This window comes from Schistocerca gregaria, chromosome 2, assembly GCF_023897955.1.
Source record: "Schistocerca gregaria isolate iqSchGreg1 chromosome 2, iqSchGreg1.2, whole genome shotgun sequence".
Classification (NCBI taxonomy): Eukaryota; Metazoa; Arthropoda; class Insecta; order Orthoptera; family Acrididae; genus Schistocerca; species Schistocerca gregaria.
Genome location: NC_064921.1, coordinates 8,574,764 through 8,718,942, shown reverse-complemented (window position 1 = coordinate 8,718,942; position 144,179 = coordinate 8,574,764).

The following is a 144,179-nucleotide window of genomic DNA, read 5'->3' as shown; positions in this document are numbered from 1 at the left end:
GTACTCAATCCCGATGCAATTTCTGTGTTTCATCAACACACTGATAGTCCACAGATTACACAAAGCCTCGAGATGTGCATCGGAAACAACTACTGGTCTTCCAGGGAACGATCAAAGCGTAGACTGTTAGAGACATTACTCCCATATAGGAAAGTGCGCATGGTGACTGTTGTATTCAATCCCGATGCAATATCTGTGTTTCATCAACACTATGATAGTCCACAGATTACAGAATGCCTCCAGATATGCATCAGAAACTACTACTGGCTTCCAGATAACGATCAAAGCGTAGACTGTTTGAGACATTATTCCCATGGAGGAAAGTGCGCATGGTGAATGTTGTACTCAATCCCGATGCAATTTCTGTGTTTCATCAACACACTGATAGTCCACAGATTACAGAAAGCCTCGAGATGTGCATCGGAAACACATACTGGTCTTCCAGGGAGCGATCAAAGCGTAGACTGTTAGAGACATTACTCCCATATAGGAAAGTGCGCATGGTGACTGTTGTATTCAATCCCGATGCAATTTCTGTGTTTCATCAACACTCTGATAGTCTACAGATTACAGAATGCCACCAGATGTGCATCGGAAACTACTACTGGTCTTCCAGGGAACGATCAAAGCGTAGACAGTTTAAGAGTTACCCCATGGAGGAAAGATGGCATGGTGTCTGTTGTATTCAATCCCGCTGCAATATCTGTGTTTCATCAACACTCTGATAGTCCACATATTACAGATTGCCTCCAGATGTGCTTCGGAAACTACTACTGGTCTTCCAGGGAACGATCAAAGCGTAGACTGTTTGAGACATTACTTTTATGGAGGAAAGTGCGCATGGTGACTGTTGTTTTCAATCCCGATGCAATTTCTGTGTTTCATCAACACTATGATAGTCCACAGATTACAGAATGCCTCCAGATATGCATCACAAACTACTACTGGCTTCCAGCTAACGATCAAAGCGTAGACTTTTTGAGACATTATTCCCAAGGAGGAAAGTGCGCATGGTGAATGTTGTACTCAATCCCGATGCAATTTCTGTGTTTCATCAACACTCTGATAGTCCACAGATTACAGAAAGCCTCGAGATGTGCATCGGAAACTACTACTGGTCTTCCAGGGAACGATCAAAACGTAGACTGTTAGAGACATTACTCCCATGGAGGAAAGTGCGCATGGTGACCGTTGTATTCAATCCCGATGCAATTTCTGTGTTTCATCAACACTCAAATAGTCGACAGATTACAGAATGCCACCAGATGTGCATCGGAAACTACTACTGGTCTTCCAGGGGACGATCAAAGCGTAAAGACTTTGAGACATTACTCCCATTGTGAAAAGTGCGCATGGTGACTGTTGTATTCAATCCCGATGCAATTTCTGTGTTTCAACAACAGTCTGATTCTCCACACATTACAGAATTCCTCCAGATGTGCTTCGGAAACTACTTCTGGTCTTCCAGGGAACGATCAAAGCGTAGACTGTTTGAGACATTACTCCCACGGAGGAAAGTTCAATTGGTGACTGTTGTATTCAATCCCGATGCAATTTCTGTGTTTCATCAACACTCTGATAGTCTACAGATTACAGAATGCCACCAGATGTGCATCGGAAACTACTACTGGTCTTCCAGGGAACGATCAAAGCGTAGACTGTTTGAGAGTTACCCCATGGAGGAAAGAGGGCATGGTGTCTCTTGTATTCAATCCCGCTGCAATATCTGTGTTTCATCAACACTCTGATAGTCCACAGATTACAGATTGCCTCCAGATGTTCTTCGGAAACTACTACTGGTCTGCCAGGGAACGATCAAAGCGTAGACTGTTTCAGACATTACTTTTATGGAGGAAAGTGCGCATGGTGACTGTTGTATTCAATCCCGATGCAATTTCTGTGTTTCATCAACGCTATGATAGTCCACACATTACAGAACGCCTCCAGATATGCATCAGAAACTACTACTGGCTTCTAGCTAACGATAAAAGCGTAGACTGTTTGAGACATTATTCCCATAGAGGAAAGTGCGCATGGTGAATGTTGTACTCAATCCCGATGCAATTTCTGTGTTTCATCAACACACTGATAGTCCACAGATTACACAAAGCCTCGAGATGTGCATTGGAAACAACTACTGGTCTTCCAGGGAACGATCAAAGCGTAGACTGTTAGAGACATTACTCCCATATAGGAAAGTGCGCATGGTGACTGTTGTATTCAATCCCGATGCAATTTCTGTGTTTCATCAACACTCAAATAGTCGACAGATTACAGAATGCCACCAGATGTGCATCGGAAACTACTACTGTTCTTCCAGGGGACGATCAAAGCGTAAAGACTTTGAGACATTACTCCCATTGTGAAAGGTGCGCATGGTGACTGTTGTATTCAATCCCGATGCAATTTCTGTGTTTCATTAACAGTCTGATAGTCCACAGATTACAGAATGCCTCAAGATGAGCATCGGGAACCACTACTGGTCTTCCAGGGAACGATCAAAGCATAGACTGTTTGAGACATTACTCCCATGGAGGAACGTTCTCATGGTGACTGTTGTATTCAATCCCGATGCAATTTCTGTGTTTCATCAGCACTCTGATAGTCCACAGATTGCAGAACGCCTGCAGATGTGCATAGGAAACTACTACTGGTCTTCCAGGGAAAGATCAAATCGTAGACTGTTAGAGACATTACTTCCATGGAGGAAAGTGCACATGGTGCCTGTTGTATTCAATTCCGATGCAATTTTTGTGTTTCATCAACACTCTGATAGTCCACAGATTACAGAATGCCACCAGATGTGCATCGGAAACTACTACTGGTGTTCCAGGGAACGATCAAAGCGTAGTCAGTTTGAGACATACCTCCCGTGGAGGAAAGTGCGCATGGTGACTGTTGTATACAATCCCGATGCAATTTCTGTGTTTCATCAACACTCTGACAGTCCACTGATTACAGAATGCCTCCAGATGTGCATCGGAACTACTTCTGGTCTTCCAGGGAACGATCAAAGCGTAGACTGTTTGAGACATGACTCAGACGGAGGAAAGTGCACTTCAGGACTGTAGTCAATGCCGATGCAATTTCTGTGTTTTATCAACAGTCTGATAGACCACAGATTACAGAATGCCTCCAGATGTGCATCGGAAACTACTGCTGGTCTTCCAGGGAACGATCAAAGCGTAGACTGTTTGAGACATTACTCCCATGGAGGAAAGTGCGCATGGTGACCGTTGTATTCAATCCCGATGCAATTTCTGTGTTTCATCAACACTCAAATAGTCGACAGATTACAGAATGCCATCAGATGTGCAACGCAAACTACTACTGGTCTTCCAGGGGACGATCAAAGCGTAAAGACTTTGAGACATTACTCCCATTGTGAAAGGTGCGCATGGTGACTGTTGTATTCAATCCCGATGCAATTTCTGTGTTTCGACAACATTCTGATTCTCCACAGATTACAGAATTCCTCCAGATGTGCTTCGGAAACTACTACTGGTCTTCCAGGGAACGATCAAAGCGTAGACTGTTTGAGACATTACTCCCACGGATGAAAGTTCACTTGGTGACTGTTGTATTCAATCCCGATGCAATTTCTGTGTTTCATCAACACTCTGATAGTCTACAGATTACAGATTGCCACCAGATGTGCATCGGAAACTACTACTTGTCTTCCAGGGAACGATCAAAGCGTAGACTGTTTGAGACATTACTCCCGTGGAGGAAAGTGCTCATGGTGACTGGGTATTCAATCCAGATGCAATTATTGTGTTTCATCAACACTTTTGAAGGTCCACAGATTACAGAATGCTTCCATATGTGCATCGGAAACTACTACTGGTCTTCAAGGGAACGATCTAAGCGTAGACTGTTTGAGAATTATCACCATGGAGGAAAGTGCGCATGGTGACTGTTGTATTCAATCCCGATGCAATTTCTGTGTTTCATCAACACTCTGATAGTCCACAGATAACACATTGCCTCCAGATGTGCATCGGAAACTACTACTGGTCTTCCAGGGAACGATCAAAGCGTAGACTGTTGGAGACATTACTCCCATGGAGGAAAGTGCGCATGGTGACTGTTGTATTCAATCCCGATGCAATTTCAGTGTTTCATTAACACTCTGATAGTCCACAGATTACAGAATGCCTCAAGATGAGCATCGGAAACTACTACTGGTCATCCAGGGAACGATCAAAGCATAGACTGTTTGAGACATTACTCCCATGGAGGAACGTTCTCATGGTGACTGTTGTATTCAATCCCGATGCAATTTCTGTGTTTCATTAACACTCTGATAGTCCACAGATTACAGAATGCCTCAAGATGAGCATCGGAAACTACAACTGGTCTTCCAGGGAACGATCAAAGCGTAGACTGTTTGAGACATTACTCCCACGGATGAAAGTTCACTTGGTGACTGTTGTATTCAATCCCGATGCAATTTCTGTGTTTCATCAACACTCTGATAGTCTACAGATTACAGAATGCCACCAGATGTGCATCGGAAACTACTACTGGTCTTCCAGAGAACGATCAAAGCGTAGACTGTTTGAGACATTACTCCCGTGGAGGAAAGTGCTCATGGTGACTGGGTATTCAATCCAGATGCAATTATTGTGTTTCATCAACACTTTTGAAGGTCCGCAGATTACAGAATGCCTCCATATGTGCATCGGAAACTACTACTTGTCTTCCAGGGAACGATCAAAGCGTAGACTGTTTAAGACACTGTTAATTTGGAGGAAAGTGCGCATGGTGACTGTTATATTCAATTCCGATGCAATTTCTGCGGTTCATCAACACTCAGATAGACCACGGATTACAGAATGCTTCCAGATGTGCATCGGAAACTACTACTGGTCTTCAAGGGAACGATCTAAGCGTAGACTGTTTGAGAATTATCACCATGGAGGAAAGTGCGCATGGTGACTGTTGTATTCAATCCCGATGCAATTTCTGTGTTTCATCAACACTCTGATAGTCCACAGGTTACAGATTGCCTCCAGATGTGCATCGGAAACTACTACTGGTCTTCCAGGGAACGATCAAAGCGTAGACTGTTGGAGACATTACTCCCATGGAGGAAAGTGCGCATGGTGACTGTTGTATTCAATCCCGATGCAATTTCTGTGTTTCATTAACACTCTGATAGTCCACAGATTACAGAATGCCTCAAGATGAGCATCGGAAACTACTACTGGTCTTCCAGGGAACGATCAATGCGTAGACTGTTTGAGACATTACTCCCATGGAGGAAAGTGCGCATGGTGACCGTTGTATTCAATCCCGATGCAATTTCTGTGTTTCATCAACACTCTGATAGTCCACAGATTGCAGAATGCCACCAGATGGGCATCGGAAACTGCTACTGGTCTTCGAGGGAACGATCAAAGCGTAGACTGTTTGAGACATTACCTCCACGGAGGAAAGTGCGCGTGGTGACTGTTGTATTAAATCCCGACGCAATTTCTGTGTTTCATCAACACTCAGATAGTCCACAGATTACAGAATGCCTCCAGATGTGCATCGCAAACTACTACTGGTCTTCCAGGGAACGATCAAAGCGTAGACTGTTCGAGACATTACTCCCAAGGTGGAAAGTGCGCATGGTGACTTTTGTATTCAGTCCCGAAGCAATTTCTGTGTTTCAATACACACTTTGAAGGTCCAAAGATTGCAGAATGCCTCCAGATGTGCATCGGAAACTACTACTGGCCTTCCAGGGAACGATCAAAGCGTAGACTGTTTGAGAATTACCCCCATGGGGGAAAATGCGCATGGTGACTGTTGTATTCAATCCCGATGCAACTTCTGTGTTTCATCAACACTCTGATAGTCCACAGATTTCACATTGCCACCAGATGTGCATCGGAATCTACTACTGGTCTTCCAGGGAACGATCAAAGCGTAGACTGTTTGAGACACTGTTCCCTTGGAGGAAAGTGCGCATGGTGACTGTTGTATTGAATTCCGATGCCATTTCTGTGTTTCATCAACACTCTGATAGTCCACAGATTACAGATTGCCTCCAGATGAGCATCGGAAACTACTACTGGTCTTCAAGGGAACGATCAAAGCGTAGACTGTTTGTGACATTACTTCCATGGAGGAAAGTGCGCATGACGACTGTTGTATTTAATCCCGATGCAATTTATGTGTTTCATCAACACTCTGATAGTCCACAGATTACAGAATGCCTCCAGATGAGCATCGGTAACTACTACTGGTCTTCCAGGGAACGATCAAAGCGTAGACTGTTTGAGACACTGCTCCCTTGGAGGAAAGTGCGCATGGTGACTGTTATATTCAATTCCGATGCAATTTCTGTGGTTCATCAACACTCAGATAGTCCACAGATTACAGAATGCCTCCAGATGTGCTGCGGAAACTACTACTGGTCTTCCAGGGAACGATCAAAGCGTAGACAGTTTGAGACATTACTCCCATGGAGGAAAGTGCGCATGGTGACTGTTGTATTTAATCCCGATGCAATTTCTGTGTTTTATCAACACTCTGATAGTCCACAGATAACAGATTGCCTCCAGATGTGCATCGGAAACTACTACTGGTCTTCCAGGGAACGATCAAAGCGTAGACTGTTGGAGACATTACTCCCATGGAGGAAAGTGCGCATGGTGACTGTTGTATTCAATCCCGATGCAATTTCTGTGTTTCATTAACACTCTGATAGTCCACAGATTACAGAATGCCTCAAGATGAGCATCGGAAACTACTACTGGTCTTCCAGGGAACGATCAAAGCGTAGACTGTTTGAGACATTAATCCCATGGAGGAAAGTGCGCATGGTGACCGTTGTATTCAAACCCGATGCAATTTCTGTGTTTCATCAACACTCTGATAGTCCACAGATTGCAGAATGCCACCAGATGGGCATCGGAAACTACTACTGGTCTTCGAGGGAACGATCAAAGAGTAGACTGTTTGAGACATTACTTCCATGGAGGAAAGTGCGCATGGTGACTGTTGTATTAAATCCCGACGCAATTTCTGTGTTTCATCAACACTCTGATAGTCCACAGGTAACAGATTGCTTTCAGATGTGCTTCGGAAACTACTACTGGTCTTCCAGGGAACGATCAAAGCGTAGACTGTTTGAGACATTACTCCCATGGTGGAAAGTGCGCATGGTGACTTTTGTATTCAGTCCCGAAGCAATTTCTGTGTTTCAATACACACTTTGAAGGTCCAAAGATTGCAGAATGCCTCAGATGTGCATCGGAAACTACTACTGGCCTTCCAGCGAACGATCAAAGCGTAGACTGTTTGAGAATTACCCCCATGGAGGAAAATGCGCATGGTGACTGTTGTATTCAATCCCGATGCAACTTCTGTGTTTCATCAACACTCTGATAGTCCACAGATTACAGATTGCCTCCAGATGAGCATCGGAAACTACTACTGGTCTTCAAGGGAACGATCAAAGCGTAGACTGTTTGAGACATTACTTCCATGGAGAAAAGTGCGCATGGTGACTGTTGTATTCAATCCCGACGCAATTTCTGTGTTTCATCAACACTCAGATAGTTCACAGATTACAGAATGCCTCCAGATGTTCATCGGAAACTACTACTGGTCTTCCAGGGAATGAACAAAGCGTAGACTGTTACAGACATTACTGCCATGGAGGAAAGTGCGCATGATGACTGTTGTATTTAATCCCGAAGCAATTTATGTGTTTCATCAACACTCTGATAGTCCACAGATTACCGAATGCCTCCAGATGAGCATCGGTAACTACTACTGGTCTTCCAGGGAACGATCAAAGCGTAGACTGTTTAAGACACTGCTCCCTTGGAGGAAAGTGCGCATGGTGACTGTTATATTCAATTCCGATGCAATTTCTGTGGTTCATCAACACTCAGATAGTCCACAGATTACAGAATGCCTCCAGATGTGCTGCGGAAACTACTACTGGTCTTCCAGGGAACGATCAAAGCGTAGACAGTTTGAGACATTACTCCCATGGAGGAAAGTGCGCATGGTGACTGTTGTATTTAATCCCGATGCAATTTCTGTGTTTCATCAACACTCTGATTCTCCACAGATTACAGAATTCCTCCAGATGTGCTTCGGAAACTACTACTGGTCTTCCAGGGAACGATCAAAGCGTAGACTGTTTGAGACATTAATCCCATGGAGGAAAGTGCGCATGGTGACCGTTGTATTCAAACCCGATGCAATTTCTGTGTTTCATCAACACTCTGATAGTCCACAGATTGCAGAATGCCACCAGATGGGCATCGGAAACTACTACTGGTCTTCGAGGGAACGAACAAAGAGTAGACTGTTTGAGGCATTACTTCCATGGAGGAAAGTGCGCATGGTGACTGTTGTATTAAATCCCGACGCAATTTCTGTGTTTCATCAACACTCTGATAGTCCACAGGTAACAGATTGCTCTCAGATGTGCTTCGGAAACTACTACTGGTCTTCCAGGGAACGATCAAAGCGTAGACTGTTTGAGACATTACTCCCATGGTGGAAAGTGCGCATGGTGACTTTTGTATTCAGTCCCGAAGCAATTTCTGTGTTTCAATACACACTTTGAAGGTCCAAAGATTGCAGAATGCCTCAGATGTGCATCGGAAAGTACTACTGGTCTTCAAGGGAACGATCAAAGCGTAGACTGTTTGAGACATTACTTCCATGGAGAAAAGTGCGCATGGTGACTGTTGTATTAAATCCCGACGCAATTTCTGTGTTTCATCAACACTCTGATAGTCCACAGGTAACAGATTGCTTTCAGATGTGCTTCGGAAACTACTACTGGCCTTCCAGGGAACGATCAAAGCGTAGACTGTTTGAGAATTACCCCCATGGAGGAAAATGCGCATGGTGACTGTTGTATTCAATCCCGATGCAACTTCTGTGTTTCATCAACACTCTGATAGTCCACAGATTACAGATTGCCTCCAGATGAGCATCGGAAACTACTACTGGTCTTCAAGGGAACGATCAAAGCGTAGACTGTTGAGACATTACTTCCATGGAGAAAAGTGCGCATGGTGACCGTTGTATTCAATCCCGATGCAATTTCTGTGTTTCATCAACACTCTGATAGTTTACAGATTACAGAATGCCACCAGATGTGCATCGGAAACTACTACTGGTCTTCCAGGGAACGATCAAAGCGTAGACTGTTTGAGACATTACTCCCGTGGAGGAAAGTGCTCATGGTGACTGGGTATTCAATCCAGATGCAATTATTGTGTTTCATCAACACTTTTGAAGGTCCACAGATTACAGAATGCCTCCATATGTGCATCGGAAACTACTACTGGTCTTCCAGGGAACGATCAAAGCGTAGACTGTTGGAGACATTACTCCCATGGAGGAAAGTGCGCATGGTGACTGTTGTATTCAATCCCGAGGCAATTTCTGTGTTTCAATCCACACTTTGAATGTCCAGAGATTACAGAATGCCTAAAGATGTGCATCGGAAACTACTACAGGTCTTCCAGGATACGATCAAAGCGTAGACTGTTTGTGAATTACCCCATGGAGGAAAGAGGGCATGGTGTCTGTTGTATTCAATCCCGCTGCAATATCTGTGTTTCATCAACACTCTGATAGTCCACAAATTACAGATTGCCTCCAGATGTGCTTCGGAAACTACTACTGGTCTTCCAGGGAACGATCAAAGCGTAGACTGTTTCAGACATTACTTTTATGGAGGAAAGTGCGCATGGTGACTGTTGTATTCAATCCCGATGAAATTTCTGTGTTTCATCAACACTATGATAGTCCACAGATTACAGAATGCCTCCAGATATGCATCAGAAACTACTACTGGCTTCCAGCTAACGATCAAAGCGTACATTGTTTGAGACATTATTCCCATGGAGGAAAGTGCGCATGGTGAATGTTGTACTCAATCCCGATGCAATTTCTGTGTTTCATCAACACTCTGATAGTCCACAGATTACAGAAAGCCTCGAGATGTGCATCGGAAACTACTACTGGTCTTCCAGGGAATGATCAAAGTGTAGACTGTTAGAGACATTACTCCCATGGAGGAAAGTGCGCATGGTGACTGTTGTATTCAATCCCGATGCAATTTCTGTGTTTCATCAACACTTAAATAGTCGACAGATTGCAGAATTTCACCACATGTGCATCGGAAACTACTACTGGTCTTCCAGGGGACGATCAAATCGTAAAGACTTTGAGACATTACTCCCATTGTGAAAGGTGCGCATGGTGACTGTTGTATTCTATCCCGATGCAATTTCTGCGTTTCAACAACAGTCTGATTCTCCACAGATTACAGAATTCCTCCAGATGTGCTTTGGAAACTACTACTGGTCTTCCAGGGAACGATCAAAGCGTAGACTGTTTGAGACATTACTCCCTAGGAGGAAAGTTCACTTGGTGACTGTTGTATTCAATCCCGATGCAATTTCTATGTTTCATCAACACTCTGATAGTCTACAGATTACAGAATGCCACCAGATGTGCATCGGAAACTACTACTGGTCTTCCAGGGAACGATCAAAGTGTAGACTGTTTGAGACATTACTCCCGTGGAGGAAAGTGCTCATGGTGACTGGGTATTCAATCCAGATGCAATTATTGTGTTTCATCAACACTTTTGAAGGTCCACAGATTACAGAATGCCTCCATATGTGCATCGGAAACTACTACTGGTCTTCCAGGGAACGATCAAAGCGTAGACTGTTTGAGACAATGCTAATTTGGAGGAAAGTGCGCATGGTGACTGTTATATTCAATTCCGATGCAATTTCTGTGGTTCATCAACACTCAGATAGTCCACAGATTACAGAATGCCTCCAGATGTGCATCGCAAACTACTACTGGTCTTCCAGGGAACGATCAAAGCGTAGACTGTTCGAGACATTACTCCCAAGGTGGAAAGTGCGCATGGTGACTTCTGTATTCAGTCCCGAAGCAATTTCTGTGTTTCAATACACACTTTGAAGGTCCAAAGATTGCAGAATGCCTCCAGATGTGCATCGGAAACTACTACTGGCCTTCCAGGGAACGATCAAAGCGTAGACTGTTTGAGAATTACCCCCATGGGGGAAAATGCGCATGGTGACTGTTGTATTCAATCCCGATGCAACTTCTGTGTTTCATCAACACTCTGATAGTCCACAGATTTCACATTGCCACCAGATGTGCATCGGAATCTACTACTGGTCTTCCAGGGAACGATCAAAGCGTAGACTGTTTGAGACACTGTTCCCTTGGAGGAAAGTGCGCATGGTGACTGTTGTATTGAATTCCGATGCCATTTCTGTGTTTCATCAACACTCTGATAGTCCACAGATTACAGATTGCCTCCAGATGAGCATCGGAAACTACTACTGGTCTTCAAGGGAACGATCAAAGCGTAGACTGTTTGTGACATTACTTCCATGGAGGAAAGTGCGCATGACGACTGTTGTATTTAATCCCGATGCAATTTATGTGTTTCATCAACACTCTGATAGTCCACAGATTACAGAATGCCTCCAGATGAGCATCGGTAACTACTACTGGTCTTCCAGGGAACGATCAAAGCGTAGACTGTTTGAGACACTGCTCCCTTGGAGGAAAGTGCGCATGGTGACTGTTATATTCAATTCCGATGCAATTTCTGTGGTTCATCAACACTCAGATAGTCCACAGATTACAGAATGCCTCCAGATGTGCTGCGGAAACTACTACTGGTCTTCCAGGGAACGATCAAAGCGTAGACAGTTTGAGACATTACTCCCATGGAGGAAAGTGCGCATGGTGACTGTTGTATTTAATCCCGATGCAATTTCTGTGTTTTATCAACACTCTGATAGTCCACAGATAACAGATTGCCTCCAGATGTGCATCGGAAACTACTACTGGTCTTCCAGGGAACGATCAAAGCGTAGACTGTTGGAGACATTACTCCCATGGAGGAAAGTGCGCATGGTGACTGTTGTATTCAATCCCGATGCAATTTCTGTGTTTCATTAACACTCTGATAGTCCACAGGTTACAGAATGCCTCAAGATGAGCATCGGAAACTACTACTGGTCTTTCAGGGAACGATCAAAGCGTAGACTGTTTGAGACATTAATCCCATGGAGGAAAGTGCGCATGGTGACCGTTGTATTCAAACCCGATGCAATTTCTGTGTTTCATCAACACTCTGATAGTCCACAGATTGCAGAATGCCACCAGATGGGCATCGGAAACTACTACTGGTCCTCGAGGGAACGATCAAAGAGTAGACTGTTTGAGACATTACTTCCATGGAGGAAAGTGCGCATGGTGACTGTTGTATTAAATCCCGACGCAATTTCTGTGTTTCATCAACACTCTGATAGTCCACAGGTAACAGATTGCTTTCAGATGTGCTTCGGAAACTACTACTGGTCTTCCAGGGAACGATCAAAGCGTAGACTGTTTGAGACATTACTCCCATGGTGGAAAGTGCGCATGGTGACTTTTGTATTCAGTCCCGAAGCAATTTCTGTGTTTCAATACACACTTTGAAGGTCCAAAGATTGCAGAATGCCTCAGATGTGCATCGGAAACTACTACTGGCCTTCCAGCGAACGATCAAAGCGTAGACTGTTTGAGAATTACAACCATGGAGGAAAATGCGCATGGTGACTGTTGTATTCAATCCCGATGCAACTTCTGTGTTTCATCAACACTCTGATAGTCCACAGATTACAGATTGCCTCCAGATGAGCATCGGAAACTACTACTGGTCTTCAAGGGAACGATCAAAGCGTAGACTGTTTGAGACATTACTTCCATGGAGAAAAGTGCGCATGGTGACTGTTGTATTCAATCCCGACGCAATTTCTGTGTTTCATCAACACTCAGATAGTTCACAGATTACAGAATGCCTCCAGATGTTCATCGGAAACTACTACTGGTCTTCCAGGGAATGAACAAAGCGTAGACTGTTACAGACATTACTGCCATGGAGGAAAGTGCGCATGATGACTGTTGTATTTAATCCCGAAGCAATTTATGTGTTTCATCAACACTCTGATAGTCCACAGATTACCGAATGCCTCCAGATGAGCATCGGTAACTACTACTGGTCTTCCAGGGAACGATCAAAGCGTAGACTGTTTAAGACACTGCTCCCTTGGAGGAAAGTGCGCATGGTGACTGTTATATTCAATTCCGATGCAATTTCTGTGGTTCATCAACACTCAGATAGTCCACAGATTACAGAATGCCTCCAGATGTGCTGCGGAAACTACTACTGGTCTTCCAGGGAACGATCAAAGCGTAGACAGTTTGAGACATTACTCCCATGGAGGAAAGTGCGCATGGTGACTGTTGTATTTAATCCCGATGCAATTTCTGTGTTTCATCAACACTCTGATTCTCCACAGATTACAGAATTCCTCCAGATGTGCTTCGGAAACTACTACTGGTCTTCCAGGGAACGATCAAAGCGTAGACTGTTTGAGACATTAATCCCATGGAGGAAAGTGCGCATGGTGACCGTTGTATTCAAACCCGATGCAATTTCTGTGTTTCATCAACACTCTGATAGTCCACAGATTGCAGAATGCCACCAGATGGGCATCGGAAACTACTACTGGTCTTCGAGGGAACGAACAAAGAGTAGACTGTTTGAGACATTACTTCCATGGAGGAAAGTGCGCATGGTGACTGTTGTATTAAATCCCGACGCAATTTCTGTGTTTCATCAACACTCTGATAGTCCACAGGTAACAGATTGCTTTCAGATGTGCTTCGGAAACTACTACTGGTCTTCCAGGGAACGATCAAAGCGTAGACTGTTTGAGACATTACTCCCATGGTGGAAAGTGCGCATGGTGACTTTTGTATTCAGTCCCGAAGCAATTTCTGTGTTTCAATACACACTTTGAAGGTCCAAAGATTGCAGAATGCCTCAGATGTGCATCGGAAAGTACTACTGGTCTTCAAGGGAACGATCAAAGCGTAGACTGTTTGAGACATTACTTCCATGGAGAAAAGTGCGCATGGTGACTGTTGTATTAAATCCCGACGCAATTTCTGTGTTTCATCAACACTCTGATAGTCCACAGGTAACAGATTGCTTTCAGATGTGCTTCGGAAACTACTACTGGCCTTCCAGGGAACGATCAAAGCGTAGACTGTTTGAGAATTACCCCCATGGAGGAAAATGCGCATGGTGACTGTTGTATTCAATCCCGATGCAACTTCTGTGTTTCATCAACACTCTGATAGTCCACAGATTACAGATTGCCTCCAGATGAGCATCGGAAACTACTACTGGTCTTCAAGGGAACGATCAAAGCGTAGACTGTTTGAGACATTACTTCCATGGAGAAAAGTGCGCATGGTGACCGTTGTATTCAATCCCGATGCAATTTCTGTGTTTCATCAACACTCTGATAGTTTACAGATTACAGAATGCCACCAGATGTGCATCGGAAACTACTACTGGTCTTCCAGGGAACGATCAAAGCGTAGACTGTTTGAGACATTACTCCCGTGGAGGAAAGTGCTCATGGTGACTGGGTATTCAATCCAGATGCAATTATTGTGTTTCATCAACACTTTTGAAGGTCCACAGATTACAGAATGCCTCCATATGTGCATCGGAAACTACTACTGGTCTTCCAGGGAACGATCAAAGCGTAGACTGTTGGAGACATTACTCCCATGGAGGAAAGTGCGCATGGTGACTGTTGTATTCAATCCCGAGGCAATTTCTGTGTTTCAATCCACACTTTGAATGTCCAGAGATTACAGAATGCCTCCAGATGTGCATCGGAAACTACTACAGGTCTTCCAGGGAACGATCAAAGCGTAGACTGTTTGTGAATTACCCCATGGAGGAAAGAGGGCATGGTGTCTGTTGTATTCAATCCCGCTGCAATATCTGTGTTTCATCAACACTCTGATAGTCCACAAATTACAGATTGCCTCCAGATGTGCTTCGGAAACTACTACTGGTCTTCCAGGGAACGATCAAAGCGTAGACTGTTTCAGACATTACTTTTATGGAGGAAAGTGCGCATGGTGACTGTTGTATTCAATCCCGATGAAATTTCTGTGTTTCATCAACACTATGATAGTCCACAGATTACAGAATGCCTCCAGATATGCATCAGAAACTACTACTGGCTTCCAGCTAACGATCAAAGCGTACATTGTTTGAGACATTATTCCCATGGAGGAAAGTGCGCATGGTGAATGTTGTACTCAATCCCGATGCAATTTCTGTGTTTCATCAACACTCTGATAGTCCACAGATTACAGAAAGCCTCGAGATGTGCATCGGAAACTACTACTGGTCTTCCAGGGAACGATCAAAGTGTAGACTGTTAGAGACATTACTCCCATGGAGGAAAGTGCGCATGGTGACTGTTGTATTCAATCCCGATGCAATTTCTGTGTTTCATCAACACTCAAATAGTCGACAGATTGCAGAATTTCACCAGATGTGCATCGGAAACTACTACTGGTCTTCCAGGGGACGATCAAATCGTAAAGACTTTGAGACATTACTCCCATTGTGAAAGGTGCGCATGGTGACTGTTGTATTCTATCCCGATGCAATTTCTGCGTTTCAACAACAGTCTGATTCTCCACAGATTACAGAATTCCTCCAGATGTGCTTTGGAAACTACTACTGGTCTTCCAGGGAACGATCAAAGCGTAGACTGTTTGAGACATTACTCCCTAGGAGGAAAGTTCACTTGGTGACTGTTGTATTCAATCCCGATGCAATTTCTATGTTTCATCAACACTCTGATAGTCTACAGATTACAGAATGCCACCAGATGTGCATCGGAAACTACTACTGGTCTTCCAGGGAACGATCAAAGCGTAGACTGTTTGAGACATTACTCCCGTGGAGGAAAGTGCTCATGGTGACTGGGTATTCAATCCAGATGCAATTATTGTGTTTCATCAACACTTTTGAAGGTCCACAGATTACAGAATGCCTCCATATGTGCATCGGAAACTACTACTGGTCTTCCAGGGAACGATCAAAGCGTAGACTGTTTGAGACAATGCTAATTTGGAGGAAAGTGCGCATGGTGACTGTTATATTCAATTCCGATGCAATTTCTGTGGTTCATCAACACTCAGATAGTCCACAGATTACAGAATGCTTCCAGATGTGCATCGGAAACTACTACTGGTCTTCAAGGGAACGATCAAAGCGTAGACTGTTTGAGAATTATCCCCATGGAGGTAAGTGCACATGGTGACTGTTGTATTCAATCCCGATGCAATTTCTGTGTTTCATCAACACTCTGATAGTCCACAGATAACAGATTGCCTCCAGATGTGCATCGGAAACTACTACTGGTCTTCCAGGGAACGATCAAAGCGTAGACTGTTGGAGACATTACTCCCATGGAGGAAAGTGCGCATGGTGACTGTTGTATTCAATCCCGATGCAATTTCTGTGTTTCAATCCACACTTTGAAGGTCCAGAGATTACAGAATGCCTCCAGATGTGCATCGGAAACTACCACAGGTCTTCCAGGGAACGATCAAAGCGTAGACTGTTTGAGAATTACCCCATGGAGGAAAGAGGGCATGGTGTCTGTTGTATTCAATCCCGCTGCAATATCTGTGTTTCATCAACCCTCTGATAGTCCACAGATTACATATTGCCTCCAGATGTGCTTCGGAAACTACTACTGGTCTTCCAGGGAACGATCAAAGCGTAGACTGTTTGAGACATTACTTTTATGGAGGAAAGTGCGCATGGTGACTGTTGTATTCAATCCCGATGCAATTTATGTGTTTCATCAACACTATGATAGTCCACAGATTACAGAATGCCACCAGATATGCATCAGAAACTACTACTGGCTTCCAGCTAACGATCAAATCGTAGACTGTTTGAGACATTATTCCCATGGAGGTAAGTGCGCATGGTGACTGTTGTACTCAATCCCGATGCAATTTCTGTGTTTCATCAACACTCTGATAGTCCACAGATTACAGAAAGCCTCGAGATGTGCATCGGAAACTACTACTGGTCTTCCAGGGAACGATCAAAGCGTAGACTGTTTGAGACACTGTTCCCTTGGAGGAAAGTGCGCATGGTGACTGTTGTATTGAATTCCGATGCCATTTCTGTGTTTCATCAACACTCTGATAGTCCACAGATTGCAGAATGCCACCAGATGGGCATCGGAAACTACTACTGGTCTTCGAGGGTACGATCAAAGAGTAGACTGTTTGAGACATTACTTCCATGGAGGAAAGTGCGCATGGTGACTGTTGTATTAAATCCCGACGCAATTTCTGTGTTTCATCAACACTCTGATAGTCCACAGGTAACAGATTGCTTTCAGATGTGCTTCGGAAACTACTACTGGTCTTCCAGGGAACGATCAAAGCGTAGACTGTTTGAGACATTACTCCCATGGTGGAAAGTGCGCATGGTGACTTTTGTATTCAGTCCCGAAGCAATTTCTGTGTTTCAATACACACTTTGAAGGTCCAAAGATTGCAGAATGCCTCAGATGTGCATCGGAAACAACTACTGGCCTTCCAGGGAACGATCAAAGCGTAGACTGTTTGAGAATTACCCCCATGGAGGAAAATGCGCATGGTGACTGTTGTATTCAATCCCGATGCAACTTCTGTGTTTCATCAACACTCTGATAGTCCACAGATTTCAGATTGCCACCAGATGTGCATCGGAAACTACTACTGGTCTTCCAGGGAACGATCAAAGCGTAGACTGTTTGAGACACTGTTCCCTTAGAGGAAAGTGCGCATGGTGACTGTTGTATTGAATTCCGATGCCATTTCTGTGTTTCATCAACACTCTGATAGTCCACAGATTACAGATTGCCTCCAGATGAGCATCGGAAACTACTACTGGTCTTCAAGGGAACGATCAAAGCGTAGACTGTTTGAGACATTACTTCCATGGAGAAAAGTGCGCATGGTGACTGTTGTATTCAATCCCGACGCAATTTCTGTGTTTCATCAACACTCAGATAGTTCACAGATTACAGAATGCCTCCAGATGTTCATCTGAAACTACTACTGGTCTTCCAGGGAATGAACAAAGCGTAGACTGTTACAGACATTACTGCCATGGAGGAAAGTGCGCATGATGACTGTTGTATTTAATCCCGAAGCAATTTATGTGTTTCATCAACACTCTGATAGTCCACAGATTACCGAATGCCTCCAGATGAGCATCGGTAACTACTACTGGTCTTCCAGGGAACGATCAAAGCGTAGACTGTTTAAGACACTGCTCCCTTGGAGGAAAGTGCGCATGGTGACTGTTATATTCAATTCCGATGCAATTTCTGTGGTTCATCAACACTCAGATAGTCCACAGATTACAGAATGCCTCCAGATGTGCTGCGGAAACTACTACTGGTCTTCCAGGGAACGATCAAAGCGTAGACAGTTTGAGACATTACTCCCATGGAGGAAAGTGCGCATGGTGACTGTTGTATTTAATCCCGATGCAATTTCTGTGTTTCATCAACACTCTGATTCTCCACAGATAACAGAATTCCTCCAGATGTGCTTCGGAAACTACTACTGGTCTTCCAGGGAACGATCAAAGCGTAGACTGTTTGAGAATTACCCCCATGGAGGAAACTGCGCATGGTGACTGTTGTATTCAATCCCGATGCAACTTCTGTGTTTCATCAACACTCTGATAGTCCACAGATTTCAGATTGCCACCAGATGTGCATCGGAAACTACTACTGGTCTTCCAGGGAACGATCAAAGCGTAGACTGTTTGAGACACTGTTCCCTTGGAGGAAAGTGCGCATGGTGACTGTTGTATTGAATTCCGATGCCATTTCTGTGTTTCATCAACTCTCTGATAGTCCACAGATTACAGATTGCCTCCAGATGAGCATCGGAAACTACTACTGGTCTTCAAGGGAACGATCAAAGCGTAGACTGTTTGAGACATTACTTCCATGGAGAAAAGTGCGCATGGTGACCGTTGTATTCAATCCCGATGCAATTTCTGTGTTTCATCAACACTCTGATAGTCCACAGATTGCAGAATGCCACCAGATGTGCATCGGAAACTCTTACTGGTCCTCCAGGGAACGATCAAAGCGTAGACTGTTTGAGACATTACTCCGGTGGAGGAAAGTGCGCATGGTGACTGGGTATTCATTCCAGATGCAATAATTGTGTTTCATCAACACTTTGAACGTGAACAGATTACAGAATGCCACCATATGTGCATCGGAAACTACTACTGGTCTTCCAGGGAAGGATCAAAGCGTAGACTGTTTGAGACACTGCTCCCTTGGAGGAAAGTGCGCATGGTGACTGTTATATTCAATTCCGATGCAATTTCTGTGGTTCATCAACACTCAGATAGTCCACAGATTACAGAATGCTTCCAGTTGTGCATCGGAAACTACTACTGGTCTTCAAGGGAACGATCAAAGCGTAGACTGTTTGAGAATTACCCCATGGAGGAAAGAGGGCATGGTGTCTGTTGTATTCAATCCCGCTGCAATATCTGTGTTTCATCAACACTCTGATAGTCCACAGATTACAGATTGCCTCCAGATGTGCTTCGGAAACTACTACTGGTCTTCCAGGGAACGAACAAAGCGTAGACTGTTTGAGACATTACTTTTATGGAGGAAAGTGCGCATCGTGACTGTTGTATTCAATCCCGATGCATTTTCTGTGTTTCATCAACACCATGATAGTCCACAGATTACAGAATGCCTCCAGATATGCATCAGAAACTACTACTGGCTTCCAGCTAACGATCAAAGCGTAGACTGTTTGAGACATTACTCCCATGGAGAAAGTGCGCATGGTGAATGTTGTACTCAATCCCGATGCAATTTCTGTGTTTCATCAACACTCTGATAGTCCACAGATTACAGAAAGCCTCGAGATGTGCATCGGAAACTACTACTGGTCTTCCAGGGAACGATCAAAGCGTAGACTGTTAGAGACATTACTCCCATGGAGGAAAGTGCGCATGGTGACTGTTGTATTCAATCCCGATGCAATTTCTGTGTTTCATCAACACTCAAATAGTCGACAGATTACAGAATGCCACCAGATGTACATTGGAAACTACTACTGGTCTTCCAGGGGACGATCAAAGCGTAAAGACTTTGAGACATTACTCCCATTGTGAAAGGTGCGCATGGTGACTGTTGTATTCAATCCCGATGCAATATCTGTGTTTCAACAACAGTCTGATTCTCCAAAGATTACAGAATTCCTCCAGATGTGCTTCGGAAACTACTACTGGTCTTCCACGGAACGATCATAGCGTAGACTGTTTGAGACATTACTCCCACGGAGGAAAGTTCACTTGGTGACTGTTGTATTCAATCCCGATGCAATTTCTGTGTTTCATCAACACTCTGATAGTTTACAGATTACAGAATGCCACCAGATGTGCATCGGAAACTACTACTGGTCTTCCAGGGAACGATCAAAGCGTAGACTGTTTGAGACATTACTCCCGTGGAGGAAAGTGCTCATGGTGACTGGGTATTCAATCCAGATGCAATTATTGTGTTTCATCAACACTTTTGAAGGTCCACAGATTACAGAATGCCTCCATATGTGCATCGGAAACTACTACTGGTCTTACAGGGAACGATCAAAGCGTAGACTGTTGGAGACATTACTCCCATGGAGGAAAGTGCGCATGGTGACTGTTGTATTCAATCCCGAGGCAATTTCTGTGTTTCAATCCACACTTTGAATGTCCAGAGATTACAGAATGCCTCCAGATGTGCATCGGAAACTGCTACAGGTCTTCCAGGGAACGATCAAAGCGTAGACTGTTTGTGAATTACCCCATGGAGGAAAGAGGGCATGGTGTCTGTTGTATTCAATCCCGCTGCAATATCTGTGTTTCATCAACACTCTGATAGTCCACAGATTACAGATTGCCTCCAGATGTGCTTCGGAAACTACTACTGGTCTTCCAGGGAACGATCAAAGCGTAGACTGTTTCAGACATTACTTTTATGGAGGATAGTGCGCATGGTGACTGTTGTATTCAATCCCGATGAAATTTCTGTGTTTCATCAACACTATGATAGTCCACAGATTACAGAATGCCTCCAGATATGCATCAGAAACTACTACTGGCTTCCAGCTAACGATCAAAGCGTACATTGTTTGAGACATTATTCTCATGGAGGAAAGTGCGCATGGTGAATGTTGTACTCAATCCCGATGCAATTTCTGTGTTTCATCAACACTCTGATAGTCCACAGATTACAGAAAGCCTCGAGATGTGCATCGGAAACTACTACTGGTCTTCCAGGGAACGATCAAAGTGTAGACTGTTAGAGACATTACTCCCATGGAGGAAAGTGCGCATGGTGACTGTTGTATTCAATCCCGATGCAATTTCTGTGTTTCATCAACACTCAAATAGTCGACAGATTGCAGAATTTCACCAGATGTGCATCGGAAACTACTACTGGTCTTCCAGGGGACGATCAAATCGTAAAGACTTTGAGACATTACTCCCATTGTGAAAGGTGCGCATGGTGACTGTTGTATTCTATCCCGATGCAATTTCTGCGTTTCAACAACAGTCTGATTCTCCACAGATTACAGAATTCCTCCAGATGTGCTTTGGAAACTACTACTGGTCTTCCAGGGAACGATCAAAGCGTAGACTGTTTGAGACATTACTCCCTAGGAGGAAAGTTCACTTGGTGACTGTTGTATTCAATCCCGATGCAATTTCTATGTTTCATCAACACTCTGATAGTCTACAGATTACAGAATGCCACCAGATGTGCATCGGAAACTACTACTGGTCTTCCAGGGAACGATCAAAGCGTAGACTGTTTGAGACATTACTCCCGTGGAGGAAAGTGCTCATGGTGACTGGGTATTCAATCCAGATGCAATTATTGTGTTTCATCAACACTTTTGAAGGTCCACAGATTACAGAATGCCTCCATATGTGCATCGGAAACTACTACTGGTCTTCCAGGGAACGATCAAAGCGTAGACTGTTTGAGACAATGCTAATTTGGAGGAAAGTGCGCATGGTGACTGTTATATTCAATTCCGATGCAATTTCTGTGGTTCATCAACACTCAGATAGTCCACAGATTACAGAATGCTTCCAGATGTGCATCGGAAACTACTACTGGTCTTCCAGGGAATAATCAAATCGTAGACTGTTAGAGACATTACTACAATGGAGGAAAGTGCGAATGCTGACTGTTATATTCAATTCCGATGCAATTTCTGTGTTTCATCAACACTCAGATATTCCACAGATTACAGAATGATTCCAGATGTGCATCGGAAACTACTACTGGTCTTCAAGGGAACGATCAAAGCGTAGACTGTTTGAGAATTATCCCCATGGAGGTAAGTGCGCATGGTGACTGTTGTATTCAATCCCGATGCAATTTCTGTGTTTCATCAACACTCTGATAGTCCACAGATAACTGATTGCCTCCAGATGTGCATCGGAAACTACTACTGGTCTTCCAGGGAACGATCAAAGCGTAGACTGTTGGAGACATTACTCCCATGGAGGAAAGTGCGCATGGTGACTGTTGTATTCAATCCCGATGCAATTTCTGTGTTTCAATCCACACTTTGAAGGTCCAGAGATTACAGAATGCCTCCAGATGTGCATCGGAAACTACCACAGGTCTTCCAGGGAACGATCAAAGCGTAGACTGTTTGAGAATTACCCCATGGAGGAAAGAGGGCATGGTGTCTGTTGTATTCAATCCCGCTGCAATATCTGTGTTTCATCAACCCTCTGATAGTCCACAGATTACATATTGCCTCCAGATGTGCTTCGGAAACTACTACTGGTCTTCCAGGGAACGATCAAAGCGTAGACTGTTTGAGACATTACTTTTATGGAGGAAAGTGCGCGTGGTGACTGTTGTATTCAATCCCGATGCAATTTATGTGTTTCATCAACACTATGATAGTCCACAGATTACAGAATGCCACCAGATATGCATCAGAAACTACTACTGGCATCCAGCTAACGATCAAATCGTAGACTGTTTGAGACATTATTCCCATGGAGGTAAGTGCACATGGTGACTGTTGTACTCAATCCCGATGCAATTTCTGTGTTTCATCAACACTCTGATAGTCCACAGATTACAGAAAGCCTCGAGATGTGCATCGGAAACTACTACTGGTCTTCCAGGGAACGATCAAAGCGTAGACTGTTAGAGACATTTTTCCCATGGAGGAAAGTGCGCATGGTGACTGTTGTATTCAATCCCGATGCAATTTCTGTGTTTCATCAACACTCAAATAGTCGACAGATTACAGAATGCCAAAAGATGTGCATCGGAAACTACTACTGGTCTTCCAGGGGACGATCAAAGCGTAATGACTTTGAGACATTACTCCCATTGTGAAAGGTTCGCATGGTGACTGTTGTATTCAATCCCGATGTAATTTCTGTGTTTCAACAACAGTCTGATAGTCCACCGATTACAGAATGCCTCCAGATGTGCATCGGAAACTACTACTGGTCTTCCAGGGAACTATCAAAGCGTAGACTCTTTGAGACATTTTTCGCATGGAGGAAAGTGCGCATGGTGACTGTTGTATTCAATCCCGATGCAATTTCTGTGTTTCATCAACACTCTGATAGTCCACAGATTACAGAATGCCTGAAGATGTGCATCGGAAACAAACACTGGTCTTCCAGGGAACGATCAAAGCGTAGACTGTTTGAGACATTACTACCATGGAGGAAAGTGCGCATGGTGACTGTTGTATTCAATCCCGATGCAATTATTGTGTTTCATCAAAACTTTGAAGGTCCACAGATTACAGAATGCCTCCAGATGTGCATCGGAAACTACTACTGGTCTTCCAGGGAAGGATCAAATCGTAGACTGTTTGAGACACTGCTCCCTAGGAGGACAGTGTTCATGGTGACTGTTGTATTGAATCCCGATGTAATATCTGTCTTTCATCAACACTCTGATAGTCCACAGATTACAGAATGCCTCCAGATGTGCATCTGAAACTACTACTGGTCTTCTAGGGAACGATCAAAGCGTAGACTGTTTCAGGGTTACTCCCATGGAGGAAAGTGCGCATGGTGACAGTTATATTCAATTCCGATGCAATTTCTGTCTTTCATCAACACTCTGATAGTCCACAGATTACAGAATGCTTCCAGATGTGCATCGGAAACTACTACTGGTCTTCCAGGGAACGATCAAAGCGTAGACTGTTTGAGACATTACTTTTATGGAGGAAAGTGCGCATGGTGACTGTTGTATTCAATCCCGATGCAATTATTGTGTTTCATCAAAACTTTGAAGGTCCACAGATTACAGAATGCCTCCAGATGTGCTTCGGAAACTACTACTGGTCATCCAGGGAACGATCAAATCGTAGACTGTTTGAGACATTACTCCCACGGAGGAAAGTGCACTTGGTGACTGTAGTCTATATCGATGCAATTTCTGTGTTTCATCAACAGTCTGATAGTCCACAGATTACAGAATGCCTCCAGATGTGCATCGGAACCTACTGCTGGTCTTCCAGGGCACGATCAAAGCGTAGACTGTTTGAGACATTACTCTCATGGAGGTAAGTGCGCATGGTGACTGTTGTATTCAATCCCGATGCAATTTCTGTGTTTCATCAACAGTCTGATAGTCCACAGATTACAGAATGCCTCCAGATGTGCATCGGAAACTACTGCTGGTCTTCCAGGGAACGATCAAAGCGTAGACTGTTTGAGACCTTACTCCCATGGAGGAAAGTGCGCATGATGACTGTTGTATTCAATCCCGATGCAATTTCTGTGTTTCATCAACACTCTGATAGTCCACAGATTACAGAATGCCACCAGATGTGCATCGGAAGCTACTACGGGTCTTCCGGGGAATGATCAAAGCGTAGACTGTTTGAGACACTGTTCGCATGGAGGAAAGTGCGCATGGTGACTTTTGTATTAAATCCGATGCCATTTCTGTGTTCCATCAACACTCTGATAGTCCACAGATTACAGAATGCCTCCAGATGTGCATCGGTAAGTACTACTGTTCTTCCAGGGAACGATCAAAGCGTAGACTGTTTGAGACATTACTCCCATGGTGGAAAGTGCGCATGGTGACTTTTGTTTTCAATCCCGAGGCAATTTTTGTGTTTCAATACACACTTTGAAGGTCCACAGATTACAGAATGCCTCCAGATGTGCATCGGAAACTACTACTGGTCTTCCAGGGAACGATCAAAGCGTAGACTGTTTGAGAATTACCCCCATGGAGGAAAGTGCGCATGGTGACTGTTGTATTCAATCCCGATGCAATCTCTGTGTTTCATCAACACTCTGATAGTACACAGATTACAGAATGCCTCGAGATGTGCTTCGGAAACTACTACTGGTCTTCCAGGGAGCGATCAAAGCGTAGACTGTTTGAGACATTACTCCCATGGAGGAAAGTACGCATGGTGACTGTTGTATTAAATCCCGATGCAATTTCTGTGTTTCATCAACACTCTGATAGTCCACAGATTACAGAATGCCACAAGACCTGCATCGGAAACTACTACTGGTCTTCCAGTGAACGATCAAACCGTAGACTGTTAGAGACATTACTCCCATGGAGGAAAGTGCGCTTGGTGAATGTTGTATTCAATCCCGATGCAATTTCTGTGTTTCATCAACAGTCTGATAGTCCACAGATTATAGAATGCCTCCAGATGTGCATCGGAAACTACTTCTGGTCTTCCAGGGAGCGATCAAAGCGTAGACTGTTTGAGATATTACTCCCATGGAGGAAATGTGCATGGTGACTGTTGTATTCATTCCCGATGCAATTTCTGTGTTTCATCAACACTCTGATAGTCTACAGATTACAGAATGCATCCAGATGTGTATCGGAAACTACTACTGGTCTTCCAGGAAACGATCAAAGCGTAGACTGTTTGAGACATTACTCCCGTGGAGGAAAGAGCGCATGGTAACTGGGTATTCAATTCAGATGCAATTATTGTGTTTCATCAACACTTTGAAAGTCCACAGATAACAGAATGCCTCCATATGTGCATCGGAAACTACTACTGGTCTTCCAGGGAACGATCAAATCGTAGACTGTTTGAGACACTGCTCCCTTGGAGGAAAGTGCGCATGGTGACTTTTGTATTGAATCCGATGCCATTTCTGTGTTCCATCAACACTCTGATAGTCCACAGATTACAGAATGCCTCCAGATGTGCATCGGAAACCAATACTGGTCTTCAAGGGAACGATCAAAGCGTAGACTGTTTGAGACATTACTTCCATGGAGGAAAGTGCACATGGTGACTGTTATATTCAATTCCGATGCAATTTCTGGGTTTCATCAACACTCAGATAGTCCACAGATTACAGAATGCATCCAGATATGCATCGGTAACTACTACTGGTCTTCCAGGGAATAATCAAAGCGTAGACTCTTAGAGACATTACTACAATGGAGGAAAGTGCGAATGCTGACTGTTATATTCAATTCTGATGCAATTTCTGTGTTTCATCAACACTCAGATAGTCCACAGATTACAGAATGCTTCCAGATGTGCATCGGAAACTACTACTGGTCTTCCAGGGAACGATCAAAGCGTAGACTGTTTGTGAATTACCCCATGGAGGAAAGAGGGCATGGTGTCTGTTGTATTCAATCCCGCTGCAATATCTGTGTTTCATCAACACTCTGATAGTCCACAGATTACAGATTGCCTCCAGATGTGCTTCGGAAACTACTACTGGTCTTCCAGGGAACGATCAAAGCGTAGACTGTTTCAGACATTACTTTTATGGAGGATAGTGCGCATGGTGACTGTTGTATTCAATCCCGATGAAATTTCTGTGTTTCATCAACACTATGATAGTCCACAGATTACAGAATGCCTCCAGATATGCATCAGAAACTACTACTGGCTTCCAGCTAACGATCAAAGCGTACATTGTTTGAGACATTATTCCCATGGAGGAAAGTGCGCATGGTGAATGTTGTACTCAATCCCGATGCAATTTCTGTGTTTCATCAACACTCTGATAGTCCACAGATTACAGAAAGCCTCGAGATGTGCATCGGAAACTACTACTGGTCTTCCAGGGAACGATCAAAGTGTAGACTGTTTGAGACATTACTCCCTAGGAGGAAAGTTCACTTGGTGACTGTTGTATTCAATCCCGATGCAATTTCTATGTTTCATCAACACTCTGATAGTCTACAGATTACAGAATGCCACCAGATGTGCATCGGAAACTACTACTGGTCTTCCAGGGAACGATCAAAGCGTAGACTGTTTGAGACATTACTCCCGTGGAGGAAAGTGCTCATGGTGACTGGGTATTCAATCCAGATGCAATTATTGTGTTTCATCAACACTTTTGAAGGTCCACAGATTACAGAATGCCTCCATATGTGCATCGGAAACTACTACTGGTCTTCCAGGGAACGATCAAAGCGTAGACTGTTTGAGACAATGCTAATTTGGAGGAAAGTGCGCATGGTGACTGTTATATTCAATTCCGATGCAATTTCTGTGGTTCATCAACACTCAGATAGTCCACAGATTACAGAATGCTTCCAGATGTGCATCGGAAACTACTACTGGTCTTCCAGGGAATAATCAAATCGTAGACTGTTAGAGACATTACTACAATGGAGGAAAGTGCGAATGCTGACTGTTATATTCAATTCCGATGCAATTTCTGTGTTTCATCAACACTCAGATATTCCACAGATTACAGAATGACTCCAGATGTGCATCGGAAACTACTACTGGTCTTCAAGGGAACGATCAAAGCGTAGACTGTTTGAGAATTATCCCCATGGAGGTAAGTGCGCATGGTGACTGTTGTATTCAATCCCGATGCAATTTCTGTGTTTCATCAACACTCTGATAGTCCACAGATAACTGATTGCCTCCAGATGTGCATCGGAAACTACTACTGGTCTTCCAGGGAACGATCAAAGCGTAGACTGTTGGAGACATTACTCCCATGGAGGAAAGTGCGCATGGTGACTGTTGTATTCAATCCCGATGCAATTTCTGTGTTTCAATCCACACTTTGAAGGTCCAGAGATTACAGAATGCCTCCAGATGTGCATCGGAAACTACCACAGGTCTTCCAGGGAACGATCAAAGCGTAGACTGTTTGAGAATTACCCCATGGAGGAAAGAGGGCATGGTGTCTGTTGTATTCAATCCCGCTGCAATATCTGTGTTTCATCAACCCTCTGATAGTCCACAGATTACATATTGCCTCCAGATGTGCTTCGGAAACTACTACTGGTCTTCCAGGGAACGATCAAAGCGTAGACTGTTTGAGACATTACTTTTATGGAGGAAAGTGCGCGTGGTGACTGTTGTATTCAATCCCGATGCAATTTATGTGTTTCATCAACACTATGATAGTCCACAGATTACAGAATGCCACCAGATATGCATCAGAAACTACTACTGGCATCCAGCTAACGATCAAATCGTAGACTGTTTGAGACATTATTCCCATGGAGGTAAGTGCACATGGTGACTGTTGTACTCAATCCCGATGCAATTTCTGTGTTTCATCAACACTCTGATAGTCCACAGATTACAGAAAGCCTCGAGATGTGCATCGGAAACTACTACTGGTCTTCCAGGGAACGATCAAAGCGTAGACTGTTAGAGACATTTTTCCCATGGAGGAAAGTGCGCATGGTGACTGTTGTATTCAATCCCGATGCAATTTCTGTGTTTCATCAACACTCAAATAGTCGACAGATTACAGAATGCCAAAAGATGTGCATCGGAAACTACTACTGGTCTTCCAGGGGACAATCAAAGCGTAATGACTTTGAGACATTACTCCCATTGTGAAAGGTTCGCATGGTGACTGTTGTATTCAATCCCGATGTAATTTCTGTGTTTCAACAACAGTCTGATAGTCCACCGATTACAGAATGCCTCCAGATGTGCATCGGAAACTACTACTGGTCTTCCAGGGAACTATCAAAGCGTAGACTCTTTGAGACATTTTTCGCATGGAGGAAAGTGCGCATGGTGACTGTTGTATTCAATCCCGATGCAATTTCTGTGTTTCATCAACACTCTGATAGTCCACAGATTACAGAATGCCTGAAGATGTGCATCGGAAACAAACACTGGTCTTCCAGGGAACGATCAAAGCGTAGACTGTTTGAGACATTACTACCATGGAGGAAAGTGCGCATGGTGACTGTTGTATTCAATCCCGATGCAATTATTGTGTTTCATCAAAACTTTGAAGGTCCACAGATTACAGAATGCCTCCAGATGTGCATCGGAAACAACTACTGGTCTTCCTGGGAAGGATCAAATCGTAGACTGTTTGAGACACTGCTCCCTAGGAGGACAGTGTTCATGGTGACTGTTGTATTGAATCCCGATGTAATATCTGTCTTTCATCAACACTCTGATAGTCCACAGATTACAGAATGCCTCCAGATGTGCATCTGAAACTACTACTGGTCTTCTAGGGAACGATCAAAGCGTAGACTGTTTCAGGGTTACTCCCATGGAGGAAAGTGCGCATGGTGACAGTTATATTCAATTCCGATGCAATTTCTGTCTTTCATCAACACTCTGATAGTCCACAGATTACAGAATGCTTCCATATGTGCATCGGAAACTACTACTGGTCTTCCAGGGAACGATCAAAGCGTAGACTGTTGGAGACATTACTCCCATGGAGGAAAGTGCGCATGGTGACTGTTGTATTCAATCCCGAGGCAATTTCTGTGTTTCAATCCACACTTTGAATGTCCAGAGATTACAGAATGCCTCCAGATGTGCATCGGAAACTGCTACAGGTCTTCCAGGGAACGATCAAAGCGTAGACTGTTTGTGAATTACCCCATGGAGGAAAGAGGGCATGGTGTCTGTTGTATTCAATCCCGCTGCAATATCTGTGTTTCATCAACACTCTGATAGTCCACAAATTACAGATTGCCTCCAGATGTGCTTCGGAAACTACTACTGGTCTTCCAGGGAACGATCAAAGCGTAGACTGTTTCAGACATTACTTTTATGGAGGATAGTGCGCATGGTGACTGTTGTATTCAATCCCGATGAAATTTCTGTGTTTCATCAACACTATGATAGTCCACAGATTACAGAATGCCTCCAGATATGCATCAGAAACTACTACTGGCTTCCAGCTAACGATCAAAGCGTACATTGTTTGAGACATTATTCCCATGGAGGAAAGTGCGCATGGTGAATGTTGTACTCAATCCCGATGCAATTTCTGTGTTTCATCAACACTCTGATAGTCCACAGATTACAGAAAGCCTCGAGATGTGCATCGGAAACTACTACTGGTCTTCCAGGGAACGATCAAAGTGTAGACTGTTAGAGACATTACTCCCATGGAGGAAAGTGCGCATGGTGACTGTTGTATTCAATCCCGATGCAATTTCTGTGTTTCATCAACACTCAAATAGTCGACAGATTGCAGAATTTCACCAGATGTGCATCGGAAACTACTACTGGTCTTCCAGGGGACGATCAAATCGTAAAGACTTTGAGACATTACTCCCATTGTGAAAGGTGCGCATGGTGACTGTTGTATTCTATCCCGATGCAATTTCTGCGTTTCAACAACAGTCTGATTCTCCACAGATTACAGAATTCCTCCAGATGTGCTTTGGAAACTACTACTGGTCTTCCAGGGAACGATCAAAGCGTAGACTGTTTGAGACATTACTCCCTAGGAGGAAAGTTCACTTGGTGACTGTTGTATTCAATCCCGATGCAATTTCTATGTTTCATCAACACTCTGATAGTCTACAGATTACAGAATGCCACCAGATGTGCATCGGAAACTACTACTGGTCTTCCAGGGAACGATCAAAGCGTAGACTGTTTGAGACATTACTCCCGTGGAGGAAAGTGCTCATGGTGACTGGGTATTCAATCCAGATGCAATTATTGTGTTTCATCAACACTTTTGAAGGTCCACAGATTACAGAATGCCTCCATATGTGCATCGGAAACTACTACTGGTCTTCCAGGGAACGATCAAAGCGTAGACTGTTTGAGACAATGCTAATTTGGAGGAAAGTGCGCATGGTGACTGTTATATTCAATTCCGATGCAATTTCTGTGGTTCATCAACACTCAGATAGTCCACAGATTACAGAATGCTTCCAGATGTGCATCGGAAACTACTACTGGTCTTCCAGGGAATAATCAAATCGTAGACTGTTAGAGACATTACTACAATGGAGGAAAGTGCGAATGCTGACTGTTATATTCAATTCCGATGCAATTTCTGTGTTTCATCAACACTCAGATATTCCACAGATTACAGAATGATTCCAGATGTGCATCGGAAACTACTACTGGTCTTCAAGGGAACGATCAAAGCGTAGACTGTTTGAGAATTATCCCCATGGAGGTAAGTGCGCATGGTGACTGTTGTATTCAATCCCGATGCAATTTCTGTGTTTCATCAACACTCTGATAGTCCACAGATAACTGATTGCCTCCAGATGTGCATCGGAAACTACTACTGGTCTTCCAGGGAACGATCAAAGCGTAGACTGTTGGAGACATTACTCCCATGGAGGAAAGTGCGCATGGTGACTGTTGTATTCAATCCCGATGCAATTTCTGTGTTTCAATCCACACTTTGAAGGTCCAGAGATTACAGAATGCCTCCAGATGTGCATCGGAAACTACCACAGGTCTTCCAGGGAACGATCAAAGCGTAGACTGTTTGAGAATTACCCCATGGAGGAAAGAGGGCATGGTGTCTGTTGTATTCAATCCCGCTGCAATATCTGTGTTTCATCAACCCTCTGATAGTCCACAGATTACATATTGCCTCCAGATGTGCTTCGGAAACTACTACTGGTCTTCCAGGGAACGATCAAAGCGTAGACTGTTTGAGACATTACTTTTATGGAGGAAAGTGCGCGTGGTGACTGTTGTATTCAATCCCGATGCAATTTATGTGTTTCATCAACACTATGATAGTCCACAGATTACAGAATGCCACCAGATATGCATCAGAAACTACTACTGGCATCCAGCTAACGATCAAATCGTAGACTGTTTGAGACATTATTCCCATGGAGGTAAGTGCACATGGTGACTGTTGTACTCAATCCCGATGCAATTTCTGTGTTTCATCAACACTCTGATAGTCCACAGATTACAGAAAGCCTCGAGATGTGCATCGGAAACTACTACTGGTCTTCCAGGGAACGATCAAAGCGTAGACTGTTAGAGACATTTTTCCCATGGAGGAAAGTGCGCATGGTGACTGTTGTATTCAATCCCGATGCAATTTCTGTGTTTCATCAACACTCAAATAGTCGACAGATTACAGAATGCCAAAAGATGTGCATCGGAAACTACTACTGGTCTTCCAGGGGACGATCAAAGCGTAATGACTTTGAGACATTACTCCCATTGTGAAAGGTTCGCATGGTGACTGTTGTATTCAATCCCGATGTAATTTCTGTGTTTCAACAACAGTCTGATAGTCCACCGATTACAGAATGCCTCCAGATGTGCATCGGAAACTACTACTGGTCTTCCAGGGAACTATCAAAGCGTAGACTCTTTGAGACATTTTTCGCATGGAGGAAAGTGCGCATGGTGACTGTTGTATTCAATCCCGATGCAATTTCTGTGTTTCATCAACACTCTGATAGTCCACAGATTACAGAATGCCTGAAGATGTGCATCGGAAACAAACACTGGTCTTCCAGGGAACGATCAAAGCGTAGACTGTTTGAGACATTACTACCATGGAGGAAAGTGCGCATGGTGAATGTTGTATTCAATCCCGATGCAATTATTGTGTTTCATCAAAACTTTGAAGGTCCACAGATTACAGAATGCCTCCAGATGTGCATCGGAAACTACTACTGGTCTTCCAGGGAAGGATCAAATCGTAGACTGTTTGAGACACTGCTCCCTAGGAGGACAGTGTTCATGGTGACTGTTGTATTGAATCCCGATGTAATATCTGTCTTTCATCAACACTCTGATAGTCCACAGATTACAGAATGCCTCCAGATGTGCATCTGAAACTACTACTGGTCTTCTAGGGAACGATCAAAGCGTAGACTGTTTCAGGGTTACTCCCATGGAGGAAAGTGCGCATGGTGACAGTTATATTCAATTCCGATGCAATTTCTGTCTTTCATCAACACTCTGATAGTCCACAGATTACAGAATGCTTCCAGATGTGCATCGGAAACTACTACTGGTCTTCCAGGGAACGATCAGAGCGTAGACTGTTTGAGACATTACTTTTATGGAGGAAAGTGCGCATGGTGACTGTTGTATTCAATCCCGATGCAATTATTGTGTTTCATCAAAACTTTGAAGGTCCACAGATTACAGAATGCCTCCAGATGTGCTTCGGAAACTACTACTGGTCTTCCAGGGAACGATCAAATCGTAGACTGTTTGAGACATTACTCCCACGGAGGAAAGTGCACTTGGTGACTGTAGTCTATATCGATGCAATTTCTGTGTTTCATCAACAGTCTGATAGTCCACAGATTACAGAATGCCTCCAGATGTGCATCGGAACCTACTGCTGGTCTTCCAGGGCACGATCAAAGCGTAGACTGTTTGAGACATTACTCTCATGGAGGTAAGTGCGCATGGTGACTGTTGTATTCAATCCCGATGCAATTTCTGTGTTTCATCAACAGTCTGATAGTCCACAGATTACAGAATGCCTCCAGATGTGCATCGGAAACTACTGCTGGTCTTCCAGGGAACGATCAAAGCGTAGACTGTTTGAGACCTTACTCCCATGGAGGAAAGTGCGCATGATGACTGTTGTATTCAATCCCGATGCAATTTCTGTGTTTCATCAACACTCTGATAGTCCACAGATTACAGAATGCCACCAGATGTGCATCGGAAGCTACTACGGGTCTTCCGGGGAATGATCAAAGCGTAGACTGTTTGAGACACTGTTCGCATGGAGGAAAGTGCGCATGGTGACTTTTGTATTAAATCCGATGCCATTTCTGTGTTCCATCAACACTCTGATAGTCCACAGATTACAGAATGCCTCCAGATGTGCATCGGTAAGTACTACTGTTCTTCCAGGGAACGATCAAAGCGTAGACTGTTTGAGACATTACTCCCATGGTGGAAAGTGCGCATGGTGACTTTTGTTTTCAATCCCGAGGCAATTTTTGTGTTTCAATACACACTTTGAAGGTCCACAGATTACAGAATGCCTCCAGATGTGCATCGGAAACTACTACTGGTCTTCCAGGGAACGATCAAAGCGTAGACTGTTTGAGAATTACCCCCATGGAGGAAAGTGCGCATGGTGACTGTTGTATTCAATCCCGATGCAATCTCTGTGTTTCATCAACACTCTGATAGTACACAGATTACAGAATGCCTCGAGATGTGCTTCGGAAACTACTACTGGTCTTCCAGGGAGCGATCAAAGCGTAGACTGTTTGAGACATTACTCCCATGGAGGAAAGTACGCATGGTGACTGTTGTATTAAATCCCGATGCAATTTCTGTGTTTCATCAACACTCTGATAGTCCACAGATTACAGAATGCCACAAGACCTGCATCGGAAACTACTACTGGTCTTCCAGTGAACGATCAAACCGTAGACTGTTAGAGACATTACTCCCATGGAGGAAAGTGCGCTTGGTGAATGTTGTATTCAATCCCGATGCAATTTCTGTGTTTCATCAACAGTCTGATAGTCCACAGATTATAGAATGCCTCCAGATGTGCATCGGAAACTACTTCTGGTCTTCCAGGGAGCGATCAAAGCGTAGACTGTTTGAGATATTACTCCCATGGAGGAAATGTGCATGGTGACTGTTGTATTCATTCCCGATGCAATTTCTGTGTTTCATCAACACTCTGATAGTCTACAGATTACAGAATGCATCCAGATGAGTATCGGAAACTACTACTGGTCTTCCAGGAAACGATCAAAGCGTAGACTGTTTGAGACATTACTCCCGTGGAGGAAAGAGCGCATGGTAACTGGGTATTCAATCCAGATGCAATTATTGTGTTTCATCAACACTTTGAAAGTCCACAGATAACAGAATGCCTCCATATGTGCATCGGAAACTACTACTGGTCTTCCAGGGAACGATCAAATCGTAGACTGTTTGAGACACTGCTCCCTTGGAGGAAAGTGCGCATGGTGACTTTTGTATTGAATCCGATGCCATTTCTGTGTTCCATCAACACTCTGATAGTCCACAGATTACAGAATGCCTCCAGATGTGCATCGGAAACCAATACTGGTCTTCAAGGGAACGATCAAAGCGTAGACTGTTTGAGACATTACTTCCATGGAGGAAAGTGCACATGGTGACTGTTATATTCAATTCCGATGCAATTTCTGGGTTTCATCAACACTCAGATAGTCCACAGATTACAGAATGCATCCAGATATGCATCGGTAACTACTACTGGTCTTCCAGGGAACAATCAAAGCGTAGACTCTTAGAGACATTACTACAATGGAGGAAAGTGCGAATGCTGACTGTTATATTCAATTCTGATGCAATTTCTGTGTTTCATCAACACTCAGATAGTCCACAGATTACAGAATGCTTCCAGATGTGCATCGGAAACTACTACTGGTCTTCCAGGGAATGATCAAAGCGTAGACTGTTTGAGACATTACTTTTATGGAAGAAAGTGTGCATGGTGACTGTTGTATTCAATCCCGATGCAATTTCTGTGTTTCATCACCACTCTGATAGTCCACAGATAACAGATTGCCTCCAGATGTGCATCGGAAACTACTACTGGTCTTCCTGGGAACGATCAAAGCGTAGACTGTTTGAGACGTTACTCCCATGGAGGAAAGTGCGCATGGTGCCTGTTGCATTCATTTCCGATGCAATGTCTGTGTTTCATCAACACTCTGATAGTCTACAGTTTACAGAATGCCACTAGATGTGCATCGGAAACTACTACTGGTCTCCCAGGGAACTATCAAAACGTAGACTGTTTGAGACATTATTCCCATGGAGGAAAGTGCGCATGGTGACAGTTGTATTAAATCCCGATGCAATTTCTGTGTTTCATCAACACTCTGATAGTCCACAGATTACAGAATGCTACGAGACCTGCATCGGAAACTACTACTGGTCTTCCAGTGAACGATCAAACCGTAGACTGTTTGAGACATTACTCCCATGGAGGAAAGTGCGCTTGGTGATTGTTGTATTCAATCCCGATGCAATTTCTGTGTTTCATCAACAGTCTGATAGTCCACAGATTATAGAATGCCTCCAGATGTGCATCGGAAACTACTTCTGGTCTTCCAGGGAGCGATCAAAGCGTGTAGACTTTGAGACATTACTCCCATTGTGAAAGGTGCGCATGGTGACTGTTGTATTCAATCCCGATGCAATTGCTGTGTTTCAACAACAGTCTGATAGTCCACCGATTACAGAGTGCCTCCAGATGTGCATCGGAAACTACTACTGGTCTTCCAGGGAACGATCAAAGCGTAGACTGTTTGAGACACTGCTCCCTTGGAGGAAAGTGCGCATGGTGACTGTTGTATTGAATCCCGATGCAATATCTGTCTTTCATCAACATTCTGATAATCCACAGATTACAGAATGCCTCCAGATGTGCATCGGAAACTACTACTGGTCTTCTAGGGAACGATCAAAGCGTAGACTGTTTTGGGGTTACTCCCATGGAGGAAAGTGCGCATGGTGGCAGTTATATTCAATAGCGATGCAATATCTGTGTTTCATCAACACTCAGATAGTCCACAGATTACAGAATGCTTCCAGATGTGCATCGGAAACTACTACTGGTCTTCCAGGGAATGATCAAAGCGTAGACTGTTTGAGACATTACTCCTGTGGAGGAAAGTGCGCATGGTGACTGGGTATTCAATCCGGATGCAATTTCTGTGTTTCATCAACACTCTGATATTCCACAGATTACAGAATGCCTCCAGATGTGCATCGGAAACTAACACTGGTCTTCCAGGGTAGGATCAAAGCGTAGACTGTTTGAGACATTACTCCCATGGAGGAAATGCGCATGGTGACTGTTGTATTCAATCCCGAAGCAATTTCTGTGTTTTATCAACACTCTGATAGTCTACAGATTACGGAATGCATCCAGATGTGCATCGGAAACTACTACTGGTCTTCCAGGAAACGATCAAAGCCTAGACTGTTTGAGACATTACTCCCGTGGAGGAAAGTGCGCATGGTGACTGGGTATTCAATCCAGATGCAATTATTGTGTTTCATCAACACTTTGAAGGTCCACAGATAACAGAATGCCTCCATATGTGCATCGGAAACTACTACTGGTCTTCCAGGGAACAATCAAAGCGTAGACTGTTTGAGACACTGCTCCCTTGGAGGAGAGTGCGCATGGTGCCTGTTGTATTGAATCCCGATGCAATATCTGTGTTTCGTCAACACTCTGATAGTCCACAGATTACAGAATGCCTCCAGATATGCATCGGAAACTACTACTGGTCTTCTAGGGAATAATCAAAGCGTAGACTGTTAGAGACATTACTACAATGGAGCAAAAGTGCGATGCTGACTGTTATATTCAATTCCGATGCAATTTCTGTGTTTCATCAACACTCAGATAGTCCACAGATTACAGAATGCATCCAGATATGCATCGGAAACTACTACTGGTCTTCCAGGGAATAATCAAAGCGTAGACTGTTAGAGACATTACTACAATGGAGGAAAGTGCGAATGCTGACTGTTATATTCAATTCCGATGCAATTTCTGAGTTTCATCAACACTCAGATAGTCCACAGATTACAGAATGCTTCCAGATGTGCATCGGAAACTACTACTGGTCTTCCAGGGAATGATAAAAGCGCAGACTGTTTGAGACATTACTTTTATGGAAGAAAGTGTGCATGGTGGCTGTTGTATTCAATCCCGATGCAATTTCTGTGTTTCATTAACACTCTGATAGTCCACAGATTACAGAATGCCTCCAGATGTGCATCGGTAACTACTACTGGTCTTCCAGGGAACGATCAAAGCGTAGACTGTTTGAGACATTACTCCCATGGAGGAAAGTGCGCATGGTGCCTGTTGTATTCAATCCTGAGGAGATATCTGTGTTTCAATCCACACTTTGAAGGTCCACAGATTACAGAATGATTCCAGATGTGCATCGGAAACTACTACTGGTCTTCAAGGGAACGATCAATGCGTAGACTGTTTGAGAATTATCCCCATGGAGGAAAGTGCGCATGGTGACTGTTGTATTCAATCCCGATCCAATTTCTGTGTTTCATCAACACTCTGATAGTCCACAGATAACAGATTGCCTCCAGATGTGCATCGGAAACTACTACTGGTCTTCTAGGGAACGATCAAAGCGTAGACTGTTGGAGACATTACTCCCATGGAGGAAAGTGCGCATGGTGACTGTTGTATTCAATCCCGAGGCAATTTCTGTGTTTCGATCCACATTTTGAAGGACCAGAGATTACAGAATGCCTCCAGATGTGCATCGGAAACTACTACTGGTCTTCCAGGGAACGATCAAAGCGTAGACTGTTTGAGAATTACCCCATGGAGGAAAGAGTGCATGGTGTCTGTTGTATTCAATCCCGCTGCAATATCTGTGTTTCATCAACACTCTGATAGTCCACAGATTACAGATTGCCTCCAGATGTGCTTCGGAAACTACTACTGGTCTTCCAGGGAACGATCAAAGCGTAGACTGCTTGAGACATAACTTTTATGGAGGAAAGTGCGCATGGTGACTGTTGTATTCAATCCCGATGCAATTTCTGTGTTTCATCAACACTATGATAGTCCACAGATTACAGAATGCCTCCAGATATGCATCGGAAACTACTACTGGTCTTCCAGGAAACGATCAAATCGTAGACTCTTTGAGACGTTACTCCCATGGAGGAAAGTGCGCATGGTGACTGTTGCATTCATTTCCGATGCAATGTCTGTGTTTCATCAACACTCTGATAGTCTACAGATTACAGAATGCCACGAGACCTGCATCGGAAACTACTACTGGTCTTCCAGTGAACGATCAAACCGTAGACTGTTTGAGACATTACTCCCATGGAGGAAAGTGCGCTTGGTGAATGTTGTATTCAATCCCGATGCAATTTCTGTGTTTCATCAACAGTCTGATAGTCCACAGATTATAGAATCTCTCCAGATGTGCATCGGAAACTACTTCTGGTCTTCCAGGGAGCGATCAAAGCGTAGACTGTTTGAGACATTACTCCCATGGAGGAAATGCGCATGGTGACTTTTGTATTCAATCCCGATGCAATTTCTGTGTTTCATCAACACTCTGATAGTCTACAGATAACAGAATGCATCCAGATGTGCATCGGAAACTACTACTGGTCTTCCAGGAAACGATCAAAGCGTAGACTGTTTGAGACATTACTCCCGTGGAGGAAAGTGCGCATTGTGACTGGTTATTCAATCCAGATGCAATTATTGTGTTTCATCAACACTTTGAAGGTCCACAGGTAACAGAATGCCTCCATATGTGCATCGGAAACTACTACTGGTCTTCCAGGGAACGATCAAAGCGTAGACTGTTTGAGACACTGCTCCCTTGGAGGAGAGTGCGCATGGTGACTGTTGTATTGAAACCCGATGCAATATCTGTGTTTCGTCAACACTCTGATAGTCCACAGATTACAGAATGCCTCCAGATATGCATCGGAAACTACTACTGGTCTTCTAGGGAATAATCAAAGCGTAGACTGTTAGAGACATTACTACAATGGAGGAAAGTGCGAATGCTGACTGTTATATTAAATTCCGATGCAATTTCTGTGTTTCATCAACACTCAGATAGTCCACAGATTACAGAATGCATAAAGATATGCATCGGAAACTACTACTGGTCTTCTAGGGAATAATCAAAGCGTAGACTGTTAGAGACATTACTACAATGGAGGAAAGTGCGAATGCTGACTGTTATATTCAATTCCGATGCAATTTCTGTGTTTCATCAACACTCAGATAGTCCACAGATTACAGAATGCTTCCAGATGTGCAACGGAAACTACTACTGGTCTTCCAGGGAATGATCAAAGCGCAGACTGTTTGAGACAATACTTTTATGGAAGCAAGTGTGCATGGTGACTGTTGTATTCAATCCCGATGCAATTTCTGTGTTTCATTAACACTCTGATAGTCCACAGATTACAGAATGCCTCCAGATGTGCATCGGTAACTACTACTGGTCTTCCAGGGAACGATCAAAGCGTGGACTGTTTGAGACATTACTCCCATGGAGGAAAGTGCGCATGGTGCCTGTTGTATCCAATCCCGAGGCAATTTCTGTGTTTCAATCCACTCTTTGAAGGTCCACAGATTACAGAATGATTGCAGATGTGCATCGTAAACTACTACTGGTCTTCAAGGGAACGATCAATGCGTAGACTGTTTGAGAATTATCCCCATGGAGGACAGTGCGCATGGTGACTGTTGTATTCAATCCCGATGCAATTTCTGTGTTTCAATCCACACTTTGAAGGACCAGAGATTACGGTATGCCTTCAGATGTGCATCGGAAACTACTACTGGTCTTCCAGGGAACGATCAAAGCGTAGACTGTTTGAGAATTACCCCATGGAGGAAAGAGGGCATGGTGTCTGTTGTATTCAATCCCGCTACAATATCTGTGTTTCATCAACACTCTGATAGTCCACAGATTACAGATTGCCTCCAGATGTGCTCCGGAAACTACTACTGGTCTTCCAGGGAACGATCAAAGCGTAGACTGTTTGAGACATTACTTTTATGGACGAAAGTGTGCATGGTTACTGTTGTATTCAATCCCGATGCAATTTCTGTGTTTCGTCAACACTATGATAGTCCACAGATTACAGAATGCCTCCAGATATGCATCGGAAACTAGTACTGGTCTACCAGGAAACGATCAAATCGTAGACTGTTTGAGACGTTACTCCCATGGAGGAAAGTGCGCATGGTGACTGTTGCATTCATTTCCGATGCAATGTCTGTGTTTCATCAACACTCTGATAGTCCACAGAATACAGAAAGCCTCGAGATGTGCCTCGGAAACTACTACTGGTCTTCCAGGGGACGATCAAAGCGTAAAGAATTTGAGACATTACTCCCATTGTGAAAGGTACGCATTGTGACTGTTGTATTCAATCCCGATGAAATTGCTGTGTTTCAACAACAGTCCGATTGTCCACCGATTACAGAATGCCTCCAGATGTGCATCGGAAACTACTACTGGTCTTCCAGGGAACGATCAGAGCGTAGACTGTTTGAGACATTACTCCCACGAAGGAAAGTGCGCTTGGTGAATGTTGTATTCAATCCCGATGCAATTTCTGTGTTTCATCAACAGTCTGATAGTCCACAGATTATAGAATGCCTCCAGATGTGCATCGGAAACTACTTCTGGTCTTCCAGGGAGCGATCAAAGCGTAGACTGTTTGAGACATTACTCCCATGGAGGAAATGCGCATGGTGACTGTTGTATTCAATCCCGATGCAATTTCTGTGTTTCATCAACACTCTGATAGTCTACAGATAACAGAATGCATCCAGATGTGCATCGGAAACTACTACTGGTCTTCCAGGAAACGATCAAAGCGTAGACTGTTTGAGACATTACTCCCGTGGAGGAAAGTGCGCATTGTGACTGGTTATTCAATCCAGATGCAATTATTGTGTTTCATCAACACTTTGAAGGTCCACAGGTAACAGAATGCCTCCATATGTGCATCGGAAACTACTACTGGTCTTCCAGGGAACGATCAAAGCGTAGACTGTTTGAGACACTGCTCCCTTGGAGGAGAGTGCGCATGGTGACTGTTGTATTGAAACCCGATGCAATATCTGTGTTTCGTCAACACTCTGATAGTCCACAGATTACAGAATGCCTCCAGATATGCATCGGAAACTACTACTGGTCTTCTAGGGAATAATCAAAGCGTAGACTGTTAGAGACATTACTACAATGGAGGAAAGTGCGAATGCTGACTGTTATATTAAATTCCGATGCAATTTCTGTGTTTCATCAACACTCAGATAGTCCACAGATTACAGAATGCATAAAGATATGCATCGGAAACTACTACTGGTCTTCTAGGGAATAATCAAAGCGTAGACTGTTAGAGACATTACTACAATGGAGGAAAGTGCGAATGCTGACTGTTATATTCAATTCCGATGCAATTTCTGTGTTTCATCAACACTCAGATAGTCCACAGATTACAGAATGCTTCCAGATGTGCAACGGAAACTACTACTGGTCTTCCAGGGAATGATCAAAGCGCAGACTGTTTGAGACAATATGGAAGCGTAGACAATATGGAAGCAAGTGTGCATGGTGACTGTTGTATTCAATCCCGATGCAATTTCTGTGTTTCATTTACACTCTGATAGTCCACAGATTACAGAATGCCTCCAGATGTGCATCGGTAACTACTACTGGTCTTCCAGGGAACGATCAAAGCGTGGACTGTTTGAGACATTACTCCCATGGAGGAAAGTGCGCATGGTGCCTGTTGTATCCAATCCCGAGGCAATTTCTGTGTTTCAATCCACACTTTGAAGGTCCACAGATTACAGAATGATTGCAGATGTGCATCGTAAACTACTACTGGTCTTCAAGGGAACGATCAATGCGTAGACTGTTTGAGAATTATCCCCATGGAGGACAGTGCGCATGGTGACTGTTGTATTCAATCCCGAGGCAATTTCTGTGTTTCAATCCACACTTTGAAGGACCAGAGATTACGGTATGCCTTCAGATGTGCATCGGAAACTACTACTGGTCTTCCAGGGAACGATCAAAGCGTAGACTGTTTGAGAATTACCCCATGGAGGAAAGAGGGCATGGTGTCTGTTGTATTCAATCCCGCTACAATATCTGTGTTTCATCAACACTCTGATAGTCCACAGATTACAGATTGCCTCCAGATGTGCTTCGGAAACTACTACTGGTCTTCCAGGGAACGATCAAAGCGTAGACTGTTTGAGACATTACTTTTATGGACGAAAGTGCGCATGGTTACTGTTGTATTCAATCCAGATGCAATTTCTGTGTTTCGTCAACACTATGATAGTCCACAGATTACAGAATGCCTCCAGATATGCATCGGAAACTAGTACTGGTCTACCAGGAAACGATCAAATCGTAGACTGTTTGAGACGTTACTCCCATGGAGGAAAGTGCGCATGGTGACTGTTGCATTCATTTCCGATGCAATGTCTGTGTTTCATCAACACTCTGATAGTCCACAGAATACAGAAAGCCTCGAGATGTGCCTCGGAAACTACTACTGGTCCTCCAGGGGACGATCAAAGCGTAAAGAATTTGAGACATTACTCCCATTGTGAAAGGTACGCATTGTGACTGTTGTATTCAATCCCGATGAAATTGCTGTGTTTCAACAACAGTCCGATTGTCCACCGATTACAGAATGCCTCCAGATGTGCATCGGAAACTACTACTGGTCTTCCAGGGAACGATCAGAGCGTAGACTGTTTGAGACATTACTCCCACGAAGGAAAGTGTGCATGGTGACTGTTGAATTCAATCCCGATGCAATATCTGTGTTTCATCAACACTCTGATAGTGTACAGATTACAGAATGCCACGAGACATGCATCGCAACTACTACTGGTCTTCCAGCGAACGATCAAAGCGTAGACTGTTTGAGACATTACTCCCACGGAGGAAGGTGCGCATGGTGACTGTTGTATTCAATCCCGATGTTATTTCGGTGTTTCATCAACTCTCTGATAGTCCACAGATTACAGAATGCCTCCAGATGTGCTTCGGAAACTACTACTGGTCTTCCAGGGAACGATTAAAGCGTAGACTGTTTGAGACATTACTCATACGGAGGTAAGTGCACTTGGTGACTGTAGTCAATCCCGATGCAATTTCTGTGTTTCATCAACAGTCTGATAGACCACAGATTACAGACTGCCTCCAGATGTGCATCGGAAACTACTGCTGGTCTTCCAGGGAACGATCAAAGCGTAGACTGTTTGAGACATTACTCCCATGGAGGTAAGTGCGCATGGTGACTGTTGTATTCAATCACGATGCAATTTCTGTGTTTCATCAACACTTTGAAGGTCCACAGATTACAGAATGCCTCCAGATGTGCATCGGAAACTACTACTGGTCTTCCAGGGAACGATCAAAGCGTAGACTGTTTGAGACACTGCTCCCTTGGAAGAAAGTGCGCATGGTGACTGTTGAATTCAATCCCGATGTTATTTCTGTGTTTCATCAACTCTCTGATAGTCCACAGATTACAGAATGCCTCCAGATGTGCTTCGGAAACTACTACTGGTCTTCCAGGGAACGATTAAAGCGTAGACTGTTTGAGACATTACTCATACGGAGGTAAGTGCACTTGGTGACTGTAGTCAATCCCGATGCAATTTCTGTGTTTCTTCAACACTCAGATAGTCCACAGATTACAGAATGCCTCCAGATGTGCATCGGAAACTAACACTGGTCTTCCAGGGAACGATCGAAGCGTAGACTCTTTGAGACATTACTACCATGGAGGAAAGTGCGCATGGTGACTGTAGTATTCAATCCCGATGCAATTACTGTGTTTCATTAACACTTTGAAGGTCCACAGATTACAGAATGACTCCAGATGTGCATCGGAAACTACTACTGGTCTTCCAGGGAACGATCAAAGCGTAGTCTGTTTGAGACACTGCTCCCTTTTAGGAAAGTGCGCATGGTGACTGTTATATTCAATTCCGATGCAATTTCTGTGTTTCATCAACACTCAGATAGTCCACAGATTACAGAATGCTTCCAGATGTGCATCGGAAACTACTACTGGTCTTCCAGGGAATGATCAAAGCGTAGACTGTTAGAGACATTACTCCCATGGAGGAAAGTGCGCATGGTGACTGTTGTATTCAATCCCGAGGCAATATCTGTGTTTCAATCCACACTTTGAATGTCCACAGATTACAGAATGATTCCAGATTTGCATCGGAAACTACTACTGGTCTTCCAGGGAACAATGAAAGCGTAGACTGTTTGAGAATAACCCTCATGGAGGAAAGTGCGCATGGTGACTGTTGTATTCAGTCCCGATGCAATTTCTGTGTTTCCTCAACACTCTGATAGCCCACAGACAACAGATTGCCTCCAGATGTGCTTCGGAAACTACTGCAGGTTTTCCAGGGAACGATCAAAGCGTAGACTGTTTGAGACATTACTCCCATGGAGGAAAGTGCGCATGGTGACTGTTGTACTCAATCCCAATGCAATTTCGGCGTTTCATCAGCACTCTGATAGTCCACAAATTACAGAAAGCCTCGAGATGTGCATCGGAAACTACCACTGGTCTTCCAGGGAATGATCAAAGCGTAGACTTTTAGAGACATTACTCCCATGGAGGAAAGAGCGCATGGTGACTGTTGTATTCAATCCCGATGCAATTTCTGTGTTTCATCAACACCCTGATAGTCTACAGATCACAAAATGCCACCAGATGTGCATCGGAAACTACTACTGGTCTCCTAGGAAACGACCAAAGCGTTGACTGTTTGAGACGTGGCTCCCATGGAGAAAAGTGCGCTTGGTGACTGTTGTATTCAATCCCGATGCAATATCTGTGTTTCATCAACATTGTGATAGTCTACAGATAACAGAATGCCTTCAGATGTGCTTTCGAAATTAATACTGGTCTTCCAGGGAACGATCAAAGCGTAGACTGTTTGAGACATTACTTTTACGTAGGAAAGTTCGCATGGTGACTGTTGTATTCAATCCCGATGCAATTTCTGTGTTTCATCAACACCCTGATAGTCCACACATTACAGAATGCCACCAGATGGGCATCGCAAACTACTACTGGTTTTCCAGGGAAAGGTCAAAGCGTAGACTGCTTGAGACATTACTCCCATGGAGGAAAGTGCGCATGGTTACCATTGTATTCAATACCGATGCAATTACTGTGTTTCATCAACACTCTGATAGTCCACAGATTACAGAATGACTCCAGATGTGCATCGGAAACTAATACTGGTCTTCCAGGGAACGATCAAAGCTTAGACTGTTTGAGACTTTACTCCCATGATGGAAAGTGCGCATGGTGACTGTTGTATTCAATCCCGATGCAATTTCTGTGTTTCATCAACACTCTGATAGTCCATAGGTAACAGATTGCTTCCAGATGTGCTTCGGAAACTACTACTGGTCTTCCAGGGAACGAACAAAGCGTACACTGTTAGAGACATTACTTCCATGGAGGAAAGTGCGCATAGTGACTGTTGTATTCAATCCCGAGGCAATTTCTGTATTTCAATCCACACTTTGAAGGTCCACAGATTACAGAATGATTCCAGATGAGCATCGGAAACTACTACTGGTCTTCCAGGGAACGATGAAAGCGTAGACTGTTTGAGAATTACCCCCATGGAGGAAAGTGCGCATGGTGACTGTTGTATTCAATCCCGATGCAATTTCTGTATTTCATCAACGCCCTGATAGTCCACAGATTACACAAAGCCTCGAGATGTGCATCGGAAACTACCACTGGTCTTCCAGGGAAAGATCAATGCGTAGACTATTAGAGACTTTACTCCCATGGAGGAAAGAGCGCATGGTGACTGTTGTATTCAATCCCTTTGCAGTTTCTGTGTTTCATCAACACTCTGATAGTCCACAGACAACAGATTGCCTGCAGATGTGCTTCGGAAACTACTACTGTTCTTCCAGGGAACGATCAAAGCGTACACTGTTTGAGACATTAGTCCCATGGAGGAAAGTGCGCATCTACATCTACATGACTACTCTGCAATTCACATTTAAGTGCTTGGCAGAGGGTTCATCGAACCACAATCATACTATCTCTCTACTATTCCACTCCCGAACAGCGAGCGGGAAAAACGAACACCTAAACCTTTCTGTTCGAGCTCTGATTTCTCTTATTTTATTTTGATGATCATTCCTACCTATGTAGGTTGGGCTCAACAAAATATTTTCGCATTCGGAAGAGAAAGTTGGTGACTGAAATTTCGTAAAAAGGTCTCGCCGCGACGAAAAACGTCTATGCTGTAATGACTTCCATCCCAACTCGTGTATCATATCTGCCACACTCTCTCCCCTATAACGCGATAATACAAAACGAGCTGCCCTTCTTTGCACCCTCTCCATGTCCTCCGTCAATCCCACCTGGTAAGGATCCCACACCGCGCAGCAATATTCTAACAGAGGACGAACGAGTGTAGTGTAAGCTGTCTCTTTAGTGGACTTGTTGCATCTTCTAAGTGTCCTGCCAATGAAACGCAACCTTTGGCTCGCCTTCCCGACAATATTATCTATGTGGTCCTTCCAACTGAAGTTGTTTGTAATTTTAACACCCAGGTACTTAGTTGAATTGACAGCCTTGAGAATTGTACTATTTATCGAGTAATCGAATTCCAACGGATTTCTTTTGGAACTCATGTGGATCATCTCACACTTTTCGTTATTTAGCGTCAACTGCCACCTGACACACCATACAGCAATCTTTTCTAAATCGCTTTGCAGCTGATACTGGTCTTCGGATGACCTTACTAGACGGTAAATTACAGCATCATCTGCGAACAACCTAAGAGAACTGCTCAGATTGTCACCCAGGTCATTTATATAGATCAGGAACAGTAGAGGTCCCAGGACGCTTCCCTGGGGAACACCTGATATCACTTCAGTTTTACTCGATGATTTGCCGTCTATTACTACGAACTGAGACCTTCCTGACAGGAAATCACGAATCCAGTCGCACAACTGAGACGATACCCCATAGCTCCGCAGCTTGATTAGAAGTCGCTTGTGAGGAACGGTGTCAAAAGCTTTCCGGAAATCTAGAAATACGGAATCAACTTGAGATCCCCTGTCGATAGCGGCCATTACTTCGTGCGAATAAAGAGCTAGCTGCGTTGCACAAGAGCGATGTTTTCTGAAGCCATGCTGATTACGTGTCAATAGATCGTTCCCTTCGAGGTGATTCGTAATGTTTGAATACAGTATATGCTCCAAAACCCTACTGCAAACCGACGTCAATGATATAGGTCTGTAGTTAAATGGATTACTCCTACTACCCTTCTTGAACACTGGTGCGACCTGCGCAATTTTCCAATCTGTAGGTACAGATCTATCGGTCAGCGAGCGGTTGTATATGAGTGCTAAGTAGGGAGCTATAGTATCAGCGTAATCTGAAAGGAACCTAATCGGTATACAATCTGCACCTGAAGACTTGCCCGTATCAAGCGATTTGAGTTGCTTCGCAACCCCTAAGGTATCTACTTCTAAGAAACTCATGCTAGCAGATGTTCGTGTTTCAAATTCTGGAATATTCCATTCGTCTTCCCTGGTGAAGGAATTTCGGAAAACTGCGTTCAATAACTCCGCTTTAGCGGCGCAGTCGTCGATAACAGTACCATCGGCACTGCGCAGCGAAGGTATTGACTGCGTCTTGCCGCTTGTGTACTTTACATACGACCAGAATTTCTTCGGATTTTCTACCAAATTTCGAGACAATGTTTCGTTGTGGAACCTATTAAAGGCATCTCGCATCGAAGTACGTGCCAAATTTCGCGCGTCTGTAAATTTTAGCCCATCTTCAGGATTTCGCGTTCTTCTGAACTTCGCATGCTTTTACCGTTGCCTCTGCAACAGCGTTCGGACCTTTTTTGTGTACCACGGGGGATCCGTTCCATCTCTTACCAATTTATGGGGTATGAATATCTCAATTGCTGTTGCTACTATATCTTTGAATTTGAGCCACATCTCGTCTACATTCGCATAGTCAGTTCGGAAGGAATGGAAATTGTCTTTCAGGAAGGCTTCTAGCGGTACTTTATCCGCTTTTTTAAATAAAATTATTTTGCGTTTGTTTCTGATGGATTTGGAAGAAATGGTATTGAGCCTAGCTACAATGACCTTGTGATCACTAATCCCTGTATCAGTCATGATGCTCTCTATCAGCTCTGGATTGTTTGTGGCCAAGAGGTCAAGTGTGTTTTCGCAACCATTTACAATTCGCGTGGGTTCGTGGACTAACTGCTCTAAATAATTTTCGGAGAATGCATTTAGGACAATCTCGGAAGACGTTTTGTGCCTACCACCGGTTTTGAACAAGTATTTTTGCCAACATACCGAGGGTAGGTTGAAGTCCCCACCAACTATAACCGTATGAGTGGGGTATTTATTTGTTACGAGACTCAAACTTTCTCTGAACTGTTCCGCAACTGTATCATCGGAGTCTGGGGGTCGGTAGAAGGAGCCAATTATTAACTTAATTCGGCTGTTAAGTATAACCTCCACCCACACCAATTCGCACAGAGTATCTACTTCGACTTCACTACAAGATAAACCACTACTGACAGACACCAACACTCCACCACCAATTCTGCCTAATCTATCTTTCCTGAACACCGTCTGAGACTTCGTAAAAATTTCTGCAGAACTTATTTCACGCTTTAGCCAGCTTTCTGTACCTATAACGATATCCGCTTCTGTGCTTTCTATTAGCGCTTGAAGCTCAGGGACTTTTCCAGCGCAACTACAACAGTTTACAACTATAATTCCGACTGTTCCTTGATCCAAGCACGTCCTGTAATTGCCAAGCACCCTTTGACATTGCAGCCCATCCCGCACTTTCCCGAGGCCTTCTAACCTAAAAAACCGCCCAGTCCACGCCACACAGCCTCCGCTACCCGTGTAGCCGCCAGCTGAGTGTAGTGAACTCCTGACCTATTCAGCGGAACCCGAAACCCCACCACCCTATGGCGCAAGTCAAGGAATCTGCAGCCAATACGGTCGCTAAACCGTCTGAGCCTCTGATTCAGACCCTCCACCCGGCTCTGCACCAAAGGTCCGCAGTCGGTTCTGTCAACGATGCTGCAGATGGTGAGCTCTGCCTTCATCTCGTAAGCAAGACCGGCAGCCTTCACCAAATCAGATAGCCGCTGGAATCCAGAGAGAATTTCCTCAGATCCAAAGCGACACACGTCATTAGTGCCGACATGTGCCACCACCTGCAGCTGGCTGCACCCTGTGCTCTTCATGGCATCCGGAAGGACCCTTTCCACATCAGGAATGACTCCTCCCGGAATGCACACGGAGTGCACACTGGATTTCTTCCCCTCCTTAGCCGCCATATCCCTAAGGGGCCCCATTACGCGCCTAACATTGGAGCTCCCAACTACCAGTAAGCCCAACCTCTGCGATTGCCCGGACCTTGAAGGCTGAGAATGATCCTCTGAAACAGGGCAGGCAGCTGCATCTGGCTCAGCCAGAGACAGTGCCTGAAACCGGTTTGTCAGACGCACCGGGGAGGCTTTCTGGTCAGCTTCCGGGGACGCCTTTCGCTGCCTGCCACGCCTTGGAACGACCTCCCAATCAACCACAGGCGAGGGCTCAGCTCCACTGCGGGCAGCAACCGGGGCAACCACAGCGGCAGACCGATCTGGGGACAGACGGGATGAGGTTGACATCCCCGTGATACCCGAGTCCGGCTCCCCACAGTGGTGCCCATTGGCAACAGCCTCAAGCTGCGCGACCGAAGTCAGCGCCGATTGCAGCTGTGAGCGAAGGGATGCCAAGTCAGCCCTCATCCGAACACAGCAATCGCAGTCCCTGTCCATTCTAATCGATGTTTAACAACAGTTACTGAAACACGAGTCGGTGCCTAGATAACGCAAGCGGAACACGCAAAGAATGTATCAACTAACCTGTACAAATGCCTAACGACTGCGCTACAATCTGCTGAATTTACGATTACAGTAACTAAAACTCGAAACTGCACCTCCTATACGAAACTCACACGCAATTTAAATAAGAATCTACGAAGTAAACACTAAAGCGCGATGCTACAACTGTCAAATACTATAATACGCCCGAAATATATGAATTAAACAATGCAAGTACCCAAAAACACGCAAAGAAATTAAACTATGTAACAAATAAGTAAGCTAGGGTTATACGACTTGCTGCTGCAGCTGCTTATCCAACGGCGGCAGGGAGCACACTGACTGGCCAACCGACTCTGGCCGTTCACAACAAAAACAGAAGACAGACGACTACGCGAATTTGCACTATTCAGGTACTAAGGCGCGATGCTACAACCCTCAAATACTATAATACGCCCGAAATATATGAATTAAACAATGCAAGTACCCAAAAACACGCAAAGAAATTAAACTATGTAACAAATAAGTAAGCTAGGGTTATACGACTTGCTGCTGCAGCTGCTTATCCAACGGCGGCAGGGAGCACACTGACTGGCCAACCGACTCTGGCCGTTCACAACAAAAACAGAAGACAGACGACTACGCGAATTTGCACTATTCAGGTACTAAGGCGCGATGCTACAACCCTCAAATACTATAATACGCCCGAAATATACGAATTAAACAATGCAAGTACCCAAAAACACGCAAAGAAATTAAACTATGTAACAAATAAAAAGCTAGGGTTATACGGCTTGCTGCTGCAGCTGCTTATCCAACGGCGGCAGGGAGCATGGTGTCTGTTATACTCAATCCCGATTCAATTTCTGTGTTTCATCAACACTCTGATAGTCCACAGGTAACAGATTGCTTCCAGATGTGCTTCGGAAACTACTACTGGTCTTCCAGGGAACGATCAAAGCGTAGACTGTTAGAGACATTACTCCCATGCAGGAAAGTGCGCATGGTGACTGTTGTACTCAATCCCGATGCAATTTCTGTGTTTCATCAACGCTCCGATAGTCCACAGATTACAGAAAGCCTCGAGATGTGCATCGGAAACTGCCACTGGTCTTCCAGGGAATGATCAATGCGTAGACTGTTAGAGACTTTACTCCCATGGAAGAAAGAGCGCATGGTGACTGTTGTATTCAATCCCTATGCAATTTCTGTGTTTCATCAACACTCTGATAGTCCACAGACAACAGATTGCCTCCAGATGTGCTTCGGAAACTACTACTGGTCTTCCAGAGAACGATCAAAGCGTAGACTGTTTGAGACATCAGTCCCATGGAGGAAAGTGCGCATGGTGACTGTTGTACTCAATCCAGATGCAATTTCTGTGTTTCATCAACACTCTGATAGTATACAGATAACAAAATGCCACCAGATGTGCATCGGAAACTACTACTGAACTCCCAGGAAACGATCAAAGCGTAGACTGTTTGAGACATTGCTCCCATGGAGGAAAGTGCGCATGGTGACTGTTGTATTCAATCCCGATGCAATTTCTGGGTTTCATCAACATTGTGATAGTCCACAGATAACAGAATGCCTTCAGATGTGCTTTCGAAACTACTACTGGTCTTCCAGGGAACGATCAAAGAGTAGACTGTTTGAGACATTAATTTTACGGAGGAAAGTGCGCATGGTAACAGTTGTAATCAATCCCGATGCAATTACTGTGTTTCATCAACACTCTGATAGTCCACAGATTACAGAGTGACTCCAGACGTGCATCGGATACTAATACTGGTCTTCCAGGGAACGATCAAAGCTTAGACTGTTTGAGACTTTACTCCCATGATGGAAAGAGCGCATGGTTACTGTTGTATTCAATCCCGATGCAATTTCTGTGTTTCATCAACACTCTGATAGTCCACAGGTAACAGATTGCTTCCAGATGTGCTTCGGAAACTACTACTGGTCTTCCAGGGAACGAACAAAGCGTACACTGTTAGAGACATTACTTCCATGGAGGAAAGTGCGCATAGTGACTGTTGTATTCAATCCCGAGGCAATTTCTGTGTTTCAATCCACACTTTGAAGGTCCACAGATTACAGAATGATTCCAGATGAGCATCGGAAACTACTACTGGTCTTCCAGGGAACGATGAAAGCGTAGACTGTTTGAGAATTACCCCCATGGAGGAAAGTGCGCATGGTGACTGTTGTATTCAATCCCGATGCAATTTCTGTATTTCATCAACGCTCTGATATTCCACAGATTACACAAAGCCTCGAGATGTGCATCGGAAACTACCACTGGTCTTCCAGGGAAAGATCAATGCGTAGACTATTAGAGACTTTACTCCCATGGAGGAAAGAGCGCATGGTGACTGTTGTATTCAATCCCTTTGCAATTTCTGTGTTTCATCAACACTCTGATAGTCCACAGACAACAGATTGCCTCCAGATGTGCTTCGGAAACTACTACTGTTCTTCCAGGGAACGATCAAAGCGTACACTGTTTGAGACATTAGTCCCATTGAGGAAAGTGCGCATGGTGTCTGTTGTACTCAATCCCGATGCAATTTCTGTGTTTCATCAACACTCTGATAGTCCACAGGTAACAGATTGCTTCCAGATGTGCTTCGGAAACTACTACTGGTCTTCCAGGGAACGATCAAAGCGTAGACTGTTAGAGACATTACTCCCATGCAGGAAAGTGGCATGGTGACTGTTGTACTCAATCCCGATGCAATTTCTGTGTTTCATCAACGCTCTGATAGTCCACAGATTACAGAAAGCCTCGAGATGTGCATCGGAAACTGCCACTGGTCTTCCAGGGAAAGATCAATGCGTAGACTGTTAGAGACTTTACTCCCATGGAGGAAAGAGCGCATGGTGACTGTTGTATTCAATCCCTATGCAATTTCTGTGTTTCATCAACACTCTGATAGTCCACAGACAACAGATTGCCTCCAGATGTGCTTCGGAAACTACTACTGGTCTTCCAGAGAACGATCAAAGCGTAGACTGTTTGAGACATCAGTCCCATGGAGGAAAGTGCGCATGGTGACTGTTGTACTCAATCCAGATGCAATTTCTGTGTTTCATCAACACTCTGATAGTATACAGATAACAAAATGCCACCAGATGTGCATCGGAAACTACTACTGAACTCCCAGGAAACGATCAAAGCGTAGACTGTTTGAGACATTGCTCCCATGGAGGAAAGTGCGCATGGTGACTGTTGTATTCAATCCCGATGCAATTTCTGTGTTTCATCAACATTGTGATAGTCCACAGATAACAGAATGCCTTCAGATGTGCTTTCGAAACTACTACTGGTCTTCCAGGGAACGATCAAAGAGTAGACTGTTTGAGACATTAATTTTACGGAGGAAAGTGCGCATGGTAACAGTTGTAATCAATCCCGATGCAATTTCTGTGTTTCATCAACACCCTGATTGTCCACAGATTCCAGAATGCCACCAGATGGGCATCGCAAACTACTACTGGTTTTCCAGGGAAAGATCAAATCGCAGACTGTTTGAGACATTACTCCCATGGAGGAAAGAGCGCATGGTGACTGTTGTATTCAATCCCGAGGCAATTTCTGTGTTTCATCAACACTCTGATAGTCTACAGATTACAGAATGCTACCAGATGTGCATCGGAAACTACTACTGGTCTTCCAGGGAACGATCAAAGCGTTGACCGTTTGAGACATTACTCCCGTGGAGGAAAGTGCGGTTGGTGACTGTTGTATTCAATCCCGATGCAATTTCTGTGTTTGATCAACACTCTGATAGTCCACAGATTACAGAAAGCCTCGAGATGTGCATCGGAAACTACTACTGGTCTTCCAGGGAACGATCAAAGCGTAGACTATTAGAGACATTACTCCCATTGAGGGAGGTGCGCATGGTGACTGTTGTATTCAATCCCGATGCAATTTCTGTGTTTCATCAAGAGTCTGATAGTCCACAGATTACAGAATGCCTCCAGATGTGCATCGGAATCTACTACTGATCTTCCATGGAACGATCAAAACGTAGACTGTTTGAGACATTACTCCCATGGAGGAAAGTGCGCATGGTGATTGTTGTATTCAATCCCGATGAATTTCTGTGTTTCACCAACACTCTAATAGTCCACAGATAACAGATTGCCTCCAGATGTGCATCGGAACCTAGTACTGGTCTTCCAGGGAGCGATCAAAGCATAGACTGTTTGGGACATTACTCCCATGGAGGAAACTGCGCATGGTGACTGTTGTATTCAATCCCGATGCAATTTCTGTGTTTCATTAACACTCTGATAGTCTACACATTGCAGAATGTAACCAGATGTGTATCGGAAACTACTACTGGTCTTCCAGGGAATGATCAAAGCGTAGATTGTTTGAGACATTACTCCCGTTGAGAAAAGTGCGCATGGTGACTGTTGTATTCAATCCCGATGCAATTTCTGTGTTTCATCAACACTCTGATAGCCCACAGATTACAGAATGCCTCCAGATGTGCATCGGAAACTACTACTGGTCTTCCAGGGAATGATCAAAGCGTATACTGTTTGAGACTTTACTTTTATGGAGGAAAGTGTGCATGGTGACTGTTGTATTCAATCCCTATGCCTTTTATGTGTTTCATCAACACTCTGATAGTCCACAGACAACAGATTGCCTCCAGATGTGCTTCGGAAACTTCTACTGGTCTTCCAGGGAACGATAAAAGTGTAGACTGTTTGAGACATTAGTTCCATGGAGGAAAGTGCGCATGGTCACTGTTGTACTCAATCCCAATGCAATTTCTGTGTTTCATCAACACTCTGATAGTATACAGATTACAAGATGCCACCAGATATGCATCGGAAACTACTACTGAAGTCCCAGGAAACGATCAAAGCGTAGACTGTTTGAGACATTGCTCCCGTGGAGGAAAGTGCGGTTGGTGACTGTTGTATTCAATCCCGATGCAATTTCTGTGTTTCATCAACATTGTGATAGTCCTCAGATAACAGAATGCTTTCAGATGTCCTTTCGAAACTACTACTGGTCTTCCAGGGAACGATCAAAGCGTAGACTGTTTGAGACATTACTTTTACGGAGGAAAGTGCGCATGGTGACAGTTGTATTCAATCCCGATGCAATTTCTGTGTTTCACCAACACCCTGATAGTCCACAGATTACAGAATGCCACCAGATGGGCATCGCAAACTACTACTGGTCTTCCAGGGAACGATCAAAGCGTAGACTATTAGAGACATTACTCCCATTGAGGAAGGTGCGCATGGTGACTGTTGTATTCAATCCCGATGCAATTTCTGTGTTTCATCAACACTCTGATAGTCCACAGATTACAGTATGCCTCCAAACGTGCATCGGAATCTACTACTGATCTTCCATGGAACGATCAAAACGTAGACTGTTTGAGACATTACTCCCATGGAGGAAAGTGCGCATGGTGATTGTTGTATTCAATCCCAATGAATTTCTGTGTTTCACCAACACTCTAGTAGTCCACAGGTTACAGAATGCCTCCAGATGTGCATCGGAAACTACTACTGGTCTTCCAGGGAACGATCAAAGCGTAGACTGTTTGAGACATAACTCCTATGGAGGAAACTTCGCATGGAGACTGTTGTATTTAATCCCGATGCAATTTCTGGGTTTCATCAACACTCTGATAGACCGCAGATTACATAAAGGATCCAGATGTGCATAGGAAACTACTACTGGACATCCAGGGAACGATCAAAGTGTAGACTATTAGAGACATTACTCCCATGGAGGAAAGTGCGCATTTTGACTGTTGTATCCAATCCCGATGCAATTTCTGTGTTTCATCAACACTCTGATATTCCACAGATAACAGATTGCCTCCAGATGTGCATCGGAAACTACTACTGGTCTTCCAGGGAACGATCAAAGCGTAGACTGTTGGAGACATTACTCCCATTGAGGAATGTGCGCATAGTGACTGTTGTATTCAATCCCGAGGCTATTTCTGTGTTTCAATCCACACATTAAAGGTCCAGAGATACCAAAATGCCTCCAGATGTGCATCGGAAACTACTACTGGTTTTCCAGGGAACGATCAAAGCGTAGACTGTTTGAGAATTACCCCATGGAGGAAAGTGGGCATGGTGTCTGTTGTATTCATTCCCGCTGCAATATCTGCGTTTCATCAACACTCTGACAGTCCACAGATTACAGATAGCCTCCAGATGTGCTTCGGAAACTACTACTGGTCTTCCAGGGAACGATCAAAGCGTAGACTGATAGAGACATTACTCCCATGGAGGAAAGTGCGCATGGTGACTGTTATATTCAATTCCGATGCAATTTCTGTGTTTCATCAACACTCAGATAGTCCACAGATTACAGAATGCTTCCAGATGTGCATCGGAAACTACTACTGGTCTTCCAGGGAGTGATCAAAGCGTATAGTGTTTGAGACTTTACTTTTATGGAGGAAAGTGTGCATGATGACTGTTGTATTCAATCCCGATGCAATTTCTGTGTTTCATCAACACTCTGATGGACCACAGATTACATAGAGGATCCAGATGTGCATAGGAAACTACTACTGGACATCCAGGGAACGATCAAAGTGTAGACTATTAGAGACATTACTCCCATGGAGGAAAGTGCGCATGGTGACTGTTATATTCAATCCCTTTGCAGTTTCTGTGTTTCATCAACACTCTGATAGTCCACAGCCAACAGATTGCCTCCAGATGTGCTTCGGAAACTACTACTGTTCTTCCAGGGAACGATCAAAGCGTACACTGTTTGAGACATTAGTCCCATGGAGGAAAGTGCGCATCTACATCTACATGACTACTCTGCAATTCACATTTAAGTGCTTGGCAGAGGGTTCATCGAACCACAATCATACTATCTCTCTACTATTCCACTCCCGAAGAGCGAGCGGGAAAAACGAACACCTAAACCTTTCTGTTCGAGCTCTGATTTCTCTTATTTTATTTTGATGATCATTCCTACCTATGTAGGTTGGGCTCAACAAAATATTTTCGCATTCGGAAGAGAAAGTTGGTGACTGAAATTTCGTAAAAAGGTCTCGCCGCGACGAAAAACGTCTATGCTGTAATGACTTCCATCCCAACTCGTGTATCATATCTGCCACACTCTCTCCCCTATAACGCGATAATACAAAACGAGCTGCCCTTCTTTGCACCCTCTCCATGTCCTCCGTCAATCCCACCTGGTAAGGATCCCACACCGCGCAGCAATATTCTAACAGAGGACGAACGAGTGTAGTGTAAGCTGTCTCTTTAGTGGACTTGTTGCATCTTCTAAGTGTCCTGCCAATGAAACGCAACCTTTGGCTCGCCTTCCCGACAATATTATCTATGTGGTCCTTCCAACTGAAGTTGTTTGTAATTTTAACACCCAGGTACTTAGTTGAATTGACAGCCTTGAGAATTGTACTATTTATCGAGTAATCGAATTCCAACGGATTTCTTTTGGAACTCATGTGGATCATCTCACACTTTTCGTTATTTAGCGTCAACTGCCACCTGACACACCATACAGCAATCTTTTCTAAATCGCTTTGCAGCTGATACTGGTCTTCGGATGACCTTACTAGACGGTAAATTACAGCATCATCTGCGAACAACCTAAGAGAACTGCTCAGATTGTCACCCAGGTCATTTATATAGATCAGGAACAGTAGAGGTCCCAGGACGCTTCCCTGGGGAACACCTGATATCACTTCAGTTTTACTCGATGATTTGCCGTCTATTACTACGAACTGAGACCTTCCTGACAGGAAATCACGAATCCAGTCGCACAACTGAGACGATACCCCATAGCTCCGCAGCTTGATTAGAAGTCGCTTGTGAGGAACGGTGTCAAAAGCTTTCCGGAAATCTAGAAATACGGAATCAACTTGAGATCCCCTGTCGATAGCGGCCATTACTTCGTGCGAATAAAGAGCTAGCTGCGTTGCACAAGAGCGATGTTTTCTGAAGCCATGCTGATTACGTGTCAATAGATCGTTCCCTTCGAGGTGATTCATAATGTTTGAATACAGTATATGCTCCAAAACCCTACTGCAAACCGACGTCAATGATATAGGTCTGTAGTTAAATGGATTACTCCTACTACCCTTCTTGAACACTGGTGCGACCTGCGCAATTTTCCAATCTGTAGGTACAGATCTATCGGTGAGCGAGCGGTTGTATATGAGTGCTAAGTAGGGAGCTATAGTATCAGCGTAATCTGAAAGGAACCTAATCGGTATACAATCTGCACCTGAAGACTTGCCCGTATCAAGCGATTTGAGTTGCTTCGCAACCCCTAAGGTATCTACTTCTAAGAAACTCATGCTAGCAGATGTTCGTGTTTCAAATTCTGGAATATTCCATTCGTCTTCCCTGGTGAAGGAATTTCGGAAAACTGCGTTCAATAACTCCGCTTTAGCGGCGCAGTCGTCGATAACAGTACCATCGGCACTGCGCAGCGAAGGTATTGACTGCGTCTTGCCGCTTGTGTACTTTACATACGACCAGAATTTCTTCGGATTTTCTACCAAATTTCGAGACAATGTTTCGTTGTGGAACCTATTAAAGGCATCTCGCATCGAAGTACGTGCCAAATTTCGCGCGTCTGTAAATTTTAGCCCATCTTCAGGATTTCGCGTTCTTCTGAACTTCGCATGCTTTTACCGTTGCCTCTGCAACAGCGTTCGGACCTTTTTTGTGTACCACGGGGGATCCGTTCCATCTCTTACCAATTTATGGGGTATGAATATCTCAATTGCTGTTGCTACTATATCTTTGAATTTGAGCCACATCTCGTCTACATTCGCATAGTCAGTTCGGAAGGAATGGAAATTGTCTTTTAGGAAGGCTTCTAGTGGTACTTTATCCGCTTTTTTAAATAAAATTATTTTGCGTTTGTTTCTGATGGATTTGGAAGAAATGGTATTGAGCCTAGCTACAATGACCTTGTGATCACTAATCCCTGTATCAGTCATGATGCTCTCTATCAGCTCTGGATTGTTTGTGGCCAAGAGGTCAAGTGTGTTTTCGCAACCATTTACAATTCGCGTGGGTTCGTGGACTAACTGCTCTAAATAATTTTCGGAGAATGCATTTAGGACAATCTCGGAAGACGTTTTGTGCCTACCACCGGTTTTGAACAAGTATTTTTGCCAACATACCGAGGGTAGGTTGAAGTCCCCACCAACTATAACCGTATGAGTGGGGTATTTATTTGTTACGAGACTCAAACTTTCTCTGAACTGTTCCGCAACTGTATCATCGGAGTCTGGGGGTCGGTAGAAGGAGCCAATTATTAACTTAATTCGGCTGTTAAGTATAACCTCCACCCACACCAATTCGCACAGAGTATCTACTTCGACTTCACTACAAGATAAACCACTACTGACAGACACCAACACTCCACCACCAATTCTGCCTAATCTATCTTTCCTGAACACCGTCTGAGACTTCGTAAAAATTTCTGCAGAACTTATTTCACGCTTTAGCCAGCTTTCTGTACCTATAACGATATCCGCTTCTGTGCTTTCTATTAGCGCTTGAAGCTCAGGGACTTTTCCAGCGCAACTACAACAGTTTACAACTATAATTCCGACTGTTCCTTGATCCAAGCACGTCCTGTAATTGCCAAGCACCCTTTGACATTGCAGCCCATCCCGCACTTTCCCGAGGCCTTCTAACCTAAAAAACCGCCCAGTCCACGCCACACAGCCTCCGCTACCCGTGTAGCCGCCAGCTGAGTGTAGTGAACTCCTGACCTATTCAGCGGAACCCGAAACCCCACCACCCTATGGCGCAAGTCAAGGAATCTGCAGCCAATACGGTCGCAAAACCGTCTGAGCCTCTGATTCAGACCCTCCACCCGGCTCTGCACCAAAGGTCCGCAGTCGGTTCTGTCAACGATGCTGCAGATGGTGAGCTCTGCCTTCATCTCGTAAGCAAGACCGGCAGCCTTCACCAAATCAGATAGCCGCTGGAATCCAGAGAGAATTTCCTCAGATCCAAAGCGACACACGTCATTAGTGCCGACATGTGCCACCACCTGCAGCTGGCTGCACCCTGTGCTCTTCATGGCATCCGGAAGGACCCTTTCCACATCAGGAATGACTCCTCCCGGAATGCACACGGAGTGCACACTGGATTTCTTCCCCTCCTTAGCCGCCATATCCCTAAGGGGCCCCATTACGCACCTAACATTGGAGCTCCCAACTACCAGTAAGCCCAACCTCTGCGATTGCCCGGACCTTGAAGGCTGAGAATGATCCTCTGAAACAGGGCAGGCAGCTGCATCTGGCTCAGCCAGAGACAGTGCCTGAAACCGGTTTGTCAGACGCACCGGGGAGGCTTTCTGGTCAGCTTCCGGGGACGCCTTTCGCTGCCTGCCACGCCTTGGAACGACCTCCCAATCAACCACAGGCGAGGGCTCAGCTCCACTGCGGGCAGCAACCGGGGCAACCACAGCGGCAGACCGATCTGGGGACAGACGGGATGAGGTTGACATCCCCGTGATACCCGAGTCCGGCTCCCCACAGTGGTGCCCATTGGCAACAGCCTCAAGCTGCGCGACCGAAGTCAGCGCCGATTGCAGCTGTGAGCGAAGGGATGCCAAGTCAGCCCTCATCCGAACACAGCAATCGCAGTCCCTGTCCATTCTAATCGATGTTTAACAACAGTTACTGAAACACGAGTCGGTGCCTAGATAACGCAAGCGGAACACGCAAAGAATGTATCAACTAACCTGTACAAATGCCTAACGACTGCGCTACAATCTGCTGAATTTACGATTACAGTAACTAAAACTCGAAACTGCACCTCCTATACGAAACTCACACGCAATTTAAATAAGAATCTACGAAGTAAACACTAAAGCGCGATGCTACAACTGTCAAATACTATAATACGCCCGAAATATATGAATTAAACAATGCAAGTACCCAAAAACACGCAAAGAAATTAAACTATGTAACAAATAAGTAAGCTAGGGTTATACGACTTGCTGCTGCAGCTGCTTATCCAACGGCGGCAGGGAGCACACTGACTGGCCAACCGACTCTGGCCGTTCACAACAAAAACAGAAGACAGACGACTACGCGAATTTGCACTATTCAGGTACTAAGGCGCGATGCTACAACCCTCAAATACTATAATACGCCCGAAATATATGAATTAAACAATGCAAGTACCCAAAAACACGCAAAGAAATTAAACTATGTAACAAATAAGTAAGCTAGGGTTATACGACTTGCTGCTGCAGCTGCTTATCCAACGGCGGCAGGGAGCACACTGACTGGCCAACCGACTCTGGCCGTTCACAACAAAAACAGAAGACAGACGACTACGCGAATTTGCACTATTCAGGTACTAAGGCGCGATGCTACAACCCTCAAATACTATAATACGCCCGAAATATACGAATTAAACAATGCAAGTACCCAAAAACACGCAAAGAAATTAAACTATGTAACAAATAAGAAGCTAGGGTTATACGGCTTGCTGCTGCAGCTGCTTATCCAACGGCGGCAGGGAGAATGGTGTCTGTTATACTCAATCCCGATTCAATTTCTGTGTTTCATCAACACTCTGATAGTCCACAGGTAACAGATTGCTTCCAGATGTGCTTCGGAAACTACTACTGGTCTTCCAGGGAACGATCAAAGCGTAGACTGTTAGAGACATTACTCCCATGCAGGAAAGTGCGCATGGTGACTGTTGTACTCAATCCCGATGCAATTTCTGTGTTTCATCAACGCTCTGATAGTCCACAGATTACAGAAAGCCTCGAGATGTGCATCGGAAACTGCCACTGGTCTTCCAGGGAATGATCAATGCGTAGACTGTTAGAGACTTTACTCCCATGGAAGAAAGAGCGCATGGTGACTGTTGTATTCAATCCCTATGCAATTTCTGTGTTTCATCAACACTCTGATAGTCCACAGACAACAGATTGCCTCCTGATGTGCTTCGGAAACTACTACTGGTCTTCCAGAGAACGATCAAAGCGTAGACTGTTTGAGACATCAGTCCCATGGAGGAAAGTGCGCATGGTGACTGTTGTACTCAATCCAGATGCAATTTCTGTGTTTCATCAACACTCTGATAGTATACAGATAACAAAATGCTACCAGATGTGCATCGGAAACTACTACTGAACTCCCAGGAAACGATCAAAGCGTAGACTGTTTGAGACATTGCTCCCATGGAGGAAAGTGCGCATGGTGACTGTTGTATTCAATCCCGATGCAATTTCTGGGTTTCATCAACATTGTGATAGTCCACAGATAACAGAATGCCTTCAGATGTGCTTTCGAAACTACTACTGGTCTTCCAGGGAACGATCAAAGAGTAGACTGTTTGAGACATTAATTTTACGGAGGAAAGTGCGCATGGTAACAGTTGTAATCAATCCCGATGCAATTACTGTGTTTCATCAACACTCTGATAGTCCACAGATTACAGAGTGACTCCAGATGTGCATCGGATACTAATACTGGTCTTCCAGGGAACGATCAAAGCTTAGACTGTTTGAGACTTTACTCCCATGATGGAAAGAGCGCATGGTTACTGTTGTATACAATCCCGATGCAATTTCTGTGTTTCATCAACACTCTGATAGTCCACAGGTAACAGATTGCTTCCAGATGTGCTTCGGAAACTACTACTGGTCTTCCAGGGAACGAACAAAGCGTACACTGTTAGAGACATTACTTCCATGGAGGAAAGTGCGCATAGTGACTGTTGTATTCAATCCCGAGGCAATTTCTGTGTTTCAATCCACACTTTGAAGGTCCACAGATTACAGAATGATTCCAGACGAGCATCGGAAACTACTACTGGTCTTCCAGGGAACGATGAAAGCGTAGACTGTTTGAGAATTACCCCCATGGAGGAAAGTGCGCATGGTGACTGTTGTATTCAATCCCGATGCAATTTCTGTATTTCATCAACGCTCTGATAGTCCACAGATTACACAAAGCCTCGAGATGTGCATCGGAAACTACCACTGGTCTTCCAGGGAAAGATCAATGCGTAGACTATTAGAGACTTTACTCCCATGGAGGAAAGAGCGCATGGTGACTGTTGTATTCAATCCCTTTGCAATTTCTGTGTTTCATCAACACTCTGATAGTCCACAGACAACAGATTGCCTCCAGATGTGCTTCGGAAACTACTACTGTTCTTCCAGGGAACGATCAAAGCGTACACTGTTTGAGACATTAGTCCCATTGAGGGAAGTGCGCATGGTGTCTGTTGTACTCAATCCCGATGCAATTTCTGTGTTTCATCAACACTCTGATAGTCCACAGGTAACAGATTGCTTCCAGATGTGCTTCGGAAACTACTACTGGTCTTCCAGGGAACGATCAAAGCGTAGACTGTTAGAGACATTACTCCCATGCAGGAAAGTGGCATGGTGACTGTTGTACTCAATCCCGATGCAATTTCTGTGTTTCATCAACGCTCTGATAGTCCACAGATTACAGAAAGCCTCGAGATGTGCATCGGAAACTGCCACTGGTCTTCCAGGGAAAGATCAATGCGTAGACTGTTAGAGACTTTACTCCCATGGAGGAAAGAGCGCATGGTGACTGTTGTATTCAATCCCTATGCAATTTCTGTGTTTCATCAACACTCTGATAGTCCACAGACAACAGATTGCCTCCAGATGTGCTTCGGAAACTACTACTGGTCTTCCAGAGAACGATCAAAGCGTAGACTGTTTGAGACATCAGTCCCATGGAGGAAAGTGCGCATGGTGACTGTTGTACTCAATCCAGATGCAATTTCTGTGTTTCATCAACACTCTGATAGTATACAGATAACAAAATGCCACCAGATGTGCATCGGAAACTACTACTGAACTCCCAGGAAACGATCAAAGCGTAGACTGTTTGAGACATTGCTCCCATGGAGGAAAGTGCGCATGGTGACTGTTGTATTCAATCCCGATGCAATTTCTGTGTTTCATCAACATTGTGATAGTCCACAGATAACAGAATGCCTTCAGATGTGCTTTCGAAACTACTACTGGTCTTCCAGGGAACGATCAAAGAGTAGACTGTTTGAGACATTAATTTTACGGAGGAAAGTGCGCATGGTAACAGTTGTAATCAATCCCGATGCAATTTCTGTGTTTCATCAACACCCTGATTGTCCACAGATTCCAGAATGCCACCAGATGGGCATCGCAAACTACTACTGGTTTTCCAGGGAAAGATCAAATCGCAGACTGTTTGAGACATTACTCCCATGGAGGAAAGAGCGCATGGTGACTGTTGTATTCAATCCCGAGGCAATTTCTGTGTTTCATCAACACTCTGATAGTCTACAGATTACAGAATGCTACCAGATGTGCATCGGAAACTACTACTGGTCTTCCAGGGAACGATCAAAGCGTTGACCGTTTGAGACATTACTCCCGTGGAGGAAAGTGCGGTTGGTGACTGTTGTATTCAATCCCGATGCAATTTCTGTGTTTGATCAACACTCTGATAGTCCACAGATTACAGAAAGCCTCGAGATGTGCATCGGAAACTACTACTGGTCTTCCAGGGAACGATCAAAGCGTAGACTATTAGAGACATTACTCCCATTGAGGGAGGTGCGCATGGTGACTGTTGTATTCAATCCCGATGCAATTTCTGTGTTTCATCAAGAGTCTGATAGTCCACAGATTACAGAATGCCTCCAGATGTGCATCGGAATCTACTACTGATCTTCCATGGAACGATCAAAACGTAGACTGTTTGAGACATTACTCCCATGGAGGAAAGTGCGCATGGTGATTGTTGTATTCAATCCCGATGAATTTCTGTGTTTCACCAACACTCTAATAGTCCACAGATAACAGATTGCCTCCAGAAGTGCATCGGAACCTAGTACTGGTCTTCCAGGGAACTATCAAAGCATAGACTGTTTGAGACATTACTCCCATGGAGGAAACTGCGCATGGTGACTGTTGTATTCAATCCCGATGCAATTTCTGTGTTTCATTAACACTCTGATAGTCTACACATTGCAGAATGTAACCAGTTGTGTATCGGAAACTACTACTGGTCTTCCAGGGAATGATCAAAGCGTAGATTGTTTGAGACATTACTCCCGTTGAGAAAAGTGCGCATGGTGACTGTTGTATTCAATCCCGATGCAATTTCTGTGTTTCATCAACACTCTGATAGCCCACAGATTACAGAATGCCTCCAGATGTGCATCGGAAACTACTACTGGTCTTCCAGGGAATGATCAAAGCGTATACTGTTTGAGACTTTACTTTTATGGAGGAAAGTGTGCATGGTGACTGTTGTATTCAATCCCTATGCCTTTTATGTGTTTCATCAACACTCTGATAGTCCACAGACAACAGATTGCCTCCAGATGTGCTTCGGAAACTTCTACTGGTCTTCCAGGGAACGATAAAAGTGTAGACTGTTTGAGACATTAGTTCCATGGAGGAAAGTGCGCATGGTCACTGTTGTACTCAATCCCAATGCAATTTCTGTGTTTCATCAACACTCTGATAGTATACAGATTACAAGATGCCACCAGATATGCATCGGAAACTACTACTGAAGTCCCAGGAAACGATCAAAGCGTAGACTGTTTGAGACATTGCTCCCGTGGAGGAAAGTGCGGTTGGTGACTGTTGTATTCAATCCCGATGCAATTTCTGTGTTTCATCAACATTGTGATAGTCCTCAGATAACAGAATGCTTTCAGATGTCCTTTCGAAACTACTACTGGTCTTCCAGGGAACGATCAAAGCGTAGACTGTTTGAGACATTACTTTTACGGAGGAAAGTGCGCATGGTGACAGTTGTATTCAATCCCGATGCAATTTCTGTGTTTCACCAACACCCTGATAGTCCACAGATTACAGAATGCCACCAGATGGGCATCGCAAACTACTACTGGTCTTCTAGGGAACGATCAAAGCGTAGACTGTTTCAGGGTAACTCCCATGGAGGAAAGTGCGCATGGTGACTGTTATATTCAATTCCGATGGAATTTCTGTGTTTCATCAACACTCAGATAGTCCAAAGATTACAGAATGCTTCCAGATGTGCATCGGAAACAACTACTGGTCTTCCAGGGAATGATCAAATCGTAGACTATTAGAGACATTACTCCCATGGAGGAAAGTGCGCATGGTGACTGTTATATTCAATTCCGATGCAATTTCTGTGTTTCATCAACACTCAGATAGTCCACAGATTACAGAATGCTTCCAGATGTGCATCGGAAACTACTACTGGTCTTCCAGGGAATGATCAAAGCGTATACTGTTTGAGACTTTACTTTTATGGAGGAAAGTGTGCATGGTGACTGTTGTATTCAATCCCGATGCAGTTTCTGTGTTTCATCAACACTCTGATATTCCACAGATAACAGATTGCCTCCAGATGTGCATCGGAAACTACTACTGGTCTTCCAGGGAACGATCAAAGCGTAGACTGTTGGAGACATTACTCCCATTGAGGAATGTGCGCATAGTGACTGTTGTATTCAATCCCGAGGCTATTTCTGTGTTTCAATCCACACATTAAAGGTCCAGAGATACCAAAATGCCTCCAGATGTGCATCGGAAACTACTACTGGTTTTCCAGGGAACGATCAAAGCGTAGACTGTTTGAGAATTACCCCATGGAGGAAAGTGGGCATGGTGTCTGTTGTATTCATTCCCGCTGCAATATCTGCGTTTCATCAACACTCTGACAGTCCACAGATTACAGATAGCCTCCAGATGTGCTTCGGAAACTACTACTGGTCTTCCAGGGAACGATCAAAGCGTAGACTGATAGAGACATTACTCCCATGGAGAAAAGTGCGCATGGTGACTGTTATATTCAATTCCGATGCAATTTCTGTGTTTCATCAACACTCAGATAGTCCACAGATTACAGAATGCTTCCAGATGTGCATCGGAAACTACTACTGGTCTTCCAGGGAATGATCAAAGCGTATAGTGTTTGAGACTTTACTTTTATGGAGGAAAGTGTGCATGGTGACTGTTGTATTCAATCCCGATGCAATTTCTGTGTTTCATCAACACTCTGATGGACCACAGATTACATAGAGGATCCAGATGTGCATAGGAAACTACTACTGGACATCCAGGGAACGATCAAAGTGTAGACTATTAGAGACATTACTCCCATGGAGGAAAGTGCGCATGGTGACTGTTATATTCAATTCCGATGCAATTTCTGTGTTTCATCAACACTCAGATAGTCCACAGATTACAGAATTCTTCCAGATGTGCATCGGAAACTACTACTGGTCTTCTAGGGAACGATCAAAGCGTAGACTGTTTCAGGGTTACTCCCATTGAGGAAAGTGCGCATGGTGACTGTTATATTCAATTCCGATGCAATTTCTGTGTTTCAACAACACTCAGATACTCCACAGATTACAGAATGCTTCCAGATGTGCATCGGAAACTACTACTGGTCTTCCAGGGAATGATCAAAGCGTAGACTGTTTGAGACATTACTCCCGTGAAGGAAAGTGCGCATGGTGACTGGGTATTCAATCCGGATGCAATTTCTCTGTTTCATCAACACTCTGATAGTCCACAGATTACAGAATGACTCCAGATGTGCATCGGAAACTAACACTGGTCTTCCAGGGAACGATCAAAGCGTAGACTGTTAGAGACATTTCTACCATGGAGGAAAGTGCGCATGGTGACTGTTGTATTCAATCCCGATGCAATTACTGTGTTTCATCAACACTCTGATAGTCCACAGATTACAGAATGCCTCCAGATGTACATCGGAAACTACTACTGGTCTTCTAGGGAACGATCAAAGCGTAGACTGTTTCATCGTTACTCCCATTGAGGAAAGTGCGCATGGTGACTGTTATATTCAATTCCGATGCAATTTCTGTGTTTCATCAACACTCAGATAGTCCACAGATTACAGAATGCTTCCAAATGTGCTTCGGAAACAACTACTGGTCTTCCAGGGAATGATCAAATCGTAGACTTTTAGAAACATTACTCCCATGGAGGAAAGTGCGCATGGTGACTGTTATATTCAATTCCAATGCAATTTCTGTGTTTCATAAACACTCAGATAGACCACAGATTACAGAATGCTTCCAGATGTGCATCAGAAACTACTACTGGTCTTCCAGGGAACGATCAAAGCGTAGACTGTTGGAGACATTATTCCCATGGAGGAAAGTGTGCATGGTGACTGTTGTATTCAATCCCGAGGCAATTTCTGTGTTTCAATCCACACTTTAAAGGTCCAGAGATTTCAAAATGCCTCCAGATGTGCATCGGAAACTACTACTGGTCTTCCAGGGAACGATCAAAGCGTAGACTGTTTGAGAATTACCCCATGGAGGAATGTGGGCATGGTGTCTGTTGTATTCAATTCCGCTGCAAAATCTGTGTTTCATCAACACCCTGACAGTCCACTGATTACAGATTGCCTCCAGATGTGCTTCGGAAACTACTACTGGTCTTCCAGGGAACGATCAAAGCGTAGACTGTTACAGACATTACTCCCATGGAGGAAAGTGCGCTTGGTGACTGTTGTACTCAATCCGGAGGCAATTTCTGTGTTTCAATCCACACTTTGTAGGTCCACAGGTTACAGAATGATTCCAGATGTGCATCAGAAACTACTACTGGTCTTCAAGGGAACGATCAAAGCGTAGACTGTTTGAGAATTACCCCATGGAGGAAAGTGGGCATGGTGTCTGTTATATTCAATCCCGCTGCAATATCTGTGTTTCATCAACACTCTGGCAGTCCACAGATTACAGATTGCCTCCAGATGTGCTTCGGAAACCACTACTGGTCTTCCAGGGAACGATCGAAGCGTAGACTGTTAGAGACATTACTCCCATGGAGGAAAGCGCGCATGGTGACTGTTGTATTCAATCCCGAGGCAAATTCTGTGTTTCAATCCACACTTTGAAGGTCCACAGATTACAGAATGATTCCAGATGAGCATCGGAAACTACTACTGTTCTTACAGGGAACAATGAAAGCGTAGACTGTTTGAGAATTACCCTCATGGAGGTAAGTGCGCATGGTGACTGTTGTATTCAATCCCGATGCAATTTATGTGTTTCATCAATAGTCTGATAGTCCTCAGATTACAGAATGACTCCAGATGTGCATCGGAAACTAATACTGGTCTTCCAGGGAACGATCAAATTGTAGACTGTTTGAGACATTACTCCCATGGAGGAGAGTGCTAATGGTGACTGTTGTATTCAATCCTGTCGCAATTTCTGTGTTTCATCAACACTCTGATAGTCCACAGATTACAGAATGCCTCCAGATGTGCATCGGAAACTACTACTGGTCTTCCAGGGAATGATCAAGGCGTAGACTGTTAGAGACATTACTCCCATGGAGGAAAGTGCGCATGGTGACTGTTGTATTCAATCCCGATGCAACTTCTGTGTTTCATCAAAACTCTGATAGTACACAGATTACAGAATGCCTCCAGATGAGCATCGGTTACTACTACTGGTCTTACAGGGAACGATCAAAGCTTAGACTGTTTGAGACTTTACTCCCATGAAGGAAAGTGCGCATGGTGACTGTTGTATTCAATCCCAAGGCAATTTCTGTGTTTCAATCCACACTTTGAAGGTCCACAGATTACAGAATGATTCCAGATGTGCTTCGGAAACTACTACTGGTCTTCCTGGGAACGATCAAATCGTTGACTGCTTGAGAATTACCCCCATGGAGGAAAGTGCGCATGGTGACTGTTGTATTCAATCCCGATGCAATTTCTGTGTTTCATCAACACTCTGATAGTCCACAGGTAACAGATTGCTTCCAGATGTGCTTCGGAAACTACTACTGGTCTTCCAGGGAACGATCAAAGCGTAGTCTGTTAGACACATTACTGCCATGGAGGAAAGTGCGCATGGTGACTGTTGTATTCAATCCAGATGCAATTTCTGTGTTTCAATATACACTTTGAAGGTCCACAGATTACAGAATGATTCCAGATGAGAATCGGAAACTACTACTTGTCTTCCAGGGAACGATCAAAGCGTAGTCCGTTTGAGACATTACTCCAATGGAGGTATGTGCGCATGGTGACTGTTGTATTCAATCCTGATGCAATTTATGTGTTTCATCAACACTCTGATAGTCTACAGATTACAAAATGCCACCAGATGTGCATCGGAAACTACTACTGAACTCCCAGGAAACGATCAAAACGTAGACTGTTTGAGACATTCCTTCCATATAGGAAAGTGCGCATGGTGACTGTTGTATTCAATCCGTATGCCATTTCTGTGTTTCATCAACATTGTGATAGTCCACAGATAACAGAATGCCTTCAGATGTGCTTTCGAAACTACTACTGGTCTTCCAGGGAACGATTAAATCGTAGACCGTTTGGGACATTACTCCCGTGGAGGAAAGTGCGCATGGTGACTGTTGTATTCAATCCCGATGCAATTTCTGTGTTTTATCAACACTCTGATAGTATACAGATTACAGAAAGCCTCGAGATGTGCATCGGAAACTACTACTGGTCTTCCAGGGAACGATCAAAGCGTAGACTATTAGAGACATTACTCCCATTGAGGAAGGTGCGCATGGTGACTGTAGTATTCAATCCCGATGCAATTTCTGTGTTTCATCAACAGTCTGATAGTCCACAGATTACAGAATTGCTTCAGATGTGCATCGGAATCTACTACTGATCTTCCATGGAACGATCAAAACGTAGACTGTTTGAGACATTACTCCAATGGAGGAAAGTGCGCATGGTGATTGTTGTATTCAATCCCGATGAATTTCTGTGTTTCACCGACACTCTAATAGTCCACAGGTTACAGAATGCCTCCAGATGTGCATCGGAAACTACTACTGGTCTTCCTGGGAATTATCAAAGCGTAGACTGTTTGAGACATTACTCCCATGGAGGAAACTGCGCATGGAGACTGTTGTATTCAATCCCGATGCAATTTCTGTGTTTCATCAACACTCTGATAGTCCACAGATTACAGAAAGCCTCCAGATGTGCATCGGTAACTACTACTGGACTTCCAGGGAACGATCAAATCGTAGACTATTAGAGACATTACTCCCATGGAGGAAAGTGCGCATAGTGACTGTTGTTTTGAATCCCGGTGCAATTACTGTGTTTCATCAACACTCTGATAGTCTACACATTACAGAATGCCACCATATGTGTATCGGAAACTAATACTGGTCTTCCAGGGAATGATCAAAGCGTAGATTGTTTGAGACATTACTCCTGTGGAGGAAAGTGCGCATGGTGACTGTTGTATTCAACCCCGATGCAATTTCTATGTTTCATCAACACTCTGATAGTCCACAGATTACAGAATGCCACCAAATGTGCATCGGAAACAACTACTGGTCTTCCAGGGAACGATCAAAGCGTAGACTGTTTGAGACATTACTCCAATGGAGTAATGTGCCCATGGTGACTGTTGTATTCAATCCCGATGGAATTTCTGTGTTTCATCAACACTCTGATAGTCCACAGATTACAGAATGCCTCCAGATGTGCATCGGAAACTACTACTCGTCCTCCAGGGAACGATCAAAATGTAAACTCTTTGAGACATTACTCCCATGGAGGAAAGTGCGCATGGTGACTGTTGTATTCAATCCCGATGCATTTTCTGTGTTTCATCAACACTCTGATAGTCCACAAATTACAGAATGCAACGAGATGTGCATCGGAAACTACTACTGGTCTTCCAGGGAACGATCAAAGCGTAGACTATTAGAGACATTACTCCCATTGAGGAAGGTGCGCATGGTGACTGTAGTATTCAATCCCGATGCAATTTCTGTGTTTCATCAACAGTCTGATAGTCCACAGATTACAGAATTGCTTCAGATGTGCATCGGAATCTACTACTGATCTTCCATGGAACGATCAAAACGTAGACTGTTTGAGACATTACTCCAATGGAGGAAAGTGCGCATGGTGATTGTTGTATTCAATCCGGATGAATTTCTGTGTTTCACCGACACTCTAATAGTCCACAGGTTACAGAATGCCTCCAGATGTGCATCGGAAACTACTACTGGTCTTCCTGGGAATTATCAAAGCGTAGACTGTTTGAGACAGTACCCCCATGGAGGAAACTGCGCATGGAGACTGTTGTATTCAATCCCGATGCAATTTCTGTGTTTCATCAACACTCTGATAGTCCACAGATTACAGAAAGCCTCCAGATGTGCATCGGTAACTACTACTGGACTTCCAGGGAACGATCAAATCGTAGACTATTAGAGACATTACTCCCATGGAGAAAAGTGCGCATAGTGACTGTTGTTTTGAATCCCGGTGCAATTACTGTGTTTCATCAACACTCTGATAGTCTACACATTACAGAATGCCACCATATGTGAATCGGAAACTACTACTGGTCTTCCAGGGAATGATCAAAGCGTAGGTTGTTTGAGACATTACTCCTGTGGAGGAAAGTGCGCATGGTGACTGTTGTATTCAACCCCGATGCAATTTCTATGTTTCATCAACACTCTGATAGTCCACAGATTACAGAATGCCACCAAATGTGCATCGGAAACAACTACTGGTCTTCCAGGGAACGATCAAAGCGTAGACTGTTTGAGACATTACTCCCATGGAGTAATGTGCGCATGGTGACTGTTGTATTCAATCCCGATGGAATTTCTGTGTTTCATCAACACTCTGATAGTCCACAGATTACAGAATGCCTCCAGATGTGCATCGGAAACTACTACTCGTCCTCCAGGGAACGATCAAAATGTAAACTCTTTGAGACATTACTCCCATGGAGGAAAGTGCGCATGGTGACTGTTGTATTCAATCCCGATGCATTTTCTGTGTTTCATCAACACTCTGATAGTCCACAAATTACAGAATGCAACGAGATGTGCATCGGAAACTACTACTGGTCTTCCAGGGATCGATCAAAGCGTAGACTATTAGAGACATTACTCCCATTGAGGAAGGTGCGCATGGTGACTGTAGTATTCAATCCCGATGCAATTTCTGTGTTTCATCAACAGTCTGATAGTCCACAGATTACAGAATTGCTTCAGATGTGCATCGGAATCTACTACTGATCTTCCATGGAACGATCAAAACGTAGACTGTTTGAGACATTACTCCAATGGAGGAAAGTGCGCATGGTGATTGTTGTATTCAATCCCGATGAATTTCTGTGTTTCACCGACACTCTAATAGTCCACAGGTTACAGAATGCCTCCAGATGTGCATCGGAAACTACTACTGGTCTTCCTGGGAATTATCAAATTGTAGACTGTTTGAGACAGTACTCCCATGGAGGAAACTGCGCATGGAGACTGTTGTATTCAATCCCGATGCAATTTCTGTGTTTCATCAACACTCTGATAGTCCACAGATTACAGAAAGCCTCCAGATGTGCATCGGTAACTACTACTGGACTTCCAGGGAACGATCAAATCGTAGACTATTAGAGACATTACTCCCATGGAGGAAAGTGCGCATAGTGACTGTTGTTTTGAATCCCGGTGCAATTACTGTGTTTCATCAACACTCTGATAGTCTACACATTACAGAATGCCACCATATGTGTATCGGAAACTACTACTGGTCTTCCAGGGAATGATCAAAGCGTAGATTGTTTGAGACATTACTCCTGTGGAGGAAAGTGCGCATGGTGACTGTTGTATTCAACCCCGATGCAATTTCTATGTTTCATCAACACTCTGATAGTCCACAGATTACAGAATGCCACCAAATGTGCATCGGAAACAACTACTGGTCTTCCAGGGAACGATCAAAGCGTAGACTGTTTGAGACATTACTCCCATGGAGTAATGTGCACATGGTGACTGTTGTATTCAATCCCGATGGAATTTCTGTGTTTCATCAACACTCTGATAGTCCACAGATTACAGAATGCCTCCAGATGTGCATCGGAAACTACTACTCGTCCTCCAGGGAACGATCAAAATGTAAACTCTTTGAGACATTACTCCCATGGAGGAAAGAGCGCATGGTGACTGTTGTATTCAATCCCGATGCATTTTCTGTGTTTCATCAACACTCTGATAGTCCACAAATTACAGAATGCAACGAGATGTGCATCGGAAACTACTACTGGTCTTCCAGGGATCGATCAAAGCGTGGACTGTTTGATAATTACTCCCATGCAGGAAAGTGCGGATGGTGACTCTTGTATTCAATCCCGAAGCAATTTCTGTGTTTCATCAACACTCCGATAGTCCGCAGATTACAGAATGCCACCAGATGTGCATCGGAAACTACTACTGGTCTTCCAGGGAACGATCAAAGCGTAGACTTTTTGAGACAAACTTCCCGTGGAGGAAAGTGCGCTTGGTGACTGTTGTATTCATTCCCGATGCAATTTCTGTGTTTCATCAATACTCTGATAGTCCACAGATTACAGAATGGCACCAAATATGCATCGGAAACTACTACTGGTCTTCCAGGGAATTATCAAAGCGTAGACTGTTTGAGACATTACTCCCATGGAGGAAAGTGCGCATTGTGATTGTTGTATTCAATCCCGATGAAATTCTGTGTTTCACCAACACTCTAATAGTCCACAGGTTACAGAATGCCTCCAGATGTGCATCGGAAACTACTACTCGTCTTCCAGGGAACGATCAAAGTGTAAACTCTTTGAGACATTACTCCCACGTAAGGAAAGTGCGCATGGTGACTGTTGTATTCAATCCCGATGCATTTTCTGTGTTTCATCAACACTCTGATAGTCCACAGATTACAGAATGCCACGAGATGTGCATCGGCAACTACTACTGGTCTTCCAGGGAACGATCAAAGCGTAGACTGCTTGAGAATTACTCCCATGGAGGAAAGTGCGCATGGTGACTGTTGTATTCAATCCAGATGTAATTTCTGTGTTTCATCAACACTCTGATAGTCCACAGATTACAGAAAGCCTCCTGATGTGTAACGGAAACTACTGCTGCTCTTCCAGATAACGATCAAAGAGAAGACTGTTTGAGACATGACTCCCATGGAATAAAGTGCGCATGGTGACTGTTGTATTCAATCCCGATGCATTTTCTGTGTTTCATCAACATTCTGATAGTCTACAAATTACAGTATGCCACCAAATGTGCATCGGAAACTACTACTGGTCTTCCAGGGAACGATCAAAGCGTAGACTGTTTGAGACTTTACTACTGTATTGGAATGTGCGCTTGGTGACTGTTGTATTCAATCCCGATGCAATTTCTGTGTTTCATCAACACTCTGATAGTGAACAGATTACAGAATGCCTAAAGATGTTCATCGGAAACTACTACTGGTCTTCCAGGGAACGATCAAATCGTAGACTGTTTGAGACATTACTACCGTGGAGGAAAGTGCGCATCGTGACTGTTGTATTCAATCCCGATGCAATTTCTGAGTTACATCAATACTCTGATAGTCCATAGATTACTGAATGCCACCAGATGTGCATAGGAAATACTACTGGTCTTCCAGGGAACGATCAATGCTTAAACTGCTTGAGAATTACTCCTATGGAGGAAAGTGCGCCTTGTGACTGTTGTATTCAATCCCGATGCAGTTTCTGTGTTTCATCAACACTCTGATAGTCCACAGATTACAGAATGCCTCCAGATGTGCATCGGAAACTACTACTGGTCTTCCAGGGAACGAACAAAGCGTAGACTGTTTGAGACATACTCCCATGGAGGAAGATGCACATGGTGAGTGTCGTATTCAACCCCGATACAATTTCTGTGTTTCATCAACACTCTCATAGTCCACAGATTAAAGAATGCCTCCAGATGTGCATCGGAAACTACTACTGGTCTTCCAGGGAACGATCAAAGCGTAGACTGTTTCAGACATTACACCCATGGAGGAATGTGCGGATGGTGACTGTTTTATTCAAATCCGATGCAATTTCTGTGTTTCATCAAGTCTCTGATACTCCACTGATTACAGAATGCCTCCAGATGTGCATCGGAAACTACTACTGAGCTTCCAGGGAACGAATAAAGCGTAGTCTGTTTGAGACATTGCTTTTATGGAAGAAACAGCCCATGGTGACTGTTGTATTCAATCCCGATGCAATTTCTGTGTTTCATCAACACTCTGATAGTCCACAGATTACAGAATGCCTCCTGATGTGCATCGGAAACTACTACTGGTCTTCCAGGAAACGATCAAAGCGTAGACTGTTTGAGACATTGCTTTTATGGAGGAATGTACGCATGGTGACTGTTGTATTCAATCCCGAAGTATTTTCTGTGTTTCATCAACAATCTGATAGTCCACAGATTACAGAATGCCACGAGATGTACTTCGGAAACTACTACTGGTCTTCCCGGGAACGATCAAAGCGTAGACTGCTTGAGACATTACTCCCATGGATGAAAGTGCGCATGGTGACTGTTGTATTCAATCCCGATGCAATTTCTGTGTTTCATCAACACTCTGATAGTCCACAGATTACAGAAAGCCTAAAGATGTTTATCGGAAACTACTACTGGTCTTCCAGGGAACGATCAAAGCGTAGACTGTTAGAGACATTACTCCCATGGAGGAAAGTGAGCATGGTGCCTGTTTTATTCAATCCCGATGCAATTACAGTGTTTCATCAACACTCTGATAGTCTAGCCATTACAGAATGCCACCAGAAGTGCATCGGAAACTACTCCTGGTCTTCCAGGGAACGATCAAAGCGTAGATTGTTTGAGACATTACTCCTGTGGAGGAAAGTGCGCATGGTGACTGTTGTATTCAATCCCGATACAATTTCTGTGTTTCATCAACACTCTGATAGTCCACAGATTACAGAATGGCTCCAGATGTGCATCGGAAACTACTACTGGTCTTCCAGGGAACGATCAAAAGGTAGACTGTTTGGGACATTACTCCCATTGAGGAAAGTGCGCATGGTGACTGTTGTATTCAATCCCGATGCAATTTCTGTGTTTCATCAACACTCTGATAGTCCACAGATTACAGAGTGCCTCCAGATGTTAATCGGAAACTACTACTGGTCTTCCCGGGATCGATCAAAGCGTAGACTCTTTCAGACATTACTCCCATGGAGGAAAGTGCGGATGGTGACTGTTTTATTCAATCCCGATACAATTTCTGTGTTTCATCAACTCTCTGATACTCCACAGATTACAAAATGCCTCCAGATGGGCATCGGAAACTACTATTGGTCTTCCAGGGAACGATCAAAGCGTAGACTGTTTGAGACATTACTGCCATGGAGGAAAGTGTGCATGGTGACTGTTGTGTTCAATCCCGATGGAATTTCTGTGTTTCATCAACACTCTTATAGTCACCAGATTACAGAATGCCTCCAGATGTGCATCGGAAACTGCTACTGGTCTTCCAGGGAACGATCAAATTGTAGACTGTTTGAGACATTACTCCAATGGAGGAATGTGCGCATGGTGACTGTTGTATTCAATCCCGATGCAATTTCTGTGTTTTATCAACACTCTGATACTCCACAGATTACAGAATGCCTCCAAATGTGCATCGGAAACTACTACTGGTCTTCCAGGGAACGATCAAACCGTAAACTCTTTGAGACATTACTCTGATGGACGAAAGTGCGCATGGTGACTGTTGTATTCAATCCCGATGCAATTTCTGTGTTTCATCAATACTCTGATAGTCCACAGATTACAGAATGCCACTAGATGTGCATAGGAAATACTACTGGTCTTCCAGGGAACGATCAATGCGTAGACTGCTTGAGAATTACTCCTATGGGGGAAAGTGCGCATTGTGACTGTTGTATTCAATCCCGAAGCAATTTCTGTGTTTCATCAACACTCTGATAGTACACAGATTACAGAATGCCTCCAGATGTGCATCGGAAATTACTACTGGTCTTCCAGGGAACGATCAAAGCGTAGACTGTTTGAGACATTACTCAAATGGAGGAAGGTGCACATGGTGAGTGTTGTATTCAATCCCGATACAATTTCTTTGTTTCCTCAACACTCTGAAAGTCCACAGATTACAGAATGCCTCCAGATGTTAATCGGAAACAACTACTGGTCTTCCCTGGGAACGATCAAAGCGTAGACTGTTTCAGACATTACACCCATGGAGGAAAGTGCGGATGGTGACTGTTTTATTCCATCCCGATGCAATTTTTGTGTTTTATCAACACTCTGATACTAAACAGATTACAGAATGCCTCCTAATGTGCATCGGAAACTACTACTGGTCTTCCAGGGAACGATCAAAGCGTAAACTTTTTGAGACATTACTCCCATGGAGGAAAGAGCTCATGGTGACTGTTGTATTCAATCCCGATGCATTTTCTGTGTTTCATAAACACTCTGGTAGTCCACAGATTACGGAATGCCACGAGATGTGCATCGGAAACTACTACTGGTCTTCCCGAGAACGATCAAAGCGTAGACTGTTAGAGACATTACTCCCAAGGAGGAATGTGCGCATAGTGACTGTTGTATTCAATCCCAATGCAATATCTGTGTTTTATCAACACTCTGATACTCCACAGATTACAGAATGCCTCCAAATGTGCATCGGAAACTACTACTGGTCTTCCAGGGAACGATCATAGCGTAAACTCTTTGAGACATTACTCCCATGGAGGAATGTGCGCATGGTGAATGTTGTATTCAATCCCGATGCATTTTCTGTGTTTCATCAACACTCTGATACTCCATAGATTACAGAAAGCCTCCAGATGTTCATCGGAAACCACTACTGGTCTTCCAGGGAACGATCAAAACGTAGACTGTTTGGGACATTACTCCCATGGAGGAAAGTGCGCATGGTGACTGTTGTATTCAATCCCGAAGCAATTTCTGTGTTTCATCAACACTCTGATAGTCCACAGATTACAGAATGCCTCCAGATGTGCATCGGAAACTACTACTGGTCTTCCAGGGAACGATCAAAGCGTAGACTGTTTGAGACATTACTCAAATGGAGGAAGGTACACATGGTGAGTGTTGTATTCAATCCCGATAAAATTTCTGTGTTTCATCAACACTCTGATAGTCCACAGATTACAGAATGCATCCAGATGTGCATCGGAAACTAATACTGGTCTTCCAGGGAACGATCAAAGCGTAGACTGTTTGGGACATTACTCCCATGGAGGAAAGTGCGCATGGTGACTGTTGTATTCAATCCCGATGCAATTTCTGTGTTGCATCAACACTCTGATAATCCACAGATTACAGAATGACTCCAGATGTTAATCGGAAACTACTACTGGTCTTCCCGGGAACGATCAAAGCGTAGACTGTTTCAGACATTACACCCATGGAGGAAAGTGCGGATGGTGACTGTTTTATTCAATCCCGATGCAATTTCTGTGTTTCATCAACACTCTGATAGTCCACAGATTACAGAATGCCTCCAGATTTGCATCGAAAACTACTACTTGTCTTCCAGGGAACGAATAAAGCGTAGACTGTTTGAGACATTGCTTTTATGGAAGAAACATAGCATGGTGACTGTTGTATTCAATCCCGATGGAATTTCTGTGTTTCATCAACACTCTGATAGTCCACAGATTACAGAATGCCTCCAGATGTGCAGCGGAAACTACTACTGGGCTTTCTGGGAACGAGCAAAGCGTAGACTGCTTGAGACATTACTCCCATGGAGGAAAGTGAGCATGGTGACTGTTTTATTCAATCCCGAGGCAATTACTGTGTTTCATCAACACTCTGATAGTCTAGACATTACAGAATGCCACCAGAAGTGCATCGGAAACTACTACTAGTCTTCCAGGGAACGATTAAAGCGTAGATTGTTTGAGACATTACTCCCATGGAGGAAAGTGCGCATGGTGACTGTTGTATTCAATCCCGATGCCATTTCTGTGTTTCTTCAACACTCTGATACTCAACAGATTACAGAATGCCTCCAGATGTGCAGTTGAAACTACTACTGGCCTTCCACTGAACGATCAAATCGTAGACTGTTTGAGACATTACTCCCATGGAGTAAAGTGCGGATGGTAACTGTTTTATTCAATCCCGATACAATTTCTGTGTTTCATCAACTCTCTGATACTCCACAGATTACAGAATGCCTCCAGATGGGCATCGGAAACTACTACTGGTCTTCCAGGGAACGATCAAAACGTAGACTGTTTGAGACATTACTACCATGGAGGAAAGTGTGCATGGTGACTGTTGGATTCGATCCCAATGCAATCTGTGTTTCATCAACACTCTGATAGTCCACAGATTACAGAATGCCTCTAGATGTTAATCGGAAACCTCTACTGGTCATCCAGGGAACGATCAAAGCGTAGACTGTTTGGGACATTACTCCCATGGAGGAAAGTGCGCATGGTGACTGTTGTATTCAATCCCGATGCAATTTCTGTGTTCCATCAATACTCTGATAGCCCACAGATTACAGAATGCCACCAGATGTGCATAGGAAATACTACTCGTCTTCCAGGGAACGATCAATGCGTAGACTGCTTGAGAATTACTCCTATGGGGGAAAGTGCGCATTGTGACTGTTGTATTCTATCCCGAAGCAATATCTGTGTTTCATCAACACTCTGATAGTCCACAGATTACAGAATGCCTCCAGATGTGCATCGGAAACTACTACTGGTCTTCCAGGGAACGATCAAAGCGTAGACTGTTTGAGACATTACTCCCATGGAGGAATGTGCGCATGGTGACTGTTGTATTCAATCCCGATGCAATTTCTGTGTTTTATCAACACTCTGATACACCACAGATTACAGAATGCCTCCAAATGTGCATCGGAAACTACTACTGGTCTTCCAGGGAACGATCAAACCGTAAACTCTTTGAGACATTACTCCGATGGACGAAAGTGCGCATGGTGACTGTTGTATTCAATCGCGATGCATTTTCTGTGTTTCATCAACACTCTGATAGTCCACAGATTACAAAATGCCACGAGATGTGCATCGGAAACTACTACTGGTCTTCCCGGGAACGATCAAAGCGTAGACTGTTTGAGACATTACTCCCATGGAGGAAAGTGCGCATGGTGACTGTTGTATTCAATCCCGATGCCATTTCTGTGTTTCTTCAACACTCTGATACTCAACAGATTACAGAATGCCTCCAGATGTGCAGTTGAAACTACTACTGGCCTTCCACTGAACGATCAAATCGTAGACTGTTTGAGACATTACTCCCATGGAGGAAACTGCGCATGGAGAATGTTGTACTCAATCCCGATGCAATATCTGTGTTTCATCAACATTCTGATAGTCCACAGATTACAGAATGCCTCCAGATGTTAATCGGAAACTACTACTGGTCATCCAGGGAACGATAAAAGCGTAGACTGTTTGGGACATTACTCCCATGGAGGAAAGTGCGCATGGTGACTGTTGTATTCAATCCCGTTGCAATTTCTGTGTTTCATCAATACTCTGATAGTCCACAGGTTACAGAATGCCACTAGATGTGCATAGGAAATACTACTGGTCTTCCAGGGAACGATCAATGCGTAGACTGCTTGAGAATTACTCCTATGGGGGAAAGTGCGCATTGTGACTGTTGTATTCAATCCAGAATCAATTTCTGTGTTTCATCAACACTCTGATAGTACACAGATTACAGAATGCCTCCAGATGTGCATCGGAAATTACTACTGGCCTTCCAGGGAACGATCAAAGCGTAGACTGTTTACGACATTACTCAAATGGAAGAAGGTGCACATGGTGAGTGTTGTATTCAATCCCGATACAATTTCTTTGTTTCATCAACACTCTGAATGTCCACAGATTACAGAATGCCTCCAGATGTTAATCGGAAACTACTACTGGCCTTCCCTGGGAACGATCAAACTGTTTCAGACATTACACCCATGGAGGAAAGTGTGGATGGTGAGTGTTTTATTCAATCCCGATGCAATTTTTGTGTTTTATCAACACTCTGAGACTAAACAGATTACAGAATGCCTCCTAATGTGCATCGGAAACTACTACTGGTCTTCCAGGGAACGATCAAAGCGTAAACTCTTTGAGACATTACTCCCATGGAGGAAAGTGCGCATGGTGACTGTTGTATTCAATCCCGATGCATTTTCTGTGTTTCATAAACACTCTGGTAGTCCACAGATTACGGAATGCCACGAGATGTGCATCGGAAACTACTACTGGTCTTCCCGAGAACGATCAAAGCGTAGACTGTTAGAGACATTACTCCCAAGGAGGAATGTGCGCATAGTGACTGTTGTATTCAATCCCAATGCAATATCTGTGTTTTATCAACACTCTGATACTCCACAGATTACAGAATGCCTCCAAATGTGCATCGGAAACTACTACTGGTCTTCCAGGGAACGATCAAAGCGTAAACTCTTTGAGACATTACTCCCATGGAGGAAAGTGCGCATGGTGACTGTTGTATTCAATCCCGATGCATTTTCTGTGTTTCATCAACACTCTGATAATCCACAGATTACAGAATGACTCCAGATGTTAATCGGAAACTACTACTGGTCTTCCCGGGAACGATCAAAGCGTAGACTGTTTCAGACATTACACCCATGGAGGAAAGTGCGGTTGGTGACTGTTTTATTCAATCCCGAGGCAATTACTGTGTTTCATCAACACTTTGATAGTCTAGACTTTACAGAATGCCACCAGAAGTGCATCGGAAACTACTACTGGTCTTCCAGGGAACGATTAAAGCGTAGATTGTTTGAGACATTACTCCCTTGGAGGAAAGTGCACATGGTGACTGTTGTATTCAATCCCGATGCATTTTCTGTGTTTCATCAACACTCTGATACTCCACAGATTTTAGAAAGCCTTCAAATTTTCATCGGAAACTACTACTAGTGTTCCAGGGAACGATCAAAACGTTGAGTGTTTGGGACATTACTCCCATGGAGGAAAGTGCGCATGGTGACTGTTGTATTCAATCCCGATGCACTTTCTGTGTTTCATCAACACTCTGATAGTCCACAGATTACAGAATGCCTCCAGATGTTAATCGGAAACTACTACTGGTCTTCCCGGATCGATCAAAGCGTAGACTGTTTCAGACATTACTCCCGTGGAGGAAAGTGCTTATGGTGACTGTTTTATTCAATCCCGATACAATTTCTGTGTTTCATCAACTCCCTGATACTCCACAGATTACAGAATGCCTCCAGATGGGCATCGGAAACTACTACTGGTCTTCCAGGGAACGATCAAAACGTTGACTGTTTGAGACATTACTGCCATGGAGGAAAGTGTGCATGGTGACTGTTGGATTCGATCCCAATGCAATCTGTGTTTCATCAACACTCTGATAGTCCACAGATTACAGAATGCCTCCAGATGTTAATCGGAAACTTCTACTGGTCATCCAGGGAACGATCAAAGCGTAGACTGTTTGGGACATTACTCCCATGGAGGAAAGTGCGCATGGTGACTGTTGTATTCAATCCCGATGCAATTTCTGTGTTTCATCAATACTCTGATAGTCCACAGATTACAGAATGCCACCAGATGTGCATGGGAAATACTACTGGTCTTCCAGGGAACGATCAATGCGTAGACTGCTTGAGAATTACTCCTATGGGGGAAAGTGCGCATTGTGACTGTTGTATTCAATCCCGAAGCAATTTCTGTGTTTCATCAACACTCTGATAGTCCACAGATTACAGAATGCCTCCAGATGTGCATCGGAAACTACTACTGGTCTTCCAGGGAACGATCAAAGCGTAGACTGTTTGAGACATTACTCAAATGGAGGAAGTTGCACATGGTGAGTGTTGTATTCAATCCCGATACAATTTCTATGTTTCATCAACACTCTGATAGTCCACAGATTACAGAATGCATCCAGATGTGCATCGGAAACTACTACTGGTCTTCCAGGGAACGATCAAAGCGTAGACTGTTTGGGATATTACTCCTATGGAGGAAAGTGCGCATGGTGACTGTTGTATTCAATCCCGATGCAATTTCTGTGTTGCATTAACACTCTGAAAGTCCACAGATTACAGAATGCCTCCAGATGTTAATCGGAAACTACTACTGGTCTTCCCTGGGAACGATCAAAGCGTAGACTGTTTCAGACATTACACCCATGGAGGAAAGTGCGGATGGTGACTGTTTTATTCAATCCCGATGAAATTTCTGTGTTTCATCAACCCTCTGATACCCCACAGATTACAGAATGCCTCCAGATGTGCATCGGAAACTACTACTTGTCTTCCAGGGAACGAATAAAGCGTAGACTGTTTGAGACATTGCTTTTATGGAAGAAACAGCGCATGGTGATTGTTGTATGCAATCCCGATGGAATATCTGTGTTTCATCAACACTCCGATAGTCCACAGATTACAGAATGCCTCCAGATGTGCATCGGAAAGTAATACTGGTCTTTCCGGGAACGATCAAAGCGTAGACTGCTTGAGACATTACTCCCATGGAGGAAAGTGCGCATGGTGACTGTTGTATTCAATCCCGATGCAATTTCTGTGTTGCATCAACACTCAGATAGTCCACAGACTACAGAATGACTCCAGATGTTAATCGGAAACTACTACTGGTCTTCCCGGGAACGATCAAAGCGTAGACTGTTTCAGGCATTACACCCATGGAGGAAAGTGCGGATGGTGACTGTTTTATTCAATCCCGATACAATTTCTGTGTTTCATCAATTCTCTGATACTCCACAGATTACAGAATGCCTCCAGATGGGCATCGGAAACTACTACTGGTCTTCCAGGGAACGATCAAAGCGTAGACTGTTTGAGACATTACTCCCATGGAGGAATGTGCGCATAGTGACTGTTGTATTCAATCCTAATGCAATTTCTGTGTTTTATCAACACTCTGATACTCCACAGATTACAGAATGCCTCCAAATGTGCATCGGAAACTACTACTGGTCTTAGCGGGAACGATCAAAGTGTAGACTGTTTGAGTCATTACTCCCACGGAGGAAAGTGCGCATGGTGACTGTTGTATTCAATCCCGATGCATTTTCTGTGTTTCATCAACACTCTGATACTCCACAGATTACAGAAAGCCTCCAGATGTTCATCGGAAACTACTACTGGTCTTCCAGGGAACGATCAAAACGTAGACTGTTTGGGACATTACTCCCATGGAGGAAAGTGCGCATGGTGACTGTTGTATTCAATCCCGATGCAATTTCTGTGTTTCATCAACACTCTGATAGACCACAGATTACAGAATGCCTCCAGATGTTAATCAGAAACTACTACTGGTCTTCCCGGGAACGATCAAAGGGTAGACTGTTTCAGACATTACTCCCATGGAGGAAAGTGCGGATGGTGACTGTTTTATTCAATCCTGAAACAAAATCTGTGTTTGATCAACTCTCTGATACCCCACAGATTACAGAATGCCTCCAAATGTGCATCGGAAACTACTACTGGTCTTCCAGGGAACGAGCAAAGCGTAAACTCTTTGAGACATTACTCCCATGGAGGAAATTGCGCGTGGTGACTGTTGCATTCAATCCCGATGCATTTTCTGTGTTTCATCAACACTCTGATAGTCCACAGATTACAGAATGCCACGAGATGTGCATCGGAAACTACTACTGGTCTTCCCGGGAACGATCATAGCGTAGACTGTTTGAGACATTACTCCCATGGAGGAATGTGCGCATAGTGACTGTTGTATTCAATCCCGACGCAATTTCTGTGTTTTATCAACACTCTGATACTAAACAGATTACAGAATGCCTCCAAATGTGCATCGGAAACTACTACTGGTCTTCCAGGGAACGATCAAAGCGTATACTCTTTGAGACATTACTCCCATGGAGGAAAGTGCGCATGGTGACTGTTGTATTCAATCCCGATGCATTTTCTGTGTTTCATCAACACTCTGATAGTCCACAGATTACAGAATGCCACGAGATGTGCATCGGAAACTACTACTTGCCTTCCCGGGAACGATCAAAGTGTAGACTGTTAGAGATATTACTCCCATGGAGGAAAGTGCGCATGGTGACTGTTGTATTCAACCCCGATGCAATTTCTGTGTTTCATCAACACTCTGATACTCCACAAATTACAGAATGCCTCCAGATGTGCAGTTGAAACTACTACAGGCCTTCCACTGAACGATCAAAGCGTAGACTGTTTGAGACATTACTCCTATGGAGGAAACTGCGCATGGAGAATGTTGTATTCAATCCCGATGCAGTTTCTGTGTTTCATCAACACTCTGATAGTCCACAGATTACAGGATGCCTCCAGATGTTAATCGGAAACTACCACTGGTCTTCCCGGGAACGATCAATGCGTAGACTGTTTCAGACATTACTCCCATGGAGGAAAGTGCGGATGGTGACTGTTTTATTCAATCCCGATACAATTTCTGTGTTTCATCAACCCTCTGATACTCCACAGATTACGGAATGCCTCCAGATGGGCATCGGAAACTACTACTGGTCTTCCAGGGAACGATCAAAGCGTAGACTGTTTGAGACATTACTTTTATGGAGGAATGTGCTCATGGTGATTGCTGTATTCAATCCCGATGCAATTTCTATGTTTCATCAACACTCTGATAGTCCACAGATTACAGAATGCCTCCAGATGTTAATCGGAAACTACCACTGGTCTTCCCGGAAACGATCAATGCGTAGACTGTTTCAGACATTACTCCCATGGAGGAAAGTGCGGATGGTGACTGTTTTATTCAATCCCGATACAATTTCTGTGTTTCATCAACACTCTGATACTCCACAGATTACGGAATGCCTCCAGATGGGCATCGGAAACTACTACTGGTCTTCCAGGGAACGATCAAATCGTAGACTGTTTGAGACATTACTCCCATGGAGGAAATTGCGCATGGTGACGGATGTATTAAATCCCGATGCATTTTCTGTGTTTCATCAACACTCTGATAGTCCACAGATTACAGAATGCCACGAGATGTGCATCGGAAACTACTACTGGTCTTCCCGGGAACGATCAAAGCGTAGACTGTTTGAAACATTACTCCCATGGAGGAATGTGCGCATAGTGACTGTTGTATTCAATCCCGATGCAATTTCTGTGTTTTATCAACACTCTGATACTCCACAGATTACAGAATGCCTCCAAATGTGCATCGGAAACTACTACTGGTCTTCCAAGGAACGATCAAAGCGTAAACTCTTTGAGACATTACTTCCATGGAGGAAAGTGCGCATGGTGACTGTAGTATTCAATCCCGATGCATTTTCTGTGTTTCATCAACACTCTGATAGTCCACAGATTACAGAATGCCTCGAGATCTGCAGTTGAAACTACTACTGGCCTTCCACTGAACGATCAAAGCGTAGACTATTTGAGACATTACTTTTATGGAGGAATGTGCTCATGGTGATTGTTGTATTCAATCCCGATTCAATTTCTATGTTTCATCAACACTCTGATAGTCCGTAGATTACAGAATGCTTCCAGATGTTAATCGGAAACTACTACTGGTCTTCCTGGGAACGATCAATGCGTAGACTGTTTCAGACATTACTCCCATGGATGAAAGTGCGGATGGTGACTGTTTTATTCAATCCCGATACAATTTTTGTGTTTCCTCAACTCTCTGATACTGCACAGATTACGGAATGCCTCCAGATGGGCTTCGGAAACTACTACTGGTCTTCCAGGGAACGATCAAAGCGTAGACTGTTTGAGACATTACTGCCATGGAGGAAAGTGTGCATGGTGACTGTTGTATTCAATCCCGATGCAATTTCTGTGTTTCTTCAACACTCTGATAGTCCACAGATTACAGAATGCCTCAAAATGTGCATCGGAAACTACTACTGGTCTTCCAGGGAACGAACAAAGCGTAAACTCTTTGAGACATTACTCCCATGGAGGAAAGTGCGCATGGTGACTGTTGTATTCAATCCTGACGCATTTTCTATGTTTCATCAACACTCTGATAGTCCACAGATTACAGAATGTAACGAGATGTGCATCGGAAACTACTACTGGTCATCCCGGGAACGATCAAAGCGTAGACTGTTTGAGACGTTACTCCCATGGAGGAATGTGCGCATAGTGACTGTTGTATTCAATCCCGATGCAATTTCTGTGTTTTATCAACACTATGATACTCCACAGATTACAGAATGCCTCCGAATGTGCATCGGAAACTACTACTGGTCTTCCAGGGTACGATCAAAGCGTAAACTCTTTGAGACATTACTCCCATGGAGGAAATTGCGCATGGTGACTGTTGTATTCAATCCCGATGCATTTTCTGTGTTTCATCAACACTCTGATAGTCCACAAATTACAGAATGCCACGAGATGTGCATCGGAATCTACTACTGGTCTTCCCGGGAACGATCAAAGCGTAGACTGTTTGAGACATTACTCCCATGGAGGAATGTGCGCATAGTGACTGTTGTATTCAATCCCGATGCAATTTCTGTGTTTCATTAACACTCTGATAGACCACAGATTACAGAAAGCCTCCAGATTTTAAACAGAAACTACTACTGGTCTTCCCGGGAACGATCAAAGCGTAGACTGTTTCAGACATTACTCCCATGGAGGAAAGTGCGGATGGCGACTGTTTTATTCAATCCCGAAACAAAATCTGTGTTTCATCAACTCTCTGATACTCCACAAATTACAGAATGCCACGAGATGTGCATCGGAATCTACTACTGGTCTTCCCGGGAACGATCAAAGCGTAGACTGTTTGAGACATTACTCCCATGGAGGAATGTGCGCATAGTGACTGTTGTATTCAATCCCGATGCAATTTCTGTGTTTCATTAACACTCTGATAGACCACAGATTACAGAAAGCCTCCAGATTTTAATCAGAAACTACTACTGGTCTTCCCGGGAACGATCAAAGCGTAGACTGTTTCAGACATTACTCCCATGGAGGAAAGTGCGGATGGCGACTGTTTTATTCAATCCCGAAACAAAATCTGTGTTTCATCAACTCTCTGATACTCCACAGATTACAGAATGCCTCCAGATGTGCATCGGAATCTACTACTGGTCTTCCAGGGAACGATCAAAGCGTAGAGTGTTTGAGACATTACTCCCATGGAGGAAAGTGCGCATGGTGACTGTTGTATTCAATCCCGATGCATTTTCTGTGTTTCATCAACACTCTGATAGTCCAATGATTACAGAATGCCTCCAAATGTGCATCGGAAACTACTACTGGTCTTCCAGGGAACGATCAAAGCGTAAACTCTTTGAGACATTACTCCCATGGAGGAAAGTGCGCATGGTGACTGTTGTATTCAATCCCGATGCATTTTCTGTGTTTCATCAACACTCTGATAGTCCACAGATTACAGAATGCCACGAGATGTGCATCGGAAACTACTACTGGCCTTCCCGGGAACGATCAAAGTGTAGACTGTTAGAGATATTACTCCCATGGAGGAAAGTGCGCATGGTGACTGTTGTATTCAACCCCGATGCAATTTCTGTGTTTCATCAACACTCTGATACTCCACAAATTACAGAATGCTTTCAGATGTGCAGTTGAAACTACTACAGGCCTTCCACTGAACGATCAAAGCGTAGACTGTTTGAGACATTACTCCTATGGAGGAAACTGCGCATGGAGAATGTTGTATTCAATCCCGATGCAGTTTCTGTGTTTCATCAACACTCTGATAGTCCACAGATTACATGATGCCTCCAGATGTTAATCGGAAACTACCACTGGTCTTCCCGGGAACGATCAATGCGTAGACTGTTTCAGACATTACTCCCATGGAGGAAAGTGTTGATGGTGACTGTTTTATTCAATCCCGATACAATTTCTGTGTTTCATCAACTCTCTGATACTCCACAGATTACGGAATGCCTCCAGATGGGCATCGGAAACTACTACTGGTCTTCCAGGGAACGATCAAAGCGTAGACTGTTTGAGACATTACTTTTATGGAGGAATGTGCTCATGGTGATTGTTGTATTCAATCCCGATGCAATTTCTATGTTTCATCAACACTCTGATAGTCCACAGATTACAGAATGCCTCCAGATGTTAATCGGAAACTACCACTGGTCTTCCCGGGAACGATCAATGCGTAGACTGTTTCAGACATTACTCCCATGGAGGAAAGTGCGGATGGTGACTGTTTTATTCAATCCCGATACAATTTCTGTGTTTCATCAACACTCTGATACTCCACAGATTACGGAATGCCTTCAGATGGGCATCGGAAACTACTACTGGTCTTCCAGGGAACGATCAAAGCGTAGACTGTTTGAGACATTACTGCCATGGAGGAAAGTGTGCATGGTGACTGTTGTATTCAATCCCGATGCAATTTCTGTGTTTCATCAACACTCTGATAGTCTACAGATTACAGAATGCCTCCAGATGTTAATCGGAAACTTCTACTGGTCTTCCAGGGAAAGATCAAATTGTAGAGTGTTTGACACATTACTCCCATGGAGGAATGTGCGCATAGTGACTGTTGTATTCAATCCCGATGCAATTTCTGTGTTTTATCAACACTCTGATACTCCACAGATTACAGAATGCCTCCAAATGTGCATCGGAAACTACTACTGGTCTTCCAGGGAACGATCAAAGCGTAAACTCTTTGAGACATTACTCCCATGGAGGAAATTGCGCATGGTGACTGATGTATTAAATCCCGATGCATTTTCTGTGTTTCATCAACACTCTGATAGTCCACAGATTACAGAATGCCACGAGATGTGCATCGGAAACTACTACTGGTCTACCTGGGAACGATCAAAGCGTAGACTGTTTGAAACATTACTCCCATGGAGGAATGTGCGCATAGTGACTGTTGTATTCAATCCCGATGCAATTTCTGTGTTTTATCAACACTCTGATACTCCACAGATTACAGAATGCCCCCAAATGTGCATCGGAAACTACTACTGGTCTTCCAGGGAACGATCAAAGCGTAAACTCTTTGAGACATTACTCCCATGGAGGAAATTGCGCGTGGTGACTGTTGTATTCAATCCCGATGCAGTTTCTGTGTTTCATCAACACTCTGATAGTCCACAGATTACAGAATGCCACGAGATGTGCATCGGAAACTACTACTGGCCTTCCCGGGAACGATCAAAGTGTAGACTGTTAGAGATATTACTCCCATGGAGGAAAGTGCGCATGGTGACTGTTGTATTCAACCCCGATGCAATTTCTGTGTTTCATCAACACTCTGATACTCCACAAATTACAGAATGCCTCCAGATGTGCAGTTGAAACTACTACAGGCCTTCCACTGAACGATCAAAGCGTAGACTGTTTGAGACATTACTCCTATGGAGGAAACTGCGCATGGAGAATGTTGTATTCAATCCCGATGCAGTTTCTGTGTTTCATCAACACTCGGATAGTCCACAGATTACATGATGCCTCCAGATGTTAATCGGAAACTACCACTGGTCTTCCCGGGAACGATCAATGCGTAGACTGTTTCAGACATTACTCCCATGGAGGAAAGTGTTGATGGTGACTGTTTTATTCAATCCCGATACAATTTCTGTGTTTCATCAACTCTCTGATACTCCACAGATTACGGAATGCCTCCAGATGGGCATCGGAAACTACTACTGGTCTTCCAGGGAACGATCAAAGCGTAGACTGTTTGAGACATTACTTTTATGGAGGAATGTGCTCATGGTGATTGCTGTATTCAATCCCGATGCAATTTCTACGTTTCATCAACACTCTGATAGTCCACAGATTACAGAATGCTTCCAGATGTTAATCGGAAACTACCACTGGTCTTCCCGGGAACGATCAATGCGTAGACTGTTTCAGACATTACTCCCATGGAGGAAAGTGCGGATGGTGACTGTTTTATTCAATCCCGATACAATTTCTGTGTTTCATCAACACTCTGATACTCCACAGATTACGGAATGCCTTCAGATGGGCATCGGAAACTACTACTGGTCTTCCAGGGAACGATCAAAGCGTAGACTGTTTGAGACATTACTGCCATGGAGGAAAGTGTGCATGGTGACTGTTGTATTCAATCCCGATGCAATTTCTGTGTTTCATCAACACTCTGATAGTCCACAGATTACAGAATGCCTCCAGATGTTAATCGGAAACTTCTACTGGTCTTCCAGGGAAAGATCAAATTGTAGAGTGTTTGAGACATTACTCCCATGGAGGAATGTGCGCATAGTGACTGTTGTATTCAATCCCGATGCAATTTCTGAGTTTCATCAACACTCTGATACTCCACAGATTACAGAATGCCTCCAAATGTGCATCGAAAACTTTTACTGGTCTTCCAGGGAACGATCAAAGCGTAGACTGTTTGAGACATTACTCCCATGGAGGAAAGTGCGCATGGTGACTGTTGTATCCAATCCCGATGCATTTTCTGTGTTTCATCAACACTCTGATAGTCCACAGATTACAGAATGCCACGAGATGTGCATCGGAAACTACTACTTGTCTTCCCGGGAACGATCAAAGCGTAGACTGTTTGAGACATTACTCCCATGGAGGAAAGTGCGCATGGTGACTGTTGTACCCAATCCCGATGCATTTTCTGTGTTTCATCAACACTCTGATACTCCACAGGTTACAGAATGCCTCTAAATGTGCATCGGAAACTACTACTGGTCTTCCAGGGAACGATCAAAGCGTAAACTCTTTGAGACATTATCCCCATGGAGGAAAGTGCGCATGGTGACTGTTGTATTCAATCCCGATGCATTTTCTGTGTTTCATCAACACTCTGATAGTCCACAGATTACAGAATGCCCCGAGATGTGCATCGGAAACTACTACTGGTCTTCCCGGGAACGATCAAAGCGTAGACTCTTTGAGACATTACTCCCATGGAGGAAACTGCGCATGGTGACTGTTGTATTCAATACCGATGCAATTTCTGTGTTTCATCAACACTCTGATACTCAACAGATTACAGAATGCCTCCAGATGTGCAGTTGAAACTACTACTGGCCTTCCACTGAACGATCAAAGCGTAGACTGTTAGAGACATTACTTTTATGGAGGAATGTGCTCATGGTGATTGTTGTATTCAATCCCGATTCAATTTCTATGTTTCATCAACACTCTGTTAGTCCACAGATTACAGAATGCCTCCAGATGTTAATCGGAAACTACTACTGGTCTTCCTGGGAACGATCAATGCGTAGACTGTTTCAGACATTACTCCCATGGATGAAAGTGCGGATGGTGACTGTTTTATTCAATCCCGATACAATTTCTGTGTTTCATCAACTCTCTGATACTGCACAGATTACGGAATGCCTCCAGATGGGCTTCGGAAACTACTACTGGTCTTCCAGGGAACGATCAAAGCGTAGACTGTTTGAGACATTACTGCCATGGAGGAAAGTGTGCATGGTGACTGTTGTATTCAATCCCGATGCAATTTCTGTGTTTCATCAACACTCTGATAGTCCACAGATTACAGAATGCCTCCAAGTGTGCATCGGAAACTACTACTGGTCTTCCAGGGAACGATCAAAGCGTAAACTCTTTGAGACATTACTCCCATGGAGGAAAGTGCGAATGGTTACTGTTGTATTCAATCCCGACGCATTTTCTATGTTTCATCAACACTCTGATAGTCCACAGATTACAGAATGTAACGAGATGTGCATCGGAAACTACTACTGGTCTTCCCGGGAACGATCAAAGCGTAGACTGTTTGAGACATTACTCCCATGGAGGAATGTGCGCATAGTGACTGTTGTATTCAATCCCGATGCAATTTCTGTGTTTTATCAACACTCTGATACTCCACAGATTACAGAATGCCTCCGAATGTGCATCGGAAACTACTATTGGTCTTCCAGGGAACGATCAAAGCGTAAACTCTTTGAGACATTACTCCCATGGAGGAAATTGCGCATGGTGACTGTTGTATTCAATCCCGATGCATATTCTGTGTTTCATCAACACTCTGATAGTCCACAAATTACAGAATGCCACGAGATGTGCATCGGAAACTACTACTGGTCTTCCGGGGAACGTTTAAAGCGTAGACTGTTTGAGACATTACTCCCATGGAGGATTGTGCGCATAGTGACTGTTGTATTCTATCCCGATTCAATTTCTGTGTTTTATCAACACTCTGATACTCCACAGATTACAGAAAGCCTCCAAATGTGCATCGGAAACTACTACTGGTCTTCCAGGGAACGATCAAAGCTTAAATTCTTTGAGACATTACTCCCATGGAGGAAAGTGCGCATGGTGACTGTTGTATCCAATCCCGATGATTTTCTGTGTTTCATCAACACTCTGATAGTCCACAGATTACAGAATGCCACGAGATGTGCATCGGAAACTACTACTTGTCTTCCCGGGAACGATCAAAGCGTAGACTGTTTGAGACATTACTCCCATGGAGGAAAGTGCGCATGGTGACTGTTGTATCCAATCCCGATGCATTTTCTGTGTTTCATCAACACTCTGATACTCCACAGGTTACAGAATGCCTCTAAATGTGCATCGGAAACTACTACTGGTCTTCCAGGGAACGATCAAAGCGTAAACTCTTTGAGACATTACTCCCATGGAGGAAAGTGCGCATGGTGACTGTTGTATTCAACCCCGATGCATTTTCTGTGTTTCATCAACACTCTGATAGTCCACAGATTACAGAATGCCCCGAGATGTGCATCGGAAACTACTACTGGTCTTCCCGGGAACGATCAAAGCGTATACTCTTTGAGACATTACTCCCATGGAGGAAAGTGCGCATGGTGACTGTTGTATTCAATACCGATGCAATTTCTGTGTTTCATCAACACTCTTATACTCAACAGATTACAGAATGCCTCCAGATGTGCAGTTGAAACTACTACTAGCCTTCCACTGAACGATCAAAGCGTAGACTGTTTGAGACATTACTTTTATGGAGGAATGTGCTCATGGTGATTGTTGTATTCAATCCCGATTCAATTTCTATGTTTCATCAACACTCTGATAGTCCACAGATTACAGAATGCCTCTAGATGTTAATCGGAAACTACTACTGGTCTTCCTGGGAACGATCAATGCGTAGACTGTTTCAGACATTACTCCCATGGATGAAAGTGCGGATGGTGACTGTTTTATTCAATCCCGATACAATTTCTGTGTTTCATCAACTCTCTGATACTGCACAGATTACGGAATGCCTCCAGATGGGCTTCGGAAACTACTACTGGTCTTCCAGGGAACGATCAAAGCGTAGACTGTTTGAGACATTACTGCCATGGAGGAAAGTGTGCATGGTGACTGTTGTATTCAATCCCGATGCAATTTCTGTGTTTCATCAACACTCTGATAGTCCACAGATTACAGAATGCCTCCAAGTGTGCATCGGAAACTACTACTGGTCTTCCCGGGAACGATCAAAGCGTAGACTGTTTGAGACATTACTCCCATGGAGGAATGTGCGCATAGTGACTGTTGTATTCAATCCCGATGCAATTTCTGTGTTTTATCAACACTCTGATACTCCACAGATTACAGAGTGCCTCCGAATGTTCATCGGAAACTACTATTGGTCTTCCAGGGAACGATCAAAGCGTAAACTCTTTGAGACATTACAACCATGGAGGAAATTGCGCATGGTGACTGTTGTATTCAATCCCGATGCATTTTCTGTGTTTCATCAACACTCTGATAGTCCACAAATTACAGAATGCCACGAGATGTGCATCGGAAACTACTACTGGTCTTCCCGGGAACATTTAAAGCGTAGACTGTTTGAGACATTACTCCCATGGAGGAATGTGCGCATAGTGACTGTTGTAATCAATCCCGATTCAATTTCTGTGTTTTATCAACACTCTGATACTCCACAGATTACAGAAAGCCTCCAAATGTGCATCGGAAACTACTACTGGTCTTCCAGGGAACGATCAAAGCGTAAATTCTTTGAGACATTACTCCCATGGAGGAAAGTGCTCATGGTGACTGTTGTATTCAATCCCGATGCAATTTCTGTGTTTCATCAACACTCTGATACTCCACAGATTACAGAATGCCTCCAAATGTGCATCGGAAACTTTTACTGGTCTTCCAGGGAACGATCAAAGCGTAGACTGTTTGAGACATTACTCCCATGGAGGAAAGTGCGCATGGTAACTGTTGTATCCAATCCCGATGCATTTTCTGTGTTTCATCAACACTCTGATAGTCCACAGATTACAGAATGCCACGAGATGTGCATCGGAAACTACTACTTGTCTTCCCGGGAACGATCAAAGCGTAGACTCTTTGAGACATTACTCCCATGGAGGAAAGTGCGCATGGTGACTGTTGTATTCAATACCGATGCAATTTCTGTGTTTCATCAACACTCTGATAGTCCACAGATTACAGAATGCCTTCAGATGTTAATCGGAAACTACTACATTTCTTCCAGTTAACGATCAAAGCGTAGGCTGTTTGTTACATTACTCCCATGGGGGAAAGGGGGCATGGTGACTGTTGTATTCAATCACGATGCATTTACAGTGATTCATCAACAATCTAATAGACCACAGATTACAGAATGCCACGGGATGTGCATCGGAAACTACTACTGGTCTCCAGGGAACGATGAAAGCGTAGACTGTTTGAGACATTACTTTTATGTAAGAAACAGCGCATGGTGACTGATGAATTGAATCCCGGTGAAATTTCTGTGTTTCATCAACACTCTGATAGTCCACAGATTACAGAATGCCTCCACATAAGAATCGGAAACTACTACTGGTCTTCCAGCAAACCATCAAAGCGTAGACTGTTTGACACATTACTTTTATGGAGGAATGTACGCATGGTGACTGTTGTATTCAATTCCGATGCAATTTCTGTGTTTCATCAACACTCTGATAGTCACAGATTACAGAATGCCTCCAGATGTTAATCGGAAACTACTACTGGTCTTCCAGGGAACGATCAAAGCGTAGACTGTTTGAGACATTACTCCCATGGAGGAAACTGCGCATGGTGACTGTTGTATTCAATCCTGATGCAATTTCTTTGTTTCATTAACACTCTGATACTCCACAGATTACAGAATGCCTCCAAATGTGCATCGGAAACTACTACTGGTATTCCAGGGAACGATCAAAGCGTAGACTGTTTAAGACATTACTCCCATGGAGAAAAGTGCGCATGGTGACTGTTGTATCCAATCCCGATGCATTTTCTGTGTTTCATCAACACTCTGATAGTCCACAGATTACAGAATGCCACGAGATGTGCATCGGAAGCTACTAATTGTCTTTCCTTGGAACGATCAAAGCGTAGACTGTTTGAGACATTACTCCCATGGAGGAAAGTGCGCATGGTGACTGTTGTATTCAATCCCGATGCAATTTCTGTTTTTCATCAACACTCTGATACTCCACAGATTACAGAATGCCTCCAAATGTGCATCGGAAACTACTACTGGTCTTCCAGGGAACGATCAAAGCGTAGACTGTTTGAGACATTACTCCCATGGAGGAAAGTGCGCATGGTGACTGTTGCATCCAATCCCAAAGCATTTTCTGTGTTTCATCAACACTCTGATAGTCCACAGATTACAGAATGCCACGAGATGTGCATCGGAAACTACTACTTTTCTTCCCGGGAACGATCAAAGCGTAGACTGTTTGAGACATGACTCCCATGGTGGAAAGTGCGCATGGTGACTCTTGTATTCAATCCCGATGCATTTTCTGTGTTTCATCAACACTCTGATAGTCCACAGATAACAGAATGCCACGAGATGTGCATCGGAAACTACTACTGGTCTTCCAGGGAACGATCAAAGCGTAAACTCTTTGAGACATTACTCCCATGGTGGAAAGTGCGCATGGTGACTCTTGTATTCAATCCCGATGCATAGTCTGTGTTTCATCAACACTCTGATAGTCCACAGATAACAGAATGCCACGAGATGTGCATCGGAAACTACTACTGGTCTTCCAGGGAACGATCAAAGCGTAAACTCTTTGAGACATTACTCCCATGGAGGAAAGTGCACATTGTGACTGTTGTATTCAATCCCGATGCATTTTCTGTGTTTCATCAACACTCTGATAGTTCACAGATTACAGAATGCCACGAGATGTGCATCGGAAACTACTACTGGTCTTCCCGGGAACGATCAAAGCGTAGACTCTTTGAGACATTACTCCCATGGAGGAAAGTGCGCATGGTGACTGTTGTATTTAATCCCGATGCAATTTCTGTGTTTCATCAACACTCTGATACTCAACAGATTACAGAATGCCTCCAGATGTGCAGTTGAAACTGCTACTGGCCTTCCACTGAACGATCAAAGCTTAGACTGTTTGAGACATTACTCCTATGGATCGAACTGCGCATGGAGAATGTTGTATTCAATCCTGATGCAATTTCTGTGTTTCATCAACACTCTGATAGTCCACAGATTACAGAATGCCTCCAGATGTTAATCGGAAACTACTACTGGTTTTCCAGTTAACGATCAAAGCGTAGGCTGTTTGTTACATTACTCCCATGGAGGAAAGGGCGCATGATGACTGTTGTATTCAATCACGATGCATTTACAGTGATTCATCAACAATCTGATAGACCACAGACTACAGAATGCCACGAGATGTGCATCGGAAACTACTACTGGTCTCCAGGGGACGATGAAAGCTTAGACTGTTTGAGACATTACTTTTATGTAAGAAACAGCGCATGGTAACTGTTGTATTGAATCCCGATGAAATTTCTGTGTTTCATCAACACTCTGATAGTCCACAGATTACAGAATGCCTCCACATGTGAATCGGAAACTACTACTGGTCTTCCAGGAAACCATCAAATCGTATACTGTTTGAGACATTACTTTATGGAGGAATGTACGCATGGTGTCTGTTGTATTCAATCCCGATGCAATATCTGTGTTTCATCAACACTCTGATAGTCCACAGATTACAGAATGCCTCCAGATGTTAATCGGAAACTACTACTGGTCTTCCAGGGAACGATCAAAGCGTAGACTGTTTGAGACATTACTCCCATGGAGGAAACTGCGCATGGTGACTGTTGTATTCAATCCCGATGCAATTTCTGTGTTTCATCAACACTCTGATACTCCAGAGATTACAGAATGCCTCCAAATGTGCTTCGGAAACTACTACTGGTCTTCCAGGGAACGATTAAAGCGTAGACTGTTTGAGACATTACTCCCATGGAGGAAAGTGCACATGGTGACTGTTGTATCCAATCCCGAAGCATTTTCTGTGTTTCATCAACACTCTGATAGTCCACAGATTACAGAATGCCACGAGATGTGCATCGGAAACTAATACTTTTCTTCCCGGGAACGACCAAAGCGTAGACTGTTTGAGACATGACTCCCATGGAGGAAAGTGCGCATGGTGACTGTTGTATTTAATCCCGATGCAATTTCTGTGTTTCATCAACACTCTGATACTCAACAGATTACAGAATGCCTCCAGATGTGCAGTTGAAACTGCTACTGGCCTTCCACTGAACGATCAAAGCGTAGACTGTTTGAGACATTACTCCTATGGATCGAACTGCGCATGGAGAATGTTGTATTCACTCCCGATGCAATTTCTGTGTTTCATCAACACTCTGATAGTCCACAGATTACAGAATGCCTCCAGATGTTAATCGGAAACTACTACTGGTTTTCCAGTTAACGATCAAAGCGTAGGCTGTTTGTTACATTACTCCCATGGAGGAAAGCGCGCATGATGACTGTTGTATTCAATCACGATGCATTTACAGTGATTCATCAACAATCTGATAGACCACAGATTACAGAATGCCACGAGATGTGCATCGGAAACTACTACTGGTCCCCAGGGAACGATGAAAGCTTAGACTGTTTGAGACATTACTTTTATGTAAGAAACAGCGCATGGTAACTGTAGTATTGAATCCCGATGAAATTTCTGTGTTTCATCAACACTCTGATAGTCCACAGATTACAGAATGCCTCCACATGTGAATCGGAAACTACTACTGTTCTTCCAGGAAACTATCAAATCGTAGACTGTTTGAGACATTACTTTATGGCGGAATGTACGCATGGTGACTGTTGTATTCAATCCCGATGCAATATCTGTGTTTCATCAACACTCTGATAGTCCACAGATTACAGAATGCCTCCAGATGTTAATCGGAAACTACTACTGGTCTTCCAGGGAACGATCAAAGCGTAGACTGTTTGAGACATTACGCCCATGGAGGAAACTGCGCATGGTGACTGTTGTATTCAATCCCGATGCAATTTCTGTGTTTCATCAACACTCTGATACTCCAGAGATTACAGAATGCCTCCAAATGTGCTTCGGAAACTACTACTGGTCTTCCAGGGAACGATTAAAGCGTAGACTGTTTAAGACATTACTTTCATGGAGGAAAGTGCGCATGGTGACTGTTGTATCCAATCCCGATGCATTTTCTGTGTTTCATCAACACTCTGATAGTCCACAGATTACAGAATGCCACGAGATATGCATCGGAAACTACTACTGGTCTTCCCAGGAACGATCAAAACGTAGACTGTTTGAGACATTACTCCCATGAAGGAAAGTGCGCATGGTGACTGTTGTATCCAATCCCGAAGCATTTTCTGTGTTTCATCAACACTCTGATAGTCCACAGATTACAGGATGCCACGAGATGTGCATCGTAAACTACTACTTGTCTTCCCGGGAACGATCAAAGCGAGGACTGTTTGAGACATTACTCCCATGGAGGAAAGTGCGCATGGTGACTGTCGTATTCAATCCCGATGCAATTTCTGTGTTTCATCAACACTCTGATAGTCCACAGATTACAGAAAGACTCCAGAAATTCATCGGAAACTACTACTGGTCTTCCAGGGAACGATCAAAGCGTAGACTGTTAGAGACATTACTCCCATGGAGGAAAGTGAGCATGGTGAGTGTTTTATTCAATCCGGATGCAATTACTGTGTTTCATCAACACTCTGATAGTCTACAGATTACAGAATGCCACCAGAGGTGCATCGGAAACTACTACTGGTCTTCCAGGGAACGATCAAAGCGTAGATTGTTTGAGACATTACTCCCGTGGAGGAGAGTACGCATGGTGACTGTTGTATTCAATCCCTATGCATTTTCTGTGTTTCATCAACACTCTGATAGTCCACAGATTACAGAATGCCTCCAGATGTGAATCGGAAACTACTACTCCTCTACCAGGGAACGATCAAAGCGTAGACTGTTTGAGACATTACTGCCATGGAGGAAAGTGTGCATGGTGACTGTTGTATTCAATCCCAAAGCAATTTCTGTGCTTCATCAACACTCTGATAGTCCACAGATTACAGAATGCCTCCAAATGTGCATCGTAAACTACTACTGGTCTTCCAGGGAACGATCAAAGCGTAAACTCTTTGAGACATTACTCCCATGGAGGAAAGTGCGTATGGTGACTGTTGTATTCAATCCCGATGCATTTTCTGTGTTTCATCAACACTCTGATAGTCCACAGATTACAGAAAGCCTCCAGAAGTTCATCGGAAACTACTACTGGTCTTCCAGGGAACGATCAAAGCGTAGACTGTTAGAGACATTACTCCCATGGAGGAAAGTGAGCATGGTGAGTGTTTTATTCAATCCGGATGCAATTACTGTGTTTCATCAACACTCTGATAGTCTACAGATTACAGAATGCCACCAGAGGTGAATCGGAAACTACTACTGGTCTTCCAGGGAACGATCAAAGCGTAGATTGTTTGAGACATTACTCCCGTGGAGGAGAGTGCGCATGGTGACTGTTGTATTCAATCCCAAAGCAATTTCTGTGCTTCATCAACACTCTGATAGTCCACAGATTACAGAATGCCTCCAAATGTGCATCGTAAACTACTACTGGTCTTCCAGGGAACGATCAAAGCGTAAACTCTTTGAGACATTACTCCCATGGAGGAAAGTGCGTATGGTGACTGTTGTATTCAATCCCGATGCATTTTCTGTGTTTCATCAACACTCTGATAGTCCACAGATTACAGAAAGCCTCCAGAAGTTCATCGGAAACTACTACTGGTCTTCCAGGGAACGATCAAAGCGTAGACTGTTAGAGACATTACTCCCATGGAGGAAAGTGAGCATGGTGAGTGTTTTATTCAATCCGGATGCAATTACTGTGTTTCATCAACACTCTGATAGTCTACAGATTACAGAATGCCACCAGAGGTGAATCGGAAACTACTACTGGTCTTCCAGGGAACGATCAAAGCGTAGATTGTTTGAGACATTACTCCCGTGGAGGAGAGTGCGCATGGTGACTGTTGTATTCAATCCCTATGCATTTTCTGTGTTTCATCAACACTCTGATAGTCCACAGATTACAGAATGCCTCCAGATGTGCATCGGAAACTACTACTGCTCTTCCAGGGAACGATCAAATCGTAGACTGTTTGAGACATTACTGCCATGGAGGAAAGTGTGCATGGTGACTGTTGTATTCAATCCCAATGCAATTTCTGTGTTTCATCAACACTCTGATAGTCCACAGATTACAGAATGCCTCCAAATGTGCATCGGAAACTACTACTGGTCTTCCAGGGAACGATGAAAGCGTAAACTCTTTGAGACATTACTCCCATGGAGGAAAGTGAGCATGGTGACTGTTGTATTCAATCCCGATGCATTTTCTGTGTTTCATCAACACTCTGATAGTCCACAGATTACAGAATGCCACGAGATGTGCATCGGAAACTACTACTGGTCTTCCCGGGAACGATCAAAGCGTAGACTGTTTGAGACATTACTCCCATGGAGGAATGTGCGCATAGTGACTGTTGTATTCAATCCCGATGCAATTTCTGTGTTTTATCAACACTCTGATACTCCACAGATTACAGAATGCCTCCAAATGTGCATCGGAAACTACTACTGGTCTTCCAGGGAACGATCAAAGTGTAAACTCTTTGAGACATTACTCCCATGGAGGAAAGTGATCATGGTGTTTGTTGTATACAATCCCGATGCATTTTCTGTGTTTCATCAACACTCTGATAGTCCACAGATTACAGAATGCCACGAGATGTGCATCGGAAACTACTACTGGTCTTCCCGGGAACGATCAAAGTGTAGACTCTTTGAGACATTACTCCCATGGAGGAAAGTGCGCATGGTGACTGTTGTATTCAATCCCGATGCAATTTCTGTGTTTCATCCACACTCTGATACTCAACAGATTACAGAATGCCTCCAGATGTGCAGTTGAAACTACTACTGGCCTTCCACTGAACGATCAAAGCGTAGACTGTTTCAGACATTACTCCTATGGATCGAACTGCGCATGGAGAATGTTGTATTCAATCCCGATGAAATTTCTGTGTTTCATCAACACTCTGATAGTCCACAGATTACAGAATGCCTCCAGATGTTAATCGGAAACTACTACTGGTCTTCCAGTTAACGATCAAAGCGTAGGCTGTTTGTTACATTACTCCCATGGAGGAAAGGGCGCATGGTGATTGTTGTATTCAATCCCGATGCATTTACAGTGTTTCATCAACACTCTGATAGACCACAGATTACAGAATGCCACGAGATGTGCATCGGAAACTACTACTGGTCTCCAGGGAACGATAAAAGCGTAGACTGTTTGAGACATTACTTTTATGTAAGAAACAGCGCATGGTGAATGTTGTATTGAATCCCGATGCAATTTCTGTGTTTCATCAACACTCTGATAGTCCACAGATTACAGAATGCATCCACATGTGAATCGGAAACTACTACTGGTCTTCCAGGAAACCATTAAAGTGGCGACTGTCTGAGACATTACTTTTATGGAGGAATGTACGCATGGTGACTGTTGTATTCAATCCCCATGCAGTTTCTGTGTTTCATCAACACTCTAATTGTCCACAGATTATAGAATGCCTCCAGATGTTAATCGGAAACAACTACTGGTCTTCCAGGGAACGATCAAAGCGTAGACTGTTTGGGACATTACTCCCATAAAGGAAAGTGCGCATGGTGACTGTTGTATTCAATCCCGATGCAATTTCTGTGTTTCATCAACACTCTGATACTCCACAGATTATAGAATGCCTCCAAATGTTAATCGGAAACTACTACTGGTCTTCCAGGGAACGATCAAAGCGTAGACTGTTAGAGACTTTACTCCCATGGAGGAAAGTGCGCTTGGTGACTGTTGTATTCAATCCCGATTCAATTTCTGTGTTTCATCAACACTCTGATACTCAACAGATTACAGAATGCCTCCAGATGTGCAGTTGAAGCTGCTACTGGCCTTCCACTGAACGATCAAAGCGTAGACTGTTTGAGACATTACTCCTATGGATCGAACTGCGCATGGAGAATGTTGTATTCAATCCCGATGCAATTTCTGTGTTCCATCAACACTCTGATAGTCCACAGATTACAGAAGCCTCCAGATGTTAATCGGAAACTACTACTGGACTTCCAGTTAACGATCAAAGCGTAGGCTGTTTGTTACATTACTCCCATGGAGGGAAGGGCGCATGGTGACTGTTGTGTTCAATCACGATGCATTTACAGTGATTCATCGAGAATCTGATAGACCACAGATTACAGAATGCCACGAGATGTGCATCGGAAACTACTACTGGTCTCCTGGGAACGATGAAAGCGTAGACTGTTTGAGACATTACTTTTATGTAAGAAACAGCGCATGGTGACTGTTGTATTGAATCCCGATGCAATTTCTGTGTTTCATCAACACTCTGATAGTCCACAGATTACAGAATGCCTCCACATGTGAATCGGAAACTACTACTGGTCTTCCAGGAAACCATCAAAGCGTAGACTGTTTGAGACATTACTTTTATGGAGGAATGTACGCATGGTGACTGTTGTATTCAATCCCGATGCTATTTCTGTGTTTCATCAACACTCTGATAGTCCACAGATTACAGAATGCCTCCAGATGTTAATCGGAAACTACTACTGGTCTTCCAGTGAACGATCAAAGCGTAGACTGTTTGAGACATTACTCCCATGGACGAAACTGCGCATGGTGACTGTCGTATTCAATCCCGATGCAATTTCTGTGTTTCATCAACACTCTTATACTCCACAGATTACAGAATGCCTCCAAATGTGCTTCGGAAACTACTACTTGTCTTCCCGGGAACGATCAAAGCGTAGACTCTTTGAGACATTACTCCCATGGAGGAAAGTGCGCATGGTGACTGTTGTATTCACTCCCGATGCAATTTCTGTGTTTCATCAACACTCTGATAGTCCACAGATTACAGAATGCCTCCAGATGTTAATCGGAAACTACTACTGGTTTTCCAGTTAACGATCAAAGCGTAGGCTGTTTGTTACATTACTCCCATGGAGGAAAGCGCGCATGATGACTGTTGTATTCAATCACGATGCATTTACAGTGATTCATCAACAATCTGATAGACCACAGATTACAGAATGCCACGAGATGTGCATCGGAAACTACTACTGGTCCCCAGGGAACGATGAAAGCTTAGACTGTTTGAGACATTACTTTTATGTAAGAAACAGCGCATGGTAACTGTAGTATTGAATCCCGATGAAATTTCTGTGTTTCATCAACACTCTGATAGTCCACAGATTACAGAATGCCTCCACATGTGAATCGGAAACTACTACTGGTCTTCCAGGAAACCATCAAATCGTAGACTGTTTGAGACATTACTTTATGGCGGAATGTACGCATGGTGACTGTTGTATTCAATCCCGATGCAATATCTGTGTTTCATCAACACTCTGATAGTCCACAGATTACAGAATGCCTCCAGATGTTAATCGGAAACTACTACTGGTCTTCCAGGGAACGATCAAAGCGTAGACTGTTTGAGACATTACGCCCATGGAGGAAACTGCGCATGGTGACTGTTGTATTCAATCCCGATGCAATTTCTGTGTTTCATCAACACTCTGATACTCCAGAGATTACAGAATGCCTCCAAATGTGCTTCGGAAACTACTACTGGTCTTCCAGGGAACGATTAAAGCGTAGACTGTTTAAGACATTACTTTCATGGAGGAAAGTGCGCATGGTGACTGTTGTATCCAATCCCGATGCATTTTCTGTGTTTCATCAACACTCTGATAGTCCACAGATTACAGAATGCCACGAGATATGCATCGGAAACTACTACTGGTCTTCCCAGGAACGATCAAAACGTAGACTGTTTGAGACATTACTCCCATGAAGGAAAGTGCGCATGGTGACTGTTGTATCCAATCCCGAAGCATTTTCTGTGTTTCATCAACACTCTGATAGTCCACAGATTACAGGATGCCACGAGATGTGCATCGTAAACTACTACTTGTCTTCCCGGGAACGATCAAAGCGAGGACTGTTTGAGACATTACTCCCATGGAGGAAAGTGCGCATGGTGACTGTCGTATTCAATCCCGATGCAATTTCTGTGTTTCATCAACACTCTGATAGTCCACAGATTACAGAAAGACTCCAGAAATTCATCGGAAACTACTACTGGTCTTCCAGGGAACGATCAAAGCGTAGACTGTTAGAGACATTACTCCCATGGAGGAAAGTGAGCATGGTGAGTGTTTTATTCAATCCGGATGCAATTACTGTGTTTCATCAACACTCTGATAGTCTACAGATTACAGAATGCCACCAGAGGTGCATCGGAAACTACTACTGGTCTTCCAGGGAACGATCAAAGCGTAGATTGTTTGAGACATTACTCCCGTGGAGGAGAGTACGCATGGTGACTGTTGTATTCAATCCCTATGCATTTTCTGTGTTTCATCAACACTCTGATAGTCCACAGATTACAGAATGCCTCCAGATGTGAATCGGAAACTACTACTGCTCTACCAGGGAACGATCAAAGCGTAGACTGTTTGAGACATTACTGCCATGGAGGAAAGTGTGCATGGTGACTGTTGTATTCAATCCCAAAGCAATTTCTGTGCTTCATCAACACTCTGATAGTCCACAGATTACAGAATGCCTCCAAATGTGCATCGTAAACTACTACTGGTCTTCCAGGGAACGATCAAAGCGTAAACTCTTTGAGACATTACTCCCATGGAGGAAAGTGCGTATGGTGACTGTTGTATTCAATCCCGATGCATTTTCTGTGTTTCATCAACACTCTGATAGTCCACAGATTACAGAAAGCCTCCAGAAGTTCATCGGAAACTACTACTGGTCTTCCAGGGAACGATCAAAGCGTAGACTGTTAGAGACATTACTCCCATGGAGGAAAGTGAGCATGGTGAGTGTTTTATTCAATCCGGATGCAATTACTGTGTTTCATCAACACTCTGATAGTCTACAGATTACAGAATGCCACCAGAGGTGAATCGGAAACTACTACTGGTCTTCCAGGGAACGATCAAAGCGTAGATTGTTTGAGACATTACTCCCGTGGAGGAGAGTGCGCATGGTGACTGTTGTATTCAATCCCAAAGCAATTTCTGTGCTTCATCAACACTCTGATAGTCCACAGATTACAGAATGCCTCCAAATGTGCATCGTAAACTACTACTGGTCTTCCAGGGAACGATCAAAGCGTAAACTCTTTGAGACATTACTCCCATGGAGGAAAGTGCGTATGGTGACTGTTGTATTCAATCCCGATGCATTTTCTGTGTTTCATCAACACTCTGATAGTCCACAGATTACAGAAAGCCTCCAGAAGTTCATCGGAAACTACTACTGGTCTTCCAGGGAACGATCAAAGCGTAGACTGTTAGAGACATTACTCCCATGGAGGAAAGTGAGCATGGTGAGTGTTTTATTCAATCCGGATGCAATTACTGTGTTTCATCAACACTCTGATAGTCTACAGATTACAGAATGCCACCAGAGGTGAATCGGAAACTACTACTGGTCTTCCAGGGAACGATCAAAGCGTAGATTGTTTGAGACATTACTCCCGTGGAGGAGAGTGCGCATGGTGACTGTTGTATTCAATCCCTATGCATTTTCTGTGTTTCATCAACACTCTGATAGTCCACAGATTACAGAATGCCTCCAGATGTGCATCGGAAACTACTACTGCTCTTCCAGGGAACGATCAAAGCGTAGACTGTTTGAGACATTACTGCCATGGAGGAAAGTGTGCATGGTGACTGTTGTATTCAATCCCAATGCAATTTCTGTGTTTCATCAACACTCTGATAGTCCACAGATTACAGAATGCCTCCAAATGTGCATCGGAAACTACTACTGGTCTTCCAGGGAACGATGAAAGCGTAAACTCTTTGAGACATTACTCCCATGGAGGAAAGTGAGCATGGTGACTGTTGTATTCAATCCCGATGCATTTTCTGTGTTTCATCAACACTCTGATAGTCCACAGATTACAGAATGCCACGAGATGTGCATCGGAAACTACTACTGGTCTTCCCGGGAACGATCAAAGCGTAGACTGTTTGAGACATTACTCCCATGGAGGAATGTGCGCATAGTGACTGTTGTATTCAATCCCGATGCAATTTCTGTGTTTTATCAACACTCTGATACTCCACAGATTACAGAATGCCTCCAAATGTGCATCGGAAACTACTACTGGTCTTCCAGGGAACGATCAAAGTGTAAACTCTTTGAGACATTACTCCCATGGAGGAAAGTGATCATGGTGTTTGTTGTATACAATCCCGATGCATTTTCTGTGTTTCATCAACACTCTGATAGTCCACAGATTACAGAATGCCACGAGATGTGCATCGGAAACTACTACTGGTCTTCCCGGGAACGATCAAAGTGTAGACTCTTTGAGACATTACTCCCATGGAGGAAAGTGCGCATGGTGACTGTTGTATTCAATCCCGATGCAATTTCTGTGTTTCATCCACACTCTGATACTCAACAGATTACAGAATGCCTCCAGATGTGCAGTTGAAACTACTACTGGCCTTCCACTGAACGATCAAAGCGTAGACTGTTTCAGACATTACTCCTATGGATCGAACTGCGCATGGAGAATGTTGTATTCAATCCCGATGAAATTTCTGTGTTTCATCAACACCCTGATAGTCCACAGATTACAGAATGCCTCCAGATGTTAATCGGAAACTACTACTGGTCTTCCAGTTAACGATCAAAGCGTAGGCTGTTTGTTACATTACTCCCATGGAGGAAAGGGCGCATGGTGATTGTTGTATTCAATCCCGATGCATTTACAGTGTTTCATCAACACTCTGATAGACCACAGATTACAGAATGCCACGAGATGTGCATCGGAAACTACTACTGGTCTCCAGGGAACGATAAAAGCGTAGACTGTTTGAGACATTACTTTTATGTAAGAAACAGCGCATGGTGAATGTTGTATTGAATCCCGATGCAATTTCTGTGTTTCATCAACACTCTGATAGTCCACAGATTACAGAATGCATCCACATGTGAATCGGAAACTACTACTGGTCTTCCAGGAAACCATTAAAGTGGCGACTGTCTGAGACATTACTTTTATGGAGGAATGTACGCATGGTGACTGTTGTATTCAATCCCCATGCAGTTTCTGTGTTTCATCAACACTCTAATTGTCCACAGATTACAGAATGCCTCCAGATGTTAATCGGAAACAACTACTGGTCTTCCAGGGAACGATCAAAGCGTAGACTGTTTGGGACATTACTCCCATAAAGGAAAGTGCGCATGGTGACTGTTGTATTCAATCCCGATGCAATTTCTGTGTTTCATCAACACTCTGATACTCCACAGATTATAGAATGCCTCCAAATGTTAATCGGAAACTACTACTGGTCTTCCAGGGAACGATCAAAGCGTAGACTGTTAGAGACTTTACTCCCATGGAGGAAAGTGCGCTTGGTGACTGTTGTATTCAATCCCGATTCAATTTCTGTGTTTCATCAACACTCTGATACTCAACAGATTACAGAATGCCTCCAGATGTGCAGTTGAAGCTGCTACTGGCCTTCCACTGAACGATCAAAGCGTAGACTGTTTGAGACATTACTCCTATGGATCGAACTGCGCATGGAGAATGTTGTATTCAATCCCGATGCAATTTCTGTGTTCCATCAACACTCTGATAGTCCACAGATTACAGAAGCCTCCAGATGTTAATCGGAAACTACTACTGGACTTCCAGTTAACGATCAAAGCGTAGGCTGTTTGTTACATTACTCCCATGGAGGGAAGGGCGCATGGTGACTGTTGTGTTCAATCACGATGCATTTACAGTGATTCATCGAGAATCTGATAGAGCACAGATTACAGAATGCCACGAGATGTGCATCGGAAACTACTACTGGTCTCCTGGGAACGATGAAAGCGTAGACTGTTTGAGACATTACTTTTATGTAAGAAACAGCGCATGGTGACTGTTGTATTGAATCCCGATGCAATTTCTGTGTTTCATCAACACTCTGATAGTCCACAGATTACAGAATGCCTCCACATGTGAATCGGAAACTACTACTGGTCTTCCAGGAAACCATCAAAGCGTAGACTGTTTGAGACATTACTTTTATGGAGGAATGTACGCATGGTGACTGTTGTATTCAATCCCGATGCTATTTCTGTGTTTCATCAACACTCTGATAGTCCACAGATTACAGAATGCCTCCAGATGTTAATCGGAAACTACTACTGGTCTTCCAGTGAACGATCAAAGCGTAGACTGTTTGAGACATTACTCCCATGGACGAAACTGCGCATGGTGACTGTCGTATTCAATCCCGATGCAATTTCTGTGTTTCATCAACACTCTTATACTCCACAGATTACAGAATGCCTCCAAATGTGCTTCGGAAACTACTACTGGTCTTCCAGGGAACGATCAAAGCGTAGACTGTTTAAGACATTACTCCCATGGAGGAAAGTGCGCATTTTGACTGTTGTATCCAATCCCGATGCATTTTCTGTGTTTCATCAACACTCTGATAGTCCACAGATTACAGAATGCCACGAGATGTGCATCGGAAACTACTACTGGTCTTCCCAGGAACGATCAAAGCGTAGACTGTTTGAGACATTACTCCCATGGAGGAAAGTGCGCATGGTGACTGTTGTATCCAATCCCGATGCATTTTCTGTGTTTCATCAACACTCTGATAGTCCACAGATTAGAGAATGCCACGAGATGTGCATCGGAAGCTACTACTTGTCTTCCCTTGGAACGATCAAAGCGTAGACTGTTTGAGACATTACTCCCATGGACTAAAGTGCGCATGGTGACTGTTGTATTCAATCCCGATGCAATTTCTGTGTTTCATCAACACTCTGATACTCCACAGATTACAGAATGCCTCCAAATGTGCATCGGAAACTACTACTGGTCTTCCAGGGAACGATCAAATCTTAGACTGTTTGAGACATTACTCCCATGGAGGAAAGTGCGCATGGTGACTGTTGTATCCAATCCCGATGCATTTTCTGTGTTTCATCAACACTCTGATATTCCACAGATTACAGAATGCCACGAGATGTGCATCGGAAACTACTACTGGTCTTCCCGGGAACGATCAAAGTGTAGACTGTTTGAGACATTACTCCCATGGAGGAAAGTGAGCATGGTGAGTGTTTTATTCAATCCGTATGCAATTACTGTGTTTCATCAACACTCTGATACTCAACAGATTACAGAATGCCTCCAGATGTGCAGTTGAAACTACTACTGGCCTTCCACTGAACGATCAAAGCGTAGACTGTTTGAGACATTACTCCTATGGATCGAACTGCGCATGAAGAATTTTGTATTCAATCCCGATGCAATTTCTGTGTTTCATCAACACTCTGATAGTCCACAGATTACAGAATGCCTCCAAATGTGCATCGGAAACTACTACTGATCTTCCAGGGAACGATCAAAGCGTAGACTGTTAGAGACATTACTCCCATGGAGGAAAGTGCGCATGGTGACTGTTGTATTCAATCCCGATTCAATTTCTGTGTTTCATCAACACTCTGATACTCAACAGATTACAGAATGCCTCCAGATGTGCAGTTGAAACTACTACTGGCCTTCCACTGAACGATCAAAGCGTAGACAGTTTGAGACATTACTCCTATGGATCGAACTGCGCATGGAGAATGTTGTATTCAATCCCGATGCAATTTCTGTGTTTCATCAACACTGTGATAGTCCACAGATTACAGAAGCCTCCAGATGTTAATCGGAAACTACTACTGGTCTTCCAGTTAACGATCAAAGCGTAGGCTGTTTGTTACATTACTCCCATGGAGGAAAGGGCGCATGGTGACTGTTGTATTCAATCACGATGCATTTACAGTGATTCATCGACAATCTGATAGACCACAGATTACAGAATGCCTCCAGATGTTAATCGGAAACTACTACTGGTCTTCCAGGGAACGATCAAAGCGTAGACTGTTTCAGACATTACTCCCATGTAGGAAAGTGTGGATGGTGACTGTTGTATTCAATCCCGATGCATTTTCAGTGTTTCATCAACACTCTGATAGTCCACAGATTACAGAATGCCACGAGATGTGCATCGGAAACTACTACTGGTCTTCCCGGGAACGATCAAATTGTAGACTGTGTGAGACATTACTCCCATGGAGATGTGTGCACATAGTGACTGTTGTATTCAATCCCGATGCAATTTCTGTGTTTTATCAACACCCTGATACTCCACAGATTACAGAATGCCTCCAAATGTGCATCGGAAACTACTACTGGTCTTCCAGGGAACGATCAAAGTGTAAACTCTTTGAGACATTACTCCCAATGAGGAAAGTGATCATGGTGACTGTTGTATACAATCCCGATGCATTTTCTGTGTTTCATCAACACTCTGATAGTCCACAGATTACAGAATGCCACGAGATGTGCATCGGAAACTACTACTGGTCTTCCCGGGAACGATCAAAGTGTAGACTGTTTGAGACATTACTCCCATGGAGGAATGTGCGCATAGTGACTGTTGTATTCAATCCCGATGCAATTTCTGTGTTTTATCAACACTCTGATACTCCACAGATTACAGAATGCCTCCAAATGTGCATCGGAAACTACTACTGGTCTTCCAGGGAACGATCAAAGTGTAAACTCTTTGAGACATTACTCCCATGGAGGAAAGTGCGCATGGTGACTGTTGTATTCAATCCCGATGCAATTTCTGTGTTTCATCAACACTCTGATACTCAACAGATTACAGAATGCCTCCAGATGTGCAGTTGAAACTACTACTGGCATTCCACTGAACGATCAAAGCGTAGACTGTTTGAGACATTACTCCTATGGATCGAACTGCGCATGAAGAATGTTGTTTTCAATCCCGATGCAATTTCTGTGTTTCATCAACACTCTGATAGTCCACAGATTACAGAATGCCTCCAGATGTTAATCGGAAACTACTACTGGTCTTCCAGTTAACGATCAAAGCGTAGGCTGTTTGTTACATTACTCCCATGGAGGAAAGGGCGCATGGTGACTGTTGTATTCAATCCCGATGCGTTTACAGTGTTTCATCAACACCCTGATAGACCACAGATTACAGAATGCCACGAGATGTGCATCGGAAACTACTACTGGTCTCCAGGGAACGATAAAAGCGTAGACTGTTTGAGACATTACTTTTATGTAAGGAACAGCGCATGGTGACAGTTGTATTGAATCCCGATGCAATTTCTGTGTTTCATCAACACTCTGATAGTCCACAGATTACAGAATGCATCCACATGTGAATCGGAAACTACTACTGGTCTTCCACGAAACCATCAAAGCGTAGACTGTTTGAGACATTACTTTTATGGAGGAATGTACGCATGGTGACTGTTGTATTCAATCCCCATGCAATTTCTGTGTTTCATCAACACTCTGATAGTCCACAGATTACAGAATGCCTCCAGATGTTAATCGGAAACTACTACTGGTCTTCCAGGGAACGATCAAAGCGTAGACTGTTTGAGACATTACTCCCATGGAGGAAACTGCGCATGGAGAATGTTGTATTCAATCCCGATGCAATTTCTGTGTTTCATCAACACTCTGATAGTCCACAGATTACAAAATGCCTCCAGATGTGAATCGGAAACTACTACTGGTTCTCCAGGGAACGATCAAACCGTAGACTGTTTGGGACATTACTCCCATGGAGGAAAGTGCGTATGGTGACTGTTGTATTCAATCCCGATGCAATTTTTGTGTTTCATCAACACTCTGATACTGAACAGATTACAGAATGCCTCCAGATGTGCAGTTGAAACTGCTACTGGCCTTCCACTGAACGATCAAAGCGTAGACTGTTTGAGACATTACTCCTATGGATCGAACTGCGCATGGAGAATGTTGTATTCAATCCCGATGCAATTTCTGTGTTCCATCAACACTCTGATAGTCCACAGATTACAGAAGCCTCCAGATGTTAATCGGAAACTACTACTGGACTTCCAGTTAACGATCAAAGCGTAGGCTGTTTGTTACATTACTCCCATGGAGGGAAGGGCGCATGGTGACTGTTGTGTTCAATCACGATGCATTTACAGTGATTCATCGAGAATCTGATAGACCACAGATTACAGAATGCCACGAGATGTGCATCGGAAACTACTACTGGTCTCCTGGGAACGATGAAAGCGTAGACTGTTTGAGACATTACTTTTATGTAAGAAACAGCGCATGGTGACTGTTGTATTGAATCCCGATGCAATTTCTGTGTTTCATCAACACTCTGATAGTCCACAGATTACAGAATGCCTCCACATGTGAATCGGAAACTACTACTGGTCTTCCAGGAAACCATCAAAGCGTAGACTGTTTGAGACATTACTTTTATGGAGGAATGTACGCATGGTGACTGTTGTATTCAATCCCGATGCTATTTCTGTGTTTCATCAACACTCTGATAGTCCACAGATTACAGAATGCCTCCAGATGTTAATCGGAAACTACTACTGGTCTTCCAGTGAACGATCAAAGCGTAGACTGTTTGAGACATTACTCCCATGGACGAAACTGCGCATGGTGACTGTCGTATTCAATCCCGATGCAATTTCTGTGTTTCATCAACACTCTTATACTCCACAGATTACAGAATGCCTCCAAATGTGCTTCGGAAACTACTACTGGTCTTCCAGGGAACGATCAAAGCGTAGACTGTTTAAGACATTACTCCCATGGAGGAAAGTGCGCATTTTGACTGTTGTATCCAATCCCGATGCATTTTCTGTGTTTCATCAACACTCTGATAGTCCACAGATTACAGAATGCCACGAGATGTGCATCGGAAACTACTACTGGTCTTCCCAGGAACGATCAAAGCGTAGACTGTTTGAGACATTACTCCCATGGAGGAAAGTGCGCATGGTGACTGTTGTATCCAATCCCGATGCATTTTCTGTGTTTCATCAACACTCTGATAGTCCACAGATTAGAGAATGCCACGAGATGTGCATCGGAAGCTACTACTTGTCTTCCCTTGGAACGATCAAAGCGTAGACTGTTTGAGACATTACTCCCATGGACTAAAGTGCGCATGGTGACTGTTGTATTCAATCCCGATGCAATTTCTGTGTTTCATCAACACTCTGATACTCCACAGATTACAGAATGCCTCCAAATGTGCATCGGAAACTACTACTGGTCTTCCAGGGAACGATCAAAGCTTAGACTGTTTGAGACATTACTCCCATGGAGGAAAGTGCGCATGGTGACTGTTGTATCCAATCCCGATGCATTTTCTGTGTTTCATCAACACTCTGATATTCCACAGATTACAGAATGCCACGAGATGTGCATCGGAAACTACTACTGGTCTTCCCGGGAACGATCAAAGTGTAGACTGTTTGAGACATTACTCCCATGGAGGAAAGTGAGCATGGTGAGTGTTTTATTCAATCCGTATGCAATTACTGTGTTTCATCAACACTCTGATACTCAACAGATTACAGAATGCCTCCAGATGTGCAGTTGAAACTACTACTGGCCTTCCACTGAACGATCAAAGCGTAGACTGTTTGAGACATTACTCCTATGGATCGAACTGCGCATGAAGAATTTTGTATTCAATCCCGATGCAATTTCTGTGTTTCATCAACACTCTGATAGTCCACAGATTACAGAATGCCTCCAAATGTGCATCGGAAACTACTACTGATCTTCCAGGGAACGATCAAAGCGTAGACTGTTAGAGACATTACTCCCATGGAGGAAAGTGCGCATGGTGACTGTTGTATTCAATCCCGATTCAATTTCTGTGTTTCATCAACACTCTGATACTCAACAGATTACAGAATGCCTCCAGATGTGCAGTTGAAACTACTACTGGCCTTCCACTGAACGATCAAAGCGTAGACAGTTTGAGACATTACTCCTATGGATCGAACTGCGCATGGAGAATGTTGTATTCAATCCCGATGCAATTTCTGTGTTTCATCAACACTGTGATAGTCCACAGATTACAGAAGCCTCCAGATGTTAATCGGAAACTACTACTGGTCTTCCAGTTAACGATCAAAGCGTAGGCTGTTTGTTACATTACTCCCATGGAGGAAAGGGCGCATGGTGACTGTTGTATTCAATCACGATGCATTTACAGTGATTCATCGACAATCTGATAGACCACAGATTACAGAATGCCTCCAGATGTTAATCGGAAACTACTACTGGTCTTCCAGGGAACGATCAAAGCGTAGACTGTTTGAGACATTACTCCCATGGACGAAACTGCGCATGGTGACTGTCGTATTTAATCCCGATGCAATTTCTGTGTTTCATCAACACTCTGATAGTCCACAGATTGCAGAATGCCACGTGATGTGCATCGGAAACTACTACTGGTCTTCCAGCAAACGATCAAAGCGTAGACTGTTTCAGACATTACTCCCATGTAGGAAAGTGCGGATGGTGACTGTTGTATTCAATCCCGATGCATTTTCAGTGTTTCATCAACACTCTGATAGTCCACAGATTACAGAATGCCACGAGATGTGCATCGGAAACTACTACTGGTCTTCCCGGGAACGATCAAATTGTAGACTGTGTGAGACATTACTCCCATGGAGATGTGTGCACATAGTGACTGTTGTATTCAATCCCGATGCAATTTCTGTGTTTTATCAACACCCTGATACTCCACAGATTACAGAATGCCTCCAAATGTGCATCGGAAACTACTACTGGTCTTCCAGGGAACGATCAAAGTGTAAACTCTTTGAGACATTACTCCCAATGAGGAAAGTGATCATGGTGACTGTTGTATACAATCCCGATGCATTTTCTGTGTTTCATCAACACTCTGATAGTCCACAGATTACAGAATGCCACGAGATGTGCATCGGAAACTACTACTGGTCTTCCCGGGAACGATCAAAGTGTAGACTGTTTGAGACATTACTCCCATGGAGGAATGTGCGCATAGTGACTGTTGTATTCAATCCCGATGCAATTTCTGTGTTTTATCAACACTCTGATACTCCACAGATTACAGAATGCCTCCAAATGTGCATCGGAAACTACTACTGGTCTTCCAGGGAACGATCAAAGTGTAAACTCTTTGAGACATTACTCCCATGGAGGAAAGTGCGCATGGTGACTGTTGTATTCAATCCCGATGCAATTTCTGTGTTTCATCAACACTCTGATACTCAACAGATTACAGAATGCCTCCAGATGTGCAGTTGAAACTACTACTGGCATTCCACTGAACGATCAAAGCGTAGACTGTTTGAGACATTACTCCTATGGATCGAACTGCGCATGAAGAATGTTGTTTTCAATCCCGATGCAATTTCTGTGTTTCATCAACACTCTGATAGTCCACAGATTACAGAATGCCTCCAGATGTTAATCGGAAACTACTACTGGTCTTCCAGTTAACGATCAAAGCGTAGGCTGTTTGTTACATTACTCCCATGGAGGAAAGGGCGCATGGTGACTGTTGTATTCAATCCCGATGCGTTTACAGTGTTTCATCAACACTCTGATAGACCACAGATTACAGAATGCCACGAGATGTGCATCGGAAACTACTACTGGTCTCCAGGGAACGATAAAAGCGTAGACTGTTTGAGACATTACTTTTATGTAAGGAACAGCGCATGGTGACAGTTGTATTGAATCCCGATGCAATTTCTGTGTTTCATCAACACTCTGATAGTCCACAGATTACAGAATGCATCCACATGTGAATCGGAAACTACTACTGGTCTTCCACGAAACCATCAAAGCGTAGACTGTTTGAGACATTACTTTTATGGAGGAATGTACACATGGTGACTGTTGTATTCAATCCCCATGCAATTTCTGTGTTTCATCAACACTCTGATAGTCCACAGATTACAGAATGCCTCCAGATGTTAATCGGAAACTACTACTGGTCTTCCAGGGAACGATCAAAGCGTAGACTGTTTGAGACATTACTCCCATGGAGGAAACTGCGCATGGAGAATGTTGTATTCAATCCCGATGCAATTTCTGTGTTTCATCAACACTCTGATAGTCCACAGATTACAAAATGCCTCCAGATGTGAATCGGAAACTACTACTGGTTCTCCAGGGAACGATCAAACCGTAGACTGTTTGGGACATTACTCCCATGGAGGAAAGTGCGTATGGTGACTGTTGTATTCAATCCCGATGCAATTTTTGTGTTTCATCAACACTCTGATACTGAACAGATTACAGAATGCCTCCAGATGTGCAGTTGAAACTGCTACTGGCCTTCCACTGAACGATCAAAACGTAGATTGTTTGAGACATTACTCCTATGGATCGAACTGCGCATGGAGAATGTTGTATTCAATCCCGATGCAATTTCTGTGTTTCATCAACACTCTGATAGTCCACAGATTACAGAATGCCTCCAGATGTTAATCGGAAACTACTACTGGTCTTCCAGTTAACGATCAAAGCGTAGGCTGTTTGTTACATTACTCCCATGGAGGAAACTGCGCATGGAGAATGTTGTATTCAATCCCGATCCAATGTCTGTGTTTCATCAACACTCTGATAGTCCACAGATTACAGAATGCCTCCAGATGTTAATCGGAAACTACTACTGGTCTTCCAGGGAACGATCAAAGCGTAGACTGTTTGAGACATTAGTCCCATGGAGGAAACTGCGCATGGAGAATGTTGTATTCAATCCCGATGCAATTTCTGTGTTTCATCAACACTCTGATAGTCCACAGATTACAAAATGCCTAAAGATGTTAATCGGAAACTACTACTGGTTCTCCAGGGAACGATCAAAGCGTAGACTGTTTGGGACATTACTCCCATGAAGGAAAGTGCGCATGGTGACTGTTGTATTCAATCCCGATGCAATTTCTGTGTTTCATCAACACTCTGATACTCCACAGATTACAGAATGCCTCCAAATGTGCATCGGAAACTACTACTGGTCTTCCAGGGAACGATCAAAGCGTAGACTGTTAGAGACATTACTCCCATGGAGGAAAGTGCGCATGGTGACTGTTGTATTTAATCCCGATTCAATTTCTGTGTTTCATCAACACCCTGATACTCAACAGATTACAGAATGCCTCCAGATGTGCAGTTGAAGCTGCTACTGGCCTTCCACTCAACGATCAAAGCGTAGACTGGTTGAGACATTACTCCTATGGATCGAACTGCGCATGGAGAATGTTGTATTCAATCCCGATGCAATATCTGTGTTTCATCAACACTCTGATAGTCCACAGATTACAGAAGCCTCCAGATGTTAATCGGAAACTACTACTGGTTTTCCAGTTAACGATCAAAGCGTAGGCTGTTTGTTACATTACTCCCATGGAGGAAAGGGCGCATGGTGACTGTTGTATTCAATCACGATGCATTTACAGTGATTCATCGACAATCTGATAGGCCACAGATTACAGAATGCCACGAGATGTGCATCGGAAACTACTACTGGTCTCCAGGGAACGATGAAAGCGTAGACTGTTTGAGACATTACTTTTATGTAAGAAACAGCGCATGGTGACTGTTGTATTGAATCCCGATGCAATTTCTGTGTTTCATCAACACTCTGATAGTCCACAGATTACAGAATGCCTCCACATGTGCATCGGAAACTACTACTGGTCTTCCAGGGAACGATCAAAGTGTAGACTGTTTGAGACATTACCCCCATGGAGGAAAGTGCGCATGGTGACTGTTGTATCCAATCCCGATGCATTTTCTGTGTTTCATCAACACTCTGATAGTCCACAGATTACAGAATGCCACGAGATGTGCATCGAAAACTACTACTTGTCTTCCCGGGAACGATCAAAGCGAGGACTGTTTGAGACATTACTCCCATGGAGGAAAGTGCGCATGGTGACTGTCGTATTCAATCCCGATGCAATTTCTGTGTTTCATCAACACTCTGATAGTCCACAGATTACAGAAGGCCTCCAGAAGTTCATCGGAAACTACTACTGGTCTTCCAGGGAACGATCAAAGCGTAGACTGTTAGAGACATTACTCCCATGGAGGAAAGTGAGCATGGTGAGTGTTTTATTCAATCCGGATGCAATTACTGTGTTTCATCAACACTCTGACAGTCCACAGATTACAAAATGCCTCCAAATGTGCATCGGAAACTACTACTGGTCTTCCAGGGAACTATCAAAGCGTAAACTCTTTGAGACATTACTCCCATGGAGGAAAGTGCGCATGGTGACTGTTGTATTCAATCCCGATGCATTTTCAGTGTTTCATCAACACTCTGATAGTCCACAGATTACAGAATGCATCCACATGTGAATCGGAAACTACTACTGGTCTTCCCGGGAACGATCAAAGTGTAGACTGTTTGAGACATTACTCCCATGGAGGAATGTGCGCATAGTGACTGTTGTATTCAATCCCGATGCAATTTCTGTGTTTTATCAACACTCTGATACTCCACAGATTACAGAATGCCTCCAAATGTGCATCGGAAACTACTACTGGTCTTCCAGGGAACGATCAAAGTGGAAACTCTTTGAGACATTACTCCCATGGAGGAAAGTGATCATGGTGACTGTTGTATTCAATCCCGATGCATTTTCTGTGTTTCATCAACACTCTGATAGTCCACAGATTACAGAATGCCACGAGATGTGCATCGGAAACTACTACTGCTCTTCCCGGGAACGATCAAACCGTAGACTGTTTGAGACATTACTCCCATGGAGGAATGTGCGCATAGTGACTGTTGTATTCAATCCCGATGCAATTTCTGTGTTTTATCAACACTCTGATACTCCACAGATTACAGAATGCCTCCAAATGTGCATCGGAAACTACTACTGGTCTTCCAGGGAACGATTAAAGTGTAAACTCTTTGAGACATTACTCCCATGGAGGAAAGTGCGCATGGTGACTGTTGTATTCAATCCCGATGCAATTTCTGTGTTTCATCAACACTCTGATACTCAACAGATTACAGAATGCCTCCAGATGTGCAGTTGAAACTACTACTGGCCATCCACTGAACGATCAAAGCGTAGACTGTTTGAGACATTACTCCTATGGATCGAACTGCGCATGGTGATTGTTGTATTCAATCCCGATGCAATTTCTGTGTTTCATCAACACTCTGATAGTCCACAGATTACAGACTGCCTCCAGATGTTAATCGGAAACTACTACTGGTCTTCCAGGGAACGATCAAAGCGTAGACTGTTTGAGACATTACTCCCATGGAGGACACAGCGCATGGAGAATGTTGTATTCAATCCCGATGCAATTTCTGTGTTTCATCAAAACTCTGATAGTCCACAGATTACAAAATGCCTCCAGATGTTAATCGGAAACTACTACTGGTTCTCCAGGGAGCGATCAAAGCGTAGACTGTTTGAGACATTACTCCTATGGATCGAACTGCGCATGGAGAATGTTGTATTCAGTCCCGATACAATTTCTGTGTTTCATCAACACTCTGATAGTCCACAGATTACAGAATGCCTCCAGATGTTAATCGGAAACTACTACTGGTCTTCCAGTTAACGATCAAAGCGTAGGCTGTTTGTTACATTACTCCCATGGAGGAAAGGGCGCATGGTGACTGTTGTATTCAATCACGATGCATTTACAGTGATTCATCAACAATCTGATAGACCACAGATTACAGAATGCCACGAGATGTGCATCGGAAACTACTACTGGTCTCCAGGGAACGATGAAAGCGTAGACTGTTTGAGACATTACTTTTATGTAAGAAACAGCGCATGGTGACTGTTGTATTGAATCCCGATGCACTTTCTGTGTTTCATCAACACTCTAATAGTCCACAGATTACAGAATGCCTCCAGATGTTAATCGGAAACTACTACTGGTCTTCCAGGGAACGATCAAAGCGTAGACTGTTTGAGACATTACTCCCATGGACGAAACTGCGCATGGTGATTGTTGTATTCAATCCCGATTCAATTTCTGTGTTTCATCAACACTCTTATACTCCAAAGATTACAGAATGCCTCCAAATGTGCTTCGGAAACTACTAATAATCTTCCAGGGAACGATCAAAGCGTAGACTGTTTAAGACATTACTCCCATGGAGGAAAGTGCGCATGTTGACTGTTGTATCCAATCCCGATGCATTTTCTGTGTTTCATCAACACTCTGATAGTCCACAGATTACAGAATGCCACGAGATGTGCATCGGAAACTACTACTGGTCTTCCCAGGAACGATCAAAGCGTAGACTGTTTGAGACATTACAGCCATGGAGGAAAGTGTGCATGGTGACTGTTGTATTCAATCCCAATGCAATTTCTGTGTTTCATCAACACTCTGATAGTCCACAGATTACAGAATGCCTCCAAATGTGCATCGGAAACTACTACTGGTCTTCCAGGGAACGATCAAAGCGTAAACTCTTTGAGACATTACTCCCATGGAGGAAAGTGCGCATGGTGACTGTTGTATTCAATCCCGATGCATTTTCTGTGTTTCATCAACACTCTGATAGTCCACAGTTTACAGAATGCTACGAGATGTGCATTGGAAACTACTACTGGTCTTCCCGGGAACGATCAAAGTGTAGACTGTTTGAGACATTACTCCCATGGAGGAATGTGCGCATAGTGACTGTTGTATTCAATCCCGATGCAATTTCTGTGTTTTATCTACACTCTGATACTCCACAGATTACAGAATGCCTCCAAATGTGCATCGGAAACTACTACTGGTCTTCCCGGGAACGATCAAAGCGTAGACTCTTTGAGACATTACTCCCAAGGAGGAAAGTGCGCATGGTGACTGTTGTATTCAATCCCGATTCAATTTCTGTGTTTCATCAACACTCTGATACTCAACAGATTACAGAATGCCTCCAGATGTGCAGTTGAAACTACTACTGGGCTTCCACTGAACGATCAAAGCGTAGACTGTTTGAGACATTACTCCTATGGATCGAACTGCGCATGGAGAATGTTGTATTCAATCCCGATGAAATATCTGTGTTTCATCAACACTCTGATAGTCCACAGATTACAGAATGCCTCCAGATGTTAATCGGAAACTACTACTGGTCTTCCAGTTAACGATCAAATTGTAGGCTGTTTGTTACATTACTCCCATGGTGGAAAGGGCGCATGGTGACTGTTGTATTCAATCCCGATGCATTTACAGTGTTTCATCAACACTCTGATAGACCACAGATTACAGAATGCCACGAGATGTGCATCGGAAACTACTACTGGTCTCCAGGGAACGATGAAAGCATAGACTGTTTGAGACATTACATTTATGTAAGAAACAGCGCATGGTGACTGTTGTATTGAATCCCGATGCAATTTCTGTGTTTCATCAACACTCTGATAGTCCACAGATTACAGAATGCCTCCACATGTGAATCGGAAACTACTACTGGTCTTCCAGGAAACCATCAAAGCGTAGACTGTTTGAGACATTACTTTTATGGAGGAATGTACGCATGGTGACTGTTGTATTCAATCCCCATGGAACTTCTGTGTTTCATCAACACTCTGATAGTCCACGGATTACAGAATGCCTGCAGATGTTAATCGGAAACTACTACTGGTCTTCCAGGTAACGATCAAAGCGTAGACTGTTTGAGACATTACTCCCATGGAGGAAACTGCGCATGGAGAATGTTGTATTCAATCCCGATGCAATTTCTGTGTTTCATCAACACTCTGATAGTCCACAGATTACAAAATGCCTCCAGACGTTAATCGGAAACTACTACTGGTTCTCCAGGGAACGATCAAAGCGTAGACTGTTTGGGACATTACTCCCATGAAGGAAAGTGCGCATGGTGACTGTTGTATTCAATCCCGATTCAATTTCTGTGTTTCATCAACACTCTGATACTCCACAAATTACAGAATGCCTAAAAATGGGCATCGGAAACTACTACTGGTCTTCCAGGGAACGATCAAATCGTAGACTGTTTGAGACATTACTCCCATGGAGGAAAGTGCGCATGGTGACTGTTGTATCCAATCCCGATGCATTTTCTGTGTTTCATCAACACTCTGATAGTCCACAGATTACAGAATGCCACGAGATGTGTATCGGAAACTACTACTGGTCTTCCTGGGAACGATCAAAGCATAGACTGTTTGAGACATTACTCCCATGGAGGAAAGTGCGCATGGTGACTGTCGTATTCAATCCCGATGAAATTTCTGCGTTTCATCATCACTCTGATACTCCACAGATTACAGAATGCCTCCAAATGTGCATCGGAATCTACTACTGGTCTTCCAGGGAACGATCAAAGTGTAGACTGTTAGAAACATTACCCCCATGGAGGAAAGTGAGCATGGTGACTGTTGTATTCAATCCCGATGCATTTTCTGTGTTTCATCAACACTCTGATGGTCCAAAGATTACAGAATGCCTCCAGATGTGCATCGGAAACTACTACTGCTCTTCCAGGGACCGATCAAAGCGTAGACTGATTGAGACATTACTCCCATGGAGGAAAGTGCGCATGGTGACTGTTGTATTCAATCCCGATGCAATTTCTGTGTTTCATCAACACTCTAATAGTCCACAGATTACAGAATGCCTCCAGATGTGCATCGGAAACTACTACTGGTCTTCCAGGGAACAATCAAAGCGAAAAACTCTTTGAGACATTACTCCCATGGAGGAAAGTGGGCATAGTGACTGTTTTATTCAATCCCGATGCAATTACTGTGTTTCACCAGTACTCTGATAGTCTACACATTACAGAATGCACCAGAAGTGCATCGGAAACTACTACTGGTCTTCCAGGGAACGATCAAAGCGTAGACTGTTTGAGACATTACTTTTATGGAGGAATGTGCTCATGGTGATTGTTGTATTCAATCCCGATGCAATTTCTATGTTTCATCAACACTCTGATAGTCCATAGATTACAAAATGCCTCCAGATGTGAATCGGAAACTACTACTGGTTCTCCAGGGAACGATCAAACCGTAGACTGTTTGGGACATTACTCCCATGAAGGAAAGTGCGCCTGGTGACTGTTGTATTCAATCCCGATGCAATTTCTGTGTTTCATCAACACTCTAATAGTCCACAGATTACAGAATGCCTCCAGATGTGCATCGGAAACTACTACTGGTCTTCCAGGGAACAATCAAAGCGAAAAACTCTTTGAGACGTTACTCCCATGGAGGAAAGTGGGCATGGTGACTGTTTTATTCAATCCCGATGCAATTACTGTGTTTCATCAGTACTCTGATAGTCTACACATTACAGAATGCCACCAGAAGTGCATCGGAAACTACTACTGGTCTTCCAGGGAACGATCAAAGCGTAGACTGTTTGAGACATTACTTTTATGGAGGAATGTGCTCATGGTGATTGTTGTATTCAATCCCGATGCAATTTCTATGTTTCATCAACACTCTGATAGTCCACAGATTACAAAATGCCTCCAGATGTTAATCGGAAACTACCACTTGTCCTCCAGGGGACGATCAAAGCGTGGACTGTTTGGGACATTACTCCCATGAAGGAAAGTGCGCATGGTGACTGTTGTATCCAATCCCGATGCATTTTCTGTGTTTCATCAACACTCTGATAGTCCACAGATTACAGAATGCCACGAGATGTGCATCGGAAACTACTACTGGTCTTCCCGGGAACGATCAAAGCGTAGACTGTTTGAGACATTACTCCCATGGAGGAAAGTGCGCATGGTGACTGTCGTATTCAATCCCGATGCAATTTCTGTGTTTCATCAACACTCTGATAGTCCACTGATTACAGAAAGCCTCCAGAAGTTCATAGGAAACTACTACTGGTCTTCCAGGGAACGATCAAAGCGTAGAGTGTTTGAGACTTTACTTCCATGGAGGAAAGTGCGCATCGTGACTGTTGTATTCAATCCCGATGCAATTTGTGTCTTTCATCAACACTCTGATGGTCCACAGATTACAGAATGCCTCCAGATGTTAATCGGAAACTACTACTGGTCTTCCGGGGAACGATCAAAGCGTAGACTGTTTCAGACATTATTCCTCTGGAGGAAAGTGCGGATGGTGACTGTTTTATTCAATCCCGATGCAATTTCTGTGTTTTATCAACACTCTGATACTCCACAGATTACAGAATGCCACCAAATGTGCATCGGAAACTACTACTGGTCTTCCATGTAACGATCAAAGCGTAAACTCTTTGAGACATTACTCCCATGGAGGAAAGTGGGCATGGTGACTGTTGCATTCAATCCCGATGCATTTTCTGTTTTTCATCAACACTCTGATAGTCCACAGATTACAGAATGCCACGAGATGTGCATTTGAAACTACTACTGGTCTTCCTGGGAACGATCGAAGCGTAGACTGTTTGAGACATTACTCCCATGTAGGAAAGTGCGCATGGTGACTGTTGTATTCAATCCCGATGCAATTTCTATGTTTCATCAACACTCTGATAGTCCACAGATTACGGAAAACCTCCAGATGTGCTTCGGAAACTACTACTGGTCTTCCAGGGAACGATCAAAGCGTAGACTGTTAGAGACATTACTCCCATGGAGGAAAGTGCGCACGGTGACTATTGTATTCAATCCCGATGCAATTTCTGTGTTTCATCAACACTCTGATAGTCCACAGATTACAGAAAGCCTCCATATGTTCATCGGAAACTATTACTGGTCTTCCAGGGAACGATCAAAGCGTAGACTGTTAGAGACATTACTCCCACGGAGGAAAGTGAGTATGGTGACTGTTATACTCAATCCCGATGCAATTACTGTGTTTCATCAACACTCTGATAGTCTACACATTACAGAATGCCACCAGAGGTGCATCGGAAACTACTACTGGTATTCGAGGGAACGATCAAAGCATAGATTGTTTGACACATTACTTTTATGTAAGAAACAGCGCATGGTGACTGTTGTATTCAATCCCGATGCAATTTCTGTGTTTCATCAACACTCTGATAGCCCACAGATTACAGAATGCCTCAAAATGTGCATCGGAAAATACTACTGGTCTTCCAGGGAACGGTCAAATCGTAATTTCTTTGAGACATTACTGCCATGGAGGGAAGTGCGCGTGGTGACTATTGTATTCAATACCGATGTATTTTCTGTGTTTCATCAACACTCTGGTAGTCCACAGATTACAGAATGCCACGAGATGTGCATCGGAAACTACTACTGGTCTTCCAGGGAACGATCAAAGCGTAGACTGTTTGAGACATTACTCCCATGGAGGAATGTGCGCATGGTGACTGTTGTATTCAATCCCGATGCAATTTCTGTGTTTCATCAACACTCTGATACTCCACAGATTACAGAATGCCACCAAATGTGCATCGGAAACTACTACTGGCCTTCCATGTAACAATCAAAGCGTAAACTCTTTGAGACATTACTCCCATGGAGGAAAGTGCGCATGGTGACTGTTGCATTCAATCCCGATGCATTTTCTGTGTTTCATCAACACTCTGATAGTCCACAGATTACAGAATGCCACGAGATGTGCATTTGAAACTACTACTGGTCTTCCTGGGAACGATCGAAGCGTAGACTGTTTGAGACATTACTCCCATGTAGGAAAGTGCGCATGGTGACTGTTGTATTCAATCCCGATGCAATTTCTGTGTTTCATCAACACTCTGATAGTCCACAGATTACAGAAAGCCTCCAGATGTTCATCGGAAACTATTACTGGTCTTCCAGGGAACGATCAAAGCGTAGACTGTTAGAGACATTACTCCCACGGAGGAAAGTGAGCATGGTGACTGTTATACTCAATCCCGATGCAATTACTGTGTTTCATCATCACTCTGATAGTCTACACATTACAGAATGCCACCAGAGGTGCATCGGAAACTACTACTGGTCTTCGAGGGAACGATCAAAGCATAGATTGTTTGACACATTATTTTACGTAAGAAACAGCGCATGGTGACTGTTGTATTCAATCCCGATGCATTTTCTGTGTTTCATCAACACTCTGATAGTCCACAGATTACAGAATGCCTGCAGATGTGCATAGGAAACTACTACTGGTTTTCCAGGGAACAATGAAAGCGTAAACTCTTTAAGACATTACTCCGATGGAGGAAAGTGTGCATGGTGACTGTTGTATTCAATCCCGATGCATTTTCTGTGTTTCATCAACACTCTGATAGTCCACAGATTACAGAATGCCACGAGATGTGCATCGGAAACTACTACTGGTCTTCCCGGGAACGATCAAAGTGTAGACTGTTTGTGACATTACTCCCATGGTGGAAAGTGCGCATGGTGACTGTTGTATTCAATCCCGATGCAATTTCTGTGTTTCATCAACACTCTGATACTCCACAGACTACAGAATGCCTCCAAATTTGTATCGGAAACCACTACTGGTCTTCCAGGGAACGATCAAAGCGTAGACTGATTGAGAATTACTCCCATGAAAGAAAGTGCGCATGGTGACTGTTGTATTCAATCCCGATGCAATTTCTGTGTTTCATCAACACTCTGGTAGTCCACAGATTACAGAAAGCCTCCAGATGTGCATCGGGGACTACTACTGGTCCTCCAGGGAACGATCAAAGCGTAGACTGTTTTAGACATTACTCCCATGGAAGAAAGTGCGCATGGTGACTGTTGTATTCAATCCCGATGCATTATCTGTGTTTCATCAACATTCTGATAGTCCACAGATTACAGAATGCCACGTAATGTGCATCGGAAACTACTACTGGTCTTCCCGGGAACGATCAAAGCGTAGACTCTTTGAGACATTACTCCCATGGAGGAAAGTGCGCATGGTGACTGTTGTATTCAATCCCGATGCAATTTCTGTGTTTCATCAACACTCTGATACTCCACAGATTACAGAATGCCTCCAGATGTGCATCGGGAACTACTACTGGTCTTCCAGGGAACGATCAAAACGTAGACTGTTTTTGACATTACTCCCTTGGAGGAAAGTGCGCATGGTGACTGTTGTATTCAATCCCGATGCAATTTCTGTGTTTCATCAACACTCTGATACTCCACAGATTACAGAATGCCTCCAGATGTTAATCGGAAACTACAACTGGTCTTCCCGGGAACGATCAACGCGTAGACTGTTTCAGACATTACTCCCATGGAGGAAAGTGCGGATGAGGACTGTGTTATTCAATCCCGATACAATTTCTGTGTTTCATCAACTCTCTAATACTCCACAGATTACAGAATGCCTCCAGATGTGCATCGGAAACTTCTACTGGTCTTCCAGGGAACGATCAAATTGTAGAATGTTTGAGACATTACTCCCATGGAGGAATGTGCGCATGGTGACTGTTGTATTCAATCCCGATGCAATTTCTGTGTTTTATCAACACTCTGATACTCCACAGATTACAGAATGCCTCCAAATGTGCATCGGAAACTACTACTGGTCTTCCATGTAACGATCAAAGCGTAAACTCTTTGAGACAATACTCCCATGGAGGAAAGTGCGCATGGTGACTGTTGCATTCAATCCCGATGCATTTTCTGTGTTTCATCAACACTCTGATAGTCCACAGATTACAGAATGCCACGAGATGTGCATCGGAAAGTACTGCTGGTCTTCCCGGGAACGATCGAAGCGTAGACTGTTTGAGACATTAGTCCCATGGAGGAAAGTGCGCATGGTGACTGTTGTATTCTATCCCGATGCAATTTCTGTGTTTCATCAACACTCTGATACTCCACAGATTACAGAATGCCTCCAGATGTGCAGTTGAAACTACTACTGGTCTTCCACTGAACGATCAAAGCGTAGACTGTTTGAGACATTACTCCCATGGAGGAAACTGAGCATGGAGAATGTTGTATTCAATCCCGATGCAATTTCTGTGTTTCATCAACACTCTGATAGTCCACAGATTACAGAAAGCCTCCAGATGTTCATCGGAAAGTACTACTGGTCTTCCAGGGAACGATCAAATCGTAGACTGTTAGAGACATTACTCCCACGGAGGAAAGTGAGCATGGTGACTGTTTTATTCAATCCCGATGCAATTACTGTGTTTCATCAACACTCTAATAGTCCACAGATTACAGAATGCCTCCAGATGTGCATCGGAAACGACTACTGGTCTTCCAGGGAACGATCAAAGCGTAGATTGTTTGTGACAATACTCCCGTGGAGGAAAGTGCGCATGGTGACTGTTGTATTCAATCCTGATGCATTTTCTGTGTTTCATCAACACTCTGATAGTCCACAGATTACTGAATGCCTGCAGATGTACATCGGAAACTACTACTGGTCTTCCAGGGAACGATCAAAGCGTAGACTGTTAGAGACATTACTCCCACGGAGAAAAGTGAGCATGGTGACTGTTTTATTCAATCCCGATGCAAATACTGTGTTTCAGCAACACTCTGATAGTCTACACATTACAGAATGCCACCAGAGGTGCATCGGAAACTACTACTGGTCTTCGAGGGAACGATCAAGCATAGATTGTTTGACACATTACTTTTATGTAAGAAACAGCGCATGGTGACTGTTGTATTCAATCCCGATGCAATTTCTGTGTTTCATCAACACTCTGATACTCCACAGATTACAGAATGCCTCCAAATTTGCATCGGAAACTACTACTGGTCTTCCAGGGAACGATCAAAGCGTAGACTGTTTGAGACATTACTCCCATGGAGAAAACTGCGCATGGAGAATGTTGTATTCAATCCCGATCCAATTTCTGTGTTTCATCAACACTCTGATAGTCTACACATTACAGAATGCCACCAGAGGTGCATCGGAAACTACTACTGGTCTTCCAGGGAACGATCAAAGCGTAGATTGGTTGTGACAATACTCCCGTGGAGGGAAGTGCGCAAGGTGACTGTTGTATTCAATCCCGATGCATTTTCTGTGTTTCATCAACACTCTGATAGTCCACAGATTACTGAATGCCTGCAGATGTGCATCGGAAACTACTACTGGTCTTCCAGGGAACGATCAAAGCGTAGACTGTTTGAGACATACTCACATGGAGGAAAGTGCGCATGGTGACTGTTGTATTCAATACCGATGCAATTTCTGTGTTTCATCAACACTCTGATACTCCACAGATTACAGGATGCCTCCAGATGTGCATCGTAAACTACTACTGGTCTTCCAGGGAACGATCAAAGCGTAGACTGGTTGAGACATTACTTTTATGGAGGTATGTGTGCATGGTGACTGTTGTATTCAATCCCGATGCAATTTCTGTGTTTCATCAACACTCTAATAGTCCACAGATTACAGAATGCCTCCAGATGTGCATCGGAAACTACTACTGGTCTTCCAGGGAACAATCAAAGCGTAAACTCTTTGAGACATTACTCCCATGGAGGAAAGTGCGCATGGTGACTGTTTTATTCAATCCCGATGCATTTACTGTGTTTCATCAACACTCTGATAGACCACAGATTACAGAATGTCACGAGATATGCATCGGAAACTACTACTGGTCTTCCAGGGAACGATGAAAGCGTAGACTGTGTGAGACATTACTTTTATGTAAGAAACAGCGCATGGTGACTGTTGTATTCAATCCCGATGCAATTTCTGTGTTTCATCAACACTCTGATAGTCCACAGATTACAGAATGCCTCCACATGTGAATCGGAAACTACTACTGTTCTTCCAGAAACGATCAAAGCGTAGACTGTTTGAGACATTACTTTTATGGAGGAATGTACGCATGGTGAGTGTTGTATTCAATCCTGATGCAATTTCTGTGTTTCATCAACACTCTGATAGTCCACAGATTACAGAATGCCTCCAGATGTTAATCGGAAACTACTACTGGTCTTCCAGGGAACGATCAAAGCGTAGACTGTTTGGGACATTACTTCCATGGAGGAAAGTGCGCATCGTGACTGTTGTATTCAATCCCGATGCAATTTGTGTCTTTCATCAACACTCTGATGGTCCACAGATTACAGAATGCCTCCAGATGTTAATCGGAAACAACTACTGGTCTTCCTGGGAACGATCAAAGCGTAGACTGTTTCAGACATTACTCCTCCCGAGGAAAGTGCGGATGGTGACTGTTTTATTCAATCCCGATGCAATTTCTGTGTTTTATCAACACTCTGATACTCCACAGATTACAGAATGCCTCCAAATGTGCATCGGAAACTACTACTGGTCTTCCAGGGAACGATCAAAGCGTAGACTGTTTGAGACATTACTCCCATGGAGGAAAGTGCGCATGGTAACTGTTGTATCCAATCCCGATGCATTTTCTGTGTTTCATCAACACTCTGATAGTCCACAGATTACAGAATGCCCCGAGATGTGCATCGGAAACTACTACTGGTCTTCCCGGGAACGATCAAAGCGTAGACTGTTTGAGACATTACTCCCATGGAGGAAAGTGCGCATGGTGACTGTTTTATTCAATCCCGATGCATTTACTGTGTTTCATCAACACTCTGATAGACCACAGATTACAGAATGTCACGAGATATGCATCGGAAACTACTACTGGTCTTCCAGGGAACGATGAAAGCGTAGACTGTGTGAGACATTACTTTTATGTAAGAAACAGCGCATGGTGACTGTTGTATTCAATCCCGATGCAATTTCTGTGTTTCATCAACACTCTGATAGTCCACAGATTACAGAATGCCTCCACATGTGAATCGGAAACTACTACTGTTCTTCCAGAAACGATCAAAGCGTAGACTGTTTGAGACATTACTTTTATGGAGGAATGTACGCATGGTGAGTGTTGTATTCAATCCTGATGCAATTTCTGTGTTTCATCAACACTCTGATAGTCCACAGATTACAGAATGCCTCCAGATGTTAATCGGAAACTACTACTGGTCTTCCAGGGAACGATCAAAGCGTAGACTGTTTGGGACATTACTTCCATGGAGGAAAGTGCGCATCGTGACTGTTGTATTCAATCCCGATGCAATTTGTGTCTTTTATCAACACTCTGATGGTCCACAGATTACAGAATGCCTCCAGATGTTAATCGGAAACAACTACTGGTCTTCCTGGGAACGATCAAAGCGTAGACTGTTTCAGACATTACTCCTCCCGAGGAAAGTGCGGATGGTGACTGTTTTATTCAATCCCGATGCAATTTCTGTGTTTTATCAACACTCTGATACTCCACAGATTACAGAATGCCTCCAAATGTGCATCGGAAACTACTACTGGTCTTCCAGGGAACGATCAAAGCGTAGACTGTTTGAGACATTACTCCCATGGAGGAAAGTGCGCATGGTAACTGTTGTATCCAATCCCGATGCATTTTCTGTGTTTCATCAACACTCTGATAGTCCACAGATTACAGAATGCCCCGAGATGTGCATCGGAAACTACTACTGGTCTTCCCGGGAACGATCAAAGCGTAGACTGTTTGAGACATTACTCCCATGGAGGAAAGTGCGCATGGTGACTGTCGTATTCAATCCCGATGCAATTTCTGTGTTTCATCAACACTCTGATAGTCCACTGATTACAGAAAGCCTCCAGAAGTTCATAGGAAACTACTACTGGTCTTCCAGGGAACGATCAAAGCGTAGAGTGTTTGAGACTTTACTTCCATGGAGGAAAGTGCGCATCGTGACTGTTGTATTCAATCCCGATGCAATTTGTGTCTTTCATCAACACTCTGATGGTCCACAGATTACAGAATGCCTCCAGATGTTAATCGGAAACAACTACTGGTCTTCCTGGGAACGATCAAAGCGTAGACTGTTTCAGACATTACTCCTCTGGAGGAAAGAGCGGATGGTGACTGTTTTATTCAATCCCGATGCAATTTCTGTGTTTTATCAACACTCTGATACTCCACAGATTACAGAATGCCTCCAAATGTGCATCGGAAACTACTACTGGTCTTCCAGGGAACGATCAAAGCGTAGACTGTTTGAGACATTACTCCCATGGAGGAAAGTGCGCATGGTAACTGTTGTATCCAATCCCGATGCATTTTCTGTGTTTCATCAACACTCTGATAGTCCACAGATTACAGAATGCCACGAGATGTGCATCGGAAACTACTACTGGTCTTCCAGGGAACGATCAAAGCGTAGAGTGTTTGAGACTTTACTTCCATGGAGGAAAGTGCGCATCGTGACTGTTGTATTCAATCCCGTTGCAATTTGTGTCTTTCATCAACACTCTGATGGTCCACAGATTACAGAATGCCTCCAGATGATAATCGGAAACTACTACTGGTCTTCCTGGGAACGAACAAAGCGTAGACTGTTTCAGACATTACTCCTCTGGAGGAATGTGCGGATGGTTACTGTTTTATTCAATCCCGATGCAATTTCTGTGTTTTATCAACACTCTGATACTCCACAGATTACAGAATGCCACCAAATGTGCATCGGAAACTACTACTGGTCTTCCATGTAACGATCAAAGCGTAAACTCTTTGAGACATTACTCCCATGGAGAAAAGTGCGCATGGTGACTTTTGCATTCAATCCCGATGCATTTTCTGTGTTTCATCAACACTCTGATAGTCCACAGATTACAGAATGCCACGAGATGTGCATTTGAAACTACTACTGGTCTTCCTGGGAACGATCGAAGCGTAGACTGTTTGAGACATTACTCCCATGTAGGAAAGTGCGCATGGTGACTGTTGTATTCAATCCCGATGCAATTTCTATGTTTCATCAACACTCTGATAGTCCACAGATTACGGAAAACCTCCAGATGTGCTTCGGAAACTACTACTGGTCTTCCAGGGAACGATCAAAGCGTAGACTGTTAGAGACATTACTCCCATGGAGGAAAGTGCGCATGGTGACTGTTGTATTCAATCCCGATGCAATTTCTGTGTTTCATCAACACTCCGATAGTCCACAGATTACAGAAAGCCTCCAGATGTTCATCGGAAACTATTACTGGTCTTCCAGTGAACGATCAAAGCGTAGACTGTTAGAGACATTACTCCCATGGAGGAAAGTGAGCATGGTGACTGTTATACTCAATCCCGATGCAATTACTGTGTTTCATCAACACTCTGATAGTCTACACATTACAGAATGCCACCAGAGGTGCATCGGAAACTACTACTGGTCTTCGAGGGAACGATCAAAGCATAGATTGTTTGACACATTACTTTTATGTAAGAAACAGCGCATGGTGACTGTTGTATTCAATCCCGATGCAATTTCTGTGTTTCATCAACACTCTGATAGTCCACAGATTACAGAATGCCTCAAAATGTGCATCATAAAATACTACTGGACTTCCAGGGAACGGTCAAATCGTAATTTCTTTGAGACATTACTGCCATGGAGGGAAGTGCGCATGGTGACTATTGTATTCAATACCGATGTATTTTCTGTGTTTCATCAACACTCTGGTAGTCCACAGATTACAGAAGGCCACGAGATGTGCATCGGAAACTACTACTGGTCTTCCAGGGAACGATCAAAGCGTAGACTGTTTGAGACATTACTCCCATGGAGGAATGTCCGCATGGTGACTGTTGTATTCAATCCCGATGCAATTTCTGTGTTTTATCAACACTCTGATACTCCACAGATTACAGAATGCCACCAAATGTGCATCGGAAACTACTACTGGTCTTCCATGTAACGATCAAAGCGTAAACTCTTTGAGACATTACTCCCATGGAGGAAAGTGCGCATGGTGACTGTTGCATTCAATCCCGATGCATTTTCTGTGTTTCATCAACACTCTGATAGTCCACAGATTACAGAATGCCACGAGATGTGCATTTGAAACTACTACTGGTCTTCCCGGGAACGATCGAAGCGTAGACTGTTTGAGACATTACTCCCATGTAGGAAAGTGCGCATGGTGACTGTTGTATTCAATCCCGATGCAATTTCCATGTTTCATCAACACTCCGATAGTCCACAGATTACGGAAAACCTCCAGATGTGCTTCGGAAACTACTACTGGTCTTCCAGGGAACGATCAAAGCGTAGACTGTTAGAGACATTACTCCCATGGAGGAAAGTGCGCATGGTGACTGTTGTATTCAATCCCGATGCAATTTCTGTGTTTCATCAACACTCTGATAGTCCACAGATTACAGAAAGCCTCCAGATGTTCATCGGAAACTATTACTGGTCTTCCAGGGAACGATCAAAGCGTAGACTGTTAGAGACATTACTCCCACGGAGGAAAGTGAGCATGGTGACTGTTATACTCAATCCCGATGCAATTACTGTGTTTCATCAACACTCTGATAGTCTACACATTACAGAATGCCACCAGAGGTGCATCGGAAACTACTACTGGTCTTCGAGGGAACGATCAAAGCATAGATTGTTTGACACATTACTTTTATGTAAGAAACAGCGCATGGTGACTATTGTATTCAATCCCGATGCATTTTCTGTGTTTCATCAACACTCTGATAGTCCACAGATTACAGAATGCCTGCAGATGTGCATAGGAAACTACTACTGGTCTTCCAGGGAACAATGAAAGCCTAAACTCTTTAAGACATTACTCCCATGGAGGAAAGTGTGCATGGTGACTGTTGTATTCAATCCCGATGCATTTTCTGTGTTTCATCAACACTCTGATAGTCCACAGATTACAGAATGCCACGAGATGTGCATCGGAAACTACTACTGGTCTTCCCGGGAACGATCAAAGCGTAGACTGTTTGTGACATTACTCCCATGGTGGAAAGTGCGCATGGTGACTGTTGTATTCAATCCCGATGCTATTTCTGTGTTTCATCAACACTCTGATACTCCACAGATTACAGAATGCCTCCAAATTTGTATCGGAAACCACTACTGGTCTTCCAGGGAACGATCAAAGCGTAGACTGATTGAGAATTACTATCATGAAAGAAAGTGCGCATGGTGACTGTTGTATTCAATCCCGATGCAATTTCTGTGTTTCATCAACACTCTGGTAGTCCACAGATTACAGAAAGCCTCCAGATGTGCATCGGGGACTACTACTGGTCCTCCAGGGAACGATCAAAGCGTAGACTGTTTTAGACATTACTCCCATGGAGGAAAGTGCGCATGGTGACTGTTGTATTCAATCGCGATGCATTATCTGTGTTTCATCAACATTCTGATAGTCCACAGATTACAGAATGCCACGAGATGTGCATCGGAAACTACTACTGGTCTTCCAGGGAACGATCAAAGCGTAGACTGTTTGAGAATTACTCCCATGGAGGAAAGTGCGCATGGTGTCTGTTGTATTCAATCCCGATGCAATTTCTGTGTTTCATCAACACTCTGATACTCCACAGATTACAGAATGCCTCCAGATGTGCATCGGAAACTACTACTGGTCTTCCAGGGAACGATCAAAGCGTAGACAGTTTGAGACATTACTCCAGTGGAGGAATGTGCGCATGGTGACTGTTGTATTCAATCCCGATGCAATTTCTGTGTTTCATCAACACTCTGATAGTCCACAGATTACAGAATGCCTCCAGATGTTCTTCGGAAACTACTGCTCGTCTTCCAGGGAACGATCAAAGCGTTGACTGTTTGAGACATTACTTTTATGTAAGAAACAGCGCATGGTGACTGTTGTATTCAATCCCGATGCAATTTCTGTGTTACATCAACACTCTGATAGTTCACAGATTACAGAATGCCTCCAGATGTTAATCGGAAACTACTACTGGTCTTCCAGGGAACGATCAAAGCGTAGACTGTTTGTGACATTACTCCCATGGAGGAAAGTGCGCATGGTGACTGTTGTATTCAATCCCGATGCAATTTCTGAGTTTCATCAACACCCTGATACTCCACAGATTACAGAATTCCTCCAAATGTGCATCGGAAACTGCTACTGGCCTTTCAGGGTACGATCAAAACGTAAACTCTTTGAGACATTACTCCTATGGAGGAAAGTGCGCATGGTGACTGTTGTATTCAATCCCGATGCATTTTCTGTGTTTCATCAACACTCTGATAGTCCACAGATTACAGAATGCCACGAGATGTGCATCGGAAACTACTACTGGTCTTCCCGGGAAAGATCAAAGCGTAGACTGTTTGTGACATTACTCCCATGGTGGAAAGTGCGCATGGTGACTGTTGTATTCAATCCCGATGCAATTTCTGTGTTTCATCAACACCCTGATACTCCACAGATTACAGAATGCCTCCAAATTTGTATCGGAAACCACTACTGGTCTTCCAGGGAACGATCAAAGCGTAGACTGATTGAGAATTACTCCCATGAAAGAAAGTGCGCATGGTGACTGTTGTATTCAATCCCGATGGAATTTCTGTGTTTCATCAACACTCTGGTAGTCCACAGATTACAGAAAGCCTCCAGATGTGCATCGGGGACTACTACTGGTCCTCCAGGGAACGATCAAAGCGTAGACTGTTTTAGACATTACTCCCATGGAGGAAAGTGCGCATGGTGACTGTTGTATTCAATCCCGATGCATTATCTGTGTTTCATCAACATTCTGATAGTCCACAGATTACAGAATGCCACGAGATGTGCATCGGAAACTACTACTGGTCTTCCAGGGAACGATCAAAGCGTAGAATGTTTGAGAATTACTCCCATGGAGGAAAGTGCGCATGGTGTCTGTTGTATTCAATCCCGATGCAATTTCTGTGTTTCATCAACACTCTGATACTCCACAGATTACAGAATGCCTCCAGATGTGCATCGGAAACTACTACTGGTCTTCCAGGGAACGATCAAAGCGTAGACAGTTTGAGACATTACTCCCGTGGAGGAATGTGCGCATGGTGACTGTTGTATTCAATCCCGATGCAATTTCTGTGTTTCATCAACACTCTGATAGTCCACAGATTACAGAATGCCTCCAGATGTTCTTCGGAAACTACTGCTCGTCTTCCAGGGAACGATCAAAGCGTTGACTGTTTGACACATTACTTTTATGTAAGAAACAGCGCATGGTGACTGTTGTATTCAATCCCGATGCAATTTCTGTGTTACATCAACAATCTGATAGTTCACAGATTACAGAATGCCTCCAGATGTTAATCGGAAACTACTACTGGTCTTCCAGGGAACGATCAAAGCGTAGACTGTTTGTGACATTACTCCCATGGTGGAAAGTGCGCATGGTGACTGTTGTATTCAATCCCGATGCAATTTCTGTGTTTCATCAACACTCTGATACTCCACAGATTACAGAATGCCTCCAAATTTGTATCGGAAACCACTACTGGTCTTCCAGGGAACGATCAAAGCGTAGACTGATTGAGAATTACTCCCATGAAAGAAAGTGCGCATGGTGACTGTTGTATTCAATCCCGATGCAATTTCTGTGTTTCATCAACACTCTGGTAGTCCACAGATTACAGAAAGCCTCCAGATGTGCATCGGGGACTACTACTTGTCCTCCAGGGGACGATCAAAGCGTAGACTGTTTTAGACATTACTCCCATGGAGGAAAGTGCGCATGGTGACTGTTGTATTCAATCCCGATGCATTTTCTGTGTTTCATCAACACTCTGATACTACACAGATTACAGAATGCCTCCAGATGTTAATCGGAAACTACTACTGGTCTTCCCGGGAACGATCAACGCGTAGACTGTTTCAGACATTACTCCCATGGAGGAAAGTGCGGATGAGGACTGTGTTATTCAATCCCGATACAATTTCTGTGTTTCATCAACTCTCTAATACTCCACAGATTACAGAATGCCTCCAGATGTGCATCGGAAACTTCTACTGGTCTTCCAGGGAACGATCAAATTGTAGACTGTTTGAGACATTACTCCCATGGAGGAATGTGCGCATGGTGACTGTTGTATTCAATCCCGATGCAATTTCTGTGTTTTATCAACACTCTGATACTCCACAGATTACAGAATGCCTCCAAATGTGCATCGGAAACTACTACTGGTCTTCCATGTAACGATCAAAGCGTAAACACTTTGAGACAATACTCCCATGGAGGAAAGTGCGCATGGTGACTGTTGCATTCAATCCCGATGCATTTTCTGTGTTTCATCAACACTCTGATAGTCCACAGATTACAGAATGCCACGAGATGTGCATCGGAAAGTACTACTGGTCTTCCCAGGAACGATCGAAGCGTAGACTGTTTGAGACATTAGTCCCATGGAGGAAAGTGCGCATGGTGACTGTTGTATTCTATCCCGATGCAATTTCTGTGTTTCATCAACACTCTGATACTCCACAGATTACAGAATGCCTCCAGATGTGCAGTTGAAACTACTACTGGTCTTCCACTGAACGATCAAAGCGTAGACTGTTTGAGACATTACTCCCATGGGGGAAACTGCGCATGGAGAATGTTGTATTCAATCCCGATGCAATTACTGTGTTTCATCAACACTCTAATAGTCCACAGATTACAGAATGCCTCCAGATGTGCATCGGAAACGACTACTGGTCTTCCAGGGAACGATCAAAGCGTAGATTGTTTGTGACAATACTCCCGTGGAGGAAAGTGCGCATGGTGACTGTTGTATTCAATCCTGATGCATTTTCTGTGTTTCATCAACACTCTGATAGTCCACAGATTACTGAATGCCTGCAGATGTACATCGGAAACTACTACTGGTCTTCCAGGGAACGATCAAAGCGTAGACTGTTAGAGACATTACTCCCACGGAGAAAAGTGAGCATGGTGATTGTTGTATTCAATCCCGATGCAATTTCTGAGTTTCATCAACACTCTAATACTCCACAGATTACAGAATGCCTCCAAATGTGCATCGGAAACTACTACTGGCCTTCCAGGGAACGATAAAAGCGTAAACTCTTTGAGACATTACTCCCATGGAGGAAAGTGCACATGGTGAATGTTGTATCAATCCCGATGCATTTTCTGAGTTTCATCAACACTCTGATAGTCCACAGATTACAGAATGCCACGAGATGTGCATCGGAAACTACTACTGTTATTCCCGGGAACGACCAAACGTAGACTCTTTGAGACATTACTCCCATGGAGGAAACTGCGCATGGAGATTGTTGTATTCAATCCCGATGCAATTTCTGTGTTTCATCAACACTCTGATAGTCCACAGTTTACAAAATGCCTCCAGATGTTAATCGGAAACTACTACTGGTCCTCCAGGGAACGATCATAGCGTAGACTGTTTGGGACATTACTCCCATGAAGGAAAGTGCGCATGGTGACTGTTGTATTCAATCCCGATGCAATTTCTGTGTTTCATCAACACTCTGATACTCCACAGATTACAGAATGCCTCCAGATGTGCATCGGAAACTACTACTGGTCTTCCAGGGAACGATCAAAGCGTAGACAGTTTGAGACATTACTCCCGTGGAGGAATGTGCGCATGGTGACTGTTGTATTCAATCCCGATGCAATTTCTGTGTTTCATCAACACTCTGATAGTCCACAGATTACAGAATGCCTCCAGATGTTCTTCGGAAACTACTGCTCGTCTTCCAGGGAACGATCAAAGCGTTGACTGTTTGACACATTACTTTTATGTAAGAAACAGCGCATGGTGACTGTTGTATTCAATCCCGATGCAATTTCTGTGTTACATCAACAATCTGATAGTTCACAGATTACAGAATGCCTCCAGATGTTAATCGGAAACTACTACTGGTCTTCCAGGGAACGATCAAAGCGTAGACTGTTTGTGACATTACTCCCATGGTGGAAAGTGCGCATGGTGACTGTTGTATTCAATCCCGATGCAATTTCTGTGTTTCATCAACACTCTGATACTCCACAGATTACAGAATGCCTCCAAATTTGTATCGGAAACCACTACTGGTCTTCCAGGGAACGATCAAAGCGTAGACAGTTTGAGACATTACTCCCGTGGAGGAATGTGCGCATGGTGACTGTTGTATTCAATCCCGATGCAATTTCTGTGTTTCATCAACACTCTGATAGTCCACAGACTACAGAATGCCTCCAGATGTTCTTCGGAAACTACTGCTCGTCTTCCAGGGAACGATCAAAGCGTTGACTGTTTGACACATTACTTTTATGTAAGAAACAGCGCATGGTGACTGTTGTATTCAATCCCGATGCAATTTCTGTGTTACATCAACAATCTGATAGTTCACAGATTACAGAATGCCTCCAGATGTTAATCGGAAACTACTACTGGTCTTCCAGGGAACGATCAAAGCGTAGACTGTTTGTGACATTACTCCCATGGTGGAAAGTGCGCATGGTGACTGTTGTATTCAATCCCGATGCAATTTCTGTGTTTCATCAACACTCTGATACTCCACAGATTACAGAATGCCTCCAAATTTGTATCGGAAACCACTACTGGTCTTCCAGGGAACGATCAAAGCGTAGACTGATTGAGAATTACTCCCATGAAAGAAAGTGCGCATGGTGACTGTTGTATTCAATCCCGATGCAATTTCTGTGTTTCATCAACACTCTGGTAGTCCACAGATTACAGAAAGCCTCCAGATGTGCATCGGGGACTACTACTTGTCCTCCAGGGGACGATCAAAGCGTAGACTGTTTTAGACATTACTCCCATGGAGGAAAGTGCGCATGGTGACTGTTGTATTCAATCCCGATGCATTTTCTGTGTTTCATCAACACTCTGATACTACACAGATTACAGAATGCCTCCAGATGTTAATCGGAAACTACTACTGGTCTTCCCGGGAACGATCAACGCGTAGACTGTTTCAGACATTACTCCCATGGAGGAAAGTGCGGATGAGGACTGTGTTATTCAATCCCGATACAATTTCTGTGTTTCATCAACTCTCTAATACTCCACAGATTACAGAATGCCTCCAGATGTGCATCGGAAACTTCTACTGGTCTTCCAGGGAACGATCAAATTGTAGACTGTTTGAGACATTACTCCCATGGAGGAATGTGCGCATGGTGACTGTTGTATTCAATCCCGATGCAATTTCTGTGTTTTATCAACACTCTGATACTCCACAGATTACAGAATGCCTCCAAATGTGCATCGGAAACTACTACTGGTCTTCCATGTAACGATCAAAGCGTAAACTCTTTGAGACAATACTCCCATGGACGAAAGTGCGCATGGTGACTGTTGCATTCAATCCCGATGCATTTTCTGTGTTTCATCAACACTCTGATAGTCCACAGATTACAGAATGCCACGAGATGTGCATCGGAAAGTACTACTGGTCTTCCCAGGAACGATCGAAGCGTAGACTGTTTGAGACATTAGTCCCATGGAGGAAAGTGCGCATGGTGACTGTTGTATTCTATCCCGATGCAATTTCTGTGTTTCATCAACACTCTGATACTCCACAGATTACAGAATGCCTCCAGATGTGCAGTTGAAACTGCTACTGGTCTTCCACTGAAC